The following is a 121896-nucleotide window of genomic DNA, read 5'->3' as shown; positions in this document are numbered from 1 at the left end:
ATATCTTTTTAAAGTTATTTCTTGTTACCTTTGAACTCAAAGTGTGACCCTGAAGATATCGATGTCATTCTTTCGCATGACACACTGTCAAATGATGGTGCACAAATGCGCAAATTATTTTCTCACAATAAATGACAAAGTTCTGGCTCGGACAAGCTCATTACCTTTGAACTCCAAGTGAGACCTTGGAGATGTTGACGTACTTCGTTCGCATGACACACCGTCCAATGATGGTGAACAAATGTACCAGTCATTTTAAAATCTAACGATAAATGACGTAGTAATGGTCCGGACAAACTTTCAGTTAAACGCACTAAGTGACCCCGTGACCTAGTTTTTAACCCATATTCAAACTTGGCCTAGACATCTAGATACAAATTGTGACCAAGTTTGGTGAAGATCAGATGAAATTTTGGGACAGACCGACAAAGTGACTCTTTTATATAATAGCCCCCACTACCAATGGTAATAGGGGTATAATTATAGACAATATACAGTGTGAAGATGGCTAGTAAATTATTTGGAAATCTTATCATTAAGATCAAAGAAAACAAGCTCAGATGGAATCAAGCCCTTTCACTTGACCACTATATAAAGCTTTCTGCAAGCGGATTCGAAAAAAGTAGATACCATTAGTTGGGTTTGTTTCAAGTTTTCTGGATAACAGCTTATTAACCTGTCAATGTACTTCTGTTGTTCAATTGCCCAGGAAATATTAATCTGTGTTTGGCACAGCGACCATTTCTTCTCATGCCAATTTTTCTGGTTTGGAACACTAGATACCATCATTGAACTCTGTGTTCCAGAAGTATTCAATATGTAATTAGGTTGTATGTTGGCCTATTTTTTTTTCTACTCAGAGAACAGTGATTGTCTCATGTTAATTAATTGCTTATAAATATTATTCTTGCAGTGCATATTCTGTAAAATAAAAAAAAACAAGTTTTATTTGGAAAATTTATTTTTCAACACTTTCCAGATGCTCCAGTGAACAATGTCCATGCTAACATGCTAAGTGTCTAGCTCCAGTTTTCCACAGAGTCGCCACCCCAATTAGCCGTGGCTGGTGCAGCGCCGCCAGTAGCGGGCACCTGCTTGGACCAGTCATCAGCAGGAGCCGACCAGTCCTCCACTGGGGCCTGGGAGGCCATGAACTGACCACCCATAGACTGGGAGGGCATGGAAGGCTCAGCAGACCAGTCTGTGACCTCCGGGGCTGACTGCATGGTGGGTCCAGCGTCTGGGGCCCACTGGTCTCCGTCCTTGGCCGCAGTCTTGTCAGCTGTGGCAACCTGTTCTTCCTTCTCAGCCTGTAAGAACAATCTCACTTACAATATTTGAACAGACAAGTGCATGCACTACAGCAATAATGAATAATATTGATTCATGTTTTAAAGGCTTCTATTCCAACCCAAAAATACTCATGACCAACACACTGCTTTAAACCTGAATAGACTGCAAGTTACTTGCAGGCTGTTCTGGTTTTATGCTGATTGCAAAAAGCTATTTTTACTTTGCTTCTAGAGTGGTAAGGGTTAATCATTCTTAGTTCTACATACACATGGTAAGATAAAATAATTTTCAAAATGGATATCAAGTATTTAGAGCCAGTTGTTGTGTGTACCTCTTCAGGGTCCCTGTAGAAGTACAGGTCCACCATGACATCCCAGGGGTGTTCTCTGCTGATGGTTCCCCTCAGTCTGAGCACCTCACGAGCCAGCAACCACCACATCAGACCAATGGACTGGGGTCCCTATTAATTTGTATGCATATGAGCTGCGCTCTGTTTGACAGGGACTAAATGCATGTGCGTAAAGTTTCGTCCCAAATTAGCCTGTGCAGTCCACACAGGCTAATCGGAGATGTAACTTTATGCTTTAAAGGAATTTTTCATTTTTAATGAAGTCTTTTCTAAATGCAAATCCAGTATATAAACGGATTGTGGTCCCTGATTAGCCTGTATTTACTGCACAGGCTAATCTGGGACAACACATTATGCAATTGCATTGAGCCCAGGTTTCTGAGAGTGCAGCTCATAAAATAAAGTAAAAAGGTAAACTTTACAAAGAATAATTTAAGATTATGAAATGTGATAACATTTAATGACATATTACAAGCATACTCGGCAATATTGCTCAGTAATAAATACTGTCATCACATCCCATGAAACTATAATATTATTAAACAAAGGTACACAGCAAGATATGTTCTAAATGAACTTCCACCATGTAATATCATTTCTTCAATTTATAATACTCCTTTGTAGTAGTATGCAGTTGATACTAGAACACCAGGAATTATAACAAGGAAAATTAATTTCTGTAAGAGACAACCAATTTTATAACATTTCATTACCTTGTTGTTACATGGGATGGCAATGTCCACATGCCTCAGTGGTGAGTCAGTGTTGCAGAGGGCAATGACCGGGATGTTCACATATGAAGCCTCGGTCACTGGCTGGTGGTCAGTTCTTGGGTCAGTTACGACCAGAAGGCGGGGCTCACGGAAAGCAGCCTACACAGATTCATTTAAAGATCTTTGAGAACACAATTTGTAACAAATAATTCCTAAACAATAATAAATTTATCACCCCATGATGCCTTTAAACATGTCCTAATAAAAACTTCATAATTGTACACAAACAGAGACCAGATTCCATTTCACGCAATCCCCACATTACCTGGATCTGGTTAGTGAAGGTTCCTGGAGTAAACCTGCCAGCGATGGGTGTAGCACCCACAGCAGAGGCAAACTTGAGAACAGCACGCTGACCATATGGCCTGGCAGAGATCACACACACATCTGCAGGGTTCTCAATGGCAGCAATGGCTCGAGCAGCAAGGAGCAGCTTCTCCCAGGTTTTCCTTAGGTTAATGATGTAAACACCTGAAACAATTAACAGAATTAGTTTAACATGATTATAATGGCAGAGCATATCCATTTTACCCTAAATGTGCCTAATTTATTACAAGCATTCTTAGTAGGGTTTGATACAAGTACCATTATTTTAACTATTCAAATAATTTTTTTTAAGTAAAATTTTGGAAATGGGGCCCTTTGGATTGAGAAAAATTGATGAGTTGTGGGATAGGATATTGTTGTTTAGTGGCTAACAAATACTATAACATGGCAATAAGTTTCTTAAACATTATATTTGTGCAGGTTCAACTACTAGAGCTGGATAGCGCGATGAATGTTGCCATTAAATCATATCAATTTGGAATTGAAGGCAGTCATTTGAGATATAATCTTAACGTATTTTAAATTGGGAATTTAACCCCTACTTTGCCAAAAAAGGAGAAGAAAAAAAACTATTCTTTTACTATCACTTGCTATCAGTATTTTAATGTCTTAAAACATGGGGGGGGGGAGACACTTAAGACATGCCAAATAATATTTTGTATTTTTTTCATATGGTATTAATTGTTACTTCAAACAAATAAGAAGTTATAGCATTCTCTAAAAGATAAGGGCACTATCCAAGCTCAAAACCAACTTGCCATCAGGCTTCCTCTTGAACATGTACTGTTCCATCTGAAAATCAACATTGGTTCCTCCTAGATGTGTTGAACATGCTAGGAATTTGGTGATATCTTCCTCTTTAAGAGCAAGAGCGTCAATGCCTCCGGACATCTTGGTGCTGATCGAGAGTTACGGTGATCAACCTAGCAATGTAGATGTATACATTTTAGTAGTGAAATATTAACAGAGTGCAAAAGACTCATAGGAAGTATTAGAAAATGTGATTGCTTCAATGTCAAACTAGAAATGTGTAATTGACATGTTTTGACACAGACAAATCCAATGCATATTCAACAGAATATATTGCATGCTTCTATTTTTTACATATAGTAGAAAAACAGACAAATACCTTGCGTCATAACTGACATTTGGACGTCAAGAATTACACACTTCGATTTTGGGGTCATATTTGTGAAACTTTCAGCTGTTTTGGACATACTTGGTAGATTTTCATCAAATAAACGTTGTTTAATAATAGTTGCAATAATTCAACTCTCAGCTTTATAACTTTGTTTTGCTGAGAGTTGCAATGCGCTCTCTCTTGTCCATGGGTGCAAAATGTTATCAACAATGCAAGGGTAAAGGAACACTGAAACTGCAAGAACTTATTAAAGTTTACCTGTCTAAACCACAAACTCATCCAAATGGTACCATCAAAGCAAGAAATAATTGATTTTTATTGACTTAGTTTTTGTTTTCTACACTGTATCCGCCATATTGGAAAATTGACCCAATATTGGTTAGGTCGCAGTACACCAATATTTTGCACGTTATTTATGTGATCCAGCCTATAAAGTCGATAACGATGTGGTCTTCGATACAGAATACACTGATTCAAACTTAAAACATAAACATGTCAGCGAGAAAAGTGTGTTGAAAGATCGTTGTGTTTTTATAGGGTCAGTGTTCTGCCGTCAGGGGTGGCGAAATCAAATGTCCGAGTTGCCCGAGTCGTACATTTGCTTGTCTGGGCAACTGATTTTTTTCAATTAAGTTGTCCGTGGACAACAAGTTTTTTAAAAGTCGGGTCCAGGTATACAAAAAAATACATTGTATTAAAGTCGTAATTAAGTTTTACAAAACCGGATGTTGACATGCGATAACATTGTCAGTGCTATTTGCGGAGCAATCAAGCTAAAATACGGGCACTCTCCTTTGCAGTGATCTCCCTTATTCTATAAGAGACCAAGAGCATGCCGCATTTTAAACATTTGGCCCGACTGTTAGACAGTGTACAGACTGGTTTCTTAATTTTTATCATCAGACGGAAATAAAAAGTATCAAAGTAAGATAATCAAAACACGGTCTACCTTGTTATTTTAGACGACTTTAATGGTAAAAATGTCTTCAACAACGGAGCAGAAACCCTAAGCTTTGAGCAGTCCACCTCCCAAAAAAACTAAGAAAGATTATGATAAAAAATATGATCTAAGTAAACGCACCAGAACTTTTCAAGAAACGTGGCTCACAGATTTTCAATGGTTACCCGTTGATGATAATCAAATTGCTACCAGTAGCGGCGCAGAGCCTCAGTCTGATGAGGTCGACATATTGGACTAGTTTAATTGGTTAAGATTACGATGTACTTATGTTCAACACATATTTTAATAACAATAGCTTTGCAAGATTAAAAGTTTTAGAAAGTCTTAATATTGTTTATTATATACTGCTATAATGAATGTACTATTGAAATACAACTATAAGCAAATCATACTCATTTTGGTATATTCCACATTGTTTTACATTATACATGTAATCATATAATTTATATAAACATTAACGGACAAGTGTAGTTCAGCAACGGACAAGTTAAATTTCCTAAATGGTTGTCCGTGGACAAGTATAGTTTTTTGAGATTTCGCCACCCCTGGCCGTGAATCTTTACTGTTGGGGACAGGGACCCTTTAGGGTTAAACAAGTGGGGACAAAAAGGAAAAATCTGGGGACACAGAAATATATTTGTAGCAGAATTAAATTTTCAGAAACTAATAATCTTTTACTTGCACTCTTAAATTTGCTTGATTTCTTCTTACAGCTAGTCTACTGGATGAAACATTCTAATTCAAACTTGAACATTTTTTAAACTTTTTAAAACTGTCAAACAATTGTCAACACATTTACAAAACTTTCAACAGATTTATGGTCATTGGACTCAGCGTCGCGTGTCAAATTACTTGTTCGATATTAAATTAGAATTACCGATAGAAAAGGTGTTCTCTTTTTTGTGCTTTATGCACAAACTGCATGTCATTTTGTTGTTCACTTGTTGTCGAACAGTGACCAAGACAATTTTCGAAGACAATTTGCTTGGAATGTACGTTTAGGGGCAGACTTTTTTGTCATTGCTTAACGATGTTGGGACTTGGGAAGACTCGGTTGGGGTGTTATTATTTGCTTCATATTTTCTAATTTGACTGCCGGATGAAAAAAAACTAAAATGGATTTTGTTTTTTTCGGCCGGTCACTTTCTGCAATATTGATAGGTTTGAAAATTTCCTTGATATACAGCTGATTGGTTGTCTCAACTTACCATTGCAATAAAGTGTTATCAAAGTAAATTAACCATTGGGTGCAAAATGACGTCACGTTTAATGAAATAATTCGTTCTAATTATACATTCACTAGATTACTTTACCGACTTACAAATTGAATTGATTAGTTTTTATTCCTAATTCCTGTGCGCCCGTGGACCCATATAAAGAAAACGGGTGTGGACAATTCTTTTATTTTTGCACCAATGACGCAAGGGCGCATCCACGGCAGAACACTGTAGGTTGCATGCAAAGGATAACATCCGTAGGTTGCCATTCAGGTAAATTTAACAGGTTTATGAAGTTTATTCATTATTTTCCTCAATTTGTCTCGAACGACGTCTGTTTAGTTATGCGCATGAAATCTGTGCGCAGATTTGCTCTTTTCTTTATGAACGAGTTAATATGGACTGCCAGAGCCGCCATAGCAAAAATGATCAAAGGCTCTGGGAGTCCGTTTATATGGACTATTTAATCATAGATGGATGCTTCCTGCTGGCAACCATGACATTTGTGTGCATTGTTTGATCTTTCATGCTGTTGCATAGTGTTATTCAATACACCTGTGAAATCCTCGTTGGATACCTTTTCTTTTATTATATATATAAGGAGCAAACAAATTTTTCAAGTATCTGTGCAGTAAACGGTGGATATTTACGGATGGACATGTGCAATATTTAATGCCAACCAACTCGTGGGGCATTAAATATATGTGAATAGTTGGAATTGTACAGTTATTGTCATACATGGCCAACGTGTTGACTGGTAATTATGAAGGCAAAAATTTAAATATCAGCATGACAAAATATGGAGCACCCCATTCATGTCGCGAAAACAGATGAAAGACGTCTTTATTTAATAAAAAACAACGGAATAATAACATGTCCGAACGAATATTTAGTTGCGATAAAACATTAGAAACACTTCGTTCATAAATAATATTTACTCCTCTTTAAACATAAAAACAATTGTCAAAATTCTAAAATACACACGTTTAGAAGTGATGCCGAATGGAGTCCGACATGAAAAGGAAGAAAACGGGGTGTACACGTGCAATATTAGAGGCGAGTGTTGGTTCCCGTTTTGAGAGTCTAGCGGAAAACCAAAATGAATTGAAACTGAAAGTAAAATTGGCGTTCATGCAAACAGACAACTGAACAGGTATTGACAAGTTTAATTTTGACGTTTGTCGGTTTAAAATCGCCGTGTATTGTACCAATACGCTTCAAATAATTAAGAGCCTTATATCGCTTTTTATTGTTTGTGTACGCTATAACTCTAAAAAGTATTTTTTTTGCCCCTAATACCCTCAGGCTCTTGGGGTGCTGGAGGTATCAAATATCTGCTTAAACAGTAATTTTGGTCATGACCGATAATACATGGCAATACATAATGTATTTCATTGAGAACATTTTTTATAATCATATGTCTAGTTGAGTTCTGCTTGTGAAAATAGCATTCATATCAAATGTGCCAAAACTTGTTTATCAAGTCCATAGGGTCTGCACATCCATGGAGTTGTTATTGCATCTATATAACAATATAATATAATTGCAACCATACATTGTCATTCACACAACTTCTGCAAGTGTATGGAAGCAATTGTGTTGAAAATGTAATTGCACTGCTACTGAACCATACAACTCCCACACTTCATTAGCAATAACCACGCACCTGCTATGCAAATTATTGCGCAATCGGTGTTCAGGCAAAAAGTTGACCGAAAAATGTGGGGTGTTTTTAACGCTTCACTACGAGCATAAAAGAAGTAATCCAAATGAAAAATTTGCATATGTGGGAGGAGATATGTCCAAATAAGCGGTATCTGACCTTGCCATGACTGGAAAAGAAAAAATCATTGCTCAAAAGTGAAAGTAAAAAATTCGAATGCCAATATTTTGCAGAAAGAAGGCAGATTCACTTGAGATTTAGCTTTTAATAAATTAATTATTGTGTTTTTTAATTAATCCTAACCATTTGAATCAGGTATATGCGCGTGAAATAATATATATTTATTTATTTCCAACACCACTATACCTGTTCAGTAGAGTTACTCCCCTTTCCGCGGAATTATTACATTGTTGTTACGGTGAATTCGGGAGCGATCTTTTGAGCAGTTTTACGGATATCGGTACGATAAACACAGTATTTGTTTGGCAGGAAGAGAAATCGTCTCATCTGGTATTGATGCAGGTATGAATTTACTTAAATCACCTAAATTATTGTGTTAAATATGTCAAAGAAAATCTGTTCCAGATCGTACCCGCGCTATGTCGTACCGGACTTGTCTTCATTTGTAACAAATGTAAAATGTAACTTCTGTGATTGATCATAATCATAAACTTAAAAGCTAAGTTACTTTATTAGTTTTAAGTTGATTATACATTTAGGGAGCATTATAATTCACACACCATCTCATTAGTTTTGTTTACGTATTAAAACTGCTATAATTAATTTCAGTTCTTATTTCATTTACATGATTAATATACAAAAAATAAATGGATATTATTATATATAAAGGTTAGGTTCTAGAATTAACCTTTGCAAAATTGAGGATGCAATGCTAAGACTCGGTTATTATGTGTCGCAGGTTTTGTGCATACCGGTATTGAAATTCTATTTTATTTACTTTTTATTTTATAGAGAACATGACTGACAAAGATCTATTTGACAGTGATTATGATGGAAGTTCACAAATACATGAGCACAGATACATTGTGGTAATTAACATTTTTAGCAGTTGCATGTTGAAGACATTGAATTTGAATAGGTGTGTGTTAAACTATTCTAACAAATAGTGTTTCTGTTTCATCTTACAAAAGTATGTAAGATTTAATATAGCAATGCATTGTCGATCTTTCAGAATTCCTGGTGCTGCCATTCCTAATCAACCGACATATCATAATTCTGGATAAGAATTCAGATTACTGGCTGCATATTCAACCGTAGGTGTTTTTCCTGTTCAATTTAACTGCCAGTTCATAAATAAAATTTTGTTTAAGAGAAATAATATTACTTTGAAAATTTTCTTAAATACCAGATTGTATCACATTTGTATTGGGTGGGTGGGGCAGTTGTACATGTTTTGGATAATGTTTTTTTTTAATACTAACCAAATAAGTTTTTGTTTTTTCAACATTTATTCTTGTTTTGTTGTACATAATTTCAACTGTGATATTGAATCACATGAAAATTTGCAATTTAGAAAAATCAACTTTTTATTGTCTATTTCAGGAATTTTTGGGTCCTGCGTTGGTGGGGGGTAACGTGTTTCAGACCAGAATCCTGCCGGACCATCCAATTGCAAGGACATCTAACATAGCTGAAATGTATCTGTAATGAATTATTAAAAGTTTGGATAAAAAATGTGTTCTTAAATCATTATTTTAAACAAATTATACACCCAGGTTGACTATTTTGAAAAAATGAAAAATGACAATTTTTACACAAGGGATTTTCAATGTTTCCGCATTCACTAACATTACTTTAGACAATGTAAGATAGACAAACCATACATATTTGGAAATGGTTTACTAATATCTATCAGAAAATGTATAATTTTACTGGGTTTATGTCAATTTTCAAAATCAGTGGTTATTGCTAACTTCATGAATAACATGCAATTATTGTCTCTAGAGACTAGAAAGTGTTGTCATGGTATAGATATTGTTTTTTGTGGTCTGATGCAATCATATTATACATGCACATTTTCCATGGTATAGATTGTTTTTTGTGGTCTGACAAAATCATATTATACATGCACATTTTCCATGACATAAAGCGATGACAAGATAGTATTTGGCGTAGGACAAAGACTTAATCAAATAAAATACAACAATGTACATAAAGTCAATCCTCCTTACTGTAATGCACCCAATCTTCATCTATATATTATATATTAATCTTCACTAATCTATACATGAAAATAAAGGTAACAATCAATATGCAAAGTTTTGTACCTTTGATTTATTTAGCTAAGAATATTTTATTGGTGTTATATAGAAACATTTCCAGCATTTTTAATTTCTTAAAAGTAATAGCCTACGATATAGCAAATTTCTTTGGAATTCAATTGTTTAAATGAATTACTAACATGGCATATAGACCTACCCCCAGTTGCACAGAGCTGCGACTATATGACGATCATCCCGATCAAGCCACGATCTGAATTTTGGCAACACTTTGATTATAGTAGAAGCAGCGTCTATGTGTGAACGGGGGGTTAATATATATTGCATTTTGAACTGGGATGCTACCATAGAAGACTTCATACTTGAGTTCAGGGTAGCAGTGGAAGATGATCGATTATAGAGGTGACTTTTGCTCTTTGAGTAACATGTATGAAGCCCAACAGGAACAGTAAAACTGGAAATTGATTTACCATTTCATGAGTGTGACAAATAAGTAGTTTGGGGGGGAAGATTGGATATTTTTGGCTAATTGGCTTTGAATAAATTCATTACAGAAGTCAGTTGAAAAGCAACATGTTTCGTCTCAGGGTAAAATGTTTGCCTTTTACTTATACATATATATAGAATATTTGCTTTTGTATATATGGCCCCCGTTGGGCGCCATTTGTAACTCTATGGGTTCATAAGAATAACGACAGTGTTTCTTAGAGGTTCTTTAATGTTGAGTTACAATGCCAATTAAATCTGTGAGTATGATTTTTTTTCGGAATAAAACAACATTGCTAGTCCATGGTGACTTCTAAGGACGAATAATACCTCCAGCTAATAACTGTTTTTGTACTTCTTCATGGTGGTATTCTTTGATGTCGCTGTTTAAATGATGCTTCGTCAACTAGATCAATTCTGTGTTTGATTAAATTACGCTGGCCAAAATCAGTACTGTTGAAAAAATATCCTTATGTTTCCATAATAGTGCCTTTAGTGTTTCTTTCTGATTTGCATCTAGTGTGTTGTCTTCAATATCCAAATCAATTACTGTTTCATATTTATCTTCAGTTTGAATTCTATTAAAAACTTCATCTGTGACAGTAACAGGTGGAATTTCACAAAGAATAGCTTTTGGATTAATCACAACAGTATTTGTAGTAAAATGTGATAAATTTACTACAACTTCCTGTTTAACTTTGTTCTTGTAGTGTATAACACTAGGGTTCACATCAACATAAGATGGCAAAGTGCTAACAGTTGACTCCCGATAGGTACAGTACTTTAAGGATAATCCATTTGTTTGTCAATAAATCCATTGTCTTGACATTTATGGACTCATTTGGTTAAAAAAAACTTTCTGTGCTACTGCACTTCTAATCAATCCAATTCTGTTGTTATTTTAGTAAGTTCTTTTTTACGTAAAAACAATTGTTCTAAAACATAAAAACCATGGCGTTAACATTTTCGCCTTCTTAAGATATTGTTCGCCAAAATGTAACTTACATTCCTTCAACAATTCATTTAAAATATTTGTTGGTGTCTTAAAGCGAGATTATACGATTTTGTCAAATATAAATGAATTTATATAAAATGTGTAAAAAAACTTATTATATATATGTGTATATATATATATATATATATATATATATATATATAATAAAATAAAAGTTCAGAAGAACATGTGTCGAAAAATGCGAAAGCCAGATATTTAATTCTGAAATCGAAAACGGCCGTACAGGCGAATTCGCCAGCATGTATATCATGCATGTATGATGTGAATCTAAATTTAATTTAACGGTTCATTTTAAATTCCTGCAACAATATATATTCATACGACACACAAACACTAACTCTGGTCCTAATAAAAAGACGAATGCTTCGGTTATTGTAGGAAAATATGTTCGTCACAATCGGCTCGGGGCGCTAATTTGTCTTTGCTGCATTTTATGAAATTCGTATTTAATGTATAATTTTTCTTGCCTATTTTGTGTTATTGTAACATATTTTATCAATATATTGCAACCTTACACATATACAAAAATCTTATAATCTTGCATTAAGAGAAGAATTGTCCCTGAGAAGGGATCAAACCTGGAATCTCCTACTCACGAGGAGAACATTATTTCCACCACGCCCTTTTGACCTCTTATTAGACCCTTTATTTGTACCTGACATTCTAGTATTTTATTACTGTAAAAATGTGTCATAGAACACTGGCTAGACAGGTCAGAAACCAACATTGTGCTTTATTATGTCCCCTTCGAAGAAGAGGGGGTATATTGTTTTGCACATGTCAGTTGGTCAGTCGGTCGGTCCGTCCACCAGATGGTTTCCGGATGATAACTCAAGAACACTTAGGTCTAGGATCATAAAACTTCATAGGTACATTGATCATGACTGGCAGATGACCCTTATTGATTTTCAGGTCACTAGGTCAAAGGTCAAGGTCACAGTGACTCGAAATAGTAAAATGGTTTCCGGATGATAACTCAAGAATGCTTATGCCTAGGATCATGAAACTTAATAGGTACATTGATCATGACTGGCAGATGACCCCTATAGATTTTCAGGTCACTAGGTTAAAGGTCAAGGTCACAGTGACTGGAAACAGTTAAATGGTTTCTGGATGATAACTCAAGAATGCTTACGCCAAGGATCATGAAACTTCATAGGAACATTGATCATGACTGGCAGATGACCCCTATTGATTTTCAGGTCACTAGGTCAAAGGTCAAGGTCACAGTGACTGGAAACAGTAAAATGGTTTCTGGATGATAACTCAAGAATGCTTACGCCTAGGATCATGAAACTTCATAGGAACATTTATCATGACTGGCAGATGACCCCTATTGATTTTCAGGTCACTAGGTCAAAGGTCAAGGTCACAGTGACTGGAAACAGTAAAATGGTTCCGGATGATAACTCAAGAATGCTTACGCCTAGGATCATGAAACTTCATATGAACATTGCTCATGACTGGCAGATGACCCCTATTGATTTTCAAGTCACTAGGTCAAAGGTCAAGGTCACAGTGACTCGAAATAGTAAAATGGTTTCCGGATGATAACTGAAGAATGCTTACGCCTAGGATCATAAAACTTCATGGGTACATTGATCATGACTGGTAGATGACCCCTATTCATTTTCAGGTCACTAGGTCAAAGGTCAAGGTCACAGTGACTCGAAATAGTAAAATGGTTTCCGGATGATAACTCAAGAATGCTTACGCCTAGGATCATGAAACTTCATAGGTACATTGATCATGACTGGCAGATGACCCCTATTGATTTTCAGGTCACTAGGTCAAAGGACAAGGTCACAGTGACAAAAAACGTATTCACACAATGGCTGCCACTACAACTCACAGCCCATATGGGATGCATGCACGTTTTACAAACAGCCCTTGTTAGTTGGTTCTTTAACTTAAAATTGATTATATTGGTGCAGTATTTGGTTCAATAATGTATACATTTTCTTGTAAGAAAATACTGTTACTTGCAAAAATAGGTTTTTGCTGCAAACAGGCATAATTGTGTGTATGTGCGAATAATTTAATGAGTAATTAGCTGGTCAATTGTTGATCAATACCTGAAAGTCATGCTTAATGGTTGTAAGGCATTCAGCTTAGCAGAGGCACAAATGTAAATATAAAGGTAATACCAATTACAGAGTTCAATCAATCGATCAATAGATAACTTAAATGTTCAATAAAATCAGTGGTTGCAAAACTGCTTTATGTGCTTGCCCACAAACAAGTTTTATCTGATAATGCCTATTCAGTCAACGTTTAATGCTTAGACTGGGACTTGGCTGTGTTTATTAGTGGTGCAATTTACTGTTAAGGTGTTTGAAATTTTGCTGATCAGCTATCTGGATTTATTTGGAACTCAGTGATTTCATTAATTGTATTTGTTCAATAGAACATTTAATCTTCAATCTTCAATGAAAACAACGTGAAAGCAATCTTGGAGATCTCTTTGACCCTGATTGTTGGTTTGAATTACTTGATGGATAGTTTTTTTTTCTGCATACTGACCTGATTTTGAGGTAATTGCTGTTTGACCAATATTAATTGGACTAATTGGATATTACGCATATTTAAAATACCTTTATGTGATTGGAACTCAAGTGCTAAAAGTGGGTACTGTATATAGTATTATTATTGTTTGAATGTAAAATGTGAAGAAACATTTATGAATAAAAAAATACTATGAACTTCATTTAATTGATTTAGTCAGATAAATTAATGATATTTTATTATGGCCCTGTAGTTTAGATTGAATTTTGTTATAAGCATAAGAAATCTGTCATTTAAAAACAATTTTATTTGTATTTGCTACTGATTAAAATACCAAAAAAATGGCTTTCAAGTCAACAGTTTTCAGCAGATGTGCACATCATTCAAATGATTTTATGAGCTGATTAGGGTTTGCATTTCAGTGGATTTAAAGGGGCCTTTTCACGTTTTGGTAAATTGACAAAATAAAAAAAAAATGTTTCAGATTCGCAATGTTTCTTTATAGTTATGTTATTTGTGAGGAAACAGTTATACTGAACATTTACCATGCTCTAAAATATCCATTATATGCATCTTTGATAATTTAAAAACCTGAAAATTATAAAGCATTGCATCGCGAAATGATTGAATAATTTGGAGAGTTCTGTTGTTGTTGTTAAATTTTGTGATACATCGAAGAATGCTTATATGAAGTATAAAATTCATCACTCATTGTATGAGCAAGGATGGCCGAGTGGTCCAAGCGATAGACTTTTACTCCAGGGGTCAGTGGTTTAGCCCAGTTGTGGGTTACTTTTTTTCTTTCTTAAATTTTATTCTTGTTTTTTTACTGGAGCTTTTTAGATCCAATGTTTTCATTTATCAATGTAAAGCATTTAATGACAAACTTCAATACATGCCAAAATCTGTGAAAAGGCCCCTTTAATGGTGCAAACTGCTTGAAAAGAATTTTAATACCTTTGTAAATATAATAAATATAATATTCTTGACAGTAGCTTCAATCACTTTAATTTCAACAAGTTGTAAGATGCAATTGAGTACAAACAGCGAATACATTTAAGATTTTAAGATTTGACATCGGCTTAACAAACTTTGTTCCAGCAACCATGTGCATTATTTAAGAGTTATTAAGATATTTTGGCAGTGAAATTTGAAAGTAAGTTTTTATATACTAATTTAAGATAGTGTGTTTGTTGTTAACAGAACATTTTTTGCTTGTACTTTAGTGTGTGCCTATTTGTTCATATGACTCATACAAACACAAGCTTTCTGTTACAAATTCAAGTAAACGTGGTGGCATCAGCTTAAACTTGGTCGTTGTTATCGTTGTCCCAGATTAACCTTAGCTGTCTGCGCAGACTAATAAAGCACCACACTTTCAGCTTTTATGGAAATTTTGTTTATATATATATGCATTAGAAATGGAAATGCATTAGGCCACGCTTTTCTTGAGCAAGGCTTACTTGCTTTAACTTAACCACCCCATTTTTACCATGTTTGCCTGTATAATACTTTCAGAGCCCAGCCATGCCCTTGTTGATAGATGACCAACCAATGGGACCCAGTCCAAAGTCTGTGGCTGAGTTCATACAGAGGTATCCAAAGTTCAAGGTAATACTAGGTCACTGGCAGTGACTGGGGCATGCACTTGCATAAATGACAAGCCAGTAAAAAAGGGCTTGTCGATGCTATTTCTCTACAGCAAATTAACCCTTTGCATGCTGGGAAATTTGTTGTCTGCTTAAATGTCGTCTGCTGAATTTCTAAAATTAGCAATTTCTTCGATTTTTGTCAAAGAATACTATAAGAAAAGCAAACAATTTGGATCCTGATGAGACACAACATTCTGTGGCGTCTCATCTGGATCCAAACTGTTTGCAAAGGCCTTCAAAATTTGGTTCCAGCACTGAAAGAGTTAACAGTATTCCTGTTATGTAATGTTTATTTTTTAGAAGCAGCTTTACATGTGTATTGATTGATTACAAAAACATTACACGCAATGAAATTAGTTTTGTTGAATACACAGATAGAGCATGATTCATGTTGAAAGAATTGCATTCTTGAACGAAAATGTTCCTTTAAATGTTCAAACTAGTGGTTAAAGGGGCCTTTTCACAGTTTTTGGCATGTTTTAAAATAAGTCATTGAATGCTTTATATTGATAAATGTAAACATTGGATCTTAAAAGCTCCAGTAAAAAATCAAGAATAAAATTTAAAAAAGGGAAAAAAAAGTAGCCGCAGCTGGACTCGAACCAGTGACCCCCGGAGTCCTGGAGTAAAAACGCATTAGCCCGCTCGACTATTCTGCCAAGCATACATGGTTGAAGTATTTTATGCATTATATGAGCAATCTTCGTAGTTTCACAAAATTTAACGACAACAACAGAACTCTCCAAATTATTCAATCGTTTCGCGTTGCAACGCTTTATAATTTTTAGGTTTTTAGATCGTCAAAAGATGCATATATTGGCTATAATAGACCATGGTAAATGTTCAGTAATACTGTTTCCTCACAAATATCATAACTAAAACGAAAATTTGCGAATCTGAAACAACTTTTTTCAATTTTGTCAATTTGCCAAACCGTGAAAAGATCCCTTTAATATTGCACACGTACAGGGCAGTATAGTTTAAGTAGTGTTGTCTACTTTGTCTTGCACCATGGGATTTTATAATTTTATAATAAATTGGCACAAAGATCATCATGTTAGGACGCCATGTGGCATGCAGTAAGCAAGTCATATGTTTGTGTTTGGCTACTAAATTTGTCCTGCACCATGGGATTTTATAATAAATTGTCACAAAGATCATCATATCAAGACGCCACATGGCATGCAGCAAGCAAGTCAGGGTAACAGTGGACACTTGTAGGTTTTGAATGCATATTCTTTAAAAGGTTATAAGGAATGTACATGTGTCTGTCCATTGATTTATTGTGAAAGATAGGATTTCAAATAAATAGCCATATATGATCAGTTTATTATGATGATGCTAACATCATTTCACTCTTTAATGCTCGGGGACACAGTGGACACTCAATATTTTTATGTCCCCCACTAAAGTAGTGGGGGACATAAAATTCGAGGGCTGAACGGAAAACTGTTGTATCTCCTTCTTTATTTAATATGAGTTACGACAGTCTTCCGTTCACCCCTTGATATTGTTTTTGCCCTGTCTGTTGGTTGGTTGGTTGGTTGGTCTTTTTGCGCCAACTTTAACATTTTGCAATAACTTTTGCTATATTGAATATAGCAACTTGATATTTGGCATGCATGTGTATCTCATGGAGCAGCACATTTTGAGTGGTGAAAGGTCAAGGTCATCCTTCAAGGTCAGAGGTCAAATATATGTGGCCAAAATCGCTCATTTTATGAATACTTTTGCAATATTGAAGATAGCAACTTGATATTTGGCATGCATGTGTATCTCATGGAGCTGCACATTTTGAGTGGTTAAAGGTCAAGGTCAAGGTCATCCTTTAAGGTCAGAGGTCAAATATATGTGGCCCAAACCGCTTATTTTATGAATACTTTTGCACTATTGAAGGTAGCAACTTGATATTTGGCATGCATGCGTATCTCATGGAGCTGCACATTTTGGGTGGTGAAAGGTCAAGGTCATCCATCAAGGTCAAATATATGGGTCAAAATTGCTCATGTAATGTCACTTCTGCAATATTGAAGCTAGCAATTTTATATTTGAAATGCATGTGTATCTCATGGAGCTGCACATTTTGAGTGGTGAAGGGCCAAGGTCAAGGTCATCCTTCAAGGTCAAACGTCATATAGGGGGAAATTGTGTTTCACAAACACATCTTGTTTTACATGTAGTACGTTATGGGATTTCAAAATGAATAATATAAAACTTTAACTTTGCCTCTAACATCATAGTGCTTCCACCTACAACTTTGAAACTTCATATGTACATGCACCTTGATGACTTTTACACGCCACAACCATTTTTGGGTCACTAGGTTAAAGGTCAAGGTCACTGTGACCTCTACTATAAAACTTTAACTTTGCCTCTAACATCACAGTGCTTCCACCTACAACGTTGAAACTTCATATGTAGTTGCACCTTAATAAGTTCTACATGCCACACCCAATTTAGGGTCACTAGGTCAAAGGTCAAGGTCACTGTGACCTCTTAAAAAAAAAAAAAAAATTCTGACAAGCTTTCGCAGCCGAGCGTTGGAACCCATTATGCGGTGCTCTTGTTGATATTTTGAACAGCAGTAACATACCCTGCATTCTTTTCTAACAGTTAATATTACTATTATATTTCTTTTTATTCTGATAAACCTTTTCTTTGCCTGTAGACTTTTGAAGAAGGATTTTTAGAATATATGCATGCTTGAACATGAAGATAATGCTTAATAGAGGTGAATACATTCAGCTTCAGAGAAAAAGAATACTGGTAATAAAACATTTATTTTGTAATTATTAAATTACTGTTATTTCAATCTTGTTAATATGAATGCAGTTTTCCTGTGTTCATGTAATGTACTTATTTTCAATTATAATCTGGTTAATGTGAAGTTTTCCAATGTTCCTTTACTCATTTTTAAACGAAACCTGGTTCATTAACAGTTTTTAAATGCTGCTGTATTTATTCTTAAATGCAATCTGGTTAATGTACAATTTTCCAACGTTCATGCACTTATTTTCAAATGTGTTGATTTGGAAAGTTACATATCTATCTGGTGCAGACACATTTGGAACTGCACCAAGTCAATATTTGTTTTATCTTTCTTTATTGTTCAGATTGCTTGTGAAGTCAATTGAATGATTTTCAACATCAGGTTTAAATGAGCGGGAATTTTAAGATAAAAATGTAATTGAACTGCTTTAAAGAATTTTGATTTAATATTTTCCGTGTTTCTCTATTTTGGCTGTGATAAGTGTGTTTTAGTTTTAGTAGTTTTCTTTGTAAAATGTTTTATTAATAGTATGACTATTGGATTTTGATTAATTGAAATTTGGATTTTCTTAATCTTCTTTAATTTGCTCATGATGACAATAACCCAAACATGGCCACATAACTTGCAGAAATCATTGATTTAATGCATATCTGTAAAAACAACAAAATTGTGTGACTGAGTAATTATCATAGCTATTGCAAGGTGTGGAGGTCAGACTAAGGCATGAAGCATAAGCAAAAACATGACCATGTCATAAAGATCATGCATGGTCACCCATTTAGAAGTTTTTTAATTTAAAGATCTCAAACAGTACCATGAGGCTATCCTAGGGCTGTGGCAATGTAACCTTTCACCACTTCTGAGAAATTTCTTCGGCACCGCAAAGGTGCAGCAATATTGTGAGCATAACCATGTAGTAATCTCCATTGTCATTGTTTGAGGCCATATTACCAATATTAAGCGTTAAAACACTTTCAAGTGCTTTCAATGTTTTTGTGTGTGTGTTGCATTCTTAAAGTCTACATGTCCTTTTCATAAAATCTCCATGTCCTTTCCATGAAGTCCCAATGTCATTTCCATGGACACTCAATGTCCTGTCCATGAAGTCTCAATGTTCTTTCCATGAAGTCTCAATGTCCTGTCTATGAAGTCTCAATGTCCTCTTCATGAAGTCTCAATGTCCTGTCCATGAAGTCTCAATGTCCTCCCCATGAAGTCTCAATGTCCTTTCCATGAAGTCTCAATGCCCTCTCCATGAAGTATCAATCACCTCTTCATGAAGTCTCAATGTTCTTTGCATGAAGTCTCAATGCCCTTTCCATTAAGTCTCAATGTCCTTTCCTTATGGTCTCATTGTCCTCTCCATGAAGTCTCAATGTCCTCTCCATGAAGTCTCAATGTCCTTTCCATGAAGTGTCAATGTCCTTGCCATGAAGTCTCAATGCCCTTTCCATGAAGTCCCAATGTCCTCTCCATGAAGTATCAATGTCCTCTTCATTAAGTTTCAATGTCCTTTCCATGAAGTCTCAATGCCCTCTCCTTGAAGTTATAATGTCCTCTCCATGAAGTCTCAATGCCTTTTCCATGAAGTCTCAATGTCCTTTCCATGAAGGCTCAATGCCCTCTTCATGAAGTCTCAATGTCCTTGCCATGAAGTCTCAATGCCCTTTCCACGAAGGCTCAATGCCCTATTCATGAAGTCTCAATGTCCTCTCCATGAAGTCTCAATGTCCTTTCCATGAAGTCTCAATGTCCTTGCCATGAAGGCTCAATGTCCTTTATATGAAGTCTCAATGTCCTTTCCATGGAATCTCCATGTCCTTTCCATGAAGTCCCAATGTCCTTTCTATGGACACTTAATGTCCTGTCCATGAACTCTCAATGTCCTTTCCATGGAGTCTCAATGTCCTCTCCACAAAGTCTCAATGTCCTTTCCATAAAGTCTCAATGTCCTTGCCATAAAGTCTCAATGCCCTTTCCATGAAGGCTCAATTCCCTCTTCATGAAGTCTCAATGTCCTCTCCATGAAGTCTCAATGTCCTTTCCATGAAGTCTCAATATCCTTTCCATGAAGTCTCAATACCCTTTATATTAAGTCTCAATGTCTTTTCCATGAAGTCCCAATGTCCTTCCCATGGACACTCAATGTCCTGTCCATGACGTCTCAATGTACTTTCCATGAAGTCTCAATGTCCTCTCCATGAAGTCTCAATATCCTTTCCATGAAGTCTCAATGTCCTTGCCATGAAGTCTCAATGTACTCTCCATGAAGTCTCAATTTCCTCTCCATTAAGTGTCAATGTTCTTTCCATGTCTTATGCCATGGTCATGAAGTCTCAATCTCCACTCTATGAAGTCCAAATGCCCTTTCCATGAAGTCTCAATGCCCTCTCCATGAAGTCTCAATGTCCTCTCCATGAAGTCTCAATGTCCTTTCCATAAAGTCTCAATGTCCTGTCCATGAAGTCTCAATGCCCTTTCCATGATGTCTTAATGCCCTCTCCATGAAGTCTTAATGTCTTTTCCATGAAGTCTCAATGCCCTCTCCATGAAGTCTTAATGTATTTTCCATGAAGTCTCAATGTCCTTTCCATGAAGTCTCAATGTCCTGTCCATGAAGTCTCAATGCCCTTTCCATGAAATCTCAATGTCCTCTCCATGAAGTACCAATGCCCTCTCTATAAGTCTCAATGTCCTTTCCATGAAGTCTCAATGCCCTCTCCATGAAGTCTTAATGTATTTTCCATGAAGTCTCAATGTCCTTTCCATGAAGTTGCAATGTCCTTCCCATGAAGTATCAATTTCCTCTCTATTAAGTCTCAATGTCCTTTCCATGAAGTCCCAATGTCCTGTCCATGAAGTCTCAATGCCCTCTCCATTAAGTCCCAATGCCCTCTCCATGAAGTATCAATGTCCTTGCAATGAAGTCTCAATGTCATTTCCATGAAGTCTCAATGTCCTCTCTATGAAGTCCCAATGCCCTCTCCATGAAGTCTCAATGCCCTTTCCATGAAGCCTCGATGTCCTCTCTATCAAGTCCTAATGCCCTCTAAATGAAGTCTCAATATCTTCTCCACAAAGTCTCAATGTCCTCTCCATAAAGTCTTAATGTCCTCTCTATGAAGTCCCAATGTCCTCTGCATGAAGTCTCAATGCCCTCTCCATAAAGTGGCAAAGTCCTCTCCATGAAGGCTCAATGTCCTTTCCATGGAATCTCCTTGTCATTTCCACGAAGTCCCAATGTCCTTTCCATGGACACTCAATGTCCTGTCCATGAAGTCTCAATGTACTTTTCATGAAGTCTCAATGTTCACTCCATGAAGTCTCAATGTCCTTTCCATGAAGTCTCAATGTCCTTACCATGAAGTCTAAATGCCCTCTCCATGAAGTCTCAATGCCCTTTCCATGAAGTCTCAATGTCCTCTCCATGAAGTATCAATGTCCTCTCCATTAAGTTTCAATGTCCTTTCCATGAAGTCTTATGCCTTCTCATTGAAGTCACAATTACCTCTCTATGAAGTCCAAATGCCCTTTCCGTGAAGTCTCAATGTCCTCTCCATGAAGTCTCAAGGTCCTTTCCATGAAGTCTCAATGTCCTTGCCATGAAGTCTCAATGCCCTTTCCATAAAGTCTCAATGTCCTCTCTATGAAGTATCAATGTCCTCTCCATTAAGTTTCAATGTCCTTTCCATGAAGTCTCAATGTCCTTGCCATGAAGTCTCAATGCCCTTTCCATGAAGTCTCAATGTCCTCTCCATGAAGAATCAATGTCCTCTCCATTAAGTTTCAATGTCCTTTCCATGAAGTCGCAATGCCCTCTCCATGAAGTCTTTATGTCCTCTCCATGAAGTCTCAATGTCCTTTCCATGAAGTCTCAATGTCCTGTCCATGAAGTATCAATGTCCTCTCTATTAAGTCTCAATGTCCTGTCCATGAAGTCTTAATGTCCTCTCTATGAAGTCCCAATACCCTCTCCATGAAGTCTCAATGCCCTCTCCATGAAGTCTCAATTTCCTCTCCATGAAGTCTCAATGTCTTTTCCATGAAGTATCAATGTCCTTGCAATGAAGTCTCAATGTCCTTTCCATGAAGTCTCATTGTCCTCTCTATGAAGTCCCAATGCCCTCTCCATGAAGTCTCAATGCCCTTTCCATGAAGTCTCGATGTCATCTCTATCAAGTCCCAATACCCTCTCAATGAAGTCTCAATATCTTCTCCACAAAGTCTCAATGTCCTCTACATGAAGTCTTAATGTCCTCTCTATGAAGTCCCAATGTCCTCTCCATGAAGTCTCAATGCCCTCTCTATGAAGTGTCAAAGTCCTCTCCATGAAGTCTCAATGTCCTTTCCATGAAGTCTCAATGTTCTTGAATTGAAGTCTCAATGTCCTCTCCACGAAGTCTCAATGTCCTTTCTATTAAGTCCAAATTCCCTCTCCTTGAAGTCTCAATGTCCTCTCCATGAAGTCTTAATGTCCTTTCCATGAAGTCTCAATGTTCTTGCCATGAAGTCTCAATGTCCTTTCCATTAAGTCTCAATGTCCTCTCCATGAAGTTGCAATGTCCTCTCCATGAAGTCTCAATGTCCTCTCTATGAAGTCTCAATTTTCTTTTCCATGAAGTCTCAATGCCCTCTCCATGAAGTCTCAATATCCTTTGTAAGAATCTCAATGTCCTTTCCATGAAGTCTCAATGCCCTCTCCATGAAGTCTCAATGTTCTCTTTATGAAGTCCCATGCCCTTTCTATGAAGTCTCAATGTCCTCTCCATGAAGTCTCAATATCCTCTTTATGAAGTCCCCAAGCCCTTTCCATGAAGTCTCAATGCCCTTTCCAAGAAGTCTCAATGTCCTCTCCATGAAGTATCAATGTCCTCTCCATGAAGCCTCAATGTCCTCTCCATGATGTTGAAATGTCCTTTCCATGAAGTCTCAATGTCCTTGCCGTGAAGTCTCAATGTCCTGTCCATGATGTCTCGATGTCTTGTCCATGAAGTCTTAATGTCCTCTCCATGAAGTCTAAATGACCTATCCATGAAGTCTCAATGTTCTATCCATGACCTCACGATATCCTCTCCATGAAGTTTCAATGTTCTTTCCATGAAGTTTCAATGTCCTTTCCATGAAGTTTCAATGTCATCTCCATGTAGTCTCAATGTCCTCTTTATGAACTAGCAATGTCCTCTCCATGTAGTCTCAATGTCCTCTTCATAAAGCCTCAATGTTTTTTTTCGATCCATTAAGTTTCAATGTCCTTTCCATGAAGTCTTAATGCCCTCTCCCTGAAGTTTCAATGTCCTCTGTATGAAGTCTAAATTCCCTTTCCATGAATTCTCAATGCCCTCTCCATGAAGTCTCAATGTCCTCTCCATGAAGTCTCAATTTCCTTTCCATGAAGCCTCAATGTCAGCTCCATGAAGTCTCAATGTCCATTCCATGAAGTCTCAATGTCCTCTCCATGAAGTCTCAATGTCCTTTCCATGAAGTCTCAATGTCCTTTCCATTAAGTCTAAATGACCTCTCCATGAAGTCTCAATATTCTATCCATTAAGACCCAATGTCCTTTCAATAAAGTCTCAATGTCCTTTGCATGAAGTCTCAATGTCCACACCATGAAATTTCAATGTTCAATGACACTCAATGTCCTTTCCATGAAGTCTCAATGTCCTCTCCATGAAGTCTCAATGTCCTTTCCATGAAGTCTAAATGTCCTTTCCATGCAGTCTCAATGTCCTTTCCATAAGGACTCAATGTCCTCTCCATTAAGTTTCAATGTCCCTTCTATGATGTATCAATATCCTCTCGATGAAGTCTGAATGTCCTCTCCATGAAATCCCAATGTCCTCACCATGAAGTCTCAATGTCCTCTCTATAAGTCTCTATGTCCTTTCCGTGAAGTCTCAATGTCCTCTTCATGAAGTATCAATTTCCTCTCCATTAAGCAGTGCCCCAGATAGTTGCTTGGGAAATAGGGTTTTCACCCATTGATTATGAAAAATAGGGTGATTTCATTCTTGAAATAGGGTGAAATGAGTTATAAAGATGCATACCTTAAAATCATTGCTGCTTTACTTCTGTTGAGGCTGCACACTTGTATTGATTCGATAAAACTGTAAACTATCATAACTAGAGCTTTGTCACAGACGTGACAAATACACTCAAATGCCGCATTGACACGTAATATTTTGCATGTTGTCTTCACAAAAAACAACGGACACCAGGCTCAATGTTTAAAACGCAATTAAGAGACCCCATGACCTAGTTTTTGACCCAGCATGGTCCATGTTCGAACTTGACCCATACATCATCTAGATACAACTTCTGACCAAGTTTGGTGAAGATTGGATGAAAACTATGTGAATTAGAGAGCGGACACCATGCTCAATGTTTAAAACGCACTAAGTGACCCAGTGACCTAGTTTTTTACTTGCCAAGACCCATGTTAGAATTTGGTCAAGACATCATCTAGATACAACTTCTGACTAAGTTTGGTGAAGCTCGGATGAAAACTACATGATTTAGAGAGTGGGCACCATGCTCAATGTTTAAAACGCACTAAGTGGCCCCGTGACCTAGTTTTTGCCCGGTATGACCCATATTCGAACTTGACCTAGACATCATCTAGATACAACATCTGACCAAGTTTGGTGAAGATCGGATGAAAACAACTTGAATTAGAGAGAGGACACTTAATAAAGACCGACAGACAGACCGACTGACCGAGAGACCGACCGACAGACAGACAAGCTCACTCCTAAATAACCCCCCCCCTTAACTTCGTTTGTGGGGGTATAATTAACTTAAATAAACTGATGTTTCATAACATCTTTAATCCTTGAAACTGTGCATTATATAAAATTAAAACTTAAAAAAAAAAACTGATGTTAACTGACATCTTTGTAACTGTCAAAATCGATAACACAAAAATTCAAATGATTCGGCACTTATTGGCTCTTGCTTTCTTGGTTCGAACAATTTTGTGATCGACTGATATTTTAGCGCAACAATCACGGACGTCTTTCAACCTCTCTTAGACATTTTATTTCGCATTGTAATAGAAACTGAAAGTACAGACGCTTTATAAAAACATGCACAATGAGCAACGGACAAAGTCAGAATGTAAACGCATGTATGTCGTTGAAAATAATTTGGTCAGACGCTTTATTTAACCATGAAATCTAGTTTACAAAGTGTTTGAATAACTTTGACTGTTTTCCTGCTCAGTCATCCAGGCTCTTGCTGAATGAAAGCATCGCCGCTTTAAAATAATAATCCAAAGAGAAAATACAGAAAATGAGCAAAGCATTTTCTAACGAAGCTATTGTATGGTACGCATCAAATTTGACGAATTTGCGTAAAAGTCAAATTGGTTGCATTTTCAATACACATGATATTGTATTTCTTTGCGTTTTTAAACATTTTAATAGGGTGAAAGACGCAGATACACAGCTAATCTAGGGCACTGCATTAAGTCTCAATGTCCTATCGATGAAGTCTAAATGTCCTCTCTATGAAGTCTCAATGCCCTCTCCATGAAGTCTCAATGTCCTCTCCATGAAGTGTCAATGTCCTTTCCATGAAGTCTCAATGTCCTCTCTATGAAGTCCAAATGCCCTCTCCATGAAGTCTCAATGCTCTCTCCATGAAGTCTCAATGCCCTTGCAATAAAGTCTCAATGTCCTTGCAATAAAGTCTCAATGTCCTCTCTATGAAGTTTCAATGTCCTCTCTATGAAGTATCAATGTCCTATGAAGTCTGAATGTCCTCTCTATGAAGTCCAAATGCCCTCTCCATGAAGTCTCAATGTCCTTTCCATGAAGTCTCAATGCCCTTTCCATGAAGTCTCAATGTCCTCCCTATGAAGTCCAAATGCCCTCTCCATGAAGTCTCAATGTCCTTTCCATGAAGTCTCAATGCCTTCTCCATGAAGTCTCAATGTCCTTGCCATGAAGTCTCAATGCCCTCTCCATGAAGTCCAAATGCCCTCTTCATAAAGTCTCAATGCCCTCTCCATGAAGTCCCAATGCCCTTTCCATGAAGTCTCAATGCCCTCTCCATGAAGTCTCAATGTCCTCTCTATAAAGTCCAAATGTCCTCTCCTTGAAGTCTCAATGTCCTCTCCATGACGTCCCAATGTCCTCTCAATGAAGTCGCAATTTCCTCTCCATGAAGTCGCAATGTCCTTTCCATGAAGTGTTAATGTCCTCTCCATGAAGTCTCCATGTCCTTTCCATTAAGTTCCATTGTTCTTATCATGAAAAGATTTAGGGGAAGTTTTTCATTACTTTAAGTTTAAGTTTTAAATTTCTTAAATTGATAATATTTCATTAGAATTACATTTGAACAAAACATGAATTGATAAAATGTCCGTTATTGTACATTTGAACAACTGTACTTAAAGTTGTTGTAATCATTATGTAACAGAATCAGGTAAAGGCGTGTTGGATATGGTTTTAACAAGTCGATAACCGTATCACATGAGTTCTCTTTAATTAATTACAAACAAATGTCAATGAAGGTTGCCTATTTTGTGCTGAAAACAATACCACATTTAATCGCAGTGTTAAATTTGTATCATTAACCCTATTAACCATGCCTCTGCAATGGCCTTTTGTGACCAAATTAAATGCTACTCAAGTACATTCAGATATTGACTACATAATGGCGTGGTGATAATGCTGTTGAGTTCATTGTTTTGCCAAATAAAAAAAAATAGGTAAACATTTTGTTGGCTTTTTATGTATTGTGAATGTATTTATATTCAAATGGCTTTAAAAAGGAGTAGTCTTATTTTAATGTTGTTTGCTTAAAGTGGCCTTTTCACGTTTTGGTAAAAAAGTTGTTTCAGATTCGCAAATTTTTGTTTTAGTTATGATATTTGTGAGGAAACAGTAATACTGAACATTTACCATGTTCTAATATAGCCATTATATGCATCTTTCGACGATTTAAAAACCTGAAAATTATAAAGCGTTGCAGCGCGAAACGATTGAAAAATTTGGAGAGTTCTGTTGTTGTCGTTATATTTTGTGAAACTACGAAGATTGCTTATATAGTCTAGAGTATAAAATACGTCTGTCATGCATACTTGGCAGGATGGCCGAGCGGTGTTATTGGTAGAGTTTTTACTCCAGGACTACAGGGGTCAGTGGTTCGAGCCCTGCTGAGGTTTACTTTTTTTCCTTTTTTTAAATTTTATTCTTGATTCTTTTACTGGAGCTTTTTAGGTCCAATGTTTACATTTATCAATATAAAGCATTTAATGAAAAACTTCAAAACATGCCAAAATCTGTGAAAAGGCCCCTTAAATTTCATCCCATATCATAACGTAGAATTATAACTTCCTCTTTGTAACTTGTAAAATTGCTGTATTCACGTTCTGGTAATCCTCCTTACAGGGACTTTTTAAAGACTTTTAAAAGCAGTTTTTTGAAGTTAGCTATTGAATGTCTTAACTTTTTATATCTGCAATATAGCCTTTCTAACTCATTATTATTTTCTAAATTTCTAAATAATGATAACACATAAACAAACAGGTATTTTCAGTCCCTTTTAATGTCCTTAGAGTTATTTCACTCCCTTCTCTACACATAATGGGATTCATTCTTTAATCTGTGAACTGGCCAGTTTACAAATGAAACAGTATAAAATGAGTTTCAAGATGTTTTCCATAAAAAAATGGAACTTGATAAATAATTTGCAAAATGCCTACAGTAATAATATACACTTCTCGCTATGTAGTGCCATATTACAATCCATTTGTCTTTTTCTAATGATACAATATAGGTACAAACATACATGTACATTAAAATTTACATATTTCATTTTTACCTTTGACAACTTGGCAAATCTACTGGTAAAAGTGTTAAAATATTCTTTTTACTCCTAGAAATAACCCATCATACTTATGCCAAGGAACTTTAAAATGATATTGCTGAATATTATATAATAAAACATTATTTAGACATGCACTGTAATTACTTTGTATGTTGTTTTTCAGGAAAGTGCTATCGTGTTGAGTTCAAAGCCCACCAAGGCGGTTCCTCCACATGGCCTGCTGTATGTAGGTCAGAGGGAAATGGCAGTGGCCTCCCCTGATGATGGTACGGCCATTTGTAGTGAAAACTTACAGTCAAGCCTAAGTGCTGCTTGATAAGTCATTCACGGCTCGGGTACTACTTAAATATACCTCGGATACTCTGAAGGATACTTAAATGTAGCCCAGGTACGGAAAATATACTTAAACTTACCCGGCCAATTTAGACTGTACCCGAGTTTTATTCCCGCCCAAATCGATACGAAACGAAATTCTCTTTGAAAAATCCTGCCTCAACATTCTCTTGTGAGTATGAGTTTGGTTAATATAGAGGCCATTTTACAAAATATTGACATAAATAAGAACACAATTAATTTGAAAAAAAAACTAGTCGACAACCACCAATTAAGCGTTAGAATTCCTGGTTATGTTTTAGTATATTTTCTGTAAGTAAGTATACTGAAGAGTACCTGCGGCCTATTTAAGAAGTACCCAAGCCAACAATGACCAATCAAGCCTAAGTGGCCTCCTCTGACGATGGTATTTGTAGTAAAAAATAATAATCAAGTTTATTACTGTAAGAATCAAACACAAATAAGACAAAAACAAATATTAATATGAACATTTTGCTAATTGAAATAGTGTGTCCTGTGTTGAAAATATCTAACAATGTGTAAAATATATGGAATAGTGTGTCCTGTGTTGAAAAATCTAACAAAGTGTAAAATATAATTTTGTATAAAACATCTTGAGCAGAGATCATCCAGGTGCTGGGAACTGATGATGCTACAACCTGTCACATTGTCATCCTGCGGCATACAGGTACCCGTTTCAAATATTCTTTGTCGTTGTTTCTGGTGAAATGTCTGATAATATTTATGCATGTTATATAGAAAAATAATGCTGCTGTGGTCAGGGAAGTGTTTCTTTTTTAAAGGATTAAAAGAAAATGCATTAAAGCTATGCTCCAGCCATAGCTATTTCAGAATAATCCTTTATTTCCTTCTTTGAATATAGAAAACATAATGCCTGTTGAGTAAGAATGTTTTACAACACCATCTTTTGCATTCCTTTTTGTGAAATACATGCACAAAGTATATGTGAAATACACGTAAAAGTAGGGAAGCATCATGACTCATTGTCATTCTTCATATAACAAATGCCCACGCCGCAAAAAGGGGAAAAACATTTTTTTGTTTAAAGGAAGTCTCTTTTAAACAGAAATCCAGTCTGAGCAGAGTGTCATCCCTGATTAGCCTTTGCAGACTGCACAGCCTTACCTGGGACAACATTTTTCTGAGAGCTAGGCTCAAATATACGCTGCTTACAGTTTATCACCATTACTTTAACTTAGAAGAAAATGTAATGCCAAAATTCCATTAACTATTCAATTTTTTAATACATACGTACATTCCAGCCTCCAGTGCAACAGGCTTGGCACATTTTGATGGCTCAGGTCTCGCTAATGCCACTCAGAATCTCATTGGCACTGTGATGTCCGTCACAGGAGGAAAACAATGGGGAAGGTAAGACATACTGATGTTTGTCACAGGAGGAAAACAATGGGGAAGGTAAGACATTGTGATGTCCGTCACAGGAGAAAAACAATGGGGAAGGTAAGACATATTGATGTTTGTCACAGGAGGAAAACAGTGGGGAAGGTAAGACATACTGATGTCTGTCACAGGAGGAAACAGTGGGGAAGGTAAGACATGGGAAGGTAAGACATAGTGATGTTTGTCACAGGAGGAAAACAGTGGAGAAGGTAAGACATATTGATGTTTGTCACAGGAGGAGAACAATTGGGAAGGTAAGACATACTGATGTCTGTCACAGGAGGAAAACAATGGGGAAGGTAAGACATATTGATGTTTGTCACAGGAAGAAAACAGTGGGGAAGCTAAGACATATTGATGTTTGTCACAGTAGGAAAACAATGGGGAAGGTAAGACATATTGATGTTTGTCACAGGAGGAAAACAGTGGGGAAGGTAAAACATATTGATGTCCGTAACAGGAGGAAAACAATGGGGAAGGTAAGACATGTTGATGTTTGTCACAGAAGAAAAACAATGGGGAAGGTAAGACATACAGATGTCTGTCACAGGAGGAAAACAATGGGGAAGGTAAGACATACTGATGTCTGTCACAGGAGGAAAACAATGGGGAAGGTAAGACATACTGATGTTTGTCACTGGTGGAAAACAATGGGGAAGGTAAGACATATTGATGTCCATCACAGGAGGAAAACAATGGGGAAGGTAAGACATATTGATGTCAGTCACAGGAGGAAAACAATGGGTAAGGTAAGACATATTGATGTTTGTCACAGGAAGAAAACAATGGGGAAGGTAAGACATATTGATGTTTGTCACAGGAGGAAAACAATGGGGAAGATAAGACATATTGATGTCTGTCACAGGAGAAAAACAATGGGGAAGATAAGACATATTGATGTTTGTCATAAGAGAAAAACAATGGGGAAGGTAAGACATATTGATGTTTGTCACAGAAGGAAAACAATGGGGAAGGTAAGACATTTTGATGTCCGTCACAGGAGGAAAACAAACGGGAAGGTAAGACATATTGATGTCCGTCACAGGAGGAAAACAATTGGGAAGGTATGACATAGTGATGTCCGTAACAGGAGGAAAACAGTGGGGAAGGTAAGAAATATTGATGTTTGTCACAGGAGGAAAACAATGGGGAAGGTAAGACATATTGATGTTTGTCACAGAAGGAAAACAATGGGGGAAGGTAAGACATATTGATGTTTGTCACAGGAGGAAAACAATGGGGAAGGTAAGACATTTTGATGTTTGTCACAGGAGGAAAACAATGGGGAAGGTAAGACTTATTGATGTTTGTAACAGGAGGAAAACAGTGGGGAAGGTAAGACGTATTGATGTTTGTCACAGGAGGAAAACAGTGGGGAAGGTAAGACATATTGATGTTTGTCACAGGAGGAAAACAGTGGGGAAGGTAAGACGTATTGATGTCCGTCACAGGTGGAAAACAATGGGGAAGGTAAAACATGGTGATTTCATTAGAAGAAAAATTCTTAAATATTCTTTCTTTAATAATTAACTTTTCTTCTTGAAAAATTTTCACATCTTTTTGTTGTTAAAATTGTATATAGCTAAGTATGATAAACTGTACAAATATTATTGAAATGATGTTTATTGACTTGGTTTTCCAATATTTTACACTGCAGTATGAAGTGATAAAGGTTAGCTATTATGAAACCCATATTTCCGTCCCTCGTTGCCTTGCGTTGTGTCATATGTTGGTAAATTTTAGCTTGTTTCCAATCCGGAGGCCACATGTTTTAATAAGTCTTGATGAAATTTGCAAGTTTGTTTATTTTGACATATTAGAATCTAGGTTACATGTGTCTTAAAACAAGGTCAAATGTTAAAAAAATATTGTAACCTGTCTAGAAGCCACATTTGTGACACAAACTTGGTGTGAATGTTTATCTTAACAATATCTAGGCCAACTTTGAATTTGGGTCACTTAGTATTAAAACAAGATCACAAGGTCAAATTTTAGCAAAAAATTGTTACCAATCTTGAGGTTACATTAATGACTCAATCTTTATATGACTTGATCCAAACGTTTAAGAATGTGACAATATCTAGGCCAAGATTGAATCGTAGCGTCAAAAACTTGGTTACTAGATTGAATCTCACAAAAACATTGTTTCCAGTCTAGAACAGCACTCATTACTCTTGAAGCTTGGCCAGAAGGATTGTCAAGTATCATGTTCAACAACACCTATTTCATGTTCAAATCTGGATAACATTCGTGACAAAACTATGTCACCAGGTCATATATTATACAAATTTGATACCTCTTTAGAAGCCACATTTATTACTCAAGTTTGATGAAACTTGGCTCTGCAGAATACTTATCTTAACCATATCTTGGCCAGGTTGAAATCCGAATCACATGCACATAAAAACAAGGTCACCTGGGAAAATGTTTGAAAAAACATATTACACCGCTAAAAGCCTTATTATGCCCCCAAAGGAGGGCATATAGTGATCGAATTGTCCGTCTTTCCGTCACACTTTGAGTTTAGATTTCGAAAAATGCTCATAACTTCTATGTCGCTTCAGATAGCAACTTGATATTTTGCATGCATGTGTATCTCATGGAGCTGCACTTTTTGAGTGGTAAAAGGTCAAGGTAATCTTTCAAGGTAAAAAAAACAAATCCAAGGGAAGTAATAAGCTTTAAAGGGAGATAATTACCTGTACCTGCAAAAAAAAAATCAAAGCGGCACAGTAGGGGGCATTGTGTTATTGACAAACGCATCTCTTGTTTTTTTACTTAATCTCGTGAAAACCAATTCAGAATGTTCACATTATCAAGGCCATTTATAAATGTGGACCAAATGTGGTAAAAAATTGATCAACAGTTTTATTCTTACACCTTGAACTCATGTGATCGCTTAAGGCGCTTCATAGTCCTCTTGTTGGTTCAGGTTGGAGTTGACACTGGCTGGAGGATTCAAAGATGACAGGGGCACCTCAGAAAATTTGTCAGTGAAAATTCTAGGTACCAGTTATTTGTAATAATTATTTGGATTCAGTAAGAAAACAGCAGTAATTATTGTAACTGTATGGCGTTAGTAATTAAATAAAAACAAGGTTTCTATGATGCTCAAATAATTTAAGTCACAGGTACCTAAATCACAAGTGTTGTTTTTAAAATAAAGCCATTAAAGGTACTGATTGTGTCTATCAGGGAGAAAATAGACAACTATTCGACCGCTACTGCTTGCACTTGTTATTTGTAAGCGATTTGTTCAATCAGATTATAATCTTTTAAATCTATGGCAATGTTACACCTGTCAGTGAAACACCTGTCTCATATATCATTAATAATATGGTGCAAATGACTATCAATTTTGGTTTTGGGTTGTCCTTTCCATTACAAATGTATCGGTAATATTTCTTGATATCCTTCAGATTGTTTCAACAAGAATCCGGCAGAAGTTCACTTAATAACGGCCTGCATAACAGGTATTCAAATCGGGTTTCATTCTACACACTTGCTGTCATAATGTATTTGCATGTCTTTAAGGGTATGTTTTTAATGTACAAAATAAATGTTATTTCTTCCTTGACATAGTGGTGTTAAGACATATTGATGTGCTGATGGAAGTTGGAAGGTTGATCCGTCTGTCCATATTTCAGGTCTGGCCTTTACCCATTGTGCATGATCAGGATTTGGATTAGCACGAATGGTCATCATATCAAGACATGTGTCCCACATAAGAGCTAGCTTTCTATGTACAATGTCAACGTCAATCTTAGGTCCTCCAAAAAAAACATGTTATATAGAACTTATTTATGTATAGAGAAAATTAAGTTGAATTTAGCACAAGTGTTCATAACCTTTAGACAAAATGTCAGGAGCAAGTTTCATGTCAACACTTCAAGGTCAAGATTATTCTCGGAGTTCAAATGTTTTTAGCTCACCTGAGCACATTGTGCTCAAAGTGAGCTTTTGTGATCGCCTTTTGTCCGTCGTGCTTCGTCCGTTGTCAACATTTTGCCTTGTGAACACTCCAGAGACCACATTTATTATCCGATCTTCATGAAACTTGGTCAGAACATTTGTCCCATTGATACCTTGACTGAGTTTAAAACTGGGTCATGCTGAGTCAAAAACTAGGTCACTAGGTCAAAAAATAGAAAAACCTTGTGAACACTGTAGAAGTCACATTTGATGCCCAATCTTCATGTTACTTTGTCAAAATGTTTGTCTAAATGATATGTTGGTTGAGTTAAAAAATGGTTCCAGTCCGTTAAAAAACATGGCCGCCAGGGGGCGGGGCAGTATTCCGTATATGGCTGTAGAGAAACCTTGTGAACACTCTAGAAGTCACAATTTTTGCCCGATCATCATGAAATTGGTAAAAACATTGGTTTTATTGATATCTCGGACGAGTTTGAAAATGGTTCAGATCGGTGAAAAAACATGGCCGCCAGGGGGAGGGGCAGTTTTCTCTATATGTATATATTGAAAACATTTGAACACTCTAGAAGTCACATTTTTGGTCCAATCTTCATGAAATTTGATCAGAACATGTGTTTTCTGGATACGACGGTTGAGTTCGAAAATGGTTTGGATTGGTAAAAAAACATGGCCGACAGGGGGGGTCATTTTCCTTATATTTATATAGTAAAAAAAGCTTATGAACACTCTAGAAGTCACATTTCTTGCCTAATCATCATGCAATTTTTTCTAAACATCGATTTTATAGATATCTCGGATGAGTTCGAAAATGGTCATGATGGGTTGAAAAACACGGTCGCCAGTGGGTGGGGCAGTTTTCTCTATATGTATATATTGAAAACATGTGAACAGTCTATAAGACACAATTTTTGCCCAATCTTCATGAAATTTGGTCAGAACATTTGTTTCCTGTGTAGTAAAGTTTGATTTATTATGTCATTATTATGTAACATTAACTGTATTATGTAATTTTTCATAACACAGAATTTTCATAATTAACATAACTGTTTAAGGCATTAGCACTTATGATAAGCCTATCAACTAAGAGATAGCTGAAAGAAAGACAACATGTACATAATTTTGCAGTATTTATCTCCCTTGTTATACCCCCACAAACGAAGTTTAGGGGGTATATAAGAGTGAAATTGTCTGTCGGTCTGTTGGTCTGTCTGTCGGTCTGTATTAAGTGTCCGCTCTCTAATTCAAGTAGTTTTCGTCCGATCTTCACCAGACTGGGTCAGAAGTTGTATCTACATGATGTCTAGGCCAAGTTCGAACATGGGCCTTGCCGGGTCAAAAACTACGTCACAGGGTCACTTAGTGTGTTTTAAACATTCAGCATGTTGTCTGCTCTCTAATTCAAGTAGTTTTCATCCGATCTTCACCAAACTTGGCCAGAAGTTGTATCTAGATAATCCTAAGGCCAAGTTCGAACATGGGCCTTGCCGGGTCAAAAACTAGGTCAGGGGGTCACTTAGTGCGTTTTTTAACATTCAGCATGGTATCCTCTCTCTTATTCAAGTAGTTTTCATCCGATCTACACCACACTTGGTCAGAAGTTGTAACTAGATGATGTGTAGGTCAAGTTCGAACATGGGTCATGCCAGATCAAAAACTAGGTCACAGGGTCACTTAGTACGTTTTACACATTGAGCATGGTGTCCGCTCTCTATTTCAAGTAGTTTTTATCCAATCTTCACCAAAATTGGTCAGAAGTTGTATCTTGATAATGACGAGGGCAAGTTTGAATATGGGTCATGCCGGGTCAAACACAAGGTCACGGGGTCACTTAGTGCGTTTTAAATAGGGATGGCAAAATTATTCGAATAATCGAATATTCGATTGCATGGTCAGCATTCGAATAATAAAAATGATATTCGCATTTTTTTCCAAACGTAATTTCACCAATATTTAATGACCTGCGAACCGCTTACTAAAAAGCAACCGAAATCACTTGGGAGTAACATGTTTGACGTGACGTTCTTCGTGTCACACTGATAACGCGGCCCGTATCAGTGTTGATTGCGCAATACAATATACACGCTCTAAGAAAGGCCCCGACTGTTGTTTGCAAATGGGGTGCCAATTAACGGTTTCAATTGACTGGCGAATAATAATTAAGTTTTGTGATCACAGTATGTACAACCATTAAAATGTGTGAATTACTCAAATCACGCAATACAATATACTTACTATAAGAAAGGGCCCGAACTGTTGTTTGTCAATAGGTACCAATTAAGGGCTTCAATTTACTTGCGAATAATAATTTAGTTTTTGTGATCACAGTTTGAACAGACATTTAAATATGTGAATTACTCAAAAGTAACAGATGATAAAAATTAAACAATCATCAAGGAATCATAATTCAAATCTGAAAATGCCACCAGCCCCTTTCTGCAGTATGGAATACTTTACACGGTCTGTGGATAAGAAGACCGCAACGTGTAATGTGTGTAAACTTAGTTTTGCATATGCGCGGTCTGCTACAAATCTGTGGAATCATTAAAACATAAAATTCTATGACACGATGTTTTTCATTCTATTTGTGCCCGATCACAATATCGGTCATAGTATTAGTCGACAGCGATACAATTATTCGATAGCAACGTTAATAAACAACCTCGTATTTAGCAAACGGATATAACTTACAAACCAATGGAAATTAACACATAACAAGGTAAAATCAATCCAGCCGTTTTATGCGAATATTCGAATATTCGATTGAATGAATTTGCGAACATTCGAATTCCGATATTGGTATTCGAAGCCATCCCTAGTTTTAAACATCACAATGTCGTCCGCTCTCTAATTCAAGTAGTTTTCATCCAATCTTCACCAAACTTGGTCAGAAATTGTATCTAGATGATGTCTAGGTCAAGTTTGAATATGGGTCATGCCGGGTCAAAAACTAGGTCACGGGGTATCTAAGTGCGTTTTAAACCTCACCATGTTGTCCGCTCTCTAATAGTTTTCATCCAATCCTCACCAAACTTGGTCACAAGTTTTATCTAAATGATCTCTAGGACAAGTTTGAACATGGGCCATTCTGGGCCTAAAACTAGGTCAAGGGGTCACTTAGTGCGTTTTAAAAATTGAGCTTGGTGTCTGCTGTTTTTTGTGAAGAAGACATGCAAAATATTATGTGTCAATGCGGCATGTGGGGGTATTCGTCACGTCTGTGACAAAGCTCTAGTTTAACCTGGTTCAGTAATCTATTTTTAGTTCTGCTCTGGAACTTGGGAAGATATTGATCATTTATAAATGGACTGTTCTGAGGCAAAATAGACTCTTCTGCCAGTGCTCTCAGAACTGTATAAAATAAGCTGTTTTGGCTAATTTAATCACCTCTTGATGCTTTCTTGAAAAGGTAACAGCTCTTGAAAAAGGTTGGAATTTTGAAATAATTAAACTCTAAATTATTGTAACACCAACATCAAGACATTTTGGCATTATTTTCCAAATTATTTTTATTATTTAGATTATTTTTATTTGGTATTTTCTAAATTAGAAAAACTCTATTTTATTTCAATAACTTTAGTAAATTCTTCTTATTTTTACATTTGATTCACTAAAGTTTCCTAATCTCCATAAATTGTGTTCTTTAGATTAAGTTAGACCTATATTCTAAACTAGATTTTTGAAGCAACTTCAAGACTTACAGTAACTAATATTTATAACAGTCTTTTTGGCAGATTGTGAACTTCTTTTTACATTCATTAAGGTATTTGCTGTATTTTGTTCATTTTTGTAACGATACTTAGATTCCTTAGACTTGGCTTGTACCTGTTTTTAATTCTCTGTCATTTTTCTTCATTTTCCGCGTTCTTGGAATAAAAGTTAGTTATTATACCCCCACAAACGAAGTTTAGGGGGGTATATAGGAGTGAGCTTGTCTGTCGGACCGTATTTAGTGTCCGCTCTCTATTTCAAGTTGTTTTCATCCGATCTTCACCAAACTTGGTCAGATGTTGTATCTCGATGACGTCTAGGTCAAGTTCGAATATGGGTCATGCTGGGTCAAAAACTAGGTCACGGGGTCAGTTAGTGCATTTTAAACATTGAGCATGGTGTCTGCTCTCTAATTAAAGTAGTTTTCATCCGAGCTTCACCAAACTTGGTCAGAAGTTGTATTTAGATGATGTCTAGGCCAAGTACAAACATGGGTCATGGCAGGTCAAAAACTAGGTCACAGGGTCACTTAGTGCGTTTTAAACATTTAGCATGGTGTCCGCTCTCTACTTCAAGTAGTTTTCATCCGATCTTCACCACACTTGGTCAAAAGTTGTATCTAGATGATGTGTAGGTCAAGTTTCGAACATGGGCCATGCTGGGTCAAAAACTAGGTCACGGGGTTACTATGTGCGTTTTAAACATTGAGCATGGTGTCCGCTGTTTTTGTGAAGACAACATGCAAAATATTCTGTGTCACTGCGGAATGTAGGGGTATTAGTCATGTCTGTGACAAAGCTCTAGTTTTCGTTAAAGCTGCTTTGGTTTTCACTTACAGATTAATTCTTTGAGTGTATTCAGGCGTATCTGACTGGACACCTTTAGTTAATTGAATTACAACTAGTCAGTGGTGTCATCCTGACTGGAAATATAATTTGTCAAATAAATATTTTCGCATTACATAAGTGCTCACAAAGTTACATAACTCGTAACCGTCCCGTGACCGGTTCACTTGCGTAAGCGAACAAGACCGCTCGACCACACCTGGATACGACAGTTGAGTTCAAAAATTGTTTGGATCAGTAAAAAAACATGGCCGCCAGGGGGGTCTTTTTCCTTATATTTATATCGTAAAAAAGCTTGTGAACACTCTAGAAGTCACATTTTTTGTCTAATCATCATGGAATTTTGTCACATTATTGATGTGGATGTTTGAAAATGGTCGTGATTAGTGGAAAAACATGGCCCCCAGGGGGTGGGGCAGTTTTCTTTATATGCATATAGTGAAAACATGTGAACAGTCTATAAGACACATTTTTTGCCCAATCTTCATGAAATTGAGACATATCTTGGAAGTTCAAAAATGGTTCAGGTCTGTTAAAAAAACATGGCCGCCAGGGGGCCATTTGTTGTTCATTCTTCATGAAACTTGGTTAGAACATTTGTTCCATTAATATCTTGGGCTGCAAAGAACAGGTAATTTCTTTTTATCTCAGGTGAGGGACTTTGGACCTTTCAGGCCCTCTTGTTATATACAGTGAAGATTTGTGCATATTAAATGTAGGAGGTGGAAGGAAAAGTGGTTTGCTTCGAAAACGAATGTCTTGGTATTTGTCATGTTAAATGAAATTGATCTTAATTAAGCAAACATTTTCATGACCTTTAAACAATTTGAACAGAATAAGTTTCATGCCCCCAGTTCAATGTCAAGGTCATTTTGGAGGTCAAATGTTTTACATACAGTGAAGATTTGTGTATATTAAATGTGGGAGGGTAGTGGTGGTGGCAAAATGGTATGTTCTGCAACCAATTTGTATTTTTCATGTTTAATATAAAAGTGTATTGCTTTTTCAGATCTGAACACAAGAAATGAAAAGGGTGTTCCATTTCCTATCATCTATGGTTTAGGTAGGTGTCAAATATTGAAACAAAATTATAATGTTATCAATTTGTCTATATATTGTATCAAAGCATTTTATAAATATCAATGAGCCAGAATTAGTTTACATAAATAAAAATGTTTCCACAAAATAAATATACATGAATTTTTAACCAGGTTTTCCGAAGGAAAAAACTGGTTATTAGATTGGCGAATGCGGGCGGGCTGGCTGGCGGGCTGGCTGGCTGGCTGGCTGGCGGGCTGGCGGAATAAGCTTGTCCGGGCCATAACTATGTCGTTCATTGTCAGATTTTAAAATCATTTGGCACATTTGTTCACCATCATTGGACGGTGTGTCGCGCGAAATAATTACGTCGATATCTCCAAGGTCAAGGTCACACTTTGAGTTCAAAGGTCAAAAATGGCCATAAATGAGCTTGTCCGAGCCATAACTATGTCGTTCATCGTCAGATTTTAAAATCATTTGGCACATTTGTTCACCATCATTGGACGGTGTGTCGCGCGAAATAATTACGTCGATATCTCCAAGGTCAAGGTCACACTTTGAGTTCAAAGGTCAAAAATGGCCATAAATGAGCTTGTCCTGGCCATAACTATGTCATTCATTGTGAGATTTTAAAATCATTTGGCACATTTGTTCACCATCATGGGACGGTGTGTCCCACGAAAGAATCACGTCAATATCTCCAATGTCAAGGTCGCCACGACTAAAAATAGATTTAAAAAAAAAAAAAAAACTTACAAAGGGGGTTAATTTTTTTTGGTCATTTCAAAAGTTCAGTTTGAGTTTTCTCCCTTTATCAGATTTTTTTTTCACAATGAAAACCTGGTTTTGTGACAATTTTGTCCCTTGTTTACAAGTTATACTCAGAAAGAGTGTGGGCTTTATATAAACCAAGATTCAAAAGCACATGCTAATTTGGAAGGACAAGGGCATTAAACCCAGTGTTCACTACGGTGGCATAGAGGTGACATTCACTCCTCTTCTTTCTATCTCGTGGCCACGAGCAGTAACAGCAGTAGCGATAGTAGTAATAGTAGCAGTAGTAGTAGAGGTAGTAGTAGTAGTAGTAGATATCAGAGCCTTGCCTGCTTTGACCAGATATATATATGCGTACAGAATATTAACACTTGTTACGCAAAATTTGATTGGCTGACTTACTCGTGATCTCGAGATAACGAAAATTCTCTCCTCTTTTATAGAAAAAAGAGGAGTGCTTTTTCTATTTCGAGATCTCGAGATCCCGACTTAGCTAACTCGTGGCCACAAGATAGAAAAAAGAGGAGTGCTTTTTTCTATTTCAAGATCTCGAGATCCCAACTTAGCTAACTCGTGGCAACGAGATAGAAAAAAGAGGAGTGCTTTTTTCTATTTCGAGATCTCGAGATCCCGACTTAGCTAACTCGTGGCCACGAGATAGAAAAAAGAGGAGTGAATGTCACCTCTATGCCACCGTAGTAAGAGGACGTGTCACCATATTTAAATGTTATACCATGGTTTCAGCTACTATCATACAGACCGGGGAGGTGTTTCCTGCAAAGTTTCAGGACAGGGGTCCAGACCAGCCCCTCAGGTCAGCACGATCCTTCACAGGCGCCGATGAGGTAGGTGGGTGGGGTAAGGTGCAAAGCCTGGGTTCATATTGTGCAATATTTATCAGCAGAGCCTCTTGCTGGGTTTTATGCATGTTCGTAAAGTCTCGCTCCAACCTCAGGAGAGTATAAATGTATATCCCATGCACCCTCAGTTACTAACTCATCTCATCTCATCTTCGCCTGTGGTCCCATCCGCCAACCAGCATCCTCCAGGCATTTCGGTTCTGGGCGAGTCTCTTCAGCTGCCCCCATGTTTGGCCCATCTGCATCCAGGTCCCAGCGCCAGGTGTTGCTAGGCGGCCCTCTCTTCCTTTTTTCTTGGGGGTTCCATGTGAGAGATTGCCTTGTCGTATTGGATGCAGGCTTGCGGATGGAGTGGCCTATCCACTGCCAACGTCTCTGAAGGATGTGTTCTTCAACTGGTCGCTGATCTGATCTTTTCCATAATTCTTTGTTGGAGATCTTGTCTAGCCAGCGGATCTTGAGGATCTTCTTGAGGCAGGTGTTGGTGAAGACCTGTATTTTCTTTATGGTGGTGACAGTGGTTCTCCAGGTCTCTGCTCTATAGAGGAGTAGTGGCTTCACGATGGTATTGAAGAGCCTAATCTTGGATCTTGCCAATTTTGCTGGATCGCAAGTTGGTCTTCATGTGATGAAAGGCTGCTTGTGCTTTACCGATGCGGGTTCTGACATCTGCATCCGTTCCTCCCTGGTTGTCCAGAATGCTGCCGAGATAGGTGAAGCTGTCCACTTCCTCCAGCGCCTCACCTTGGACTGTGATGGGTGTGTTGTTTTATGCGTTGGTTCTGAACAACTTGCTCTTCTCTCTGTTGATCGTGAGGCCCAGTCTAGCTGAGTTGTCCGCTACCATGTTTGTCTTTTCCTGCATCTGTTGTTGGGTGTGGGAGAGAAAAGCCAGATCACTTCGGCAAAGTCGAGGTCTTCACACTGTTTCCAGAGTGTCCACTGAATTCCATTATGCTTCTGCTCTGTCGATGTCTTCATTACCCATTCTATGGCCAGCAGATTCAGGAAAGGTGAGAGTGAGCAGCCTTGCCTCACTCAGGATCTCTCTTCAAAGGCGTCCGTGAGCTGTCTGCCATGAACGATTCTGCAGGTCATTCCTTCATAAGACTTCCTGATGATGTTGGTGATCTTTCCTGGCACTCCATAGTGTCTCAAAAGTCTCCAGAGGGACTCCCGGTCAACGCTGTTGAATGCCTTTTCATAGCCAATGAAGTTGAGATACAACAGCAAATTCCACTCCAGGGATTAATTGTTCCAGAATGATGCGCAGGGTTGGGATCTGATTCGTGCACGATCTCTCCTTTCGAAAGCCTGCTTGTTGGTCACGGAGATGGGGGTTTACTGTGTCTTTCATTCAGTTCAGCAGCATGGGATTAAACACCTTTCCTGGAATGGTTCCTCTGTAGTTGGAGCAGGAACTGAGGTCTCCTTTCTTGGGAAGCTTGATGAGGTATCCCTCTTTCAACTCTGTTGAAATTTCTTCTTCTTCCCATATCTGGCTGAAGAGCGGGTGTATAAGCTCCACACTGGCCTCCACGTCAGCCTTAAGCGCTTCTGCAGGTATGCTGTCAGGTCCTGCAGATTTGCCGTTCTTCAATTGCTTGATGGCACTGCTGATCTCTTCCTTTGTGGGAGTGCAGCACTTGATTGGCAGATCGCTATAGCTGGCGGAGTCTCAAGTGGGTTTGCAGGAGCTGGCCTGTTCAGTAGCTCCTGGAAGTGCTCAATCCACCTCTTCTTCTGCCCTTTGTCATCTGTTATTACTCTCTTGTCCCTTACTAGCCTCTTTGGCAAGGCAAACTTTCTTGCTACTCTCTTGGTGATGGAGTACAGATCTTTAGTTCTGTTTTGATAGGCTGCCTCTGCCGCCTCTGTTGCAAGCATCTCTAGGTTATTCAGCTTGTCTGCTCTAATACTTCGCTTGACGCTCTATTTTGCCTCGGTGTACTCTTTGTGTGCTTTCACTTTTGTGGCTCGTGTTCTGCTATTGTTGACACTTGCCTTCTTTTCTCTTCTTTCTGCAACTTTCTGGAGTGTCTCTGCTGATTTCCACTCCTTGTGGGTGTAAGACTTGAAGCCCAGTACTTCTTGGCATTTTGAAGTCACTGCTTCTTTCACGTCCTGCCACTTCTGCTCTATGGTCTCTTCTTCAAGCAGCTTTTCAAGGGCCTGGAACTTCTTGGAGAGAGTGACCTTGAACTCTTCTTGCTTCAGTGTAGCAGTGTTGTAACATTGGAGTTGGCTAGGCCCCCCTGTCCAACTCTTCTTCAGCTTCAGTTTTAATCGGGCAACAAGGAGATGATGGTCCAAAGCCAAGTCTAGTCCATGCTTGACACATACATCCTGAAAAGAGCGACGAAACTTCCCAACGATGCACAGGTGGTCAATCTGGTTCTCCGTTGACAGGTCTGGTGACACCCAAGTAACCTTGTATATCCTTCAGTCATGGAAAACACTTCCTCTGATGACCAGGTTACTTGTAGCGCACAGGTCTGCGATTCCCTCACCGTTGTCGTTCATCTCGCCTAACCATTGCTGCCCCATGATCTCCTCATATGCTCGGTTGTCACTTCCGATTTTGTCATTGAAGTCACCCATTAGGATGATGATGTTTCTCTTTGGACTGTCTTGTATGATGGGTGACAGTCTATTGTAAAAGTTGTTCTTCTCATCCTCTTTACTGTCGTTCGTTGGGGCATAGCACTGGATAATGTAATGCTCTTCTTCTTTGTAAGGAAAGAGGCCATCATGATTCGTGGTCCGTGTGCCTCCCACCCAATTAGCGCTCTCTGTGCCGACTTGGAAAGCATCAGGGCTACTCCCTGGGTGTGGGCTACATCCTCCTGCTCATGCTCCTAGAACAACAGTATCAACCGAATTCAGTTGCTTCTGCCCAGAACCAGTCCATCTTGATTCACTGATCCCTTGGATGGTGAGGTTGAACTTCCTCATCTCTGCTGCCACTTGTGCTGTCTTCCCGGTCTTGTAAATGGTTCTGACATTCCATGTACCAATGGGGGTTGTGGTCCTGGTGGAGATGATGGTCTTCGGCCCGATGGCTTCCAGTTGACACTGGCTTTCACCTTCCAGCGTCATACATCCTCCGGCTGGAGGTCCATTTTTCCCCAGGTCCGTTATGTCTGTTGTTATCTGTTTGGCATTTCTGTAGCAATAAGGTTTCAACAGGGTAGGGTAGCTTGCCCTATGCCCATCCCTCCTTCCTTTTTCAGCGCGGGCTTGGGACCGTCCTTGGCGGAGTTTCAGTTAATAATTTAATGAGCCTTGTTCTGGAAATACAGGGTGAAATGCATATCCCCATAATGTCGTCCCAGATTAGCCTGTGAAGTCTGCACTGGCCCATTAGGGACAAAACTGTCTGCCTTACATGGATTTTCTTTCAGAAGAGACTTGCATGAAAGGAAATAATTCATAAAAACAAAGAGTGTTGTCCCTTATTAGCCTGTGAAGACTGCATAGGCTAATTTGAGTCAGCTTTTTACACACATGCATTAAGCATGTTACCCACTGTGTAACTAAATGAGTTGCCCTCTGAGAAAACTGGACATAATGCGGGTGCGTAGAGTGTCATCCCAGATTAGCCTGTTCCTCACAGGCTAATCAGGGACAACACTTTCCGCCTAAATTGGATTTTTGCTAAGAAGAGACTTCATTTAAACCAAAAATGTCATAAAAGCGGAAAGTGTCGTCCCTGATTAGCTTGTGCGGACTGCACAGGTTAATCTGGGACGACACTACGCTCATGCATTATGCCCAGTTTTCTCAGAACGCGACTTAAATAGTAACCAATACTTCAAGAGGTGGACCTGCTTCTGTTGTCAGGTGCTGAATGTCTATGACAACCGCAAGAAGCTGCTGGTTGTCGGACCGTTCAACTACAGCAGCATGGACGAGATAGACCTCCTCTGTCGTCTGCCCGACCCAATCATACGAGAGGTACACTTACCTGGCATTTATTTTATAATAATTATGGCAAAATGTAGATAAATCCCTATCATTAATATAATAATGGAATTGAAGCTGGAATACTTCATTTTTAAGGTAAAATGCTACTTAAATGAAAAAAAATCATGTTTTTGTTTGATGTGATACAAACAATATTTACACTGACAAGCGAGACAACATATTGGCCTGCTTTCACGGATTGGCAGTCATTTAGTTTTGCCCTGGGTCTGTTTTTCCACTATAGAATATATAGTGGAATATATAGTGGATTGGTTTGTTTTAACATGTGTGGTAGGGGCAACAGTGTCTTTTATGTCGTAGAACAACTATTGTTTGTATTACATGTATTTAATTTCTTAATTGTCAACATATCTATTTAAAGCAAAATCTGTCAAGCACTATTGATTATATACATTAATTTTAAATCAAGACTGTTCAAATCAAAATGAATTAAAACTAATGCTTAAAAATGATTTATCTTAGTATTTAACAATGAAGATAACCAATTGTGCTAGGCCTTTCATAGGTTGAGAAAATGAAATAACATGCTGTCCAAATGAAAAAAGGATCACTTTTAACATACATAACTTAGGAAGTGAATATGTAGTGTCCTACCACTTTTTACGAAGTGTTCGATGTTTTCCATAATTTTGCATATACAAATGAGCCTATCTCTGGGAAAATATGGCTTGAGGCATGTGCATACAATGTCATCCCAGATTAGCCTGTGCCATCCACACAGGCTAATCAGTGATGACATTGTCTGCCTTCAACAGCTTTTTAGAAGAGACCTCCTTCAAAGAAAAAATTCCATACAAGCGGAAAGTGTTGTCACATATTCGCCTGTGCAGATTGCATGAGCTTATCTGGGACCACACTTTAAGCACATGCATTAAGCCCCCTTTTCCCACAGTTCAAATGCTTTGTTGTTTTCTATATTATAGCATTTATCAACTTCGCCTGCTCAAGAACCCAAACACTTTGAGGCCAGTGTCAGAGCTGCCCTCGTTCAGATTCGGGACTTTCCAGACCCCCTCAAGTCAGTTTTCAACGGAAAGGGCCGCCATTATAAGAAAGAACCTGATGGCAAATGGTCCAAAGTTGCCTAGGAACAGTTGACATTTTGTTGTATTTACATTGTGTCAACATTTTATCATTTTCTCTGTTTTGCGTTTGTATGCAGAATACAATATATGTATGATATATGTACAGTAATTACTCTAAGTTTTCGGACACCTAAGTTTTCGGACGCCCTCAAATTTAGTCAAAATAATAATTTGTTGTGACCTTTATTTTACGGACACCAATATTTTTTCCTAAAAGAAATGACTAAAAATGATCAGAAAGTTGAATTTTATCAAGAGTTCTACATTTGTGTGTTGATCCGTTGCATACCGTTTTAACAACAGGATGAAAACCATCAAACTTGTTGAGAATGCAAAAAGTGAGTGGACTGTACCAATTGCGTACAGTAATTAGGGTAAATTGGCGTGGTTATAGGCAATGATCTTACCCGATTGCTTTTAGACTATGCTTTTGTAAATGATAGTTGTAAGTAAATAATGATTTCACACTTTTTGTTTTGTGTCATTTTCGGTATGATGTCAAGTAGAGCCAAATATGGTAACCTGATTTCTTTTGCAAATTATTGTTTTGTTAGGTAATGCAACTTAACAATTCAGTCATAAAAGCAACTTGCTCTTTAAAAAGAGTATGATACATAGGCAGCGAATTAATTTTGATATATTTTAAGATCTAAAAGTTGTTATTTCAAATATGATAAATGAAACCGTATTTTCGATTGTTTATTTTAGTGCAATAATATTAAGTTCTCACTAAAGCACATTAAATGCTAACCATCTCTCAGGTGACAATAAACTTATGAATATTCAACCGACATAATGTCATATTGTCTCTCAATTTTCGTACACAATATTTTAGTGTCTGAAAACATATACTAATTACGGGATATGATATATGCAACATTCATTTCATTATTTATTATTAAGCACAAAAATTTAATATGAGCTGTGTCATGCGAAAAGGGGTCTTATGCCACATGCAGCTTGCGGAGCTCCAAACCAGCCTCGTCTAGTCAGGAGCTACCGGGTCTGCTATAACGTCAGTGCTGAAGGCTTAGTGGTCTTAGTAGCAAACAGGGAAGCTCTAGACAAAATGTTAAAATGCAGTTTTTGTATGACGTGGCTCATATGTATTGTAATGAAATCACTTCCTATACATTTTTATACATTATGGACTAAGTACACAACATGCTTCTATGTTTAGTTTTTTCTTAAAAAGTTATAGTTTTATTTTATGTTCATATGTGTAGGCACCAAGGATGAACCTGTACTGTTTTATTGTGTTTATTCATGTAATTCTGTTTTATATCAAACATATATTTGTTTGTAATATGCCTGTCACAGTGCTATTAATAAAGACAGGCTATGTTAGATTTAATGTTAGAAAGAAGACTTCTGTTGACCTTTGATTTCTGGAGTTTTTGTTGTTATAGAATTATTTTAGACATGGGCCTTGGCACTGGGTAAATGGGGCTTAATGCATGTGCGTAAACTGTCATCCCAGATTAACTTGTGCACAGGCTAATCAGGTACAACACTTTCTGCATAGAATGAATTTTTGTTTAAAAGAGACTTCCTTAAAATGAAAAATTCCATAAAAATTGAAAGCGTCGTCCTTGATTAGCCGGCGCGGATTCCACAGGTTAATCTGGGACAACACTAAGAAAATGAATTAAACTCTGTTTTCCAAAAGCGAGGCTCAAATTTATTTGAGTCATGTTCTGAGAAAACTGGGCATGACGCATGTCCGTTAAGTGTTGTCCCAGATTAGCCTGTGCAGTCCGCACAGGCTAATCAGGGACGACACTTTCCGCCTAAATTGGTTTTTTGCTAAGAAGAGACTTCATTAAAACAAAATATGTCATAAAAGCAGAAAGTGTCGTCCCTGATTAGCCTGTGCAGACTGCACAGGCTAATATGGGACGACACTTTATGCATATGCATTATGCCCAGTTTTCAGAACACAACCCATTTAATTTATATTTCAAAAGTAAATATCACTGATGAAGTTGTGTTACATTGCTGCAAATCAAGCAATGTAAATGAATTGTTCCTATATGGCCTATGGCAGAAGAAGAATCAATTTGAAGTTAAGTTTGCGTAGAAATTGTTTATTTTTATAACGAATGAGTTGCCTGGTCTTCTTATTTTACAAGGTTCCATTTTAAATTATTGACTCAAAAAAACACGTGATTCAGATTTTGCTTTTTTTTTTATTCAGCTGTAAAAATGTAATCAAATACTTAATTTATAATAATTCACAGATTGAGGGGATTTAAGTTAATGGTAATTATAAAGTTTTCTTATTGTTTACAGTGTGAGACACACTTTTAAAGTTGTTTTATAATATGAAAGTTATTTAATTTTGACATTATGTAACTACTATTTTACTAAAATCATTCCTTGTACAAAAGAGGCGCATCCACCGTTTGTATTTGTATTATGCTATTATAAGGTAATATATTTTTAATAGATATTCCAAGTAGCTTTGTAAATACCTGCAAGGATTATACGGTATCAACCTTTTTATCAGTGTTCAGCATAATCTCCATTAAGATGCATGTTTAACATAGATCTGATTATGATTATCTATCTTTGTTATGGGAGGTCCATGCACATGAATATCTATATATTCTATTATTATGTTTATTATATGTGGCAGGAAGTACAAAATGGCTGAAGGCTGTTTTTTACATTAGAAATGATGTTAAATCCATTAATTAAACGTCATTTACGTTTATTATGAACGTTCATGTAACTTAAAATCATTTGAATTACAACCGTGTTTTATAGACTGGGGCTAAATGTTTTTAAATAAATTCAATAAAATTAAATAAAATAATTTTCTCTATTACTGTTCGATTAGTATGTTTATTGATCTGCACGTTTAACATTTTAATAATGTTACGGATTTTTTGTTTTATTAGATGTTTTGTCACAGTTTGTGTCTTGTAAACAAAATAGAAACAGAGTGAGAAGACAAACTTTCTTTGTTCGTTTTTTGACAGAGCGTCAAATTTTCGTGTGCAATATTTCTTCATAAATGTAATTAATGTAGGCAGAAATAACTTATAGCATGGACCATATATAGGTCCGTCCCTGTTTATAGTGGTATCACGCTACAGGTAACCGCATTTTGTGCAATGGAGGTAACTATAGAGAGATATGTACTTGTGCGGTGAGTTTAGCAATGGTTGTCTCGCTTTTACTTCTTACCGATTATATAAAATGTGCCTACAAGCAACGCGTTCGACGAAATGTACGGACCTTTATAAAATTAGTTTACATATGACTTGAGAGACCACGATTGTAATGTAATGTTCACTTCCGCTTCATTAAACTAGGTAATTTATATAAGACGGGAAGTTAATGACGAATGTACGCTTAACATTTAGCCACTTGATATTGTCTGTGAATCGCACGTGCTCTTTGTGTGTGATACCAATTTCTTCCCTTCGACGGCGATATTTGAAATTGATCTACGAATAAACGCTTCGCTTGACATTTTTCGAATACAATTCGCGGATAGATGTACATGTTGGACAATTAACATGCGTGACGGCGGATTTACGCCCTTAACATCGTGGTTATAACCAAGCTCATGAAAGTACATACGTTCTGACTCAATGACACATGCAAATAACAACTAAAAATTATTTATCACACATTGCGTTGTAAATGTTTACGCTATAAACACAAGTGACATGTGCGACGCGTGATACATTTCACAAAGGAACGACGCACATCTGTTTTTTTTGTAAGGCACAGTTCTGTAACGCACATTTCTTTACGACCACTTACATATTCGATGAAACATGTTTCGATTATTACAAACATGCATCTGTACACGCTATTAGTAAATTTCGTCGATCTGTGGTACATCCGTCGCAGAGAGTGCCACGTGCGAGTTAAAGACTGGTTAGCGTTTATTGGTTTATAGCTGTCGCCGATCCATTTATTTACGGAGCAACAAAGGACCCGCTAAAATCGTTAGAGCGATCTCGCTTTAAATGAATTCATACAAAGATGGGGATCAATTTCGCGGAAAATAAAGCCACTGCGTTGAACAAGCGTTGTTACGAACTGTTGCCGGGTTTCGAGCTATTTTAAAATCTTCTATTCGAAACTCAAACCGATATCGGTCGACCCAATCTTCCTTGTTTAATCTCCGTTTGCCGGCGTTTCAACACTTGATACATTTCGAGAGCGAACATGTATTAAGGAAACGTGATGTGTATATTTGCATGTAGTTCAATCTACACACGCACGCTGAAGTATAACATTACCGTAACTAACGATCGTTGATAAAAAAGTCGGGCGGCAAACGAATCGGAAACAAAGAACGCTCAAACATACGGCGTACTTGAAACGTGTTTATTTATTTATGCAGGAGGTTTGAATATAAGATGGCAATCGGGGATCAATTAAATACTAGTATAAAAATCGAACTCGCTAAATGTTATCGATCACAGATATTATCCCCGGGCGAAATGTTTGCTTGACTTGTGTCGTCACGAAATTACATGATTACATCCACTTCCGCGCGCTGGCCGTCTATTACACGAAGATATTATTTCGACTATCGAGTGTGCGCGATTCTCTAGCTCGCGTGATTACAATTCTGTCGAGCAAGTCGTCATTAACTTAATTATTCATCTGAGTGGAGCGAAGTCGAGCCGAGGACAATTTGGTTATCGCATTTTAATATAAATCGTAGCGTTAAACCGTATTCGCGGCCGCGGGGATCCAGTTACGGTACTTGGTGCGTTTGAATATATTTCATTGTACGCCTCCCGGATTTAATGTTAGTTTTAAGCGATTGAGCAAGTTAATAGGTGGACTTTTTAAAGTGACGCATATCGTGCCGATAACATAACATAAGTATAATACATATAAATTATTCACAAAGGAAACTATCTTCATCATACAAACATCGTTTTACCGATATTAGAATTACACCGCGCTAATTATTTACACGAATCGTTTAACTAAATATTTGTTATTATTTCGCTTCAGGCACTCCGCTTTGAATGCAGCACGAGGCTCATAAATATCGATGGTTTAATCATTATTGACGGAAATGGGTGTTAGAGCTGCGGACAATATATTTTACGGAATGCTTGGATTACAGAGTACAGCGGCTATCGCAGTTTGAATGTAAATATCGTGGTATCAAGCGCGCAGCGTTATCGCAAAGACGAAAAGCGGACGTCCTTTGTTTGCATGTGTATAGATACTCGGCTTTACGGCGGTGTGAAATCGAAGCCGCGTGACATTCAATCATCGGATTTTATCAAGTATAGACGTGGCTACGGAAATGGCGAAACGGCGAAGTAAGAACAAAGCGAGGCGCGTATTGGTAAGGTTAAATAGGAAACTGAATTTGAAAGACGACGATTGTGAAAATGTGGACGAAATAAAAATGCAAAATTTTGAATTTTCCGCCGGTACGGAAAACATTGATCATGACCCTGAGGTGACGGTGCGAGTTACGGAAAATGGTAAAATAGATTTTAATGACAGTGTAATAGATACAAGTGCTGAGGAACTTACGGAAAACCTGCCAGTGGACAAAAAGAGTGTTAAAAAGAGAAAAATAGATAAAGAAAGGAGCCCGAAGTTACATAAAAATGGTGGCGACGGAATCGCTAGTGACGAAGTATTAATTTTTCCAACAGAAATCGACGGCGAAACTTGTATAGACATTCAGTGCGGCAACAATGAAGCTTACATGTTTTTGGGGAAATTGTGCGTCGGAAGCAGGGGTGCGTGCATTCAGTTTGACAGTCGCTGGTTGACCCCAAACGAGTTTCAGTCTGTGAGTGGACGAGAAACCGCCAAGGACTGGAAAAGGTCCATACGTCATCGGGGCAGAAGCTTGAAACTTTTGATTAACAAGGGGCTCGTAACAGTTCAGCCTTCGTCGCCGAAAAAGACGAAAACCGATGTCGAAGTACTCGAAAATAAAGCGGAAAAAATATCACCGAAATCTGTGGACACAAAGCTATCCTCCGTAAGCCTGGGAGATGTCAAAGCTGTGAAGGAAATCCCCCAGACGGCCCCCGCGGCTATCGAAACACAAGTAAGTACGAATATAAATACAGTTGGAAGCCGATTACGATACTACGTGCGTGATAACAATCTTTGTACATGTTCGCGCGAGGCTCTCTGCATGATACATTTATTGCGATGGCTATGTGGATATACGAATGACGCATTTCGCGAGCGCTAAATACTATCAGCTCTCACACGTGCTCGGCGGTTTTGCCGCCGCTGTTGTACTCCTGTAATACTACGTTGCGAACTCGCCGTTTTGCGTTTTAATCGGTTGTAGCCGACATATGGCACAGAAATTCTTCGTGCGCGTTAAACCCTACCGTGCCGATCTAAATAGTACAGTTTAGTTCATATTGATTTCCACTTATATATATATTTTTTATCTACGCATAATAATACCGCCGACATAATGTTTGTAGTCGTAATATTATACGCCTTACAATTTAGCGTAACCTATATGTAATACCATACAGATATCTGCCTACGAAGTTTTATTGCGTCGGAAACATTTTCGTGCTTGTATCTCATCAATGGGTAAGTATTTATTTATCATCCAGACTGCTATGAAACATTAATCAGTCATGCCTGGCATGTGCACGAGATGTTGCGAGAAGCGTTGAAGGGCGACGTCAGAAGACCAGAAATACGGTCAGACCGCAGTTTAACGTTCGTTTGTTTTCTCACATATGGGTGTTTTCACCGTAACAAAGATATATACACGGTTAATATGTTGCTTGCGATGTATCGCAAGTTGCTCGCTAAATACTTTTCGTTTTCACAAAATTTTATGATAAAGAGCCCTCCGTAAATTGCGATAACCAAGATATAGGCGACATGTCTTCAATTAGATAAATACCCCCTGGAGATATGCGGTTTAATAGGCACCGGCTCCGTGAGCGATGGCGAAAACACACATTGAATGTATACATTGTGTACATATGTCGTCCTATTTCCGGGGGCGAAATAGCGATATCCTGGCTCCTTTGTTCGCGCTGGTTAATGAAAGATAAGCGGAAAGCGGATTATTTAACCTTACTATGAAGTGTATAGCGGATGTTCGTGTGACTGGTCACTCGATTACTTCTTACAAATTTCATCGCAACAACAATCATAAAGATTTGTGACAAAACTTATCGGGTTGCGGAAACGACCTTTGTGCGACAATCACTTTTTTTTTCGCACATGGTAAAACACATTCAAGATGTCGATACATATCTGACCCGATAGTTTCATCAGGCGCTACAGAAGCGAACAAAACATATCCTTGACAAAAAACTAATTATACATTGAAGTGACAATTATTCGTTCCGGCGATATTGGTCCACGTGTATTTTACGTCAGCTTGTAAGAAATGAATGGCGACAGCGTTCGTCGCACGTGATAGCGTTCTGCCGTCGCCGCCAGGAGGCTGATAATCGTCAGTATTTCGCCGTCTGCATGGCGGCAGCTGAAAATTGGCAATTACCAATTACCGACTTATTCAGAATTTATTCAAAGGCGATGAACGAACTTTTCTTTCTTACAGAATTCGATTTTTTTTTCTGCCAATATCAGTCACGCGTGCTTCCAACTCCGTGGATCGATTATACATGTAGATAGTGTTCGTGTCGTTAGGCGAACTGAAATAACCGCCGATGTGCGAAAATAACCTCGGCCTCGTGCGTCAGTAAATATAATCAGGTATCAATCGATCCCAATATTAACTCGACAAAAGGTTTCAACAGAAATCAAGGTATTTTTTGCGTACGAACATATTATGTAAGAAATCGCAACATCTATCGATTGTGTGTCATGTACGCAATCACACACATTAATATTTTATTACGTCAGGCGAATGCTTGCCTATGCTAACCTTTTTCCGCCGACCAGCGGGAAAAATGGAGGGAAGAAAAATGATAATATAGAATAAAATTAACGCTCTGTATAGTTATTTACGATCAGCTATCTTTTTTAAAATCTTCCGTCTGTACAACGAAACGATTAAATACTTTGAAATAAACGCAGCGTCTCAATAGCTTTTGGACTTAACATAATACTAGATTTGGGGTAAATACAGCCTTGCCATTAAAAGGTCGTCTAACAACATGATCGCATTTACACAATCCAACTTTTGTAAAGGCGCGCGTCCATTTAAGGCCACTTAAAACACCGTAAATAACTCGCTGACCGCAGTCTACTAGCGAGCCATTTACACACCAGAAAACTGAAAACCGTAATTTGATAGGTGTCGTTACGTGACCACATACATGGCTGGGTGGTTTTTGACACATTCATACGCCATGCGCACTAAGGTGATTGTACACTACTTTCCTATCTCGCGTTTGGTAACTCGATTAAATATATTCATGTACATTCGTACATCTAATTTTAGTCAAGCGATATGAACGAAAACATTCAAGCAGGAATGTGAGCAATACTCGAGAAAAGGGAAATCGCTGTCGGCCATAATGTTATGTACATGTGGACGCGTACTCATTTACACGGATATTCAATAAATCAATTCGCGCCGTATCTTCGCAAAATCGAACTAATCAAACAAACGGGTCGTTAATAAAACCTGCCACACGGACGCTTGAGGCGTGCTGTACGCGATGAATTGAGCACGAACGCCGCTCCGGAAATTAAACTTATGCTTATAAAAAATACGCCTTTTCTTGCGTCCATCATTAATATGGTATTAGCAGCTGCTTTGTCTGTTGAAGAGACTGAAGTGCGGACATATACTTACTTGAGTCATCATAAAAGTTGTGAATTTTTAGTATGTACTTTCACCGAATTGACTATTTAAGTGTAATTTCCCATTTTTATGCATCGTCGCTTTTACAATCAATAGGCAACTGCTATTTAATGTCCCTATTGATTGATATCGCCGGTATTCTAGTAAAGCAAGTTTCGTATGTTGGTCAGACACAGATTCGTGTGTAATCTTAATACCAGTGGTCGCATTGTTTCACGCAGAAAAAAGAGACGCGTCTTTTATTTACTTAATCGATGATAAAATCGTTATGATCCTAGCATGCGATACTGCGCGCCGTGACGCAAAAACGCACGAGTGAGCGGAAATACAGCTCCAGACCTGGCTGACTCATGCGTCCGCCTCAGGAGTTAATTGCCCGAATCTAGTATCAATTTCGTCCGCTTTACATGCAGCGAATGTTATTAATCTTTAGAACACCAAAATAACAATGGGGGTTCTCGCTCATTCTACTTACTATTTCTAAATTGTGTGTCTGATTATAATGAGGAAGGGCACCTTTGTACATTAAATGATTTTTAGCCAAACTTGTTAAGTTAACTATAACACCCCGAAATCTCGGCAAACATCAGTTTTACGCCGACAACTAGCGGCGATGATTGCTTACGATTTTAGGTTTTAGTCCAGTACTTAAATAAAGCGACTTCAATTTCATTATTTCATTTGCGTCTCGGAGACGGCTTTAAACATAAATAAAACACGCGACCAATGTTTAACAAGGATAAACCGATAAACTACACGGGAACAAAAGAGCGGACTGCGCAACATTAGCTGGCGGGCAATCGGTTTGGACGTATTGGCGATCAAGACAATGGTGGAGACAAAATACTTCAGTAATATTAAAGTACAATTGACCCGCTTCATGCGAAAAGGGTATTATGCTACGTGCGAACATCGTTTCTCCAGACCAGCCTGCGAATCCACATTTTCTTTCTGCTTGAATGTAATGTAATGTTTGTTTAAAGAAAGTCTCTTATAAACAAATACCCAGGCCAGGCGGAAAGGGTCTTCCCTGATTAGCATCATTTATATCTCAGTCGACACTTAACGCACGTGCATTAAGCCCCGTTTTCTCAAAGCCAGCCACAAATACGAGTAATAAAAGTAGTTTCGTGATTCCATTTACGTAAATGATTACAATGGACTTGAACAATCGGTAAAAAATGCAATCACAAGCCAACAAAACAACATTTATAATCCGGTTTCATACAGAAATCATGTGCATCGAATTACGTCCGGATATACACATTAACATACATGTACACGACACGAAGAGCGTAAACAAACAACCACACGATCGCTGGTTGCGTGATGTCGCATCGAACGTTTGCGGAATGAAGTGGGCGATTGTTTATACTTGTAGACCGAGCAATTTCTCGAACCTTGACCGCTGGCATCCCCTGCTGCTGGGACCATTTGCTTGTGTTTCTCTAAAGATATTTTTTGTGTCAGTTTACAGCGTGTGTAAACGTGTGCATGATACAATATTCTCTTTTGCAGTTGTTTCGTGCGATAGCATATCTAGAAATGTTTGTTTTATGATCGGCCTTACTATTTTGGCTGTGATACGTATGAAATTTCATGCGTGTCACGAATAAATGATGCAACGAGCTATTTATATTAAGTGCGCACATTTACAAGTGACGTTATTACGCAGCATTACATCGTCAATTGTTTATTGTATACTAAAGACTTTAAAGCTTTTATCGAAAACCAATAACGTGGCATTATCTGCTACACGATCGTAACACGTAAACTTTAGACAGAATTACCGATCGTAAATTACGCGCTGTAAATAATTTGCAATTAACTATCGCTAGCACATTAAAACACGGTGCTTTATTTCCTGCGCACATGTCGCCGCTTTGGTAAATCGATTGAAGCGCGAGAGAGCACTGTCGAAATCGTTAGAGTACTTAAATAACACGGCGACATTTAATGGTACATTGTACACCCACTAGTGATGTTCATACGTAAACATGATACATGTACCGTGTTAAATGTCCCAAGTGCCCGTAAACACTTAAGAGTTCTGCCAGTAATATACGTTTCAAAATTCATACATAAAATATAAGTTGTAATTACGTGATACGAATTATTACCCACTTAGCGGAACGAAACGGTTACGGTTGTAATACCACGTTATTGCAACAACAACAAAATGACCGTAAATTTTGTAGAGGAATGTTTATTGAAGCTTGATTAATGCATAAGTTGTTAATGTACAAAAAGAAGATAACGAAGCGTAAAATAAGTTTGTATCTACAGAAAGCCACAGCCGGTCAGGTCGCTATTTTGTGATACAATTATTTTGCATCACCCCGATCGGGCGGCCGATTATTTATGAGTGTGTCCGCGTCTGTGAAGTTCCACTCTCGGGCGCTAATTGTACGAGCGGCGGAAATGACCCGTATAGAAATATTTATCTTACAATTCGAAAGCAGAGCAATAGAACTCGCAAAGTAATTTATTTCCATCTTTTGTAGATTCTACATTTATTTATTTAAATTATACATGCATAATATTTCAACAGTTCTGCATAATGGTTACCTGTGGACAGGTGTAGTAGCGATTTGCCTCGCTGACCGGGGTGGGTCTATGCTGGTAACACCATTGGGCCATATTCGCCGTACTCTCTTTGTCTCGTAGGCCGTAATCGCCATGCAAACATTGTCCGTAACTATTTATGTTGCGTAGTCATGGCATTGAATAACGGAAACATCTTTTAAGTGGCAAATACTATTAAAGTTTATGGATCGTTGGTTTAGTACGATGTGGCTGAAATGTTTAATATTCCGTCGGCCGTTTTAATTCGTCATGTGCAAATGCTTACGCTCGACTCATTGATTTTGTTTGCTACGCTCCCTTGCGAATAGAGTACATGTACGTATTTATTTAATATGTTTTACGTTCGTGCGACATTATTTCGGTCGAATCAAATCCACCTCTAAATGATAGTGGTATCGTATTACGTCTTTGTACAACAAGGTGTGTTCGGCTGATGTTTAATCGCCTGTCTGATTGAAATCATGCGTTTGCTTCATAACCTTATAGATATCCGGCCGATGACTTCAGTGTATTGTCACTTTGTATCAATGTGTTGTCTTAATGATTTACCTTCGGAAAATAAAGAGATTATTATTATTGTATATTATAATACAATATCATATCACAAGTATAATAAAATTATAATTGTTATACGTGTCTTTTGAACCTTAACAGGTCGATTAACGACGTTTTATTATATTGACCTCGACCGCCGTAACAGTATTACTGAAGATTTTTTGTGTTCGATGTATACATACTATCGTGAACATTAAACATTTATCTGCAAAATCGCTTCAGTTTTATCTCAGATCTATACTCTGAACACGAATGAAAACCTTCAGTTGCGTTTCTAGCCCGGATATACAAGACAGCTTGTCAGTTGATATTGACGCGCTCAAACCACGTGTACCGTAAGTCCAGACGCAATGACGCAATGAAAACGTGATTATAATCGCCTCAGGGTTATAGTTCGACCGAAAACTAATAAATACCTCAAACGTAACGCATCACCAAGTATTTGAAATTTCTAAACGATTAGCCGGAACGAAATAATTTATGGCGGATATACGGATATCTGTTTTAGTTTTTACATCGACAAAAACTAAGAGTTGTAAGTCATTCTGTGTTTGCTTTAGTTGAAGCACGAGCAAACTTAATATCAAATTTCAAGTATTAAAGCGGTAACGGGTCAACAAAGGCGCAATAAAACCGCTTGCGTCTCGCTAAAAGGAGTTTATAACATGTACAACGTACACATCAATCGTGACGCACGGTGTTGATTACCCATTGGCATTGCCGTATTTTTCGCCGTCTCATTAAAAAACATTTCAAGCGAGCGCATTTCGGAGCATATATGATAAGGCGTCACGCATCCCCGCCCGATAGTTCTAAAGCCTGCTACACAGACGCTGGAATTTATGCCGCCGAAGTTTCCTGTGTCAATCTATTCTCATTTACCGAACGAGCGAGACCGTGCGTCATTAACATCTCTTAATAGCTTCTGAAATGATCGCCGATTTCACCGTTTAGAAAATATCGTGCTTATGTATTTATTTCCAGGAGAGCGGAAAATAATAGTGGCCGTTGCGTACACGCTCGAAATACATTGCACCCCTGCCTTCCAATAATTGTTTCTTCAAAATTATATGCCACGTGCTTTCGTGCGCAGAAAGTGTACGCGCACAAAGGAACGGGTAATTAAAAAGGCCTTTGTCTAACGGCACGAAATATTTAATTAAATTCAGGCTTGGCTGAGAAATAGTGTTGCACGTAACATAGAACATTTGCATTTATAGATCGTTTTCCCGGGCGATTATCCGGGTTTGTTTGTGTTAGACGCAGCGATCCTATAAATCAAAGCCACATTCGTTTCCGCTCGCTCTCCGTTCGATACGTCATGCGTATAGAATTATCTTACTTTGAAATATCAGTGCGTGAGCTGAATTTGTAAATAGAAACGTTATCTGACATACTTTAGCTTCTACCACCCGACTGTGAAATCAATCTTGACTTTATCCTTTACGCGCACATACGTCTATGGGTAAGGATCTATTTTCGAATGTCCATGTACAGTCATTTTGTTTACGCGAACGTTTTCTAAAAAAAACAAAAAAAACAAACGAAAACCGCAAGCGGGGTAAGAGGGCATAAATTTTGAGCGAAAAGAATCGTTTCACGCCTTCTTTCATGGCAATGACTGCTTTTTGTCTTTCTGTAATTATATAGTTTGCGTCAGACGACGCGCGTTTGTGTTTCGTCTGCCATCTGCTGTGGTATCGGTATTTCGGCGCGAAAAATACAGTAACGAAGAAAATGAATTGTATCAATACGGCGCTCTCTGTCTTTAAATACCTGGTTCTCCACGGAATTAACGACGAGAAGCATTCTGTGGTAGATTACGCCGATAAAGCGAGCGTTTAAGCACAACAATGAAGATTAATACAAGTATGTGCGTCACCGAAGTGTTCGCCTGTGCCGTGTATACATGTACTTTCAACTTGCGTGTCGTGTCGCTCGATGAACAAACTCGAACCAAGTAGGCGGAAATGGGTTTTGAATAATTGTCGACAGTCACTATACGTATTTCCTTTTGCGCGTACCACATGCAGTTTCGTAAGCGCAATCTTTAATCGATGATCTTTTAAGGATTTGTGAAGGGTAAAATCATTAAATGAAAAAGCTTCGTATATCCGTATATTGATGCGGTTGTTATACACTTACGACGTTTAAAGTGGGACTGCACGATTTGTATATGTGTTAAATTGTAATAAATTGATAAAAATATGTTGCAATAATACAAAATAGGCACGAAAAATTATACATTGAAGACGAATTTCATAAAATGCAGCAAAGACAAATTAGCACCCCGAGCCGATTGTGACGAAGATATTTCGTACATATTTTCCTACAATAACCGAAGCATTTGTCTTCTTATCATGATCGGAGTTAGTGTTCGTGTGTCGAATGAATAGATATCGTTGCAGGAAATTAGAATGACCCGTAAAACTAAATTTAGATTCACATCGTACATGCATGATATACATGCTGGCGAATTCGACTGTACAGACATTTTCGATTGCATAATTAAATATCAGGCTTATTTCGCATTTTTCGACACATGTTCTTCTTAACTTCAATTTTAATTTATATTGAAATATATGTATAATAAGTTTTTTTACACATTTTATATAAATGCATTAATATTTGATAAAATCGAGCAGTCCCGCTTTAAAGTGTGTATCCAGTGTTTTAGTAAGAAAGCATTCATCGTATCGCCTGTCATACTTTAGGTTACGGATGTACAAACAATCTATCATTTCACAGAAATCCAATAATGTCTTAAGTTAAATGGCTTTAGGAAATGTTGCTATTGACATCAATACATCATCTAGACCGGGTGAATTTCCGAGTGATGCGTATCCTCGAATCAATAATTTACAACCGGACAGATCGGGAAGATATAATTATACACGCGCTTATTAACGATTCGTTAAACGTCTCGCGCCGATCATTACTCTTTTTTTTTGCCACGTGGCTACATCTGTTTATTTATCTTATTTTTGTAATCAAGCATCGTACGTGTTGTTCGGCTAATGAATTGCAAGAAAAATTCTATCGAAATGAATCAAACCGATTGTAAAGTATGTATGTTGTGAACTGGCTGGATGTACTTAATTCCAATCATAACTGAAGACTTCATGTCGCCCTGTTTGTTTAGTTGATATGTGCTATTTGTAAATATGTGCAACTTTATAAGTACCGCATGTACAATGATTTACGACATTTCCTGATATGAACTTCGATTAGGGAGCGTACAACTGTGAATGAAATCGATTTCATTTGTGTTGTCATGGTTTCTCGTTTAGGTGCGTAAAGTCGCACGCGAATACGAAATATTATACTCGTATGTTATTCTACCAAGGCGGTTAAGTCGCTTACTCTAAGCGCATTTTATTACCGGCATTTACGTCTCTTTGTGTTCAAATCATGCATACTGTAGCCTCGAAATTATACATGTTTGTTTCACTAGAAAACAGCGCACACAATTTACAAGTTTCACGTCCGCTTACGCATAATACAGGCTTAAATGTATTCATCCGCTATAATACTATCACGCTCCGGGGATATTTGAATTCTTTTCGCATCATTTGCGGCGACACAGAGCATTTCTTTATTATCAAAGTGAATATAAACACGTCTCTGTTCGGAGATTTGTATTCGCATTTATACGCGACCGCGACACAGAATTTTAAGTTGCCACTTTAAATTTCGATTAATTAGAAATCTTTGACCGGCTCTCCTAAAATATCTATTACACCAACGTCACCGTCTAATCGGGCTCGAATTGCTATCGACCGAGGCGTAGGTAGAATTAATCAAAGACCGGCGCGATATAACACTTGTTTCCGAAGAAAATGATACATGGTCTAAAGTCCGATTATTTGCGAACTGACACGAACAGTGAGTGGCATTGATAGAATTCCGTCTTACGCAAATAGCCGTATTATTGTGTGTACGCGAAATACATGTTAATTAGAACAGCTTTTCCCGACAACAAATAACCTATATGCTTGTCGAGGCTTTGAGAATTTCGTGACGCGTTTGACGGTCTACAAATAGGGCTCACTAACAGCCAGACGTGTCGCCACTCCGGTCATTGTGTTATGTTTTCACGTGCTCTAGTTTTCATTTATGACTGCTGTCGTCTACTCCGTTTTCGTTAACATCACGAGCGCGTGTTTAAAAAATACGCATCAAAATAGTCTATTAGATTCATCAAAATTTACGTCTGATCTCACGAAGTTATCCACAACTCGACAGTTTAGAAACAAAATCGCTTTCAGCCAATTAATGCATCGTAACACGTATTTATGAAACCATGATGAACATTGTAAGTGTGTAAAATAAAAACATTTTTACGATTTTCTTTTACTTGTATTTTCAGAATCTTTCACCCAAAAAGCGTGGTCGCAAACCTAAACGCCTGCGAATCGGTGCACAAGCGCTACTGGCCAAGAAGACCGTCAGTGTATCCCCGACAGGATGTGATAAACCAGGCGAAGTGACGGACGCACCTCTCGCGATTTCCGGTGCGGAAGGAGATGCTCAGGACAAACCGGAAACTGGCAGAGATCCATGCAGTGGATCAATAGATAAAAGGTTTAGTGAGATCGCCGACTAGCATTGCTAGAGCGTGCTTTTTAATTCATTTTCAAAAATACCATTACGTGTCTGATAGCGGCTATGGAAATCGTGTATGAAAACTTGCCTTAACATCACGAACCACTATATATATATATATCACTCCGCATTTTAAGAGGTTATAAAACACTAATGTAATTGACCTGTTTCAGATCGAATATATGTGTATTTGCTCGAAAGTAACTCGCTGAATCTTACGACTATGTTTTATGTGTCGCATGGACCGAAATGGCTTAATAAGACTATTCATAATCAAATGTAGTTAACGTCCTAGTTGTCGCTTAAGAAAAACCTTTGACAGTTAAATGTTAATTAATCGTTTGAAAGTTTGGTTTAAAAGGACGGCGTAGTGACGTTACGATAGCGACGGTTTTCAGAAAATATCGCCATCAAACCGTAACTTCCTTTCGCAGCGAATGGAGCGTGTAATGAATGTGCCGACGCACTAATAATGGCGGCGGCCGACCCGATCAGAAAGACGGAACTTAGATGAATACTATCTGCGTTATTGCCTTGTGTGATCTGATTTTGTTTCCGTCGTGGACACAAACAATGGGCCGATACTTGAAGTTCACCCCGTACTATCGTACGACTCGCTGACGACGCCTGTATCGAATGGGAAGGCGATATCCATCATTTTAGGAAGAACAAAATTGCTAACGCGCTGTAACGTGTCAATTTCGTATTAAGCTTTCAAAGGTCCCCGGAGAGTTCGCTGCTATTTAATTGATACGTTGTAACAACAGTTCCTCCAAATGCCAAGTTTTCGAATCCAGCTATCAAGTACTTGAAATATACTGGCTGAAGACTAAACACACGTATTAAATTTAAACTGTTATCTAAAATGATCATTTAGCGATCGTCAATTTGACCGTAACTATACATATCGGATTGCATGAGCGCTCACTTAACTCCTTGTTGTGCGATTTAAAAATATGGAATGATTGAAGAAATCATGTGCCGACTCGCTGTCGATACGAAATCCGTAAATAATAACACTTAGTGTAGCGCTGTATGTCAAACCCTATGTAACGAGTTATTGTAACGCCTTGTATTCGTGTTTCAGACCTGGTTCAGGCTGCCCCAGTCCCGCGCAGGACGCACGGACGGATGAAGAGAGACGCCTGGATGAGTTCGTGAAGTCGCTCCGACTCACCAAGACAACAGGTAACCCCGCCCCGCCGGTTACGTCATGATTTCAATTTTCCAATACGGACATAAACGAATTCGAACATGTTTATCATCTGACAATTTATATTTCGCATACTAGAATTACATCTAAATTCCAATTATAGAAAATGCAATTAATGGGATTCAGAATGAATATATGGTTTCTGTGTATCAAAGTTATTTCTATTGCGTCATCTTCACATATTTACTATAAATAATACGTATGTAATATTAATGATTATGTACGAATGCACGTTGCGATCTAGAGTGCAAATTTCGCCGTCGATCGCTCTTAATGCCTCCGATATTATGGTCGTTTCGTACTTCTTAGTACTTCATCGATTCACATTTTATACTTCATTCTAAGATAATGGTCAATATTTTTTTTTAAGATAATCATTCGGATCCCTCAGTCCACTGCGAATTATAATAGCCTCACCTGCTAGTATTTAGCTTATCACGCATTGACACTAATGTTAATTTAATATGCAAAAGCAGCTATATCGACGCAATTACCCAACCGTAATTCAAATCGGCTCCAGGTAGCGTTTCCACAGGTATTTAGTAGATATCTCACACGTTTTGGATTGTTTGTACGGCGCCGCGAACGGAAAGAAATACTGCCTTTGTATACACTCATACGTATTTACATCAAAGTTTTGCGTTCTGCGATGCTTGCTCACAACGAGTATATGATCGATGTCGATATAAAGGGAAAATGTTTATTTTGTGAAACGATATATTTGCATTGATACCCGTCGGAATATACGAGTCCCATTTTGATTGCATGTGTACTTGCGTTATCATATTTCCAAACGTGTTATAAATGCGTATTTATTATGGGAGCAACATGGCCTCGCTTGTATCAATGCTCGTTTACATAACTTTTCTGTGATATAATCATTTATATATATTTGTAAGTAAATAGCCAGAACATTAGATTGCATAACAATGCATAATATATAGGTATAGCTAATGTACATTGGATGCATACTTTTATAATTTTAATCTATATTACCGCCCTAGAATCATGTATAACATCACATTGAACATATGTATGGCTTCGAAATCACAGACAAGCGTTTAATGTCTCTTTATTGCTTTCAGCACAGGCGAAGCGTGTCAATGCACCCACTCTGACAGAAAATGAAGCGGAAAACCAGCTGTCGAATCCCATCGCGGAAACGGCGCTTGGACCCGCGTGCAGTAAGGGTCGGGGGCTTTTGGATGTGGACCCGGAAATGCCGGTTCTTCAAAAGGAAGCTGTCGTCAGGTCGCCATTCGATTGCGCGAAAAACGACATTACCGTTAACGTCGATGCTTTAAACGCCACCGTGACTCCGCCGCCGACGCCACCAAGCGACCGTATTGAACAAAAGTTACAGGTCATCGAAGAAGTGAAATTAGTTGAAACATTCAAAGCAACGCTTGCTTCGCCTAGCAACGGACTTAAATTAAAAATTAATAGGGAAAAAATCCAGAAAGAGACATCCATCGATGTCAAGGCGGAAATAAAAACACTTGACCTTTCTAAGCACAACGTTACAGGCATCACAAAAGACGCTGTAACCACACCCGAAAGTGCTCGCGAAGTGAACGTTAAACACAATATCCAGTCGTTATTGTTACAAGATGCTCTGCAGTCGGCAAAGAAATATAAAGAGCAGCTGCAACAAAACCGACAATCGTCCCCGGTAAAAACAACAACAAACTGTGTGAAGCCGGCGCCGGTAGTAAGCGTCAGACCAAACGTGTGTGTTCCGTCGCCGGCACCAGTGTCGTCGGCAAAGAGCAACAACGACGCTGGTTCCCGTCTTAACGGCATCAACCCAGTGCATCCTTGGATGGCCGGGAAACAAGGCATACCGGAAGTAACGCCTATTCCGCCAATGATGATGGGGAACCAGCTACCGTCATTGGAAGACATGCGGAAGTTGTCGGCGATGTCTTTTAAGGAATTCATGGCAGTAATGACCTCAATTTATGGGTAAGCGTATTCACAACTATATCGAGCCCTGCCTGATTAAATTACTGAAATAATGAGGCTACACATAATGGCGGCGCATTATACAGCGATCTTTAAAATGCTTGGTCACGCCACGAGCTAGATTGTTTGAGAAGTCGATATTATGCGCTACTTGATAATTTGCGTTTACGGTATAATCGTGCACAGTATCATAGTTTTATTATCATGTCCTTCCGGTTAGTCTCCAATTTTGCTTGCGATAAAGAACTTAAGTTGGAATATAACTTCGTTGCGCGGACTAATATTCAACATATCTGTTTTGCCAACTGACTTACGAAATTTAGCGCGTTACATTGATTTTTTTACTTTGGTACGTTATTGCGGGTCACTAAATATTTCCCCTAAGCATGTCAATATTAGGAGTATAATTTAACACAATGTTCTAACAACCGATTTAATCGTGGGCTAACTAGCAAATCGGTTTTCGCCGTCTTAAACTAGTTTTCTTCTATTTTTGCATTCCGTTTTGTAATAAATTCCGACTTTCCACATAGGTGTCGTAAACGGGGCGATATCATATCGTTTATTGCATTATTGCATATTTCCATCTCAGCCAACATGTAATTTTGCACGTGCTCATACTTCTCGCACTCTCGCACGGACATTTATTGCAAGATGAATCACGATCGATATTTTTGTTGCAACGCGCTAGAATAAATGTTAATTAGGAAACCTGTATTCCCAAGATAGTGTCAGATCTATTGACACACTTTCTACTAAACGCTGATAAACGAAACAGGTCTGAATGAAACTTACGGTACAGATTATACACTTTGTTTATTGTTAATCGTTAACGATTCCGAATGTAACAATTGACATATTAAAAAACACAAGTATACATAGACGGCACGCTGTCCTGATATTCGTGCAATTCTGTTTTTCGCCACGGAAACATTAACCGGTACTAGTATTAGAGATTGTATATACCCGGGTATATCATATGCTACAGATCTTATATTAAACCGCTAACGCGCTTTTACTTATTATTTCTTATATTGCGGTGTAATGTCCGATCATATATTACAGCGGATTAATTTATTACATTAAATACGAAAGACTGTATAGCTAATATCGTAATACAAATTCACTACTAGCGGACGTTTATGCCGGCAGTCCTAAGACAATGACGACGAAAGCAACTTAGCGGCGACTTGCTAGACCTAAGTATTCGCGTGATTGGATTTTAACATCCCGTCACGCGATTCCAGTAATTATCCACGTGGCGACCGCCATATATGCGCCTCCCGAGAAGAATTGTCATCTTGAGATTTTTATCAAGCGTTCATTGTGTGTTTATTTCGAACTATCGTTAAATGTTCATTTCGAACTATCGTTAAATGTTCATTTCGAACTATCGCTAAATGTTCGTGAATCGTCGTTTGCGTCAATCAGTTTATGCCGACCATGATACCAAACGCTTGCAGTGGTTTAATATTGCGACGTCACCATATCGCGTTGAGGCGAGTCTACAGAATGGATATGTGAGGTTAATTTGTATTCGCTCAAGATTCGTTTGGGGACTTGCAACATGTATTGATACTTACAGTGAAGTTTCTCATTTAAGAATATCATTTGTCGGATTATACCAAGTGTTCTGTATTCCGAATAAGCGAATGTTGTTTTTCACGCGTACACTCTACGTGGCACATTAGACATGCAGAATTAACGATTAACTAACACGATAATCGCGACCCTCTTTTATTACGAGGGAAATGTTTGCGAACATTAAAGGGGCCTTTTCACAGATTTTGGCATATTTTGAAGTTTGTCATTAAATGCTTTATATTGATAAATGTAAACATTTAATCTTAAAAGCTCCAGTAAAAAATCAAGAATAAAATTTAAAAAAGGAAAAAAAGTAGCCGGTACCAGGGCTCGAACCAGTGACCCCCGGAGTCCTGGAGTTAGTCTGAAGTAAAAACTCATTAGCCCTCTCGGCTATTCCGCCGGGTATACACAATTTAAGTATTTTATACCTTATATAAGTAATCTTCGTAGTTTCGTAAATTTAAACGACAACAACAGAACTCTCCAAATTATTCAATCGTTTCGCGTTGCAACGCTTTATAATTTTTAGGTTTTCAAATCGTCAAAAGATACATATAATGGCTATATTGGACTATGGTAAATGTTCAGTAATACTGTTTCCTCACAAATATCATAACTAAAACGAAAATTTGCGAATCTAAAACAACTTTTTTCAATTTTGTCAATTTACCAAACCGTGAAAAGATCACCTTATTCATCACCTATTTTATTGATTTTCATCAAATGAGCGTTACAGATGAATTCGTATCGCGTGTGTTCTGTAATTACAAACCCATAACAAAATAATTGAGATGTCCGGAGATTTGAAACTATTTCAAATAAATGTTGAACGCGTTTTATATGCTGTGAATCATTTGTTGTTGTATATAACCTCCACAAAAGCTGGTCTTGATATTTGATGATTGTGACTTAAAGATTATACGATTTTGTAAAATATTTATGAATTTATATAACATGTGTACAAAACTTATTATATATATATATAAATTAAAATAAAAGTTAAGAAGAACATGTGTCGAAAAATGCGCAATAAGCCAGATATTTAAAGCTAAAATCGAAAATGTCTGTACAGTCGAATTTGCCAGCATGCATTACGATGTGAATCTAAATTTAGTTTAACGGTTATTTTAAATTCCGGCAACGATATATATTCATACGACACACGAACACTAACTCTGATCCTAATACAAAGACGAATGCTTCAGTCATTGTAGGAAAATATGTACGAAATATCATCGCCACAATCGGCTCGGGGCGCTAATTTGTCTTTGCTGCATTTTATGAAATTCGTCTTCATTGTATAATTTTCATGGCCTATTTTGTGTTATTGTAACATATTTTATCAATACATTACAATTTAACACATATAAAAAAATCTTATTATTTCGCTTTATGATTGTATCGTTTGTTTGTTTTTCAGACCACTTCCGAGCTCGTTCGTCAACAAGGACGCTGCGTTCGCCGCCTTGAAGGATCTTCAGCAGAAGCACGATATGCTGCGTGTCCTCACAAAGGAACAGCAGGCCGGGGAAACCGGCGAACCGGCGGCGGCGTCCTCGTCGGCGCTTCTGTATCCAATGATCACTCAGCAACTGTTACTGGCTATGACTCAGCAACTTTACAGCATGTGCAATTTTTCAGGTGTTTCCGCCGGCAGAAATCCAATGTCGCCGAATAGAGAAACTCGTACAAACGTTCAGAAATCCGACAGACGTAGTTTAGATGACACTGCTTACCGCAATGTTCGGAAAGGTGCTAACGATCGAGTTGAGCGTTCTCCACGCGCGGACGCAGCTCGTCCGAATAGTTTAACTATGGCTGAGAGTCGTCGTAGGAGTGACATAAAACCAAGTATTCCATTTATGACGGAAACCCGTGTAGGTCATATGCAACAAAGTGACGACAGCGCTTACAGAAAGCGCAAACACATTGAAGTGGACGCAAGTGGAGCTTTAGACTTGTCTATCAAGAAACCGCGTGTTGAAACAAACAGTTTGCTACAGACCAATGCAACGGCACATGTTGACGGTCCATTGGATTTCTCAGTGAGACGCGCGGCTCATGAGCGATCACATGCGCAATCTAATTCCATACCAAATACTGGTACTTTGAGCTCAGCATACTCTCACACGCAGGCGATGTATGAAAAGCAGATGCAGTTTCAGACTGCGCATTTTTATCCAAGTAACGGTTTTGCTAAACCGGCGGCACCTCTCGTTTGCACGTGCGGGCGGAGCGGAAGTGATGAAATTACCCTCTATAGCGTCGACCAAGTGTGCCAACTTCTGAAATCCATCGACGGATGCTCGGTGTATGTGAAGGTGAGCTAATATTTATGGATATGACTTCGTTGAGGATTATGAGAAAAAAATACGGTTGTTAATTATTTAGTTACCAAAACAATTTTCGGCAGGAGTTAGTCACTCGCTTTTGTAAAGCAATGCGGACGGGCAATACTGTGTATTATTACATTCACAATAAAATACATGTATGTACATCGCTAATGCTCTAAGATTACCCATCATGGGTCACTATCAACTAGTAGCATGAGTGCGCTACGCAGCTCGTTTCGACATTAAGTATACGTTACTTGTAATCATCGAGATAATTTTTGGGGTTATCTTTTTCAGACATTCCAAGAACAAGGTATCAGCGGTCGAATGCTGCCGTTTCTGACGTCACAGCACCTCACGCGAACCCTCGGCATGCGAGTCGGGCCAGCATTGTCCCTTCTTCAGGCCGTCAAACACAAAATGGACCAACGTCAACTGACGTCGACGTCAAATCCGTGTGTCGCCTGCCGATACAGTTCGCACATTCAGACGCAAATCCGTTCTTAGCTATTTTCAGTCTATGTTTTAACTTGAAATGCAACTTTGTGTTCTTATTTATAAGTGTGTTACATGTATATAGAGTGTACATTAATTGGTGTTAAACAGTATGTTTTTCATAAATATGCTCTCATGTTCACCCATGTGGGTTTTTGTTTGTAAACCAGTAGAAAAAGTTCTCTGTCATGTTAAGAGTTTCATTCTTTTCTTTGTAACATGCTTCCTGTAAAGATGGAAGTTTTGTTATAGAATTGTCAAATAATGTGTTTTATGACGTTTGCGCAAGAATGTGGTTCAATATAACATTACTAAAGCTCAGCACAATTTTTCTCTGACGAATTCACATTGATATTTACGTTAGGTGAAAAAACAACTGTCGTATTCAGGTATAAAAAAGTATTAATTATCGTTGCAAAATCGTTGACTGGATCATATCATCTGTAATTGTGTTCACGCAAACTGTAATTTCTCATACCCGTAAGTTATTCATATCTATTGTGATTGTTCATTGAAGAGAGAGCGTCATATTGGCTGTTGATATCATACTATAATTTATATTGCCATAAACAAATGCAATCGAACGCCAGCATCCTTAAGTGTGATGTTATTGTTGGCGATGTGTTTCATCTTCACATATGCGTACTGGTAACATTGATGTTCACATGTATTATGTTTTATATCATTTAATCGTTGTGTGTATTCTACGTTTGTTTCGTCATGGTGACATTAATATGCTGTGCGTAAACTATATGATCTGTCGAGTGTCGAGATATGAGACAATAAAATTTTTAAACATGTTCAGATATTATTTTATAGATAAAGTACACACCACTTGAAAGCATTTGATCAAGTATACCGGTAGACATTTAGACCTCGTACAAAAAATGGGGTTATTAATGTGAGTTATATGTCATCTCACGTAAGCTTGCACATGTTAATCTGGGACAACACTCTCAGCCTTAACTTGACTTCATAGAAGAGACTTACTTTAAACGGCACATACAATACACGCGGATAGTGTCGTCCCTGAATAGCTTGTATGGACTGCACAGGCTAATTTCGGACGATTCTTTACGGACATGCATTAAGCTGTATTTCCCCAAAATTTAGCTCATTTTAAAGAAGTCTCTACACTACCTAGTAGCGAAGGCATGTTTGCAATTATATGAGTAGTGGATATTGAGTAATTTACTTGTAAAAGCAACGTTTAACAAAATATTTTTACGAACAAATTGCTCATTAGTCATTATACTTATTTATGGTTTGTATCACAAATAATTGCATATAAAGATTGATATTTCACAGTTCGTCGATATTTTATTAACATAATATTATTCTGCATTTAATAATATAAATAATGATTAATAATATATTATTGTACGCTGTCCGGATGATCTATAGTGGTTTATTTTTGTTGTTGGCAATTCAATGAACCTCCTTCATGCCATAGCGTGTTATGATTGTCAATGACGTTCTTCGTCATAACACGTGCTTCTGTTTACATGGTTGCACTATGATATTTTATTTTAATAATTTTGTGCGAATCTGCGTTAGTTTTCACACTGACGTTCATATTCTGTACATAAACGGTATGATATATCGAGATATGAGACAATGTAAGTTAAAAAAAATACCGATTGACGATAAGTATATATCGCTAAGTATTGTAGTATATTAGTATATTCATATAAGTATAACATCTCTACAGAAAATGAAATTACCTGCAAATATTTTAAAAATAATTAAAAAAATACCGATTGACGATAAGTATATATCGCTAAGTATTGTAGTATATTAGTATATTCATATAAGTATAACCACTCTACAGAAAATGAATTACCTGCAAATATTTTAACAAGTCAACTTACTGGCTATTGCATTTGCAAATTAACAGTGATTTTGTTTCAATCGACATATAATGTAAACGTTAAAATGTATAAATTATATGTATTCGTGTATTCTTGACCAAACCGATTGTCTCTTTCACAAATAGGTTCACAGTAAACAACTCGCCAATATTAATACGGACATATATACATCAGTGTCTATTCGATATAAATTTACAGTGTACTGCAAACGAACGCATTGACGCATTTATGATATCAATAGTATATGTAAACTTAAAGTTATTATAAAACATTAAATTATCCGTATATTTTTAGCTTGAAAAAAGAACATTATTGCCTACTTCAGCAGACGGCGAGCGTTATTTAAGTCCTTATAAGTACGCCAATACTTAATTGTGTGGAGGGACATGCGCATATTACCGGTAGCGGCATATGAATCAAGAGAGTTGTATTGCAATTAATATGAATAAAGGCATATCATCGACAACATTTCGAAAATACGTCGTACAAGATGTAATCCTGAAATATCATTGACAATTAGACTTGGAACATTTAGAACAACGCTTGCGTCACCTATAAAGGAACGTAAACATATAAATTTGCGTAAAAACGCCATTAACACAATTGAAAACGCTCTAGAAGTAAATTTAACATCCAAAAATCAAGTCTTTATATTATTGACGATGCTGCGAATCAGCTCGTCTAAGTTACCATACCATCAAAAAATTCTTCACAATGGCGACCTAAGTAAAAAACCGAGCCAGATTGAGATAGCTCGATTTTTCTAATCAGCATTGATAAAGGTAAAGGAAGCTCAGCTTTAAATAGGACAGCATATTCTGGGAAAAAGATTTAATAATAGTTTGAAAACATATCAGTTATATTCAATCCATTATATGTTTATAGATCAATGAAACAACTAGCTAGATGCATTTTCTGTTTTGTATTTGACATTTGTCGTGATTCTGTAAATACATTGCGAATGAAAACGTGTATAATTAACGTTTAACGCGATCATGAGTGTAAAGAAAACGAATTATTTCGAACCTGACATTTGTAAACGTTAAAGGTGAGTATGGTATATAAACAGCATTATAGTCGTGCGACATCTATGAAACTCGCTCTTATGCGTGCTCTCTCATTTTGCATATTTATAAACTTTTCAAACAGAAATTAAAGAGCCCCATCAGTGCACACACTATGTTTGATAATTCATTCGTTTGTTGGATATTGTTTTCTGTTTTAAACACATATTAGGTCATATCGCGGAGATTTAGTTAACCATACCATGTGTTCATGGGCGAACTCACGAAGTCAAGTCGTATTCGACTATGTGCTCATACCTTCTTTCGGGAATAATCATTAAATTATTGTCGTACTTAACGAACAAACATGCCTAAGCTTATTGAATTAGAGAAAAAACAATAATTAAAAGAGAAAAAGATATACGAACAAACATGCCTAAGCTTATTGAATTAGAGAAAAAACAATAATCAAAAGAGAAAAATTATATGTTCATGAACATGGGCATGTGAAATCACGTCCGTACACATAACATCATTAACTTAGCAAAGGAAACAACGAAATATAAAGTTTGGTATGATAAATCATATACATGTGAAATTAAAGAGCATGGTGTAATTAAAGAGCATGTCAAGTATTGAATATATCTGCTACATAACGTAATGTTATAACCCACAAACATTTTACTGTAACATAACGTTTTTTTTAAGATAAGTGGTACAGGAAATACACGTCGAAAATCTTTTTAAAGATATTAATTGTCATATTTGATCGATAATGTAACCCGCCTCCCAGTTTCGCTGAATGGGTCAAGTTCCCCACGGGTACTACTTCCCCGTACCCCCCAAACTTTTTTCGTACTCCATTTTTTTCGTACCCAATTTGTTTTTCGTACCCAAATTCTTTTTCGTACCCAAATGTTTTTTCCCACCCAATTTTTTTTCCTACCAATTTTTTTTTCGCAATCAAATTTTTTTTCGTTCCCAATTTTTTTGGGCATAATTTTTGTACCCAAAATTTTCGTACCCATTTTTTTCGTAGCCAAAATTTTCGTACCCCACATACACAATTATGGTGATGTAGATAAACTTAAATTGATGTTTTTATATCCATCCTCTTTAAAAGCATCGTCACACCAGTACTGTAAGAACTTTTATTCAAGATGCACTGCTATACTCCGCCGATGTTGATAGAGATATTAGATGCCGTCATAGAGAAATATTCAGAAGCTGTTATCGATGTGGTTTCAAGAATTCGTGGCCGGTTTGAGATGAATTTATTGGTGAACGGTTCTGAATGTTACACGACTAGCCAACACGATAAGGAATAGATGGAACTATTTGTTAAATTCGCACATATCTGTCCTTTTCCGTACATTAATGTAATTGCCAATTACACACGAAGTTATCATAGCTTCCTTATAAAGCCGCAAACGCGTTGTAACTTAATTGTGTTAAGTCATAGAATGATAGTTATATTGTTATGTTTAATCGTACACGAAAAATGGTAAATGCAATACATATTTAGCACTGAAACAATAATATCTAATTACAAATTCATTGTAACAGAAAGATAGCGTCGATATGCCTTGGATGTTGGCAACAGTGCCTCTTAGCAACATTTTCCAAGACTAAAGTATTCCAGTGATTGGTTCTTAACGTCACGTCACGCGATTCCTTTTAAATATCCACGTGGCGAGAAAGAGTCCGTTGATGATTGTTTATAATGAGTTTTTAGTCAGTTGGTTCTAGCCGATGGACTTTATTACCGCATATCAAAAAGACGTGTCGTCGGTTGAGTGTAAAACTGCGGTAAAAAATGCCAAGATGTAGAAGGATGTTGGCAGATGAAATAAATAAGATATTAATATTTAATTTTCTTATTCTTACATTTTTTTTCACTTAGAATCTTGTTATCGAAGATTTTCTACTGAGAATGGTCATAATGAGATTTTAGTCTGTTGGCTTCAGCCAATGGAATTTATAACCGCAAATCGAAAAGACATCTCGTCGGTTGATTGTAAAAATGCAGTAAAAATGCCCGGATGTTGTTGGATGTGGGCAGACAAAATAGATAAGATAATTAATAGTGAAATTTCTTATTCTTACAATTGTTCACTTATAAACGTTTTGTCGAAGATTTTCTTGAGATTTTTGTCGAACACCATTTTAAGTGACTTTTTCTAAGATCGTGTGTATTGATAAAAACATTATAAGAGAATAAAACAAACTTCGTTTGTAAAACAATTCCGTCATAGGCAAAAGCTACATAACGTGTACTTTACAGATGTGGTATTCAAGTGATAGTCAAGATTGCGACGTCTATGTCGAGGCAAGCATTTTTCGCCTTTTATACCCGTTATTACTTGTATATGTATATATTTTAAATGTCGCTCACTTTCCAGCTATATCAGCAAGAAAGTTACTAGCGTTTATTTCGTATTAATATTCGCTGTATATCTCGACTTTACTCGCTGCGAAATTTCTTAGCGGGATGTACGGAATCCGGATAGTGCCATCTTTAATCTCGCCCTTCTTTCATCAAGGGCGACACACGACTCACGAAGCGATACACGATATTTTGCGCGACAGTCGCGGCGACGCACGATATATTGCGCAACAGTCGCGGCGACGCACGATATTTTGCGCGACAGTCATGGCGACGCACGATATATTTAACACGATATATCGCCTTTTGGGCTACCTTCACAAGGGTGATAAATCGTCTATAAAAACATAAACGATTTGCAAGCAATCTTATCAAATGGTTTATGAACAAATGCATAAATCTGTTAACAATCCTATTATAAACATGGCTGGGAACGCGATTTTGATTACATTATCGTATTTACACAACTTGTTTCATTTATCCTGTCACATGCCTTTAAATCAGCCCGATAACCAGGTAACCTAATATCCCAAAAGATATTAGGCTAGATGACCACGTGACCTCGAATATCCGTCAGTTGCTGTCCGCGCATGCGCACGCCTGTACTATTTTCTATTTATAAAATATACTTGTTTTCAATTAAAAAAATTACAACATACGTGTAAAGTACTGTTTGTTTAAAAATTATTATTTTAACAGCATAATTTCGTCTTTGTGTATTAAATTAATAACGATTGACTCGATTTCTGTGTTGTTTAACACGACGGAAGCTAGCCTAAGCGTTTTGCATGACGTGACGTCACAATGTTTTTGCTGCGGCGTGTTTTTTCCCATATTGAATATTTAAACACAAAATACTGGAAAACTATACATTTTAGAAACATTTCAACGAATGTTGAAAATATGACAGGATAAAAAGAATAATAGGTTGGTGACGTGGATGGAGAATGGCTATCTGGCTCGTCGGAGGATCTTATCGGGTTCGCCGATAACTTCCTCCGACTTGGCAGATAACCATTCTCCACCCACGTCACCAACCTATTATGCCACCTTTCAAATAAATACAATAAATATGCTCCTATCATTTTTTGCTAACTTTTTGCATACTCAGTTATGTGTTTATAACAAAGTGAATCTCGTCGTATTTGATTTGTAGATACCATACTTTTCAATGTATTTATTAATGAGGTGCGTTAACGCATAAATAATTGTCTTGTTTCTTGCAGAAGACTGGCGAGTTTTTTTTAGGGCTGTTATATCGCTAAACTTTGTGATGGCAAACGGGGTGGGGGGGGGGGGTCAAACAACAGCATTTTGATGTTGATCTGCAAATTATTTTGCATAATATTTGACATAATTTGAATAATTATACAAACTTCAGAACGTGTGCTCCAAAATACAGCGTGCATGTTATATTTTGCGTATGTAATGAAGTCAGTAAATAATACAACAACAACAACAACAACAACAACCCAACAACGAATCGTTCTTTTCTGCTTAAATGAAAATGAAGCGATCGTAACCATATAATGAATAGTAACATACAAAACAAAATAAAAAAATATAATTTTGACTTTAGCTTCTGAATGATAAAGTCGTCCAGTCTCGAAAAAAGTAAAGATAAAATGATAACGTGAATTAAAACAAGAGCATAAATAAACGTCTAGCCAATCAGAAATAACATATACATTCGGGCATTTACTTGCTCGCTAAATACCAAGATCCCTTGATACATATTTATGATTTTCCGATTGAAATATATGATGGTTTGCAATATTGCACCACTTCTTGTTTCATTTATTTGTACTTATTGTATTTATTTCTTTTAGATAGCCTTTTATATTTTTATTCAGTCAACTGTTCTATAACCATTTACTTCAGCAGAAACGTCCCTGTAGGTTACAGTATACTAAATACTTTTGGTGTTCAATATTATACCCTCTCAAACAAAATCATAATTTATTTGAAGACACAATTCTCTGTAGGGCACGTGCCATGACTTTCTTTTTGAATATTTTCTGTGTTCATGTGGTAGGGAAAACATTGTTTTATACTTTATACTACAAATTCACTGTTTTGCTTTGAGGTTGGAGACTACATGGGACTTTTTTAACAGTTTGCGGGAAACCATCATCAACTGGAGAGAGGCCAGTAAAAAGATGGCTATAAAACAGTGACCGCTGATTCGCATCGAGTGCTTTCTTACATACTGCATGGCATATCTTATGTATTGTTTAAATGAATTTGTCTTGGAATGCTCTGTAAGAAAAGGTGTGGTTATGAGGGTGTCTACGCGCAAAAGTTTGACTTTATCTTTTGTTAAAGTTATTGCGTTTACATTGAATCTGTATCTTGCCAATAGACTTTCGACGCCGTCGGCGCTCTCGTTTATCAAGCGTTTCGCGAGCGTGTATTGCGACGACTCGTTATACTGCGTGAGACGTCGTGTGCTTTGAAAAGATTTCACAAATCATCGCCCATAACAGGATCCGCTTGCAGTGGTTGAACATTTTGACAACACGATATCGTGTATAGGTCTCTGACGGAAGTACATGTAGCAGAATTGGCATTCGCTCAAGATTTGCTTTTTATCATCTTGAAGCTCTTCTACACCCTTTCTGCATTTGAGAAACGAGAGATAAATGTCACTCATAGCGTGAACTGCATTAATATCAAGTGTTCTGCATAAGTTCTTTGGCGATATGTTTAAACGCATACGCATGCATATATTATATTCTAGGGACATGTACGCATTCGCAATGAGCTAATCTTGATGTTTTGTTCGACTGTGGGATCTAATGTTGGCATAGCGGATGACATAATATTATTTTCATTACACTGTCGGGCATGCGCGCCACATCAATTATATTATTGATTTCCTAAAAATTATTCATATCCATTATTAACGACGGCAACATTTGGCGCCCTGCTGACTCGTGCCGTGTTGCAGAAAATCGACGCTCGCTGTCGACGTTAACGAATCTTATTATACCACGAGTCCTGTCATGTGGTTAAACAAAGGGTCGTGTTACACGGTAATGATATCTGATGAAGACAATACAAGTGGTTGTTCATTTTGCGAAACATAACATGATATCCTTTACCTAGTTAGATGGTCGCTTAGCGACCGTCTAAGGTGGTTAGTCTAAAATTCAGGTCGATACGCCTTAGCTACTAGGAGCCCAATACCCGCTTACTACGCGTAGTCGCGCGAGAAAGAGTTGTATAATTTATGCAAGAGGTTTGAGTTCTCCAGTTATATTCATTCACAAATGGAAACATGATATTAATATCGTGTTAAATGCAATAGTTTCGAACGGTGCTTTTATAGAAAAGAATAAATAAACAATGATCGTATTATACATGTCGTGGAGGAGATTGTTTATGAATGAATAAAATAGTCCACTTTCTGCAGCGTCTTCATGACGTAGTATTTTTGCTCAGTCCATTCACAATATGAGGCTATTAATAGATGCGCCTGTCGATAAACAAAGGAAAGTCCACGGACGATAACAACGCAATAGGTTACGCTCTCACATACACCTCAATGACGTAGTACAGGTCGTAAATTGAGGCTATTAATAGATTCGGGAAAAAGTTAACGCTTATTTATATTCTCAATTTATAAAACGTTGAACATAAGTTCAACAATAACTTCAGCGATACGATAGACAAAAACAAAAAAAAAATGTTTCATAGTCGCTAAACCCGAATATAACAAACAATTTATAATAATAATACGAATGACCTGTTTCGTAACCTCGTTCATGCTACTACAGCGGGTATTTCTGGAAAACGTTCTTTGGTTCTCAACAGATAGCGGCGATCTTTTGTATTTACGGGTGCTAGCAACGCAATTGTAGAAGGTAAGTAGAAGGTTTAGCTTGTTTATATTCACAGTTCTCAATACATAGACAGTTGGATATGAGTTCATCAATTACTACAGGCATACTATAAGCAACCTCGAAAATGCTTTATTATCGCTAAAACCGAAAACAACTAAATATATTATATTAAATATATTTATAACAATAAATATCTTTTTAAAATGTAGTCGGCGTATACGCTGACTTTGAAATAAAGTTTGCAATTTACTTTTCTAAATAAATAAATACAATTAAACAAAAGTTAAAGTATTGTGTTGTGTTTTTCACTTGTAAGTTGCATATTCACCGCATGAAATGTGTGTTAGCATTGTGAAACCACACATTAGTGTGAGTAGATAAAAAATATGCTACGGGAGAGCACTTCATATGTGTCATCATATGCCTTGTTATGAGTATCTTTCTTCACTATCGAAATATATCGTATGTTGATATTTGATTTAAACGCAGTTTTCTTTCGACACATTTAAATCACACGTCAAAAGCGCCGTCATGCGAAAATGGGTCTCATGCGTTTCGGCAAGCGTTTGTTAAACCCAACATGTGCTTTTGCGCAGTCATGCCATAGGCGATGCTGTTCGCTATAAAATAACTCAATATGTTATGTTTCTCCTTACCAGAAGGAGAGATAGCTGAGTGGGCTATTTATATGATGGGCGCATATGGAATAAGACCCATTTTCGCATGACGAGGGTCATAACAAATCTCATTGCGAATTGAAAATGCCACATTTAAGAGTAATGCAAAATTGAATTCAAAATAGCAAACTTGTTAATAATGGCAGCCTATCCACACATTAAGAATGATTTCCAGACGTGCTGACCAAGTACGGCAAACATTGTGGTATGATAAATAAACGATTTTCTCTTATCGTGACACTATACTATTTCGCTAATGATTGTTTTCTCATCTTGGGGGCGAAAGTGAAATTCTGCGAGATGGATTGTAACGCGTAATTGTAACAGGGCCAAAATTTGTGTCGTTTGAGCATACAGAGAGTGGTCCGGAATTCCTTACACTGAACAGTGAACAGTGCTACATCCTTTGAATTGAGCACATACGCAGTGATGTAGCAAAAATTCAGAGGTTGTATCTCGAATCAGCTTATTAAATATTCGAAAATATTCATGCGTGTCTGTTGGCGTTATGTAAAAGTCACTAAGATGAAAACTGAGTAAAACAGCTATGCCTAAAAGCGCATGTAGTTATGTACACGGAACTTTCATTATGAATTTATATTCTTGGTGAGATAGTTATTTGATATTAGAAAAAATATTCCTTAATATGATGGTGACTGCAAATTGTCTTTATATTAAGTTCTCATTACCATTTTCATCATACTTTCTATGCTTTCAGAACGTCCAAAAAGCATGTTGTTTTTATTTTGTCTAAGTTATTTCTATGAAATAATAGGATGATAAAAAGTGCACACAAAACTCGACCCGTGCGCTATGACACACACTTTATAAAGTTGAATGGCGTGTGCTCATTTCAAACTTGCGATTGATTTTGAAAAATGAATTGCGTGTTAAATTATGCAATAGCGAACATCTTCAGTGCCTTCAGCGCTTTGATTTATTTATCTTGATCGTCGTGTATATATGCATGTGTAAATTGTGTCTCCGTCTACTGCACGGGTTCAATAGCAGAGTTGTTCAGTATCTGCGCTTGGTCACAGAACACACTGACATAAAATCGCTTACATTTGCGTTTTTAGCGGATGCACCAGAAAACAAATTAACCCATTTATGCCTAGTGGACTCTCCCATCCTTGTAAATTGGATCAATTTATTTTCAAAATAAGGGATGTCTAGTATATTAATTTCTATATTTAGAATATTTCTTACAGAAATTCCTTTAAGCAAACAGCGCAAACCCCGATGCGACTCCTCATCATGCGGCGTCTCATCTGGGTCTACGCTGTTTGCCAAGGCATTTTTTCTAGACGCTAGGCATAAATGGGTTAAGTTGTATACAATAACCGTAAAGTTGTATACAATAACCGTAATGGACGGGGAACGATGTTAATCGCATGACGAGAAATATGTCAGGACTTTGCCGTTTATCTACGACTGTTGAATGATTCACTTTGTTTTGTGTATGTGTTTTTCAGACATACTCTGAAACTCCGCGCCAATATGAAATAATTTCCACCAAACGTACATTCACACTCAAGCTGTATACGATAGATATAAGTAAGCTTTTAATACTGCGCATTTCTATCTAAGTAATGGTTTTGCTAAGCCGGCCGCATTCCCCGTGTGTACATGTAGACTGAACGAAAATGACAACATTACCCTCTGAAGCGTGAGCCACATTCTCAAATAACCGGTTGCTCGGCTTAAGTTATCGTGCACGAGGAAACATTTGATGATATTACTTCGTTATTGGTTTGAACGATACATAATACGAACGTGTCTTGTTGATGCTTTCGCTGTCGTGAGAAGTGCGCATGCTATAATAAATTGAAATGACGCTTAAATATATTTATACCATAAACATTATCTTCCGAATCGCTGTAATGACGTAATTTGTAATTAATAACTGTGAGTCAAACACGATGTAACGAGTTGTCGTAACGCTGTGTATTAGACCTAGTTCATGCTGCCCCTGTCCGGCGCAGAACGCACGGACGGACGAAGAGCGACGCCAGGATGAGTTCGCGAAGATCGCTCCGTCTCGCCAAGACATCAGGTAAGAATGCCCCCGGTCTTCATGCTTTATTTAGCCTAAACGTACATACACACATTTTTGCTGTTAATCATCTGAAAATGTATATTTTTCATACTAGAATGACCATAATTGCTATCCAAAATGTTAACATGTTACGATGTACGTTTCTGTAATTGATAGCTATGTCTACTGCATCATCTGCACGTTTTTACTATAACTACCACATGCATACTATTAGTTGCTCTGTACGGGTGCACATTGGGAAAGACCCCCAATAATGTTGTAGATCTCTAGGTGCAACCCCTTTTCCATCATGTATGCATAGGAAATTTGTACAATGTCATTATTTGCTATTGGAAATAAAATATATTTAAAGTTTAAAGAAATGCATATTGCGATCAAGAATGAAACGCTAATATAATTTCCATAGAAGAAATAGTTAAAATAAGATAAACATTCGGATTCCTTAGTACGCTGAGCATAATGATAAGCCACACCTGCTAGCATTTTTTACACTTCCGTATTAAGCTTATCACGAATTGACACTAATGTTAATTTAATAAGCAGCAATAGCTCTATCGACGCAATTACCCAACCATAATTAAATTCGGCTCCAGGCAGCGTTTCCTTTGGAATAACGTAGATATCCCATCCGTTTTAAATTTTGTGTTCGGTGCCGTGAACGGATAAAAAACTGCCTTTGTATACACACATCCCGCATTTACATCAACTTTTGCGTTCTGCGATGCTTGTTTCCAACGAGTATATTGACCCATGTCAATATCAAGGGAAAACGTTTATTCCGTTCAGTAATGTTTTTACATGCATATGCATCCAAACGTGCAATGCGTATTTATTGTGGAAGCGACATAACCACAATGGTAGCAATGACAATTTCTTTATATGTTCTATGATATAATAGTATAATCATTAAATCTTCGTCAGTAAATGCTCAGAAGATTAGTATGCATAACAATATTTATAGATGTATAGCTAATATACCGGTACATAATAAAATATATCGAAATCACAGACGATCATTTAATGTTCTCTGTATTGCTTTCAGCACAGGCGAAGCGTGTCGATCGATGCACTCACTTTGACAAAAATAAAGCGGAAAACCAGCTGTCGAATCCTATCGCGGAAACGGCGCTTTATACCGCGTGCAGTCAGAATCGGGGGCTTTTTGATGTGGGCCCGAAAATGTCAGTTCTCCAAAAGGAAGCTCTCGTAAGCTCGCCGTTCTATGACGCTAAGAAACGACATTAGCGTAAACGTAGACGCGTTAAACGCCACCGTGAAACCACCAAGCGGCCGTATAGAACAAAAGTTAACTGTCTAAGAAGTTACATTAGTTGAAACACTTAAAACAACGCGTTTTTTCGCCTAGAAACGGGCTCAAACTTAAAATAAATATATAAAGAGAAACAGAAGAAAAACATTTAATGATGTAAAGATAAAAATAAAACCACAAGAGGTTACTGAGAACAACGTTGACCAAAACTGCAAGTGCTCGCCAAGTGAACGTAAAACACAATATCCAGTCGTTATCGTTACAAGATGAATTGCAGTCGGCAAAGAAAATAAAGATCTACTGCAACCAAACCGACACTCGTCCCCGGTGATAACAACAATAAACTGCGTAATGCCGGCGTCAGTGCACCCGTGACATCAGCAAAGAGCAACACCGACGCTGGTTCCCGTCGCAACGGCGTAAACACATTGAATCATTGGATGGCCGGGAAACAAGACCTATCGGGTTTAATGTTAATCAGCCAATGCTGATGGGGAACCAGCCACCTTCATCGGAAGACATGCGAAAGTTGTCGGCGATGTCTTTTTAGGAATTCGTGGCAGTTATGACATCAATACATGGGTAAGAGTATTCCCAAATATATCGAGCCCTGTCTGATTAAAGTATTGAAATAATGAGGCAACGCATAATGGCAAAGCATTATTCAGAGATCGTTGAAATGCTTTTTCACGCCGCGTGCTAGATTGCTGGATTAGTCGATATTAGACGCTTGTTGATAATTAGCTTTTACGGTATAATCATGCACAGTCACATAGTTTTATTATGATGTTCTTCCGGTAAGTCTCCGATTTTTCTTGCGATAAATTACTCCAGGCGGAATATATCTCTAGCCATTATTAGATGTATAATTTAATACGGTGTTCTACAACCCGATTTAATCAGGGTCTAACTAGCAAATCGCTCTTCGCCGACGTATACTAGTTAACTTCTATTTATGCATTATGCTTTGTAATTAGATCCTATTTTCCACACCAGGCGATATCATTATAGCATGACTTTTATTTATCGTCACCAACATGTATATTTACACTTTCGCGTAGCTTTCGCACGTGCATGTATCGTAAGATGAATCAGGATCGTGGTTCCTGTTGCTTCGCGCTAGAATTATTGTAAATTATGATAATGCATCATCGCAATAAGGTATGTTTTATTGACACACGCTGGTAACCAGTACAAGTCTGACTGAAACGTACGATAACGATCATACAATTGTTATTGATAATCGTTAGCGATTCCGAATGTAATCATTGATATACATGTATTGTACAAAAGAAGAATCAATAGACGGCGCGTTGGACTGTTATTCACGCAATCCCGTTTGTCGCCGAAGAAACATTGTTATGTATGTACTTGTATGTATATACCATATGCTAAAGATCTCACGTATTAAACGTTCTCGACGCCACGTAGTTGACCTTAAAGTGCAGTGTAATGCTTGATCAAACATGTATATTACAGCGTGTAAATGCAGTTTTTAAGTATAAAGCACACTATAGAATTATCTCGTAATAAAAATCATTAATAGGAGATATTGGCGTCGACAGGCCTACGACACTGACAACGAACGCAACTTAGCAACGGTTTGCCAGACCAAAGTATTCGAGTGATTGGTTTTTAGCATCCCGTCACGCTATGCCAGTAATTATCCGCGTGGCGACCGCCATGTATGCGTCTACCGAGAAGAATGGTCCTCATGAGCTGTTTTTCAAGCGTTCAGTGTGCGTGCATTTCGAGCACTCCTTATGGCTTCGTGTATCGTCGTTTGCTTAAATCAGTTTATATATACCGCCCATGTTATCAAACGCTTGCAGTTGTCCAACAACATGATATCTTGTTTAGGCGAGTCTATACCGTTTGAAGATTTGTTTAGGGTTCTTGTATCAACGACGCGCATACATGCGTATATACTAACAGTGAATAACCGCTATGTATACAGATAATTGAACCTCGCTATTGGAAACATGGGTTGTATGCATGTGCAGTGAGTGTCGTCCCAGATTGACATGGGTGGTCCGCAATTCGGCACCAACTCCCAGGAACGGCACTTTCCGCCTACACTGGATTTTCGCTCAAGAGACACTTTATTATAACGAAATATAAAATAAAAGCGGAAAGTTCCCTGCCTTCCAGCTTGTGCGGACTACACTGGTTAATCTGGTAAGACACTTATAATCAGCACCGTGTTCCCAGAGCGAGGCTCAATGAGTTTCGTCATCGAGTCGTGTTCTGAGAAAACTGGGCATAATGCATGTGCCTATAGTGTCGTCCCAGATTAGCCTGTGCAGTCCGCACAGGCTAATCAGGGACGACACTTTCCGCCTAAATTGGATTTTTGCTAAGAAGAGACTTCATTTAAACGAAAAATGTCAGTCATTGTATCATAGGAATGTAACAAACTCCCTGAGAACGCTGTTGTAATCGTTCTATGGAAATTATGGCAAATTTTAGAGCGGTCTCACAGAATTAATTGTCTGATTGCAATAGAGCTACGACTTCCGGATTGATATGCAGGCGATGAATACTTGACCTAATGAAGAAATCTTGAAGATAAATTGGAACAAGAACACAGATTGTTGACACAATTGTAGGCTTATAAAATAGTGAGCAGCTATGTTCTGTACATTAAAGTATTTGTCAGTTGCGACTTAAGATTGTATTGTTTATTAATGTTTAAGGTCACTACTGAGATCGTTCGGCAACAAGGACGAAGCGTTCGCCGCCATTACGGATCTTCAGTAGAAGCACGATATGCTGCGTCTCCGGACAAAGGGCTCCACCCCGGGGAAGCCGGCGACCCGACGGCAACGTCCTCGTCGGCGCTCCTGTATACCACGATCGCTCGGAAACTGTTACTGGCTATGGCTTAGCAACTGTACAGCATGGGCCTTTTTCCAGGCGTATCCACCGGTCTAAATCTTACGTCGCAATGTAGGGAGACTCGCACAAACGTTTATAAATCAAACTGTTTAGGTGACAATTCGTACCGAAATATTCAAAAAGGTGCTAAAACGATCGAGTGGAGCATTTTTCCCACACGGATGCAATACGTTTAACTATGGCGGATAGTCATTTTAGACTGCCATATACCCGAAAATTCCATTTACGTCGGAAAATTGTGTATATGCAAGAAAGTAACGGCAGTGCTTACAGAAAACGCAAACACGTGGATGTGGACGCAAGTGGTTCTCTGGACTTGTCTATGAAGAAACCGTATTTTGAAACAACCAGTTTGCCACAAAGCAGTACAACAGCGTCTGTTGACCGTCCATTGGATTTTTCAGTAAGACGCTTGGCGCATGAGCGATTACATGCGCATGCGCATTCTGGTTTCTTACCATATACTGGTACTTTCAGCCCAGGATACTCTCAAGCGCAGGCGATGTACGAAAAACAGATACAATTTCAGCCGCAAAGATGCACTGTCCGAAAAATCGTTCCCGTACGTCAGAAGGTGAAATTTACATGTATTTTAATACATTGGTTTGACATATATTTCGATGTCCTTTAGTATGTCTAAATATTTGTTTTGGACAGTGCGTTATGGAATTTTATTCGCCGTATATACATACAACGTTATTTCACAGTTGTGTCCGTAGAAATTATTTCCCGGCTTATCTTTTTAAAACGTTAAAAGGCATACTGGTCATATGCTGCCCTTTATGACGTCACAGCACATCACACGAAAGCTCGGCATGCGGGTCGGGCCAGTACATCGATTGTACTTTTATTGATGTTACACAATATGTTTGTTATAAATATGCACCCATGTTCATCCATGTAACTGTTCGTTTGCTACCAGGTAGAAAAACGGTTTAGTCTTGTTTAAAGTTCCATACTTTTCTGACTGTCATACTTCCTGTTAAAGGGGCCTTTTCACAGATTTTGGCATTTTTTAACTTAATTATTAAATGCTTTATATTGATAAATGTAAACATTGGATCGTAAAAGCTCCAGTAAAAAATCAAGAATAAAATTAAAAAAAGGAAAAGAACATTGCCCGGAGCAGGTTTCGAACCAGTGACCCCTGGAGTCCTGCCAGAGTCCTGAAGTAAAAACGCTCTAGCCTACTGAGCTATTCCGCCGAGTACACATGCTTGACGTATTTTATACCTTATATAAGCAATCTTCGTAGTTTCACAAAATTTAACGACAAAAACAGAACTCTCCAAATTATTCAATCGTTTTGCGTTGCAACGCTTTATAATTTTTAGGTTTTAAAATCGTCAAAAGATGCATATGATGGCTATATTAGACCATTGTAAATGTTCAGTATTACTGTTTCCTCACAAATATCATAACTAAAACGAAAAAGTGCGAATCTGAAACAACTTTTTTCAATTTTGTCAATTTACCAAAGCGTGAAAAGATCCCTTTAAGATGGAATATCAGTATAACGTTGCCAGCAGCTTGTTTGATGACGTTTCCGCAAGAAAGCTGTATATACAACATCAGTTAAGCATAGACATATTGAGCGTTGATGAATATTGCTATTAAAGCCAGTTGAAAAACTGTCTTATTCACGTATTAAAAAACATGAATTCTTGTTTCGAAATCGTTGACTGGATCATATGATCTGTAATTTTTAGGGATGTCAACGAATATCCGAATATCCGAATATTCGGTCCCGGGCCGAATATTCGGATACTGTTTTCCGAATCGAATATTCGGAAGAAAAAATAAAAAATCGAGTAATTTCAAAGACTTTGTATTCGTAAAATTTGCTTCAAACATTGTCAAAAAGTTGTTCCCCGTGTCATAATGTTTATTCCGGTTGGCGCGATAATGCGTCGCTATGGTGATGACAGTATACCGGTCATAAATCCCGCTAACAAAGCCAGACACTTTGTGTCAAAATTATGATAGGTGCAAATCGCGTCTGCAATCAAAACACCGACCTGCACTTGATCCAATGACTCGAATTACATTTAAAATTATCAAAGATTAAATGAGTAAAGGAAAAGCCAACTTTGTGTAAAAAACAAATAAGACCGTATGGCAATTAAAACACCGACCCGTCTTGATCTAATAACTCGAATTACATTTAAAATGATCAAAGATTAAATGAGTAAAGAAAGAGCCGACTTGGTGTGAAAAACAAAACAGATGGTATGGTTATAATCACGTTGTCCAATCAAAAAAGCTTTTAGAAAATAATTTACTCAACCTCTAATGAGTATTTGAGTATCGTATGGTTCAAACATTAATTTATTACTCAATATTCAATCAGGTATTATACTTAAAGAAATGTTTTTGGTACTGCACCCTATTTTAATTGAAAATATTATAATTGTTACACGCATAAAGTAAATATCTGTCCAAGCAAAATGCCACATACGCCTTCCGCTGCTTGGAAGTATTTCACGACATCATCCGATAAGAAGTCGCCGATCCAAGTGTCTTTTAAACGTGGCAACTTTAAAAGACTGACTGTTTAGTCTGTTTAACAGGTTCAAAGTGTGTTGTGGCTATGTATATAATTCGTTTAAGTTCAGCTTTAATTATATGTAGATATAACTGTTTCGTCATGTAATTATTTTGTCGTCATGTAATATTATATTTCTCGTTCTATTGTTGATGTACGATATTAATAGTTTAAAAACAGTTTTTGTCATTCAATTTTAACAATAAAAACATAAAAAAGTAATCAACAAAATCAGCTTCGAATTAGCGACGGCAACGCTGTGTCAATATTTAGTCACTTCCGGTGAACTTCCGGTAAAAACGAAAGTAGAATTCATGGAGTAATGGTACGGTAAACTAAGTTGACTTTTTTCCAACAGATGTTGACCGAATATCCGAATATTCGTTCGGAAGGGTGACCGAATATTCGAATACCGAAATCGGTATTCGTTGCCATCCCTAGTAATTTTACTCACGTAAACTGTAACCGTTCTAAGCGTTTCATATCTATTGTTCGTTTAGGAAATCGCGTCATAGTGACTGTTGTTACCATTCTATAATTTTTATTTCCATATTCAAATGCAATCGAACTCCAGCAAGCTTAAGTGTGATGGTATTGTTACCGATATATTTAATCTTTACATATGCTCACAGGCTACATTGATTTACACGTTTATTAGTGTTTTTTCTCTTCATTTTATCACTTCTTGTATCATGCTTTATTGTCGTCATGGTGACATTAATATGCTGTGCGTAAACTATATGATCTGTCGAGATATGATACAATAAAAGTTTCTTACATGTTCAATTTTTTTTTATAGAAAAAATACACACCACTTGATAGCAGTTGATAGAGTAAAGTCTCTGCAGTCTGCACGTACCAGGTGCCCGGGCGAGTTTTCAATGATAACCAGCGGAATGTGTAATTTACTGATATTACTGATAACAGCAACGTTAAGTTAGATTTGTTTGTGAACAAACTTTGCATCATAAATTTTAATCTTTGTATCACAAATGTGTGCATAAAAAGATTACTTATACCACTTCGTGCATATTTATTTTAAATAACATATTAGACTACATTAATGAACACAATCGATATTATTGATCACTGTACGGATCTACTACAATGATTTGTGTTTCCATAAATCAATTTCATTAATCGCCATGCCATAGTGGGATATTATTTTCAACGCAGTTCTTTTTTCCAACACAGGCTTGCGTTAACATCAATACATTAGAATTATTTTGATTGATCACATATTGCAATCTTGCGTTTTTGTTTTTCATGGTGACATTTATGTTCTGTGACTTCACTATACTAGCTATTTCGAATAACAAATAAACAGCGAACGTGTTTTCAATTTATTGATTAAGTCATCGTTTAAATGTATGATTATTTATAAATTCTTCATCATACCGACTAATAGTCTCTATTACAAAAAAAGTTCTTCGCACGGCGGATACAAATATGAACATGACATGTTTATTCGTTTACACAGTCGATATTACTGTACGGCGTACTTCACACCTGACCGTTGACGCATTAACGTTATAAATGTTAAAGCTAGAAGAGCATATACGGTTGATGCTTTTATGTAAACATGAACGTAATTCAAAATATCTGTTTATTATAGCTTGACAGTATTGCCTACTTTAGCAGACGACCAGCGTTATCAAACTCCTTATGAGTACGATATTACTGAATTGTCAACTGTATTGTGTGTAGGCGCAAATAACTACTCCGGCAGTGACAGAATAAGCGCGTGGTATTAAAATACGGCTAATTAACGCAGATCATCGACACAATTCGGAAAAGATGTCGTAAAAGATGTAATCCTGCGATATTCTTGACATTTTGTGATATCAGTTAACGCTGACGTCACCTAGCATCGAATTTAAAATAATAATACATAAATGGCGTGATAACCTAATTAGCAAACTTGAAAGCGCTCTGGAAGTGAAATAACAATCCACAAATAAGTCGTTAATCAAACAAGATGGTATAACTGATAACGCCGACGGTGATAGGGAAATCAGATGCCGTCATTGAAAAATAGGCAGAAGCTGTAACCGATTTCGTTTAAAGAATTCATAGATCGTTTTTAAGATCAGTTTTGGGTGAACGGTTCTCAATGTAACAAATCACGAATAGCCACGAATAGCCACGACTGGTCCTTAACATGCCGTCATGCAATGCCCTTTATTATTCGCGTGGTGACCGCCATGTATGCGTCTCCCGAGATAAATGTCGATGAAGAATGGTCATCATGAATTTATTCAAGAGTTCTGTGAGCGCGCATTGCGAACCCTCGTACAATCTGCGTGAAAAGTCTTCAGCTTAGGAAAGTTTAAACAAAGCATCGCCCATATAGTGTTAAGCTGGCAGTTGTTGAATATTTGGACAACCTGATATCCTGTAAAGGCGAGTCTATGACGGAAGTACAAGCGGGAGAATTTGCAATCGCTCAAGATCTGCTCGAGTTACTTGAAGCATTGATTGTTTATTTCATCAGTGCTTTGGCGATTTGTTTAAACGCCTGTATGTATTATATTCTAGGTACATGTCCGCATTCACAATAAGCTGATATGGGTGTTTTGTTATAATATGCGCTCTGTGGTGAGCATATCGGATAACATATAATCATGACACCGTCAGACAATGCGCGCCAGGTCCATTAAATTATTCATTTCCTATATTAATGGCGGTGACAGTTGGCGCACTGCGGACTCTAGCCTTGCCGCTGAAAAGCGACGCTCGCTGTCGACGTTTACCAATCTGATTATACCACGAGTACTGTTATTTGATTAAACAAAGTGGCATAATACACGTGTACACTGGACATGAAGCAGTGTATATGCATGTTAACGATTTCCTATCACAATAGTAAATCACAATACGGTTACACTTTCTGATGATGACACTAATATTGGGTGCTCATTTTGCGAATTGCTAACTTTATATTCATACCCGAGTCTATTCATCTTGATCGTCGACGGGTCATAAATGAAACAAATAATACGTACATACAGTGTATACCACAGGCGCTCGATGGCAATGACTCAATGATCGACTATCCGTTTTGACGCAATTTTAGTTACCCGTTGTTTATTATAATGCATACACATACTAAATCAATACAAATCTTCCGACAAAACGTCTTTTTAAAAAGATAGTTCGACTGTATATAGGTAGATAGGTCACTCGCCATTTTCTCAAGCAACGGAAGTGCGTCATTAACCATAATGAAATTCCTGTCACGCCGCTCGCTAATTGAAATGTGCGCGCAGGCCGGGAACCACCCATGTACATGCATACGTTCTTTTGAAACTGAAAGTAGATGATCATTTTGGAACAAAATCATGTATGCATGAACATAGCTACTGAGTAAAATATTCTTAAGTTTATCATTTTATATACGGTGGGATGTAGATCTATCTTATCTGGTAATACTTGAAAACTGTATAGAGACCTCCACAGACGATGTGATAAATCCCTATAACTATGGTTTCACTCACTTAATGGGGTAATCAACAAAATATGTTGTAAATTGCATACACATGAATCATTCCTTACCAATTGTTTAACTTGATTTCGTCTGCCATGGTGATTTCCAGAAAAAAATCAGCGCGTCAAAAATTAAATCTGGCGCCCATAGTGTGTATTGGCTGTTGTTGTAGAGAAAGAGCGAGGTTCCCTGCATGCGCGCGCATTTCAAGGAGAGAGCGGGGTGAAAGCGATTTAATTATGGGCAATGACGCACTTCAGTTGCTTGAGAAAATAGCTATAGCGATTTACCTTGTCAATATCTTACACATAGTCGAACTATCTGTTTATACGTTTTGTCGGAAGATTTGTATTGATTCAGTATGCGTATGCATAATAATAAACAACAGGTAACTAAAATTGCGTCACAACGGATAGTCGATCATTGAGTCATTGCCACCGAGCGCCTGTAGTGTATACTGTACATAAGTTCCAAAACTTCGAAATAAACGCAGAACGAGTAATTTATCTATTTATCGTCATTCGGTATATGCGCATATAAATGTTGACAGCACACACAGGCACAAAATCGTTAACATTTTCGTTTTGCGCGGATGCGCCCGGAAACAATTTGAGTTGTATACAATGACCGCAATATACGGAAAGATGTTAATCGAATGACGAGAAATATGTCAGAACTTGTCCGCATTATAGAATTAAGAGCAATGAAATATTTGCAGTATATCTTTGACATTTTCAATCATCCCGTTTGATTTAGAGGTGTTCAGCCATACGATGAAACTCCGTGCCAATATTAAATCATTTCCACCAAACCTAACACGTAAGCTATATACGATAAATATAAGCTTTTCATACTGCGCATTTCCATCCAAGTAATGGTTTTGCTAAGCCGGCCGTATCCCTCGTGTATACATGAAGACTGAACGGAAACGACAACATTACCCTCTGAAGCGTGACAAACATTCTCAAATAACTTATCGGTTAATGTGCAAGAGGAAGCATTTGATGATATAACTCTGTTATTGGTTTGAAAGACACATATAATACGATTGTGTCTGTTATATGTTTTCGCTGTCGCGAGAACGAGTTTTACAAAACCTGTATAAAAGCCGTTATAATAAATTGCAATTATTTGCTAAAATTAATTTATACACGACCGTTAATCACGGGTGCCACCTGTTTTTTGAGATGCATTAATAAATGAGCCAATGCAACTTCCAGGGTGGCGCTTAAGCCCGGTTGTTTTTACATTTCATGGATAATTTAACAGGGTGATTAGGTCTTATATGTTTTTTTAGAATCGCATTATTTTTAAAATTGGACAATGCAGTGCGATTCAGTGAGGATTAATTCGTCCAAGAATGTACAGAAACATACATTCTCAGGCCATTTAAAAACGTGAGAACATTTATACGTTGTGAGATGGTGGAGTTTTAAAAAGCATTTTGATGAGTTTTCCTGTGTGACCAGCAATTTCCACCCAATTAAATCGCTAACGACATCAAACGATGCGTACAACATATATTAGATGCTGCATTTACAAAAATATTGTCTTCTTGCCGACGTAATAGATAATGTTGTATTTTTCCAAAAGATATGGATCCAATGTTTAAGAGATGGCGCTAATGATAGGAGGTGGCGCCAATGCAGGAAGTATCAATTAAAGTCGTATCGCAATAACATCATCATATGACATTTAATAGATAATGTTATTTGTCATATTTACTTTATTTTTCAACGTACATACGAAGACCCAAATCTTTACAGAACGTAGACACATTCTATAATAAAGATATTTTTTAAAATTTTATATGGTATCAACTCAATTAAGAAGTCACCTACATGAATAAAACATATTGTACGATATATACCAAAAATGTATAATACTCAATAAAACCAATAACTAAATTCTCAACATTATCAAAATACTTAATCGGCATTAATTTTTGTATACAGATTGATAATTTACGAAATAAATATGAGATAATACCTGTTCTTGAAACGATTATTTTTGTCCCTTATTCCAATTGCTTGATTTACTAAAAGACCATGGTCAACGCATCTTAATTAGGCTTTTATATGTTGTTTTTCCCTCTAATAACTCCAAAATATGAAAATTATTCAGTCTCTTCCGCTAACTTTTTTGTATTATACATGATAAATGTTCTCATCTTACAAATACGAACATTTAAATCAATCTGTTCATTATTTGAAAACTACTTTTTTCTAATTAAAATGCACGCGACTCAAATGTGCTGAAGTAGTCAACTTACAAAAATAAATGTCCTGTAAACATAATAGAAACTATAACATAAAACATTTCACTTTCAAATAGCTATACATGTTAATTGGCGCAACCTTTTTTTCTTAGCGCCAACTCTTTGGCATTGGCTCCATCTCTTTTGGAATGCAAATGCAAAATGTATCTATTAGATCGGCTAGAAGCCGATGATTTTGTGCATGGATTAATTTGTACATGTTTAAAGCAACCGTTTTATGTAATGAGCGATTTAATTAGCTGGGAATGTGCTTGTCACACAAGCAAAATACATCGATTTGCTGTTACGAATTTTACCATGCAACAACTTGTAAAGGTCCTCGCGTTTCCAAATGGGGTGTGATTGTATGTTTCTGTACATTTTTAGATGAATTTATCTTTGCTGAATTAAACTACATTGGGTGATATTTTTTAAATAATGCGAAATCTTAATTAGGCTCACTTACAAAACACCATATAAAGCTTAATCACCATGTAAAATTATCCGTTCAATTTAAAACATCCGGGACTAAGCGCCAACTCGGAAGTAGCATTGGTTCATTTATTTATGCACTTCAAAAAAGAGGTGGCGCCCGTGATTAACGGCCGTGTTATTGAAATAATCTGCCGACTCGCTGTCAATATGAAATCCGTAATTATTAAGAAATGTATTACCACTATTAGTCAAACACGAAATGCCGAGTTGTTGTATTAGTGTATATTCGTGTGTCAAAGCCCGTTCGGACTGCCCCAGTCATGCGCAGGACGCACGGACGAACGAAGAGAGACGCATGGATGAGTTCCTGAAGTCGCTCCGACTCACCAAGACAAAACCACCACTCCCGGTGACGTCATAATGTTAATGATCTAAAACGGACATAAACAAATGCGTACATGTTTATCATATGAAAAATTCTGTTTTTGCATAAAATAATGATCATAAGTAATATCCAAAATGTATACATGTGTAAAATAAATAAAGAATGATATTGAAAATATATGGTTTTTATGTGCCTAAATGCTAAAGCTATTTCTATTGCGTAATCTACATGTGTTTACTATAATTACTACGTAATTACTATGAATTCCTCTGTGCGAATGCACTTTGCGATATAGAGTGCAAACCTCGCCGTCGTACGCGCATACTTGAAACGACATGCCTTCGACCTATGCGGTCTTTACGCAATTCTAAGTACGTCATTGATTCACAATTTATAAAGCATTCTGAACTTATAGAAAATAAAGTTAAATCCGCTGCGGATTATGATAAGCCACGCCTGCCAGTTTTTTTTTTACACGTACGTATTTAGCTTATCACGCATTGACACTAATGTTAATTTAAAAAGCAACAGTAGCTATATCGATGCAATTACCCAGCCGAAATTTAAATCGGCTCCAGGTAGCGTTTCCTCAGGTATTTAGTAGATATCCCATCCGTTTACATGAAATGGTACGGCGCCGCGAACAGAAAGAAATACTGCCTTTATATACACACCTCTGTATGTACATCAACGTTTTAGTTTCTGCAATGTTCGTTTACTAAACGAGCTTATGATCAATGTCGATATGAAGGAAAAATGTTTATTTTGTAAAAACGATACTTGTATGTATTAACAGCAATACCCGGCGGAATATACCACTCCCAATTTGATTTTATGTGTACTTGTGTTATCATATTTCCAAAAGTGTTATAAGTGCGTATTTAATATGGGAGCAACATGACCACGCTTTTATCAATGCTAGTTGCCTTAAACGTTCTATGATATACTAATTTTTGTTTCTTTGTAATTAAATAGTAAGAAGATTAGCTTGCAATACAATGAATATATAGGTATAGGTAATAAAGAATGAGTGCATATTTATAAACGCATTAATTTACTTATCACATTACCGCCTTAGAATTGTGTATAAAATCAGGTTGTTGAACATATTTATGGCCTCGAAATAACAGACAAACGTTTAATGTTCTCTTTATTGCTTTCAGCACAGGTGAAGCGTGTCGATGCACCCACTCTGACAGAAAATGAAGCGGAAAACCAGCTGTCGAATCCGAGCGCGGCGACGGCGCTTGGTACAGCGTGCCGTCAGGGTCGGGAGCTTATGGCTGTGGACCCGGAAATTCCAGTTCTCCAGAAGGACGCTGTCTTTAGTCCGCCGTTCGATAGCGCGAAGAACATTACTGTTAACGTAGACGCGTTAAACGCCACCGTGATACAGCCGCCGACGCCGCCAAGCGGCCTTATACGTAAATGTCATCGAAGAAGGTTAATAATTATTTTAAATATATAAAGCAATGCTGGCCTCACATAGCAACGGACTCAAACTAAAAATAAACAGAGAAAAAAATGAAAAGACATCACATGATGTAAAAGCGGGAGTTAAAACACATAACATTAATAAGTACGGCGTGATTGAGGTTACAATAGACGCCGTAACCAAGTCTGCAAGTGCTCGCGATGTGAATGTTAAAAACAATATCCAGTCGTAATTATTACAAGATTATTACAAGATTATTACAAGATGCTCTGCAAACGGCGCAGAACCATAAAGAGCAACTGCAGCAAAACCGACGACCGTCCCCGGTGAACACAACAACAAACTGTGTGGAGCAGGTGTCGGTAGTGAGCTCCAAACCAAACGTGAGCGTTCCGTCGCCGGTACCCGTGTCATTGGCAAAGAGCGTAAAAACAACGAATCATTAGAATGCCGGGAAACAGGGAAGTTACGCCTATTTCGCCTATGATGATGGTGAACCAGCTAGCGTCATTGGAATACATGCGGAAGTTGTCGGCGATGTCAGGATGTAAGGAATTCATGTCAGTTATGACATCGATTTACGGGTAAGCGTATTCACTAATCTATGGAGCCCTGCCTGATTTAATTACTGAAATAATGAGGCAGCGTATTATGCAGAGATCGTGGAAATGCTTGGTCACGCGCTTCATTCTTGAGAAGTCGATATTAAACGCTAGTTGATAATTTGCGCGTATGGTATAATCATGTTCAGTGCAATAGTTTTATTATCACGTTCTTCCAGTGAGACTCCATTTTGCTTGCGTTTAAGAACTCCAGGTGGAATATAACGCCGTATCGTAGCCTTATATTCAATATATGTTATGGATTTTTTCACCAACTGGCTAATCATTGAGAGCGTTATATTGATTGTAAATCTGCTGCATGTATGCAGTTAAATAAATATTTTCTCTTAGCATGCCAATATTAGAATTATACTTTTACACGATATTGTACCACCCGCTTTAATCGTGAGCTAACTAGCAAATCGCCTTTCGCCGTAGTGTACTATTTTTTTTTTGCTTTTCAGTTTGTAATAAGTTCCGAGTTTCCACTCAGGTGACGTTACAAGGCGATATCATTGCAGCAAGACTTTTATACATAGCCGAAATCATGAATATTTACACGTGCTCGTAGCTTTCGCACGTGCATGTATCGTAAGATATATCAGGCTCGAGATTTCTGTTGCTTCGCGCTGGAATATATTTTAATTAAGATACATTCATCCTCGCAATAAGGTCTGCTTTATAGACTCACATCCTATTTGATGCTGGTAACCGGAACTCATCTGATTGAAACTTACCATAACGACTTTTAAATTTGTATAAAGTTAGTCGGAAACGTTTCCAATTTAAACTACTGACATATTGTCAATGCACAATTATAAATAAATGGCGCAGTGTACATTTATTCGCGCACTTATTGTTTTCTCCTAAGAAACATTTATTAATGATTGCTGTCCCCTCCCGGTGAAACCTGAGGGGATTTAGGGTGTGCTCTCTGTGCGTCAGTCCGTCACACTTTTCTGGATCCTGCGATAAATTAAAAAGTTCTTCATATTTGTTCATGAAACTTAAAACATGGCACGATGGCAATATGGAGATTATGCACGTCATTTAATTTTGTTCCTACGTGAAGAATTCTGGTTGCTATGACAACAAATAGACTAGAAATATGAACAATAGACTAGAAATATTGCCGAAAATAGTGGATCCTTCGATAACTTTAAATGTTCTTCATATTTTCTCATGAAACTTGAAACATGGATAGATGACAATATGGAGATTATGCACGTAATTTCATTTTGTTCCTACGTAAATAATTCTGGTTGCTATGGCAACAAATAGACTAAAAATATTGCTGCAAATGGTGGAGTTTCAACGGTAGGGGACTTATATTGCTTGGCAATAGTCTTGTTTATACATCATTTGCTATAGATCTGACGTCCACAGGCCTAAGACATTTGACAACAAAACCAACTTAGCAACGATTTGCCAGACCTAAGTATTATTGATTGGATTTTAACATCCCGTCACGCGATGCCCGTAATTATCCACGTGGCGACCGCCGTGTATGCGCCTCCCGAGAAGAATGGTCATTATTAGCTTTGTATCAATCGTTCCGTGTGCATGCATTTCGAACACCCGTTTTATCTTCGTGAATCCTTGTTTGCTTAAATCAGTTTAAACTAGCAAACGCCCATAATATCGAAAGCTGGCCGGCTACATCATGATGTTGAGACGAATCTCTGTCAGATGTAATTGTGTGGTTATTTACAGTCGCTCAAGATTCGCTTGCGGTTCTTTAAGCATTGTTGTAACATCCTCCCATGTAGAAACGACTTGAAAATGCGTTTAGATTCGCAGTTATTTTTCTGTATTGATTAATATCTTTTGTTTTCGCATTGGTCATCGAGTGGCCGATTGAAATGGGTAACCGGATACGCTTATATGAATATATTAGCCTCGCTCTGGGGAAAGTGGGTTGTCCGCACATGCGAATCAGGGACTACACGTGCGGCTTTTAAGGTATTGTTTCTGTAAATTGAAGTCTTGTTTTAGCGAAAATCCAGTTTCGTCACTGGTTAGCCTGTACGGGCTGCATATGCTTATATAGGACGACATATAACGCACATGCGTTTAACCCCGTTTTCCCAGAGCAAGGCTCGTATATTCACACAAGCGTGATCGGTGACGCATTAAAGTCGACCATCCGATGGCATTCTTGGTATATGTACACATTCACAGCAGATTCGTCTTGCGATGTAGATGCATATTGCAGTATTCATTTAGAATATATAATAATTACATTGTAAAGCAATTCGCGTCATTAAATAATTCATCTCCTACATTAATGACTGGAACATCCGGCGCTCGCTGACGACGTTAACGCGTCCTGTGTCCTCTGAATGAACAAAGGCCCGTTTGACGCGTACACTCGACGTAGGGCTTTGTACATACAAAGTTAACGACTTTCAGACACAATACTGAATCGCGACGCTTTATGATGACGGTGGTAATGTTTGCGAACATTACACCTTATCCACTACATATTTTATTGACTATCATTGACGGAGCGATATCGATGGATTTTTGCCCTGTGCGTTCTGTAATTAGAAACCTCTAACAAAATAGTTTAGATGTTTAAAAGTTTGATTTATTTTCAAAATATATACAGAAAGCGTTCTGTATTAAATGCCTATTTTTTCTACGATATGTTTGCATTGTGCATGACATCAGACCTCGCAAATATACGGTTAATGTATGCATATGCACTCTATATCAACCTCACAAAGGCGTTGCTTTGTTCACCATCAGAGTTATATAAATACATGTACATATATTGCTGGCAACGCGTATAGAACACAAAATCGCTTTTCCCGTATAATCCATTACACAAAAGTAACTGTACAGTAAGACTGCAACAGACGGAGAAAACGGTTAATATATTTACGGATAATTATGTCTATCTTTACAACAGTCCTCTTACCGACGATATGTCCATAACTTATTACAAAATTAAAGGTCTACATGTATTTGCAATAGATTGTAATAGATCGGTGCAGTCCGCACAGGCTAATCAGGGACGACACTTTCCGCCTAAATTGGATTTTTGCTAAGAAGAGACTTCATTTAAACGAAAAATGTCATAAAAACGGAAAGTGTCGTCCCTGAATAGCCTGTGCGGATTGCACAGGCTAATCTGGGACGACACTTGACGCACATGCATAATGCCCAGTTTTCTCAGAACACGACTCAATTAGTAGACAATTTGTGTATAATTAGAAGAATTATCGTCTTTTCCGTAGATACATGTATCAACAAATTTTCTACGTAGTTAACATAGCTCACTTACACGTCCTTGTGTCACATTTTAGCATGATGTAATGCTCACTCGTATTCGAAAAATGCTATCTTATAACGAACTCGCAACAACAAGGCGTTAGCGTCCATGGACCTCAGATATTGGCACAAAGTCCGTACGATTTGCCTTACCTAAGTATGCGCGTGATTGGTTCTTAACATGAAGTCGCGCAATGCCCTTTATTATTCGCGTGGTGACCGCCATGCATGCGTCTCCCGAGATAAATGTCGATGAAGAATGGTCATCATGAATTTATTCAAGAGTTCTGTGAGCGCGCATTGCGAACCCTCGTACAATCTGCGTGAAAAGTCTTAAGCTTAGGAAAGTTTAAACAAAGCATCGCCCATATAGTGTTAAGCTGGCAGTTGTTGAATATTTAGACAACCTGATATCCTGTAAAGGCGAGTCTATGACGGAAGTACAAGTGGGAGAATTTGCAATCGCTCAAGATCTGCTCGAGCTACTTGAAGCATTGCTTGTTTTTTCATCAGTGCTTTGGCGATTTGTTTTAACGCCTGTATTTATTATATTCTAGGGACATGTCCGCATTCACAATAAGCTGATATGGATGTTTTGTTATAATATGCGCTCTGTGGTGGACTACAGTTGGCGCACTGCGGACTCTAGCCTTGCCACTGAAAAGCAACGCTCGCTTTCGACGTTTACCAATCGGATTATACCACGAGTACTGTTATTTGATTAAGCAAAGGGAGATAATACACGTGTACATTGGACATGAAGCAGTGTACATGCGTGTTAACGATTTCCAATCACCATAGTTAATCACAATACGGTTACACTTTCTGATGACGACACTTACATTGGGTGCTCATTTTACGATTTGTTAACTTGATATTCATACCAGAGTTTATTCATCTTGATTGTCGACGCTTTATTAATGGATTCGCTCTGTTTGCGCAAAAGAAAATCAGAATTTAAGCTTTAATAACCTTTTTCGAGAAAATATTAGGACAAAACTTTAAAAATACTTACATACACTGTTCATAAGTTTAAAACTTCGAAATAAACGCAGAACGAGTAATTTATCTATATATCGTCGTTCGGTATATTTGACAGCACACACAGACACAAAATCGTTTATCCCGGTGTGACCCAAATTCGACGATATAACGGTTACATAAAGCAATATTTAGCAAATAATGAAAAAACTTATATAGCAAAAAATAATAATTTTTAACTCGGCTGTAATTCTTTGAAATGATTCCAAGACAATAATCATCCATTTAAAATTAAACCGATAAAAATAGAACATTGTCGAATTTAGGTGTCGTCGAATTTGGGTTACGGTAGGATACATTTTCGTTTTTCGTGGATGCGCCCGGGAACAAATTGAGTTGTATAAATGACCGCAATATACGGAAAGATGTTAATCGAATGACGAGAAATCTGTCACGACTTGTCCGCATTACAGAATAAAGAGCTATGAAATATTTGCAGTATCTCTACGACATTTTCAATCATTCCGTTTGATTTATGGGTTTTCAGACATACGATGAAACTCTGTGCCAATATTAAATCATTTCCACCAAACCTAATACGTAAGCTATATAGATAAATATAAGCTTTTCATACTGCGCATTTCTATCCAAGTAATGGTTTTGCTAAGCCGGCCGTATCCCTCGTGTATACATGAAGACTGAACGGAAACGACAACATTACCCTCTGAAGCGTGACAAACATTCTCAAATAACTTATCGGTTAATGTGCAAGAGGAAACATTTGATGATATAACTGTGTTATTGGTTTGAATAACACATGCTACGATTGTGTCTGATATATGTTTTCGCTGTCGCGAGAACAAGTGCGCCTGTTATAATAAATTGCAATGATTTGCTAAAATAAATGTATGCACGACCGTTAATCACGGGCGCCACCTGTTTTTGAGATGCATTAATAAATGAGCCAGTGCAACTTCCGAGATGGCGCTTATGCCCGGGTGTTTTGAAATTTCATAAATAATTTTACAGGGTGATTATGTTTTGTATGTTTTTTCAGCATATATCGCATTATTTTTAAAATCGGACAACGTTTACAAGTTGTGGCATGGTGGAGTTTTAAAAAGCATTTCGATGAGTTTTTCCTGTTTGACGAGCAAATTTCCACCTAATAAAATCGCTAACGACATCAAACGATGCGTACACCATATATTAGATACTGCATGCACAAAAATATTGGCTTCTTGTCGACGTAATAGATAATTTTGGCTTCTTCCGAAAGATATGGAGCCAATGCTTAAAAGATGGCGCTAATGATAGGAGGTGGCGCCAATGCAGGATATATCAATTAACAGTCGCACCGCAATGACATCATCGCATGACGTACATTTGATAGATAATGTTACTTGTTATATTTACTTTATTTTCCATTGTACATACGAAGGACCAAATCTTCACATAACATAGGTACATTCTTTAATAAATAAGATATATATTTTTTAAATATATACGTTATCAACTCAATTAAGAAGTCACCAACATGAATAAAACATATTGTCCGATATATACCAAAAATGTGTAATTCTCAATAAATCCAGTAACTAAATTCTCAACATTATCACAATAGTTCATCGACATCAATTTTTATATACAGTATGATAATTCACGAAATACATATAAGATAATACTTCCTCTTGAAACGATTATTTGTGTCCTTTAATCCAAATGCTTGATTAAATAAAAGGCCAAGGTCAACAAATCTTAATTAGGCTCACATATGTTGTTTTCCCACTATCAACTCTAAAAAGTGAAGATATCTCAGTTTTTTCCCGCTAACTGTTTTTGTATTATACATGTTCAATGTTCTCATCTTACAAAGACGAACATTTAAATCCATCAATACATTATGAGAAAACTACTTTTTCTAATTAAAATGCACGCGACTCAAATGTGCTGAAGTAGTCAACTTACAAAGATAAATGTCCTGTAAACATAATGGAAATCATTACATAAAATATGTCACTTTAAAAAAGCTATACATGTGAATTGGCGCAACCTCTTTTTCTTAGCGCCACCTCCTTGACATTGGCTCCATCTCTTTTTGAAAAATGCAAATTTATCTATTAGATCGGCTAGAAGCCGATGTTTTTGTGCATGGATTAAGTTGTACACGTTCAAAGCAATCGTTTTATAAAATGAGCGATTTAATTGGCTGGGAATGTGCTCGTCACACAGGCAAAAGACATCGATTTGCTTTTACGAATTTTACCATGCAACAACTTAAAAAGGTCCTCACGTTTCCAAATGGGGTGTGATTGTGTGTTTCTGTGCATTTTTGCATGAATTATCTTTGCTGAATCACATACATTGGCCGATTTTTAAAAAAAAATAATGCAAATATGTTTTAAAAAACCCCATATAAAACATAATCACCATGTAAAATTATCCGTTAAATTAAAAATAATCGGGCCATAGCGCCACCTCGGAAGTTGCATTGGCTCATTTATTAATGCATCTCAAAAAAGAGGTGGCGCCCGTGATTAACGGCCGTGTTATAAAAATAATCTGCCGATTCGCTGACAACATGAAATCCGTAATTAATATATAATGTAGTACCACTGTAAGTCATACATGAAATGCCGAGCTGTTGTACCATTGTATATTCGTGTGTCAGACCTCGTTCAGACTGCCGAAGAGAGACGCATGGATGAGTTTGTGAAGTCGCTCCGACTCACCAAGACAAAACCACACACCGGTGACGTCATAATTTGTATTATCTAAAACGGACATAAACAAATTCGTACATGTTTATAATCTGAAAATTTATATTTTGCATTATAGAATGATCATAAGTAATATCCAAAATGTATACATGTGTAAAATAAATAAACATTTATATGGCAAATGTAGGGTTTCTATGTGTTTTAATGCTAAAGCTATTTATATTGCGCAATTTACATGTGTTTTCTATAATTACTACGTATTTACTATGAATTCCTCTGTGCGAATGCACTTTGCGATATAGAGTGCAAACCTCGCGGTCGTACGCCAATACTTGAAACAGCATGCCTTCGACATATGCGGTCTTTACGCAATTCTATGTACGTCATTTATGCACAATGTAGACATTATTCTGAAATAATAGTACAAACGGTTAGATTAGAAAGATAAACGTTCAGGTGCCTCCCTCCGCAGCGGATTATGATAAGCCATGCCTGTCAGTTTTTTTTTACACAACCGTATTTAGCTTTAACATCACGCATTGACACTAATGTTAATTTAATAAGCAACAGTAGCTATATCGATGCAATTACCCAACCGTAATTCAAATCGGATCCAGGTAGCGTTTGCTAAGGTATTTAGTAGATATCCCATCCGTTTAAATTAATGGTACGGCGCCGAGAACGGAAAGAAATACCGCCTTTATATATACACACCTCCGTATTTACATAAACGTTTTGCGTTCTGCGATGCTTGTTCGCAACGAGTGCATGATCAAGGTCGATATTAAGGGAAAATGTTTATTTTGTGAAAACGATACTTGAATGTATTAACACCAATACCCGGCGGAATATAGCACTCCCAATTTGATTGTATGTGTACTTGCGTTATCAAATTTCCAAAAGTGTTATTAGTGCGTATTTAATATTGGAGCAACATGACCACGCTTGTATTAATGCTGGTTGCCTTAAACGTTCTATGATATACTATTTTTATCATTGTAAGTAAATAGTAAGAAGATTAGCTTGCAATACAATGAATATATAGGTATAGCTAATAAATAATGAGTTCATACTTATACATGCATACAATTTATCTATCACATTACCGCCTTAGAATTGTGTATAAAATCAGGTTGTTCAACATATTTATGGCCTCGAAATCACAGACAAGCGATTCATGTTTTCTGTATTGTTGTCAGCACAGGTGAAGCGTATCGATGCAACCGACAGAAAATGAAGCGGAAACCAGCTGTCGAATCCAGGCGCAAAACGGTGTTTTGTACAGCGTGCAGTCAGTGTCGGGAGCTTATGGATGTGGACCCGGGAAGTCCAGTTCTCCAGAAGGACGCTGTGTTTAGTCCGCCGTTCGATAGCGCGAAGAACATAACTGTTAACGTAGACGCGTTAAACGCCACCGTGACTCCGCCGCCGACGCCGCCAAGCGGCCTTATACGTAAATGTCATTGAAGAAGGTAAATAATTATTTTAAATATATGAAGCAATGCTGGTCTCACATAGCAACGGAATCGAACTTAAAATAAAGAGAAAAAATAAATAAAGAGACATCCAATGATGTAAAAGCGGGAGTTAAAACACATAACATTAATACGCACAAGTTGACTGAAGTTACAAAAGACGCCGTAACCAAGTCTGCACGTGCTCGCGACGTGAACGTAAAACACAATATCCAGTCGTTATTATTACAAGATGCTCTGCAAACGTCAAAGAAGCATAAAGAGCAACTACAGCAAAACCGACGAACACAACAACAAACTGTGTGGAGCAGGTTTTGGTAGTGAGCGTCAAACCAAGCGTGAGTGTTCCGTCGCCGGTACTCGTGTCATTGGCAAAGAGCGTCAAGGACGCTGGTTCCCGTTTTATAGGCGTAAACACAAATAATCATCGGATGGCCGGGAAACAGGGAAGTTATGCCTATTCCGCATTTGATGATGGTGAACCAGCTAACATCCTTGGAAGACCTGCGGATTTTGTCAGCGATGCCTTCTAAGGAATTAATGTCAGCTATGACATCAATACACGGGTTAGCGTATTCACTACTCTATACGAACGTTGACGAGTGACGTCACGCGCACCTGCTATATGACCCGAGTTTCTACTGGAGGGCAAAAAGCGCATATACAGAAGCTCTATCTCAATATCTATCTCATAGTACTGCCTTGACAAAATCAACGTTTTTGTTGATAATCATGCATAATATCAAATATAATTTTAATTATGATGTCTGAAAAGACATAAGCATGCAAGGAACTTTATTTTTGAATAATATTGTTATTATTTGTTTTTACTTCAAACGAACTCGGGAGTGGAAAACCATTTAAGAGCACATACGGTATATGGTTACCACAAAATTTCTCTACTTGCACTTCTTTGCGACCATTTGAAGTTAAAACAAGTCTCAGAAATTGTAATTCTTTCAGAATAAAATAGATTTAATGAACGAAAACAATTGAGGATGAAGACAAACAACAAATAGATAGATTTTATCTTAGCAACATACCTGTATGCATGTAGTAACCTCTATATGTCTAAAAAAATTTTTTATCGATTAATGTAATTGATTTATTTAATTGTTACACCAGTTTTGACACTCTGTGTTGCAGCATAGGTGTTAAATTGCACCTTTGTTCATCACAAATCGATTATCTCGTTATGATCGGAGACCGTCCAGACAAAGACAACAGGGTGTCATAAACCAAGGCACATTGGGTCCATGCCATAAACCACGTGTAGCAGACGATTGTCTGTTCATTAAACACAATTCACGATACCTCCATGACATCTCTTGGCATTTTGAGAAATCAGTAAAGCCAAATTTTAAAGCAAAAAAGAAAAGTGGCTTCAATAAAATATTTCAACATTACAAAATGACGAAATCTGTCAGAAATGGATTAACAGGAACTAGTGCATTATATTAGCCAGTTAATTGAATCATTATAAAACAGTGTTCAATAAATATAATTTTAACATATTGTGCAGTATTACTGCTACGTAATTAAGGGATCCGGCAAATGTAAACTTCGCTAGTACGTGTAAAGATTTTACGTTACTTCAGTGTACACAATACCATCATGAAAAGAAGCTATCACAATATGGTAAAAAATACTTGCGTTAAAGAAATGAAATTTATAATGTGTTTATAATAGAATGCTAGACTTTAAATTATCACTAATTATCACTAGCACGGACTCTAGATGACAATATACGCTCCGTGTCACTAGTAAAGAGATTTCAATATACATGCAAAGACAATTCAATTTGCATAATATGCAGGTTTTTTTCCGCGTTTGTATGATAAAATTTATTAACATTGGCATTCAATGTTAACGAAACGAAAATTTATTGATTGGAAACGTATATAACCATAACATTTAAATTTTTATGTATTCCGTTTTTGGCTTTGTTTGATAATTGATTAAATGCACCTCTTACAAGCTGGAGAAAAAAAACCTATCCATACCACTTATAATTGTTATCAAATTAATAAGTGTTTTATTATTTTTGCAATATCATTTATTAAAGTCTTACTATCAGAAACAATAAGGCAATTTCATTGTTTTGTTTTGTGGGATTGTCAGTATTTAGTATTCCCACCACGTTTACTCTGATGCTTATAACTACATTGTTTTCATGAAGAGGGATCGATATATATATATGTGAATATACATTTATTGGTACTAAATATAATATATTAGCACTATTTTTTTTAAAGATATTCATTTTTATTTCGCATTTGTTATCAAAATATTGACGAAGCAAAAGCCCTTTATACATGCTTTACGTTACTGTAACCAGTGTTTTTGCCCTCCAGTCAATGCGCATGCGCGGAAATATCGAAATGTAAACAATAACAATCAACGTTCGTATAGAGCCCTGCCTGATATAATTACTGAAATAATGAGGCAGCGTATTATGCAGAGATCGTTGAAATGCTTGGTCACGCGCTTCTTTATCGAGAAGTCGATATTAAGCGCTAGTTGATAATTTGCGCTTATGGTATAATCATGTACAGTGCAATAGTTGTCTTATCATGTTCTTCCGGTAAGACTCCATTTTGCTTTAACATATTTATGTTTGCATATTACAACGTATCGTGGCCTAATATTAAACATATGCTATGCATTTTTTATCCAACTGGCTCATCATTGCGAGCGTTATATTGATTCTAAATCTGCTACATGTATGCAGTTCAATACATTTTTGCCTTTACTCCTTTACTCACTATTTCATTGTGAGTAAATCAATTATTCCCTAATCTAAATTGCTTCAAAAACAAAAACGAACAACAACACAACAGATAGGTATAAGGCATGTTTATATTGGCAGCAAAATACAAATTCAATAGAATCTTGATTTAGCGGACTTCATCCAACTGCAAAGACCCAGGGCGTGTTTGCTCAAGGAACAGAATACTGACGATTGACTGTTTGAAGTAAGCATACACCCAAAATGTAAAGGCCATCTTGGTAACTGAAAATATACTGAATAATGTTACAGCAAAGGAGCCAAGAAGTAAGTAATACTGAAATACCAATACAATTAATACCGTTGGCTGCATCTAAAATGAAAATCTGAAACAAACTCCATTTACTATATTAACAACAATAGTGTATAAAAACTTCTCTTAAAAACATCATAGACGTAAATTCTGAAAATAAAAATTAATAAAACCAAAACAAAATATGCACATATATCATACATATGATATAGCAAATTTAACCAAGTAAGGGGGTGGAGGCGGGCAAACGAACTATCTTTGCTGCCAATAAAACCTCGAGTGACAGAAAACGCCTCTATACACTTTATAACGCCACGAAACCTTGCAATGCACGAGCTAATTTCCCGCTAAATCAAATCGTAAAACGAACAAGTACGATCAATACCGAAAACTATAAATAGAACCAATTTAGAAACGTGAATAATTTCATTTAGCATGCCAATATTAGAACTATACTTTTACACGATATTTTACCACCCGCTTTAATTGTGAGCTAACTAGCAAATCGCTTTTCGTGTACTAATTTACTTTTTTTTGCTTTCCATTGTGTAATAAGTTTCGAGTTTCCATTCAGGTAAAGTAACAAGGTCATATCATGGCAGCATGACTTTTATACATCGCCGAAATAATGTATATTTACACGTGTGTGTAGCTTTCGCACGTGCATGTATCGCAAGATAAATCAAGATAGAGATTTCTGTTGCTTCGCGATGGAATTAATGTTAATTAAGATACATGCATCCTCGCAATAAGGCCTGCTTTATTGACTCACATCCTATTTGATGATGGTAACCGGAACACGTTTGATTGAAACTTACGATAACAACCTTAAATTTGTATAAAGTAAGTCGGAAACGTTTCCAATGTAGCTACTGACATATTGGCAAAAACAAGTTTAAATCAATGGAGCGATGTTCGTTTATTCGCGCTTCATGTCTTCTCCTTAGAAACATTTATTTATGATTGTTTATACATCATATGCTATAGATCTGTTTATACATCATATGCTATAGATCTGGCGTCCGCAGGCCTAAGACAATGACAACGAAAGCAACTTAGCACCAATTTGTCAGACCTAAGTATTATAGTGATTGGATTTTTTAACATCCCGTCACGCGATGCCCTTAAATATCCACGTGGCGACCGCCGTGTATGCGCCTCCCGATGAAGAATGGCCATTATTAGCTTTTTATCAATCGTTCCGTGTGCATGCATTTCAAACACTCGTTTTATCTTCGTGAATCCTCGTTTGCTTAAATCAGTTTAAACTAGCAATCGCCAATAATATCGAAAGCTTGCCGGCTACATCATGATATCCCGTTGAGACGAATCTCTACCAGATGTAATTGTGTGGTTATTTGCAGTCGCTCAAGATTCGCTAGGGGTTCTTTAACCATTGTAGTACCATCCTCCAATGTAGAAAATACTTGAAAGATGCGTTTAGATTCGTGTTATTTTGCATTATTTATGAATATCTTTTGTTTTCGCATTGGTCATCGAGTGGCCGATTTAAATGCGTAACCGGATACGCGTGTATGAATACATGTGCCTCGCTCTGGAGAAAGTGGGTCGTCCACACAGGCGACTCAGCGACGACACTTGCGACTTTTAAAGCGGGTATATACGATTTTTAAATGTGCTGAATTGTAAAATATTGATACAAATATGTTATAATAACACACAATATGCAAGAAAAATGATACATTTAAGACGAATTTCATAAAATACAGCAAATACAAATTAGCGCCCCGAGCCGATTGTGACGAAGATAATTCGTAATTATTTTCCTACAATAATCGATGCATTCGTCTTTTTAGTAAGTGTTCGTGTGTCGTATGAATCGATATCGCTGCAGGAATTTCAAATGAACCGTTAAACTAAATTTAGATTCACATCGTACATGCATGATATACATGCTGGCGAATTCGGCTGTACAGCCTTTTTCGATTTCAGAATTAAATATCTGGCTTATTTAGCATTTTTCGACACATGTTCTTCTTAACTTTTATTTTAGTTTATATTGAAATATATGTATAATAAGTTTTTACACATTTTATATTAATTAATAAATATTTGACAAGATCGTATATACCCGCTTTAAGGTATTTTTTTTCTGTAAAAAGATGTCTCGTTTAAGGGAAAACCTCGATGTGAATTTTATTCATCTGTGTAATATTCTTACTAAGCCTTTCAAACATAGCAGTGTTCTTCAAATGAAATGCTGCTTACTACATACAATTCACGAGTGCTATTAGCACTATGGTCATAAATATGTTTGACTAAACAAACTCGATCCTTTGAATAATTTTATGTTATTTAAATATGACGATTGTGAAATATTTTTTTATTTCTTGCATAATAACACATTAAATCTGATACAGCAGAGCACCTGAAAATACAGTGTATCTTTGTCCATCAAGGAATTGGTCACTGAAGTCTCGATTACTTATCCATACCTCGTCTGATGTAGAAACCTTTAAGACAACCGTCTGTGAGCGCTGGTTCCAATCAGCTGAGGTCGATTGCGCCATCGCAATGAGCCTGCCGTTGTGCATTATTGCTGCACGCAAATAGCCGTGGTTAGGCGGATGTAGCAAGAATGTGCTAAACAAATAATATCCGCTCACAGGCGCAATAAAAATACCATGCTGTGTGTGGAATCCACCGCCGTCATTTAAAATAACATCTTCAAACAGTATGTTCTGGTTCACACCGATACCACCTTGGTCGGCCACTTTGACAGCAGTAAATGCAAAAGGACGTTAAATTAGACCATTGCGTGTTATTTCGTTGGTGCTCCTGACTTCAGCTTAAAAAAAGAAATTATATTAATTATTTAATTAATTAATGTTAAGGTATTGCATGTTCAGCATTATAGGTTTTCAAATGTTGTTCTTATCGGAAAAAAATGTTAAGAATCTTAACAAAACATCACCATACATGAAATGAAAATCCAGTTTAAAGAGATGTTAAATACTTAAATTATGAATAAGAAGAATATTTAAAACTTGTGTAATGAATCTGCATCTAACACACGATACACCCTTACCATCTTTAGATGCTATTGTTAAGTTATTTCACAAACACCTTGTATGGTAAAGCGACAAGAGCAATGAATATTGTTCTCTATAACAAAAGAGATGGAAGTCCCAATAAATATCGTGTTCAAGTTATTCGATTCATATGTTGTGTCAATTTTGAATTATAATTGTGAAGTATTGGGGTTTATAACTGCCAATAATATTGAACGTGTTCACAGGAAATTTTGTAAAAGATTATTAAATGTAATGATGTCAACTAATTCATTGTCATTGTATGCGGAAGTTGGTCGTTTCCCTTTAATCATTGGACGTTATTTAAGAATTGTTAAATATTTTCTAAAACTATATCAAACAAAGCAAAGTAACTGTATTCTACACACTATTATAAATATGCAAAGATCAGAAATTGCTAATAGAAATAATACAGTGAATTGGTCATCAAAAGTGCGCGATATACTTAACCACTCAGGATTTGGAGATGTATGGTTATTCCCTGAATCTATAAATATCGACAAATTCATCCCTTTATTAAAAATAAGATTGCGAGTATGTAGCTGAATGGAGGACTAACATTAATTCTTCAACGTCGTTAAATATGTATAAAGAATTAAAACATACATTCGAAAGTTCGCCGTATTTAGATATAATTGAAAATAAAAAACATAGAAGGATTATTGCCAAAACGCGTCTCTCATTCCATAACTTGTTAATTGAAACAGGCAGACATCATAGTATTGACAGGAACGAAAGAATATGCCCCATGTGTAACTGTAACGATATCGAAGATGAGTACCATTTCATACTAATATGTCCGCAACACCTAGAAGAAAGAATCAAATATATTCCAAAATTCTATTACAAGCGACCTAGTATGTTCAAATTTATTAAACTCCTAAATAGTAGTAAGAAAACGACACTTAGAAAATTAGCCATCTATTGAATGACATGTTTCAAAAAAAGAGATAGCAATTTGTTTATTATCACATGATATGTTAAGAAGAACTATAACTTATGCTAACAATTGAGTGTACTATGCTTGTTACATGTTGTTTGTTAATCATGGATGTATCACATGTATTGATACCTATACATGTATTCCATGTCACATTATAACTTGTAATTTAGAACACTTTCACTCTCCAGTGATACGTGATTTATTAATTGATGTATGTTATTTGAACAATGTAATTATTAATATTCAGCACGAATGTCTTTAAATTTAACATGCATTTGTATATGACGATAAGCTTGTTATGCTTAAGTCAAAATAAATATTCTGTTATGTTCTGTTTTGTTATTTCGTCTATGTTCAATTGCTTGTTGATGGTATGTTGAGTCCAAAAATGTTGTGAAGTTCCTGTACTTCGACTGTTTATGCGATGATGACATTTCAATTTCGACCGTATTATGTAATTGTTCCGTTGTTTTAAGTTCGTGAATTATTTGCTTTAGATCCTTTATTTCAGATAATTGTTCTGCAACTTAAAAAACATAATGACATCAGTAAACTACTGAAAGCTACCCTTAAATATGCGTTGTACAAAAGTAGAAATAAGAAAAACAATAAATGTGCACATTTATAAAAATACCTATACTTACTTCCTTTTGCATAGCTTTCACTTACAGACGACTTAAAAACTGCTTTTGAAAAAAATAATCGCAGCATAAAATCTAACAGATAATGCAAATAGATTCCAAATAATTACTATAATGCAATATAATAAAGCATGTAACATTATTGTAACACGTATTAATTTATTTGGCATCGCATATAATTTCTTAAAACGATCGTCATACATTAGCCTTGGGTACTAAATACAAGTTTATTTTTATGTAATACTGATTGCCATGTAAACCCATGGTTACATTCTGATAGCTACGTAAGGTCTAATCGGCTTTAATTTTCTGAGCGTCGTCTTTAAATTTCGTATGTGAGGAGTACCAAGTGCGTGTCAAGATTTCTTATCTAAACTGTGCGTCCATTTGAGACAAGATAGGACTTTTATCAATTACATTTCGGACTTAAACCACACGTTCTCCCTACATTGGTTTCCAATGCTGCAAGGAAGCCCCGGTCTTGAGATGATCTAAATTATACTGAATTAAATGCAATGCAGACTTTCGGAGATACTGGCCTTATATTTAATTATTAAAACAAATCTTTGATGGCATTGAAAGACGGATTACAGTGTATATAATTATGCATTTTTAACGTACATAGTACATAAGTAACTACGCTTTCGTCCTAAAGCTGATATCATCTAAATTTACCAACATTCTATATATCGCAGCCAAAACGTTGTCCTTTTAGCGCTAATGACTTACGTACTTCTCTTTGGCCCGCTTAAAAGAATTCGACAGGTTGAAATCTTTTTTCTGTACTTAGTTGATAAATTTATTTTATATCGTCATGCACACTTATCTTACACGGATTTTTTAATCTGACTAAAAGCACCCCTGGGAGGAGATTGTGTTACTGACGGTGGGTAGTAAACATAAACAGACTACAGCTCATAATCATAGTTATTCGTTGTGATATTACATGCTATAACATCATGTCCTCACAAAACTAAAGTTCATCGTGTTAACGTCTTTCGCGTACATATATCTTAAATTAGCACACTACGTGGAACTAGGAAAAGGCAACACACTATCCATATTTAAAGTGATATTATGGGCATTTTTAACCAGGTTTTCCGAAGAAAAAAACTGGATATTAGATTGGCGAATGCGGGCGGGCTGGCGGGCTGGCTGGCGGGCTGGCTGGCGGGCTGGCTGGCGGGCGGGCGGTTTGGGCGGAACAAGCAGTGTCCGCTCTCTAATTAAAATAGTTTTTATCCGATCTTCACCAAACTTGGTCAGAAGTTGTATCTAGACAATATCTAGGTCAATTTCGAATATGGGTCTTGCCGGGTCAAAAACTAGGTCACGGGTTCACTAAGTGCATTTCAAGGATTTAGCATGGTGTCCGCTCTCTTATTGAAGTAGTTTTCATCCGATCTTCACATAACTTGGTCAGTAGTTGTATCTAGACAACATCTAGGTCAAGTTCGAATATGGGTCATGCCGGGTCAAAATCTAAGTCACAGGGTCACTTAGTGCGTTTCAAGGATTTAGCATGGTGTCCGCTCTCTAATTGAAGTATATTTTATATGATCTTCACCAAACGTGGTCAGAAGTTGTATCTAGACAATATCTAGGTCAAGTTCGAATATGGGTCATGCCGGGTCAAAAACTAGGTCGTAGGGTAACTTATTGCATTTCAAGGATTTAGCATGGTGTCCGCTCTCTTATTGAAGTAGTTTTCATCCGATCTTCACCAAACTTGATCAGAAGTTGTATCTAGACAACATCTAGGTCAAGTTCGAATATGGGTCATGCCGGGTCAAAAACTAAGTCACAGGGTCACTTAGTGCGTTTCAAGGATTTAGCATGGTGTCCGCTCTCTAATTGAAGTAATTTTCATCCGAATTTCACCAAACTTGGTCAGAAGTTGTATCTAGACAATATCTAGGTCAAGTTCAAATATGGGTCATGCCGGGTCAAAAACTATGTCACGGGGTCACTTAGTGCATTTCAAGGATTTAACATGGTATCTGCTCTCTAATTAAAGTAGTTTTCATCCGATCTTCACCAAATTTGGTCAGAAGTTGTGTTTAGATGATGTGTAGGTTATGTTCAAATATGGGTCATGGTAAAGTTATCAAGTTGTCCAAAACCTTCAAACAGGCGTATCTTGTGAAAGTTTGGCACTCTTGTTTATTAATGTATACATACACATTATTAACATTCAGCATATAAATGCCTATAAACAGTTTTTATGGTATCAAGTTGATGAATTCTGTCATCTTTGTTTGTCGTTTGCTACCTTTTCAACCAATTCTTCAAGTTCGTAGAAAGCTTGGTAGTTGGTACATGCAGTATCCTGGAGGAATCTTCTTACGTCTTCTAGTCCTTTTCTTGCTTCGCTGGCAGTTCCTGAGAGTCGAATATGTGCATCAGAGTCTTCTTCTTGGGTGTCTTCATTGTTGATGTTGAATTATAGTTTGTTCCTTTGTAACCAGGTTTTCCGAAGGAAAAAACTGCTTATTAGATTGGCGCATGTCGGCGGGCGGGTTGGCGGGCAGGCGGAACAAGCTTGTCAGGGCCATAACTTTGTCGTTTATTATGAGATTTTAAAATCATTTGGCACATTTGTTCACCATCATTAGACGGTGTGTCGCGCGAAAGAATTGCGTCGATACCTACACGGTCAAGGCCACACTTTGAGTTCAAATGTCAAAAATGGCCATAAATGAGCTTGTCCGGGCCATAACTGTGTCATTCATTGTGAGATTTTAAAATCATTTGGCACAATTGTTCACCATCATTAGACGGTGTGTCGCGCGAAAGAATTACGTCAATATCCCCAAGGTCAAGGTCAAAGTTTTGATTTCAAAGGTAAAACATGGCCATACATGAGATTGTCTGAGCCATAACTATGTCATTCATTGTGAGATTTTAAAATCATTTGGCACATTTGTTCACCATCATTGGACGGCGTGTCGCACGAAAGAATTACGTCAATATCTCCAAGGTCAAGGTCGCCGCGACTAAAATTAGATTTATTTTGAAACAAAGGGGGTTAATTATAAACAATCAGTTCAGTTTGAGTTGTCTCCCTTTAGCAGACTTTTTGTCAAATTGAAAACCTGGTTGTATGACAATTTTGTCCCTTGTTCACTGTTGAATTGAGCTGAAAAGAATTAACAGGTCAAAAGAGTTAGTTAAAATGTGGTAACTGACCAATTATCTGCAACTCATCTTGCTACCAGTTGTTTATAAAAATATATTTTATATTCGATATTTTACGTGACTGGTGAGTCCTGTAAGCCGAAATGATCCGTAAAACATAATTGTGTCTTTGTGTCGTATGAACGAATCTGCACTAAAACTAAATGTAGTATCACATCGTACACGCATGATCAGTTGTCAAACGAAAGTACGGTTGATATTCAAATGCATTATTTTCTCTTTCCGGGATATTGTTTCAGTATGTTACACCAAAATAAACAACGGTTGCGATAGACACCTATAAACTGTTAGATGTCCATACTATCACTTTAAATGGATGTTATTCTTTGTTTCCTGTAGTTACGTCCCGATTACAAAGGAGCCCACGGTTCATTTCAATGCCCGGTGTAGAGCATAGATTCACTGCACATTTGTTCAGCGTCTCTCAATGAAGTCATGGTAGTTTCACCTAAAACCTTAAATAACATGTTATGATGGCAAGCTAAATTTAGCAAATGCTTAAAATATTGTTATAACTAAAATCAAAATTGAACAATTATCATTAAATAGATGCTATTGAAAAGGAATTATCAGTCGGGGTTTTCAATAGCCCAACTCCATCCCAGTGGTAGCCTGTGAAGGTATAATCACACATTGGAAAGGGATACCCGTGCTTCGTACAAACAGAAAGATGACTGATTTTCAATATATTTGAAAATGTAAAGGGCCTGTTCTCGTTTAACCATATCTGCCATTATTTCATACAACTAATTTAATCAAGGCGATAAGATGTTTGCATTATAAACGCAAAAACATTTAAAAATAATAAATCTCATATTCAATAGCGGGACATCCCTCGAGTGTGTCTCTTATATATAATTAATGCGAGTATGCACGTCAAATATTTATAAATTTATATAAAATGTTTAAAGAACTTTTAATAATAAATATATTTTAATATAAATTAAAATAAAAGTAAATAAGAACATGTGTCGAAAATTGCGAAATAAGCCAGATATTTAATTCTGAAATCGAAAATGTCTTAATAGTCGAATTCGCAAGCATGTATATCATGCATGTACGATGTGAATCTAACTTTAGTTTTACGGATAATTTTATTTCTTGCAACGATATCTATCCATACGACACACGAACACTCGCTCCGATCCTAATAAAAAGACGAATGCTTCGGTTATTGTAGGAAAATATGTACGAAATATCTTCGTCACAATAAGCTCGGGGCGCTTATTTGTCTTTGCTGCATTTTATGAAATTCGTCTTCAATGTATACTTTTTCTTGCCTATTTTTGTGTTATTGTAACACACTTTTATTAATATATTACAATTTAACACATAGCAAATTTGTGCATACTCGCTTAAATCACTAACGAAGCAAAGAAATTAAACATATAACTACAAAGCAGCATGGTTTTAATGTTCCGTGCAATACTTACTTTGAATGAACCGTGTCCCTTTTTGACAATAAATTGTTGTTTTGTGGATGGCCATCCACACAAAACCATGATCTTATTCGACAATTACCGGTACCGCACCGAGAGGTGAACCGATATAGCGTTTGCATCCGAGAGGGGGACCGATGTGGTTATACACCGTGTATTCGGCGACGCATTAAAATCGACCATCCGATGGCATTCTTGGTATATGTACACATTCACAGCAGACTCTTGTTGCGATGTAGATGCATATTTCAGTATTCATCCAGAATATATAATTATTACAGTGTAAAGCAATTTGCGTCTTTAAATAATTCATCTACCTACATTCGGGAACATTCACTCGCTGGCGACGTTTACAAATATTGTGTCCTCTGAATGAACAAAGGCTCGTTTGACGCGTACACTCGACGTGGGGCATTGCACATACAAAGTTAACGACTTTCAGACACAATACTGAATCGCGACGCTTTATGCTGACGGTGGTAATGTTTGCGAACAAAACACCTTATCCTATCATCAACGGAGCCATATTGATAGATTCGTACCGTGTGCGTTCTGTTATTAGAAACCTCTAACAAAATAGTTTAGATGTTTAAAAGTTAATGTGCAAGAGGAAACATTGGATGATATAACTTTGTTATTGGTTTGAAAGACACATAATGCGATAGCGTCTGATATATGTTTTCGCTGTCGCGAGAACAAGTGCGCCTGTTAAAATAAATTGAAATGGTTTGCTAAAATAAATGTATACACGACCATTAATCACGGGCGCCACCAGTTTTTTGAGATGCATTAAAAATGAGCAATTGCAACTTCCGGGGTGGCGCTTAAGCCCGGTTGTTTTGAAATTTCATGGATAATTTCACAGGGTGATCAGGTTTTATATGTTTTGAGCATATATCGCATTATTTTTAAAAGTGGACAATGTAGTGCGATTCAGCGAAGATTTATTCATAGAAAAATGTACAGAAACATACATTCTGAACCCATTGAAACGTGAGAACATTAATAAGGTGTGGCATAGTGGAGTTTGAAGAAGCATTTCGATGAGTTTTCCTGTGTGACGAGCAAATTATCACCGATTTAAATCGCTTACGACATCAAACGATGCGTACAACATATATTAGATGCTGCATGCACACAAATATTGGCTTCTTGCCGACGTAATAGATAATATTGCATTTTTCCAAAAGATATGTAGCCAATGCTTAAGAGATGGCGCTAATGATATAAGGTGGCGCCAATACAGGATGTATCAATTATCAGTTGTATCGCAATGACATCATCACATGACGTACATTTAATAGATAATGTTATTTGTTATATTTAATTTATTTTTCAACGTACGTTCGAAGGTCCAAATCTTTAGAGAACATGGACACTTTCTATAATAAATAAGCTATATATATTTTAATATATTTAAATTATCAACTCAATTAAGAAGTCACCAACATGAATAAAACATATTGTACGATATATACCAAAAATGTATAATACTCAATAAAACCAATAACTAAATTCTCAACATTATCAAAATACTTAATTGGCATTAATTTTTGTATAGTATATGAAAATTAACGAAATAAATATCAGATAATACTCCTTCTTGAAACGATTATTTGTGTCCCTTAATCCAAATACTTATTTTACTAAAAGGCCATGGTCAACGAACCTTCATTAGGCTCATATATGTTGTTTTTTCCACTAACAAATCCAAAAAATGAAGATAGCTCAATATTTTTCCGTTATATTTTTTGTATTATTCATGTTTAATGTTCTCAACTTACAAAGACGAACGTTTAAATCCATCAATACATTATTAGATAACTACTTTTTTATAATTAAAAACGCACGCGACTCAAATGTGCTGAAGTAGTCAACTTACAAAAATAAATTTCCTGTAAACATTATAGAAACCACAACATAAAATATGTCACTTTAAAACAGCTATAAATGTGAGTTGGCGCCAACTCTTATTCTAAGCAACATCTCATTTGCATTGGTTCCATTTTTTTTTAAATGCAAAGTTATCTATTAGATAGGCTAGAAACCGATGCTTTTGTGCATGCATTAACTTGTACATGTTCAAAGTATTCGTTTTATGCAATGAGCGATTTAATTGGCTGGGAATGTACTCGTCACACAGGCAAAAGACATCGATTTGCTTTGATTTGATTTTACGAATTTTACTATGCAACAACTTATAAAGGTCCTCATGTTTTTAAATGGACTGTGATTGTGTTTTTTTGTACATTTTTAGGTGAATTAATCTTTTCTTAATCGCACTACATTGATTTATTTTTAAATAATGCGAAATATGTTGAAAAAAACATATAAAACCTAGTCACCATGTAAAATTATCTGTTAAATTTTAAAACATGGCGCCACTTTGGAAGTAGCATTGGCTCATTTATTTATGCATCTCAAAAAAGAGGTGGCGCACGTGATTAACGGCCGTGTTATAGAAATAATTTGCCGACTCGCTGTCAACATAAAGTCCGTAATTAATAAGAAATGTAGTACCACTGCAAGGCAAACACGAAATACCGAGTCGTTGTAACTTTGTATATCCGTATGTCAGACCTCGTTCAGACTGCCCCAGTCATGCGGAGGACGCACGGACAAACGAAGAGAGACGCATGGATGAGTTCCTGAGGTCAATCCGACTCATCAAGACAAAACCACATCCTCGGTTACGTCATAATTTTAATTATCTTAAACGGACATAAACAAATACGTACATGTTTATCATCTGAAAAATTCTTTTTTGCATATTAAAATGATCATAAGTAATATCTTTAATATCTTAAATATCTTAAGTTAGTGTTGATTATAGATCAGGTTTATCATGCCAGGCTTAGAAAACAAAATGCACGAGCCTTTGCGAGTGCTTTTTTGTTTTCGTGCCGAGCATGATAAACCTGATCTATATCAACACGAACCTATTATTCTATTTATCCCACTTTTTATTCAGTAAACCTTTTTATTTAAACAAAATTAGTTTAACTGGATAATTTCGCGTTTTCATGAGTGTTTGTCGTACTTTGATAATGGCTGTAGTGTAACCAAGGCCAGTGTATTACTCTGCGTTTCAAAAATAACTGCTGATCAAATAATCATTTTTTTTTTTAATCAGAATATCGTTCTGTGACAAAGAGTCGTGCGTTATTAATTACAATTTTATTAATATTGAATTGCAAATGTAAAAGTTTTATAACATCAACATAACATTTAGTTGTTATATAAAAGGAACTACGTGTACATTTGTTTACAACGTAGCCTAACAACGTAGCACGTGCCGTTGATTATAGATGAAGTTTAATAAACGGGGCTTTAATCAACCAAATTCGCTGTAACAGTGGGATAAAATGCATTTCTGCATTATCATGCGAACATGTAGAACATGTAGACTTTGACGGACAGAGTACTGAACAGTGTAATAGAAGTATCATAAAAAGCAATAACAACTACAAGAAGTTAATAAGAACACCTGTGTGGAGCAGGTGTCGGTAGAGAGCGTCAAACCAAACGTGAGTGTTCCGTCGCCGGTACCCTTCTCACTGGCAAAGAGCGCCTAGGACGCTGGTTCCCGTCTTTGAGGCGTAAACACAAAGAATCATTGGATGGCTGGCAAACAGGGAAGTTACGCTTAT

The 121896-nt window shown here is 37.1% G+C and overlaps 3 protein-coding genes and 1 long non-coding RNA gene across 9 annotated transcripts; 3 read left to right on the top strand and 1 right to left on the bottom strand.

Annotated features, from left to right (window-relative positions):
- Positions 1–943: 943 nt before the first annotated feature.
- LOC127866541 (40S ribosomal protein SA-like) lies at positions 944–7171 on the bottom strand. The gene is made up of 6 exons (XM_052407149.1): positions 7046–7171; positions 3501–3665; positions 2681–2886; positions 2356–2514; positions 1625–1753; positions 944–1310 (listed from the first exon to the last, which is right to left on the bottom strand). Exons 2-6 carry the CDS (start codon positions 3631–3633, stop codon positions 1020–1022), a joined length of 918 nt encoding a protein of 305 aa, XP_052263109.1. The 5' UTR covers positions 3634–3665; positions 7046–7171; the 3' UTR covers positions 944–1019.
- LOC127866540 (protein N-terminal asparagine amidohydrolase-like) lies at positions 7128–49174 on the top strand. 6 transcript variants are annotated; one of them, XM_052407148.1, is made up of 12 exons: positions 7128–7214; positions 15489–15581; positions 28390–28492; positions 29182–29247; positions 29843–29951; positions 32914–32987; positions 33401–33454; positions 39477–39530; positions 41027–41127; positions 44986–45019; positions 45080–45099; positions 46053–49174. In XM_052407148.1, exons 2-12 carry the CDS (start codon positions 15498–15500, stop codon positions 46215–46217), a joined length of 864 nt encoding a protein of 287 aa, XP_052263108.1. In that variant the 5' UTR covers positions 7128–7214; positions 15489–15497; the 3' UTR covers positions 46218–49174. The 6 variants fall into 6 exon arrangements, with proteins under 6 accessions (XP_052263108.1, XP_052263103.1, XP_052263104.1 ...); XM_052407143.1 differs by having other exon boundaries at positions 44986–45099; XM_052407144.1 differs by lacking the exon at positions 7128–7214 and adding an exon at positions 13724–13999 and having other exon boundaries at positions 44986–45099.
- A 1301-nt stretch (positions 49175–50475) lies between these two features.
- On the top strand, positions 50476–71123 carry LOC127866538 (uncharacterized). The gene is made up of 7 exons (XM_052407142.1): positions 50476–50952; positions 51207–52272; positions 62495–62709; positions 63818–63918; positions 65029–65908; positions 68916–69816; positions 70126–71123. Exons 2-7 carry the CDS (start codon positions 51508–51510, stop codon positions 70333–70335), a joined length of 3072 nt encoding a protein of 1023 aa, XP_052263102.1. The 5' UTR covers positions 50476–50952; positions 51207–51507; the 3' UTR covers positions 70336–71123.
- Positions 71124–85281: 14158 nt separating this feature from the next.
- Positions 85282–89664, top strand: LOC127866537 (uncharacterized). Its single transcript, XR_008043031.1, has 2 exons — positions 85282–85613; positions 86132–89664. It is a non-coding gene; the product is annotated as an uncharacterized LOC127866537 (long non-coding RNA).
- Positions 89665–121896: the final 32232 nt, after the last annotated feature.

Source organism: Dreissena polymorpha, chromosome 2, assembly GCF_020536995.1.
Source record: "Dreissena polymorpha isolate Duluth1 chromosome 2, UMN_Dpol_1.0, whole genome shotgun sequence".
In the NCBI taxonomy this organism is placed as follows: domain Eukaryota; kingdom Metazoa; phylum Mollusca; class Bivalvia; order Myida; family Dreissenidae; genus Dreissena; species Dreissena polymorpha.
Note: the sequence above shows the minus strand (reverse complement) of the source record. Positions and strands in the feature narration are given on the sequence as shown.

Bases quoted from the DNA above. Each gene is read 5' to 3' on its own strand.
- LOC127866541 (XM_052407149.1), bottom strand. From the start codon at position 3,633: ATGTCCGGAGGCATTGACGCTCTTGCTCTTAAAGAGGAAGATATCACC. The intron at 2,887-3,500 runs GCAAGTTGGTTT...TAATTGTTTCAG, and splicing joins GTTCAAGAGGAAGCCTGATG to GTGTTTACATCATTAACCTA. The intron at 2,515-2,680 runs GTAATGTGGGGA...GAATCTGTGTAG, and splicing joins CCTTCACTAACCAGATCCAG to GCTGCTTTCCGTGAGCCCCG.
- LOC127866540 (XM_052407143.1), top strand. From the start codon at position 15,498: ATGCCCTTGTTGATAGATGACCAACCAATGGGACCCAGTCCAAAGTCT. The intron at 15,582-28,389 runs GTAATACTAGGT...GTTGTTTTTCAG, and splicing joins AGAGGTATCCAAAGTTCAAG to GAAAGTGCTATCGTGTTGAG. The intron at 41,128-44,985 runs GTAGGTGGGTGG...TTCTGTTGTCAG, and splicing joins CCTTCACAGGCGCCGATGAG to GTGCTGAATGTCTATGACAA.
- LOC127866538 (XM_052407142.1), top strand. From the start codon at position 51,508: ATGGCGAAACGGCGAAGTAAGAACAAAGCGAGGCGCGTATTGGTAAGG. The intron at 63,919-65,028 runs GTAACCCCGCCC...TATTGCTTTCAG, and splicing joins CCGACTCACCAAGACAACAG to CACAGGCGAAGCGTGTCAAT. The intron at 69,817-70,125 runs GTGAGCTAATAT...TATCTTTTTCAG, and splicing joins GATGCTCGGTGTATGTGAAG to ACATTCCAAGAACAAGGTAT.